At 41.4% G+C, this 144179-nt stretch overlaps 2 protein-coding genes across 6 annotated transcripts in view; both read left to right on the forward strand.

Moving 5' to 3' along the window:
- Nucleotides 1-22803: 22803 nt before the first annotated feature.
- On the forward strand, nucleotides 22804-89639 carry PFKFB4 (6-phosphofructo-2-kinase/fructose-2,6-biphosphatase 4). 3 transcript variants are annotated; one of them, XM_044683936.1, is made up of 15 exons: nucleotides 22804-22950; nucleotides 43343-43459; nucleotides 45455-45551; nucleotides 58616-58682; nucleotides 60279-60353; nucleotides 61178-61234; nucleotides 61906-62027; nucleotides 64283-64490; nucleotides 70260-70406; nucleotides 70890-70994; nucleotides 73360-73489; nucleotides 73683-73745; nucleotides 76221-76285; nucleotides 84329-84419; nucleotides 89294-89639. In XM_044683936.1, exons 1-14 carry the CDS (start codon nucleotides 22854-22856, stop codon nucleotides 84386-84388), a joined length of 1410 nt encoding a protein of 469 aa, XP_044539871.1. In that variant the 5' UTR covers nucleotides 22804-22853; the 3' UTR covers nucleotides 84389-84419; nucleotides 89294-89639. The 3 variants fall into 3 exon arrangements, with proteins under 3 accessions (XP_044539871.1, XP_044539936.1, XP_044539995.1); XM_044684001.1 differs by lacking the exon at nucleotides 84329-84419; XM_044684060.1 differs by lacking the exons at nucleotides 22804-22950; nucleotides 43343-43459; nucleotides 45455-45551; nucleotides 58616-58682; nucleotides 60279-60353 and having other exon boundaries at nucleotides 61077-61234.
- A 32844-nt stretch (nucleotides 89640-122483) lies between these two features.
- The window catches only part of SHISA5 (shisa family member 5), a 49134-nt gene continuing 27438 nt past the window's right edge, over nucleotides 122484-144179 (forward strand). Inside the window, exons 1-3 of one of the 3 annotated variants that reach the window (XM_044684290.1) lie at nucleotides 122484-122763; nucleotides 135702-135831; nucleotides 140188-140259. In XM_044684290.1, coding sequence (XP_044540225.1) covers nucleotides 122697-122763; nucleotides 135702-135831; nucleotides 140188-140259 — 269 coding nt within the window. In that variant the 5' untranslated portion in view covers nucleotides 122484-122696. The remainder of the gene's footprint in view (nucleotides 122764-135701; nucleotides 135832-140187; nucleotides 140260-144179) is intronic. The other 2 variants (XM_044684234.1, XM_044684353.1) reach the window with 2 other exon arrangements.

Consider the following 144179-nt stretch of genomic DNA (forward strand, 5'->3'; position numbering starts at 1 on the left):
CAAAGTACTTGGCAACCTAGAAAAAAGGGCTTTCAAGTAGGGGATGGCTCCATGGGTAGAAGGAGAACAGAGGGATGTATGTGGAAATAAAATGTAAAATAAACACTTTTCAAAATTTTTTTTTAATTTTCAGAAAAACAATATTCTAGATCCTCCTTATCAACTTTTCTTTTTATTGATCCTTTCCAATAAAACAAACCTGTTAGTTTTTTCTTACATAAATGTTATTATCATTTCTTCCAGTCCTGGAAAGAAATCCATCCACATGTGGGGATTTGCATTGTTAGATGGTGTATATGCAGTGAATTTATTCTGGAATAATCTCCCAGAGCCTGCCTGCTATATTGGCCCTTTAGAGTCCTAGGATAGTCTGAGGGATTTGTCTCTTACTGCCATCAGTTCAAGCTCTCACTGACCATGTACACCTCTCCTCCCCCAAAACATAATGTTAGGGAACCAATCACTATTTTTTGCTGTTTGTTATTCAGTTGTTTCCAGTCCAGTCTGACTCTTTGAGATCCCATCTGAGGTTTTCTTGGCAAACCTACTAGAGTGGTTTGCCATTTTTTTTTTCTCCAGCTCATTTTACAGATGAGGAAACAGAGATAGAGTTAAGTGACTTGTCCATAGTCACACTGCCAGTAAGTGTTTGAGGCTTGTTTTGAAGTAGGCTCAGAACTGTCTTGTTTTTTTGCATCACCAAAATTTCCTTCAGTATTCCTCCCTACTCTTCCGCTAGGAGCCATCCCATGTAATAAATATTATTTTAAGACCAAAAAAGAAAAAGAAGAAGAAGAAAAAATCAGCATCATTGATCAACGCATCAAAAAAGTCTGAAAATATATGCAATGTACAACATTCATGAACCTCCCATCTCTGTAAAGGGGTTGATTGGAAGTGTCTTCTCATTTCTCATCTTTTGGCCACATTTGTTCTTTATAATTTTGCAACATTAATTTTTGACTTATATGAGCGGCTATTCTTTCCATTCACATTGATGTAGTCATTGTGTATATATTTTTTCTCATTCCTGCTTACTTTGCCCCAATTCCATTTAACCACTCAATATGGTGTATCTTTTACAAAGAGATATTTGCTTCAAAGATACAGAAGAACAAAGAACCCCCCAAAAAAACCCAAACCATTTTCTCCCAACACCTCAGGGCCATGATCCTACCAAATTCATGTCTAGACTCAGCATGACTACTGAATGAGGACTCATCCCAGTTTCCAAGGGTCTAGTCCCAAAATACACTCCCAAAGGTCTCTCCTTGTTCCTTAGGGCACCAATGTTACACTGGCTCTGGAACCCAAACTCTGGAATTCCAGAATACCAAGACACACTCCAAACTTTCTGAAATCAGGAGGACCTGATCCCTTCACCTAGGAGGTTTCATCTGTGGCACTCTGCACATGGAGCATCACCCCCCCCCCATTAAATATATTTGTAACAAAGATTTTTTTTCTTTCTTTTTTTTCCATTGGTGATGTCTCTTATAGAGATAGTTTCCAAGGAGGGGAAGAGGATAGCCTGTTCATCTTCTTCCCCCCCACCCCAAAAAAAGAAAAGAGAAAAAAGAGGGATATGGGGGGAGTCTTCTTTTTAAGTTCTGAGAATAGAAGAAAGCTCAGAAAGAAGCATAGATAAGCAGGACAGCTTTGAAAGCTACATGTATGATTTCTTTAAAGCAAGGTTACTGAATAGAAAGCTGCATTTTTGTGTTCTATTTCTTTCTGTTCTACTCGGTATATAAAAATGCCTATTTTATTTGATGTTTGTTAAGTTCAGAATAAAAAGAAAAAGTAACCCACTGGTATTCTGTTTAGCATTACATTAAGTTTACAAATTTGGGATTTGGGAAATAGTGGCATCTTGCTATTGGGCTCATCTATGTTCAGAGGTTAATTGTTTTTAGTGTCTGTCAAAGCTGCTCTGAAAATATCATTATATTTCATAGATTTTACACCTGTTCTGACAGATTGATACCTAGATAATTAATGAGATTTATCATAAAAATAATGCTTCTGGGGTAGCTGGGTGGCTCAGTGGATTGAGAGCCAGCCCTAGAGATGGGAGGTCCTAGATTCAAATCTAGCCTCAGACACTTCCTAGCTGGGTGACCCTGGGCAAGTCACTTAACCCCCATTGCCTACCCTTACCACTCTTCTGCCTTGAAGACAATACACAGTATTGACTCCAAGATGGAAGGTAAGGGTTTACAAACAAATAAATAAATAAATAATGTTTCTCCTCTTGGTCTTCGTTAATGGTACATGATAGTAATAATTCACATTTATACAGAAGAGGTAGGTAGTATATGTATTTTTATCTCCAGTTTACAAATTGGTAAACTGAGACTCACTATGTCTAGTGTGTTCCTTGAGACCATGCAAATAATATCAGGGACACAATTAAGATCCAGCTCTCTCGTCTCCAGTGCTATTCTACTATATTACCCTGCTTCATGTAAAATGCAAGTGACATTTGTGAGTTCATGCTTTTAACCTACACTTCTTAAAGTCCTTTGTTTCTTTTTTGGTTATTTTATGCTGTCTTTGAGTCTCCTAAATTTCTTAGCCATACCATCATATCATCTGCAAAAAAAGGGACATTTTAGCCTCTTCAATGGCATTTATTTAATTTCTAATTCTAATTCCAAATTCTAAATTCTAAGATCTCTGCTTCCCCCTAATGTCTCTTTTCTCGAATATCACTATTTACTCTCTACGGGATTTTTAATTATTATTATTATTCAATTTTATTTTATTTTCAATTCCAAATTTTTTCTTTCACTTCTTCTTCCCCATTTTACTCCCTGGGGATCTGGAGACCCTTACTTGGGACCAACAGATTTTCAACGTCTCCTAGAATGCCACCCTTAGAGTGGGTGGCAGAGATGTTTATAGGCCACCTGATACAACCCCCTCAGATCTCCTTGCCCCATTATTCACAGAGATACCCTCAGTCTTCCCAGAGGGGAGAAAAAAAACAACACATTATGGATATATTAGGATGGAGGCAGATCTCCTATTTTTGAACCTTGTGCTTAGCCTGCTAAAACTGGGCTCAAGGCAGCTCTGGGAGGGGTTGCTTATTCCCTTCCCTCTTTCTCATCCTCTCCCCATCTCTTCCCCCTCCTTACCATCTTAATTTGCCCTCATCTCACCCCAATTTCTCATCCCCTCCCCAGCCCATTATTACACTTTGCTGTACATCAGTTAGGTGTGGGCATGTTTGGTTCCTGGACAATAGATTAAGAGGCTTACAGAGACAGTTTGTACCGTAGCCACCTCCTACCCCAGGGATGACATTCCTCAGCACAGCAGGCCCAACGAGTCATGCTTGTTGAGTCAATCTGAATGAATCAAAACTCCTCCCTCCACTCTGAAAGCTGTTGCCCACAGTCATCTTTGTTGATGCCACACTACACGAGGACCTGAGCCCCACTCTCTAGGGGGTCAGAGATCCTCAGATTCCGGTCACCAGCTGGGCCTGATCTCTCTGATGGCCCTTGGAGTTGCCCCTTCTGGTTTCATCTCTGATCTAATCACCAGGAACAGCCGCTTTTACCAAAAAAAGAACAGGACAAAAATAATTAGATCAAGAGATGGCAAGACTGAGAGGCTCAGTTGTTGTGGCTCAGCTGAATGTGGATAGCTTCCCCCTCTTCCCTTGGATGGGGTGCAATGGAAACTTGGCTCTACATGTATGTGGGTGGGGATGGGAGTTTCCATAAAGCCCTCTGTCCGCTGAAAGGACCAAATAGCCCTCGCACCCAGGCCATCCCAGCCCCCACCAGGAGGAGATGATTCACCTTTGACAGGCAGAAGAAATGATGCTTCCAGAGCTGATCCTATGACTGAGCATTTCTCTCTTCAGCCCACCTTCTCCTTGTTCCCTTTCAAAATGCTGATTGTGGTGGGGTGACCAGAAAAGTTGGCATCTTCTCCCCCCTTCGTTCTCAGAAAGGACACACTTCCCGGGGATCACCCCCAAAATTGAGGGGTAAGCAGGGTATACATATGTGGCCTAGAGTAAGGGGTACTTAAGGGAGAATGGCCAGGGCAGAGGTAGAGGAGATAATACACCATACACAGACACATACATATGCTCTCTAGGAAACAGGAAATACAGTTAAAAGTTGGGGACTGAACTCAGATAAAATATCTCCATAATCTCCACTCGCATGGTCTTGTCATACTAACCTTCCATTGCTTATACAAAGTCCCTCCAGGATCCACCCATCCTCACAGTTCAGATCAATGTGGGTACCTGTGCATGCACACCTTCCTCCTCCTTCCTCTTCCTCCTTGCCACGTGTCCAGGCACATGCCTCAGATCCCCAGGGCTCCCAGGTCCTGGCTCCCCCATTCTAACCCTGACCACTTTCCCTCCCCAGGATGGCCAGTGTTCCCTATGCCTAGGATCCAGTAAACATCTCTCTCATCCCTGGAGCAAAAGGATTCATCCTTTTACCTCAAAATCAAAGTTATTAAGAGAACGAATCTCCATTGTCCCCTTTCCTAGTGCCCTATTCTCCATCCCTGGCAATAGAGGGCAGAGGCATTTCCCAACTCTGGGGTGAGAGGAAGGAGATGATAAAGGGGTCTGAGTCATATCAAGGGGAGGGGGAAGGTTTGCTGCAAGAATTCCTGGAAATGCCCCCCTACAGTGCCCACATGGCTTGGGTCATAGCCTCCTCCATAATACCCCCCCACTCCACATGGCCCCCCCTGGCCTGAATTCTGAGATATAGGGGATATAGAGATCAAGTTCTAGCGAAGGACAGAGAAACTGGAACAACTTTGGAGCCCCAAGGCCCCCAGAAATCCCTATATAGTAAGCTCTCCTTTTTCTGTGTGGGATTCAGAAACAAAGGAATCAACATCAGGTCCAAGATTCACATCAAGGCTGACAATTCCCAGGAGTTGGGATCACCCTTTGGATCTGCTCATAGGAAGAAGGTGAAGCTTCCCAGCTGTCCCAGGACACATAGGCAATTAAATGGAAAGACTATTATGAATTTTTGACCACTGACTTTTAACTGGCTGAAGGAAGGGGGACAAGAGTAGGATTATTGCTAATTCTTGGTGGGGGATGACCAGAAGGTAAGGTGAATGGAGAAGTGAAGGGGGAGGAGGTCTAAGTGTGTCCAGTTATCTGCATCTCCGATTCTTTTGTTTTTTCAGTCTCTCAATCTCTTAGTCTCCAATCTCTAGGTCTCTGGGCTCTTGATCTGTCTCTGGATCTGAGCCTTTTGTCCCTGGATCCTTCAGTTTCTGGGCTCTGAGTCCTTAAGTCTAGTTCATTCTCTGATTGTCTTTATTTCTCTCTGTTTGAAGGTTTGGAGCTCTTGGTCTGGAGATTCTTGAATATCAGGTTTGGGTGCTGTGTTGCCCAATGAGTCTGGTCTAAGCTTTTATTTCCTCTCTTAACAGATCACCCTCTAAGACAATGGCACAACTGACCCTGATGATGCTGATGATCTTTGTACTAAACCAACATCTAGCCTGGGGTCTGACTACCCAGGAACCCCGTACTTCCTTCCCTGCAGTTTCTAGACAGCCCTTATCCACTAAGGAAGGCTATCTTGTGGGAAACAGAGCCCAGGAACCTCATGGCCAAAGAGCAACAAGGAAGCCCACCCCTGCAGTCTCCAACTGCTGCCGAGGAGCCCGGCTCACTCTCTCCCTGGATGTCCCCACAGGTCTCCTACAGATCTTGATAGAGCAAGCCAGAGCTGAAGCCCACAGGACCCAAGCAGCTCTCAATGCTGAAATTCTGGCACAAGTTGGCTGAAGGTGATGCTCCTTGGAGGGACAGAATGAGACCGCCTTAAGTGGATAGTTCTACACATGGCACAGCCTCATGTGGTTAGTTTTCTGTCTGAGTATGGGCTTAGGTGGACAATACCACACATGGATACAATGATTATTATGGACAAGATTGTTACACTTTTTTGGTCTATGACCTTTTTTTCAGGGAGGGCCAGGCTAGGGGTTAGTACTAATTCTGGGGTGGGAAGGTATGGTGATTGGAAAAGTGAAAGAGGGTCTCTGTGTGCATGGTAATGCTTTATAGGAGTTAATGCTTTCTATGGGATTGGTCCAGTGGCCCCTTCTCCTCTCTCCCTACTTCCTTTTACCTTGTATCCTCTGTTTTAACTTCTATGGAGCCCAAAAAGTGGAAAAGGAGAGAGAGGACATGCGGAGGAAGAGGAGGAAAAAAGAAGAGGAGGAAGAGGAGGAGGAGGAGGAGGAGGAAGAGGAGAAAGGACATTCTCCAAAAGGGAATGATGTCTGGTCTTGTTTCTTCATGTCTCTTCTCTCTTCTTTGTAACATGAGTCATAAGTATGTATCTATATGAGTATATGACTCTATCATTTCATCATCACTTACACACACATCTGATCATCCTTGTGGAGTCACAAAATCGCAGAGCTGGAAGGAACTTCAGGAACTATCCAGTTACCAACCAGGATTCATCTAGCCTTTACCTGAAGACTTCCTGTGATGGGAAACTCATTTAATCCTGAGGCAGATTATTTCACTTTTGGACAGCTCTAATTGTTAAGGAAAGGGTGGCACAATAGATAGAGTGCCTGGCCAGGAGTCAGCAAGACTCTTCCTGAGTTCAAACCTAGCCTCAGACACTTACTTACTAGCTGTGTGATGCTGGACAAGTTACTTAACCCTGTTGGCCTCACTTTTCTCAATGGCAAACCATTTTAGTATCACAGCCAAGCAAACTCCAAATGAGGTCATGAAGAGTTGGACATCACTGAAATGACTGAACAAGTATTATTAGGGAGATTTCCTTTATATCAGTCCTAAATTTGCCCTCTCCACCAAAACCTTACCTTCTCTTAGAATCAATAGTATGTATTGATTCTAAAGCAGGAAAGTGATAAGGGCTAGGCAGTGGTGGTGAAGTTATACTTACCTAGATTCACACAGCTAGGAAAGATCTGAATCCAGATTTGATCCCAGGACCTCCCATCCCCAGCCCTGGCTCTCTACCTATTGAACCACCTAGTTGCCCCCTAAAATTTGCTTTTCTACAATTTTCTTTCCACTGTTTTAAGTTCTGCTTTCTGGAGTCAAGCAGAATAAGCCTTCTTCCCTTCCTGTGTGACTCCCCACCCCAATTTTCTCTCCTAAAAAGCAAACGTTTTGTCAACCTATCCTTGTATGGCATAATGTTGAGATTCTTCATCATCCTGGTAGCCCAATTCTGTATGCTCTTCAGTTCTTCTAATGTCCTTCTGAAGATCTCCAGAGCTCAACATTACACTCCAGATGTGGTCCAACTAGGACAGGGAATAGTAGGATTCTTGCTTCCTAGACACTATCCTTCTCATAAAGCAACAATATCACCTTCATTTCTGTTGGTTGCCTTGTCACACTAATGACTTTTACATTTAATTTGTAGGCCATTAGAATCCTACAGATTTATCTTTCTATATGAACAGCCATATATTTCCTATCTTGTACTTGAGTTTGTTTTGTTTTTTGAATGCAAATGTCTGACTTTACATTTCTATTATTAAATTTCTTCATATTAGATTTAGTCCATTAAATGGACACCTACAATATGGGGGAGATGACTCTACCATAAATTATTTTTTCAGGGACTCTGGAATCCTCCTTTAAATTAAAGCAATATTGTTGATATAGCTGGAAAACACAATCTTCCTTTACTCATATAATCACTTTTTAGCAGTTAGTCTCCCAACCCACAGGAGTCTCTGAAGACTTGGTGAGAACAGAGTTGTTACATGCAGGTTGTTGACCTATGTCTCTTTTTTTATTTGAAAATTTTTATTTAATTAATTGATTTAGAATATTTTTCCATGGTTACATGATTCATGTTCTTTCCCTCCCCTTCTCCCACCCCCCTCCCTTAGTCAATGAGCAGTTCCACTGGCTTTTACATGTGTCATTGATCAAGACCTATTTCCATATTATTATTATTTGCATTAGGGTGATTATTGAGAGTCTATATCCCCAATTCTATCCCCATTTACCCATGTGATCAAGCAGTTGTTTTTTTTCTGTGTTTCTATTTCCACAGATCTTTCTCTGGATGTGGATAGCGTTCTTTCTCGTAGTTGACCCATGTCTCTTAATCTACCATTCTTTGCTCTAATGAGATATCAAAGGTGATCTTATATATTCTGATTAAACCTTCAGACAAGATCTCACACTTCTCTATCCTAGATCAAGATGATCTGTATTTCCTCTGCTTTAGCCAAGCCTTCAGAAAACATACACAACTCTGATCTGACAGACCTTCAGAGAAATTCCTATAATCCTTGCTGCTTTGACTAGAGGAGCTCTTACATAATCTATGCTCTTTGACAAGTCCTTAAAGGAACTCATATTTCTTCTCCTTTGACTGCCTCTAAGAATTTCCTAAAAGTGTGATAGCCCCTGAGTGAAAACTATTGAGAAGAATCACAAATTTCCTTTTTTCCCATGAGGAACAGAATAGTGGGCTCATATGACTCTAGAACAGGGGATCCAAGTCCTTTTTGTGTCTGACATAGGCTCCTACGGTAATTTAGTGAAGCCTATGAACTCCTTCTCAAAATCCTGTTTTTCAATAATTAAAGAAAATGCTGAATTTTAATTAGAGACAAATGAAAATACAGTTATAATTTTTCCCCATCCGACTTTATGGATCCCCTGAAATCTCTCCATGGACTCATTCATTGGTTCAGGACCTGAGGTTTACAGCCCTTGTTTTTAAAAAAAAGTGGATTCTAACTTGAGTGCAGGGGGGGAATGCAAGTATATAGCAATAAATGATGCTTTCATGTCCATTTGTTTCAGTGTTTCTCTGAACAGTTGTTGGAATATTTCCATGTTTGGTATGGAAACTGCACTGGGCATCCAGCAGAAAGCTGTCATGGGGGTGACAACTACTCCTGCCCCCACCTTTGGCCTTGTTTTCTATTAGGCCTTATGTGTGAAAGAGGTTTCGGAACTCATTCATTAAAACTGGCTCAGCATCACCATTTACCTTTTGGACAGCTTGAATTTGATATCCTGAAGATGTCTTAAAACACATTCAAAATAGTTCATTATCTTTTCCTCCAAACTCTTCCCTATTCCCCACTTAAATATTATCATCAAGGGCACCAGCATCCTTCCCCTCAACCAATCTTTCGACCCGTCTGTCTTCAACTCTCCACTTTCATTCACTCCACATATCTAGTCTGTTATCAATTCTTATTGCTTCTGCCTTCACAACATCTCTCCTGTATGTTTCCTTCTAGGTAACCAAGTACAGGCCTTCAATTTTCTAGCCTGAACTATGGCAATAACCTTTTTTTAATAACCTTTTTTTTAATTAAAATCCTTACCTTCCATCTTTTAATCAATACAGTATATTGGTTCCAAGGCAGAAGAATGGTAAATGCTAGGCAATGGAGGTAAGTGACTTGCCCAGGGTCACATAGTTAGGAAGTGTCTGAGGCCAGATTTGAACCTAGAAGTGGCATGGTCATTGTACCCCCAAAACTACAGAAGTGTTCCAGGCAAACCATAAGCAGGGAAATTCCTTTGCTCCCTTCTATCCTTGTGATTCCTAACCCAAAACATCTGATAATTCCTATAAGACCCTGAGAGAATTATCCTCCTTGGACCATCCTTTAGATTTGAGATGGGCAGATAGATACACCTCCTTGATATCAAGTTGTTTTTCAGACATCCATCAGTCCTCTCTAGGAGGGTCACCCCCGGTGTCTTCAGGCAAACCTCCCCCCTGCCCATGCCTCAGTGCATACCACTCTAGAGTCCAGTCTTCACTGTTGTAAAGAGTATAAAGACCCCAGAATTGATGTCATCTGGGAATAGCTTTCCATCTATGCTTTTCTACCTAGGAGGCAGTCTTCCACCTATGCTGTCCTCCTGGCCAGATTCAACATTACCTTCTAAATTAATAAATTTCTCTTTTTATTTTTAAGCTAAGTTTCAAAGTCTTGCATCCTTACAAAACAAACAAACCTTCCTGAACCCCTGGGGGTTCACCTCAAGCCCCCCCACAACAGAACCTCCCATCTCTAGGCCCAATAGCCTTTTAATCTCCATGACTCCCTCCACCCCAATCTATCCTCCACTCATCTACCAATGGGATTTTCCTACAGTGCAAGTCTGACCTCATCACCCTCCCTCCTTCTTCCCCAACTTACATTAAGCTCCAGTGGCCCCTCCAACAACCAGAATCAAACCTAAAGTTTGGCATTTAAAACTCTCTTTCTGGTATCAAGCAAACTATGCTGGCTGTCCCCCATGTCTGGAGTGCTTTTTCCTCTTCACCTTCTGGCTTCCCCCAGTCTCCCTTCAAGACTTCCCAAGCAATGGTATCCAACCAAATGGAGATCTCTAAGCCATCTAGAAAGACCCATATTGGCCACATTTTAAATTAGAAAACTTCAAATTAGCAATATCTGCGTTTTATTGTATGTATACTCTCTGCTTTAAGAAGTATTGTGCTATGGTAGAAAGTACGATGAACAGAGGACCAGCGAGTCAGTCCTAGCTTGGTTCCTCATGCTCTAGGTAACTTCGGTGAAGTCTTTTCCCTTTGGGATTGTTAAACTGGAAAAAACACAGAACTGTTAAAATGGTCAGAAAAGCAACTTTTTAATTAAGGAAAAGGGGTGCATGTGTTAATGGGCCTTCCACTCAGAGCTGTGCGCCTCAAACCCTCTCAGAGTCCGCCCTGACTTTGCGTTTGCTCTGGTCAGGGACCCCTGAGAGAGCCAACCTTTCCAGATTGACAACTCGGAGGAACAAAAGAATTTGGGGGACCTATATACTATTTGGGGGATCCAGGGACAGGGAAAGATGCTTGATTGACATTACCATAGCTACAAACAAATGGGAGTGTTCAAAGTACATGGACAGGCCTGGGAAAGAAACCATAGCCAGAGACTAGGATGCCTACCTAAGGATGGATGCTAAAAGGATGCTCCCTGTCCAGGTATGGGTCTTCTTGGGAACAGGCCTGAAACAATGGGGAAAACTTCTAAGCTAAAATGAAATTTAGCATTTACTTAGCCCCACCTGAAATGTCATTTACCTAAGGTCTATTATTCAGTCTGAAACTGCTAGTCTGAGATTCCCTTTAGGGTGAATTCTCACGAGAACAAGGACAAACTTTGAGGTCTCCAATTTACAAGCTAATCTTAAAACTTGGGGTTCATCAGATCTTACTAGGCTACAAGTTTGGGGGTTTCTAGATTCCATGTTGGCAGGATCCTCTGCTTTTATTGTCAAATGAAGGCACTGGTTTATATGGTCTCTAAGGTCCTTTCCAATAAAAATCATTCTCTGGGAGTGACTGTGATTCTCTGTAGAGACACCAGTGTGTTTCTGTTCCGTTGTTTCAGTCATGTTTGACACCATTTGGGGGTTCTCTTGGCCAAGATACTAGGGAGGTTTTGCCATTTCCCAATTATATTTTAAGCTGGTTTGGCCCCACTCAGGGCTGTAATGGGCTCCATATTTCACTTCTCTGATCCACAAACCTTCCCAGGTCCCCTTGCTTCCAATGCCTCCCCTTGGGTAGTAATGTCCATATATTTTGAATTATCTTGAATGTATGTTGTTATTGGCACGTTGTCTCCCCCGTTAGGACGTGAGCTCTGGGGTCAGGGACAATGTTTTTGCCCTCATTTATACCCCCCAGTTTAGGAAACTTTTTATAAGGTTTAGAGATTAATAGGATGATTGGTGAGATAAAGGCACTTTTACTCTCACATAATGAATCTCTCTTTTCCCAACATCTTGCCACTTAATGAATGACAGACATACTCATGAACTCAGTCTCGGTCTCAGTCATCCAAAATTATCCTTTTACACAGTGGTAGTCACATAGAATCACAATCAAATTCAGACTCATCCACCTAGACACAGATGGAACCCAAGATAGAGAAAGATCCTGACCTCTGCCTCCTTCTAGGGTCTCTGGGACACCCAACACACTATGGGCTGACAACACAGAGAGATGAGCTAGCTATTATATATACATATATATATATACATATTTTATATATATGCATATAATATGTTATCTAGAGATTGCTTTAAAGTTTGCAAAATGCTTTATAAGAGGTAGCTGTGGCTCAGTGGTGTAATGCAAGGTGGCTAACAGAAACTTTTTGCTTCTGCAATTTCTAACGGTCACAAAAAGTCAGTTAAACATCTTAGAATATTCAGAAAGTCAGTTAGAACTTAAAGCGATAAATAGAGGGGAAGTTCCAACTGAGGAGGCTTTTGCCTTCTGGCTTTCACTGTGGCTGGAGGCTTTTGCTTTGGTCTTTCGGCTTTGGCCTTTTGGCTTTGGCCTAATGGCTTCAGCCTTGGCCTGGGCTTATTTTGTTTTGGGGAAATTTGGATCTATCTCATTTTTCTGGACCTCTCCCTGATCTCCCATCTCCATCCCTCCCTTCCCTGATTTCCTTTGGGTTCTGGTTGGAAGGGAGGGCTCGATGATTGAACATTGTGGTTTTAGTTTCTTTAGATAGTTGGAGTATCCTCAAATAAGTTATCCCTAGGTTTGATAAAGACTTTATTTAAAAGGCAGTCAAATCTTCCTGCCTGGGAGAGCCGGTCTCTCTCTCACTCTGTCTAAACCTCTCTGTGACCCATCCCCCACCCTCACCCCTCTCCCTAGCAGCAATTAGAAAACCTAAACCCCCTCCCCTTCTGACTGACCCTGGTATTAATAAATCCCCTTGTTACCTATTCAAACCCTGTGGTGAGTCATTGTGTCGAAAATTAAGACAAGGGCCAAGAGGAAAGAATCATTTTCCTTTATTTCTTGAGACAACTGGGGAATCCATCTTGACAGGAAGTACCTCCCCGAGACTTCCTCCAGCCCTCAGTTTGACTGGCAGGGAGGAGCCCTCACGACCCCTCCTTCAGGAGACTTTGAAACTAACAAGAGAAACCCTCCAGTCAAGCCTAAACGTTTCTTACTGGCCCTGGTTTCCTCCCTGGATCCTCTGTCTCAAGCCTCTGGGAATAAACCTGTTTGAGCTGCCTCTCCTACATACCCCATTTCCCTTATCTCCTATATACCTTCATTCCTCCTCCAATCACCTTATAATCCCTTATGCCCTTTTATCCTTCCTCACACCCACCTACTCAGCTTATTTACTATTATTTTTTGATAACAATAGTTAAGAGCACTGGGCCTCAGGTCAAGAGTGACCTGGGTTCAAATACAATCTTACATACTTCCCAGCTGTGTGACTCTGGGCATGTCATTTAACCTCTGATTGCCTGACAAATGGATCCACTGGATCCCCTGGAGAAGGAAATGGCGAACCACTTCAGTATCCTTGCCAAGAAAACCCCCTGGATACTATGATCCAAGGGGTCACAAAGAGTAGGAAACAACTCAACAATTACACATATAATCTCATTCAGTCCTCACAATAACCCTGAATATGCCTGGCCATCGCAATAAGTAACGTTCTGATAACCTCCTGCCTCAATTCTTTTCCTTCTTCAGTCACTCCTCCACTCAGCTGACAAAATGATTGCTTTAAATTGAGGGTCAATCCTATTCTCTATAAACCCCAGTGTTTCCCTCTAATCTCCAAAAATCAAATCTAGAATCTTCTCCTTGGTTTTAAAATCCATTCATTTACCTGTTCCTACCTTTCCAGTCTTTCCTTTCTAGTCTTCTTACATTTTAATCCCCTCCATGTACTCTAAAATGTATTCCTTTACAGGCTAACTCCATGCCTGGAATGCCCAGGTTCCTAACCTCTACATTATGGCTTTCCTAGCTTCCTAGAAGACTGCTCAAATCCCACTGTCTGCAATATTCTTTGAAACCTCAGGATTTAGCACTGTGCTCAGCAAAGAGTAAGTGCATAATAAATACATGGTCTTTTAACTACTATCCCCATTTTCCAAGAGAAGAAACTTTGTTTGGGGAGTTAAGTGACTTGCCCAGGGTCATACAACTATTGTTCTCCCCCCCTCCGCCCCCCCATTGGATTTAAACTATGGGTATTTTATTCGGGATATAAGTATTTAGTAGGTCAGACACAGCAGGGCAACTAGGTGGCCCAGTGCAGAGAGGGCTTGCTTGGCCTGATGTCAGGAAGGCCCATATTCCTAGTTCAAATCTGGTCTCAGAACCTACACAAGTCATTTAATCTCGTTTGCCTCAGTTTCCTTGTTTGTAAAATGACCTAGAGAAGGAAATGGTCAAAATGGACTCCAAATGGAGTTAGTAAGACTCGGGACAGAGTGAACAACCCACAGAGAACTCAGAAAGTGTGGAAGAAGGTGCTTGAGTGGGTGGGTGGGGTGCACCCTGTTTTAGTGCATGTGACCTGAGACCTTAACCAGATTAAGGTATAATTGGAGAAGATTTAATATAATAAATAAAAACACAATCAAACATGGATAACCTTACATTTAAAAACTAAGCCCACAGAGATCCTTCCGGACAGTTCAATAGCCCCTGTATCTATGAGCTGGACATCACTGACCATCTTAGAGCAGACACCAGGACAGGGAAGGCCTTTTCCATTTCTGATTCTAGGGCAGGTAAGGGGGTCTGGTCCAGAAATGAGCAAGGTAAAACCGGTGACTCAGTTTCTCCTCCCCAAGAACAGGGCACTCGTGAAGGAAAGAGGTGGGCATGAGTGTTCGGGAGGGTGGCTGTCAGATCAGCCAACAGACCTTGTTTATTATATAGACGCCCCCTCCCCCATTCCTCTGCCCCTCCCAAAGGTGGCCCCGCGCCACTACAGCGCAGAAATTTCGCTCTTTTCTCCCACTGGCTTCTTCTCCCATTTTCGTGCTAAAGCACTGAGCCCCCCAGACCAAGAGGACTCGGATTCTGTGGGGGCCCGCCGGGAGAGGCGGGGCTTAACCGGTCCAGGGCGGGGCCTGAGGCGTGGAGGGGGCGGGGCCTGTGTGTTCTTCAGGGGCGGGGCCCTGGAGGAGGGGCCGGGGCTGCCCCTGCGCCCTCGGGCCCGGGTGGGTCCTGGCCCCTGGAGCAAACAGCTGTCCGAGCTCCGGGTTAGGGGGTCCCGGCTGATCCCGATGTCTGACCGGAAGAGCCAGCGAGCACCCCAGGAGAGTCTGAGAGGTAGGAGAGGTCACGGGGCTGGGACCGGGGGCGAAGGGGTCCCAGGCAAGGTTTTCTTGGCTGTTCGCTGGCTTAGCCTGACCCCAAGCCCACCTCCCTTCTCTAGGACCAGTCTCTAGTTCGCGGGGAGTGTAGCATACGCCTGTGCGTACACCTTTGGGTATTGCTGGAGCAAGAGCTCCAGAGGGAGGGCGGGGCCTGCAGCTGAAGGAGTGGGTCAGTTTGTCTGTCCGGTCCGTTTGTCTGCCTAGCGTCGCTGTTGCCTCGGGCCGGTACATCTAAGAGTAAGACTCCTACTTAAACTCCTTTGGAGGGGTCCCTGAGTGGTTCATCGGAGTAGCCCAAGACTCCTCTCTCCCAACCCCCAACAGCTGCACGGGGTCGGGGGGGTGGGTGAGGGGGAAGGGGGGACGGGCAGAAGTGGGAGCTAAAAATAGCCTTTCTTCCCTGAGGTTGTCCTGGGCAGTGGTGGGAAGCACAGCCCCTTCAGGACTCATCCATGTAGGGGTTTCCTCCCCTTCCCATCTAGAACCTCCGAGTCCTCTATTTGGCTCCTTAGTTTAGAATTATACAGTGTCTAGTGAAAACTTGCCCCCCACACACACCTTCTCTTCCCCCTTTCTGCAAATAAATAAAATAAACAAAACAATACACACATACACATTGAGAGCCTACTGTGTGTGAGCCTTGGGCTCATCAGTGCTGACATAAAGAGATAACCGTGAATTATAGAACCTCAGAATTTTGAGATGGCAAGGACTTCAGAGGACAGCTATCTAGTTGTTCCTGCTAGAAAAGATTTTCTAACAGACCCGAGACTAGTCATCCAGCCTTTCTTGAAGAGACCTCCACAGATGGATGACCATTACCCCCAGAGGCAGCCCATTGAATTTTTGGCTGGCTTAGTGTTAGGTTTTTCCTTTCAACAACAAAGATTTGCCTCTTTGCTATTTCCACGAATTACTTCTCCTTCTTCCCTCTTAAGGTCCAATCTAATCCCTTTTCCTTGTGACATCCTTTCAGATACTTGTCCTTTGAGTCTCATCTTCAGGCAAAATCTCCTCAGTTACCCTCATGTGGAATGGGCTAAAGACCTGCTCCCAAGGAGTTTACAGTTTAATGGAGGGGAACAAATACACAAATAGCTATGATACTAAGGAAAATGAGATAAATGTAAAGGAGGGATACAAGCAAAGTACTGTGAGAAACTTGAGGAGGGAGAGATCACTTTCAGTTGGGAAAATCAGGGCAGGCTTCTTGGAGTAGATGGCATCTTAGTTGGACCATGAAGGAGGAATTTCAACAAATAGAAAACAAGGATGAGGAATAGAGCTGGAGGTTCAGTGATTTATGAGCCAAGATAGAAGAGGGCAAGATGGGAAAGGGACAGAGTGGGATAATTTGGTTGGAGGGTAATGTGTATGCAAAGAGTTTTCAGTTGTTGTTCAGTCATTTTTCAGTCCTGTCTTTCTTTGTGACCCTATTTGGGGTTTTCTTGGCAAAGATGCTAGAGTGGTTTATCATTTCCTTCTTCAGCTTATTTTACAAGTGAGGAAACTGAGGGAAACACTGATTTGCCCAAGGCCACACAGCTTTCTGTGTTTCTGAGGCTATATTTGAAGATTCCTGGTTTTAGGCTCAGCTCTCTATCCACTGTGCTACCTTGCTGCCCCATATGAAGGATAGTATTAGAAATTTAGGCTGCAAAAGTAGGTGAGAGACATATTGTGGAAGGATTGCCTAGGCTAAGGAAGACTTCTTAGGAGGAGTCATGGACCATTTTTGAACAAGACAGTGACATGGCCCAGCCAGCATTAGGGTTTATAATTGTCCCTCTTCTCTTCTGTGCAGGCTTTTGTCACATCTGTGCAAAGCATGTGATTCCCCCTCCAACATCTGGACAGGATGTGTTGCAGTTTTCATCTGGATAGTATATGTGACAACTTTCCCTTACATCTGGGCAGAATTCTGTAAAGGGCTTTCATAGCCATTGATTCTTTAGGTCTTCACAAAAGTAACCATATGGATTGTCACCCACCCCCAGAATGGTAAAACTGAGGCCTAGGGAAATTTTACCTTCATTGACAGACAGACAAGAGCAGAGCACTGGCTAAAACCTCATCAGGGTACCTGCTGCTGCGTTGCTGCAAGCATGCATAAAATGAAGGGTTGGATTAGATATCTTTTAGCTCTAAATTTATCATTTTAAACTCAGATCTTTAGAGCCCAGTAAAAAAAATCTCACAGTTTGCTCTTCTTGTGTACCAGCACTCTTCACAGTTCATTCATGGCACTTTTTCCCCACCTTCTAAACACTCATTGGCACTTTTAAATTTTATACAATTGGACCTTCTGGTTTTCCTGATTCTTTAGTGGTGTTTGGCTCTTTAGATTCAGAAATCTGTCCCTCTCCCCTACTACTCTAGCCTTATCCTTCTACTTCCCCAAGGTAAATGTGTTCCCTAGTCTATCCTCCCACTCCCTCTCTCTTCTCTTCCCTATCTTCCGACCATCCAGACAACATATATGACTGTGTTTTCTAGGGTTGATTCATAAGATTAAAGAGAATAATCAGATTTAGAAAGAATTCATAAAAAAGAAGAAAATTAGAATGAATAAAACTATAAATTGAAAACCAGTCTAGATAGTACCTAATCCTTCTAGCCTAATTTTAAGATTCTCTAGCAGGAAACTGACCCAAGATCCCAGAGACCTGGGTCTCACTGGGAACCCTAGAAAGGTATGAAAATTCCTCTCAAACACTTGTATGCCAATCTAGACTATGTCTATATGCTATTATGCTCTGGGTAGTATTCATTAGTTCATTCTGTAATTCCATGTTCTCTCTTGGTCAGTCATTGGTTACTACATAACCATTTCTCAGGCTAGATGCCTTCTTTCTTACCCAAGGGGCATGGGGCAGGGAAAGGTATAAAAAAAAAAAACCTATTATATTCAACTAGTTTTGTGTTTTTTTCCTCACTTCAAAAATAGATTATACTTATTTTTTCTCCATTCAGAGCACAGTCTGAGGGAGGGGGAAATCCACATGAACTATAGGAGTTAGGGAAAGCTTCCTGGAAGATGTGAAATGAGTTGGACTTTGAAGGACAGCTAGGTTTGAATGGGGTTTTAATAGTAGTGTTGGAAGGAAAATAGGGGGGAACAGGAATTACTATAGCCTCTGTGATTGCGGGAAAGGGATGAGACAATTATATAATTAAAAAGCAATACAAGGGGGCAGCTGGGTAGCTCAATGGATTGAGAGCCAGGCCTAGAGATGGGAGGTCCTAGGTTCAAATCTGACCTCAGACACTTCCCAGCTGTGTGACCCTGGGCAAATCATTTGACCCCCATTGCATACCCTTACCACTCTTCCACCAAGGAGCCAATACACAGTATTGACTCCAAGACAGAAGGTAAGGGTTTACAAAAAAAAAAAAAAAAAAAAAAAAAAAGCAATACAGGAAAAAATCAGGACTGATTAATACAATGATCAAGCTAGACTTCAGAGAGCTGAAGCTAAGTATGCTTCTACTTTGGTAGAGAAGTGGTAAACTACAGGTTTGGATCTTTGTCCCATGGGACAAGTGTGTTGGTTTTGTTTAACTGCCCTCTATTATGAGGGGAAAGAAGAGGGAATTGGAGAAGTGACCTTTTTTTTTTAAGAGTCGAAAAGTCATGTAAGATATAAAAGAAAAAAATGAAGAAAATGGAAAAGTTGGTTGAGGACCAGGAATAACAGACTAAGGTAATTAAAATTGATCCTTCTAGCAACAGAAAATCATCAAAGGCTCTGGAGCTGAAGAATGGCCCACTGATGGAAATGTGAAATTCATTACTTCCCTGAATTCTACCCTATTATGGGGTCCTGAGTCAGATGGAACATTCTGAGCTAGTTGGGTCTGTCTGTTTGTGGGTAGTATTGAAAGCTAATTGTAGGGGGCAGCTGGGTAGCTCAGTGGATTGAGAACCAGGCTTAGAGATGGGAGGTCCTAGGTTCAAATATGACCTCAGACACTTCCCAACTGTGTGACCCTGGGCAAGTCACTTAACCCCCATTGCCTACCCTTACCGCTCTTCTGCCTTGGAGCCAATACACAGTATTGACTCCAAGACGGAAGGTAAGGGTTTAAAAAAAAAAAAAAAAAGCTAATTGTAGCAGCTTGTAAGGCTGGGTTGGGGGAGTGGGTGTCCAAGGGGGTCTGCTTTGGTGGTCTGGGGAGAAGGGTGCTCAGAAAAGCTAGTTGTGGAAGCAGCAATTATTTAGGCTCGAATTTTTCTGAACCAGGCTTATCCCCTCATCTTCATTAAGGATTCTAAAATGGAAAGGGTTCCTCATCAGTCCATGGTACTATAAGGGTTAACTCCCTAGGCTTCTCCAGCCTCTTCCACTTCTTCCTAGGAGTAGGGAAGAAGGTCAGAGGCTCTTGGGAAAGGGTCTATCAGTGAACCTCTGGAGAATCTGCCCTAGGCTCCCATGACCTAGGTCCCAGGGGAGAGGCCATGCTGGGGAGTGGAAAGGAGGCTTGTCTGAGCAGTACAAATCCATGTGTGAACGTTAGCTTTTGCATGTGTATGTGTGTGATCGTGCTTCTAGCTGTCCCCTAGGCTAGGGGAAGTTGAAATTCATTTATGATCTTTTCAGGACTTGACAATGTCCAACTGACAGTCCATGAACCAACCACTGTCCTCCACTTAATAGGTGTCTGCCTTTCCCTCCTACAGAGCTCTGAAGGGAGAGTGGGCTTATCAGGCCTCTTTCTACCCTTGAACCCACGGCCAGCAGTACCATCAGAGAGGCTGAAGGCAACCAGAACACCCATCAGTCAGTATCCAGACTGTAGCTGGAGTGTGAATAGACTCGTGTCAGGAATAGCTTCTCAGTTGTTCTTGGTTTTTAATATCCCTGGATCTCATCCCTCAGCAATGCAGGAATGGAGGTTTGGTGGTCACTGGAACACAACTGGGGTTTGTGCCCTCTTTGTGTCTTGGACCCTTTTGGCAGTTTGGTGAAGCTTATGGGTCTCTTCTAAGAATGTAATTTTGCAATTCATAATTTGCAAAGTGAAAATAAAGATGTAATTTTTTTCCATTCAAGTACATAGATTCCCCTGAAATCTAAACATGGTACACAGGGTACCTGGGAGTAAGACAAGTTTGAAGAGTGTGTACAGTGTCTGGATGGAAGATCAGGCAAAAACCTTCATCCTGAATTAGGGGGCTTAGTCAAAGTGCTTACTCTCTCAGAAAAAGGAAATTTTTACATCTTTAGCAGATATATGGAGGAAGCAGGGTAGGAAGGATAAGAAATAAAGTGTTTGGGATTAAAAATGTGTTCCTTTGCAGTAGATAGAGCCATTGGATCTGGTGTCATTAAGACCTCAGTTACATGCATAACCCAAATTGAATTGGCTGCTAGCACTGGGAGGGGGAAGGGAGGGAGAAAAATTCTATCATATAACTTAGGAAAACTCGTGTGGAAACTTATTACCTATAATTGGTAAAATAAAAAGACTTAGTTTCAAATCCCGCTTCAGACACTTATATGTGAACCCTAGGCAAATCATTTAAATCCAGTCTACTTCAGTTTTTTTGTCTGTAAAATAGGGATAATAACACCTGCCTCCTAGGGTTTTTAAAAAAAAGATATTTATAAAGCACTATGTAAACCTTAAAGCAGTATTTAAATGCCATTTTCTATGCTCTGGTCTTTCCATCTGTGATGTAAGTAGGAAGTGTCTGCTGCTTTGTCTCCCTTCCACCCTAGCCTTCTGGAGGTGGTCTAAACCCTGTGACCTTGATTGAGGCCCCATATTTAAGGAAGTGATTCATATATGGTAGTTTCCATAGTATACACTCAGATCTTTGGGGCAGGAGGGGAGGAGAAAACTGTGTATTTAGAGGTAGATGAGCTCTCCCTCTGGTATCCTGGTCCTGCCTTTCATTATCACAACCAGATTCTTGGAATCTCTGAAGTTGGCCTTGGGACAGGCTTGACCTTGTCCTGGGATAGGCATAGAACACATGATAACCATCAGGGGACAGTAAATTCAAAATTAGATACTTGGTCCAATTGAGGTCTTGGCATAGAACATAATATGTAAGGTACTCATTTACAGGATACATAGATCATACATGAACAAGGATGTGCATGGAAATCACTTCATGAACTGGCTACAAATGGAGGAACATAAAAAAAGGGAAGGATGGGAGGGAATTTAAGAGAGTTTTGTGATCAGCTGGGGAGGAATAGGTCAGATAAATATAAAGCCATCCTGTGTTCATAGAATTAGAATTGAAATAGAATTTAAAGGTCTTTTAGGCCAACTCCTTCATTTTACAGATAAGGAAGCTGGACCCAGAGGTTAATTGATCTGCCCAGTATCACTGGTAATAAGTAGCAGAGGCCAGATTCAAACTAAGTTTCATATCCAGGAAGACTTCTTGGAGGTGGTAGATAGTTCAGAACCTGATGAGACAAGCTAGCCTGTGGAGGCTGGGAAGTGGAATAAGATGGTGCTGAATAGCTTCAGAGGCCAGTGGACCAGAGTGGCCCTTGACCTAAGAAGAGAGATCAGGATAGGTACCATGAATTAGCCTACATGGAGATCACTGTAGTGCTCATCTGGGTCACGCAGGGACAGAGCTCACACTTCACGAGCCTGTGCCTGGCTGGGCAAGAGGGCAAACTCCAGGCTGGCCCTGCCCCACGCACCCCATGGCCTTTCCCCTGGCTCAGTGCCTCTCCCAGTCTCCAGAAGGCAGAAAGCCTTCACCTTCCAAACTCCCCACTGCAGAGACTTCACCTTCCAAACTCCCCACTGCAGAGCACTTCAGGTATCTAGGCCGACTCCTTGCATTTCTGATCCTGGAGACCCCATTAGTAATTCTTTGCAAGATCATAAATACTAAGTTCATCTAAATTCTATTGCAAGATTAGCCAACTTCAGTAACGATCCAGGGGTAACCATTCCTGGCCCGTGTACACGCCTCCTCCAGAACCCCCTCTCCCATGTTCATCTTGAGAAACTGAGGCTGAGTGGGAAAAGGGCTCGTCCACTTTCACGGGGCTGGTGTCGCCTGGGGAATCACAGGGAAGAGTCGGGGGTGGAGGGGGTGGCCCTGGAAGTAGAGGATGTGTGGAGAGAGCCTTGTATCAGGAGGGTGGGAAGGAGTTGCTGCCTCATACTAGAAGGGCAGAGGGGAGGGAGCGGCATCGCTTCAAAGACCCCCGGCCCTCGGGTGGTCCCGCGATGGGGCGGGAGGTAGTGGCGTCTCTTAAGTGACCTCCGTTGCTGGCTCAGCCTCGTACCAGGGGCCGAAGAATCGAGGATCCCCGGGTCCGCTTTTCTCTCCCTCCGACTCCAGCCCACTCTCCCAGAAGCCTAGACTGACGGGGAAGAACCGAATAAAGGACCCCATCTCGGCGCTGGGGGCTGGTGACTGCAGGTCCTGGGGGGGGGAGGGGTAAGGGGGAGAGGTAGGAAGGGAAGGCGGAGCCTCGGGTGGGCGGAGGGATGGTCCTGAGGCTGCGGGGGGCGGAGCCCCGGATTGGCGGAGGGATGGTCCTGAGGCTGCGGGGGGCGGAGCCTTGGGCCCCGCCTTGGGGGAGGCTCCTTCTCCGCCAGCGGCAGTGGAGGAGGTGCCCCCCAGCCCTCTGGCCATCCTTCCCGCTAGCTGCTCCTGGCTGCGCAGCGCCCGCCAGCTCTGCGGCCCGGCCCCATGGCCTCCCCCCGGGAGCTCACCCAGAACCCCCTCAAGAAGATCTGGATGCCATATAGTAACGGGCGGCCAGCACAGCACGCGTGTCCGCGCGGAGGTGAGGGGCTAGACTTCAGCACCCGTGCCCGCGAGGGGGCGCTTAGTGGGGGGAAAGGGGGTGCTGCTGGCGTCTCCGCGCTAAGCAGGGGTTGTGGGGGAGACTGGAATCTTAGCGTCTTCTCCTAGAGGAGGGGGCGCAGATCTGTGTGTACCACGCATGTCCGAGTGTGCGGGATGTGGGTGCACCTGGAGGGATGCAGAGGAGGGAGAGGCGAAGCACAGGTGTTTCTGGAGGTGGGAGGATGTGGAGGGGCACAGTGCGGGCGTCGGAGTGTGAAATAGAGGGGAGCAGAAGGCATGTCTCAGAAGTATGCTCCCGGCTGATGTACCTTTGCACCTGTTAGTGAGGGGTGTGTGAGTGCCCTTAGAAGGTGATAACAGGTAGGTTAGAGACCAGGGGGCCGAGGGGAAGCGATGATGGGGAGGTCAGGGAGGTGATGTGTGTCAGAAGAAGCTTGGTCCTTTAAGTAGCAGGAAACCCAGTGTAACCCAAGACCATGTTGAGGATACCTTGGAATATGGAATGGAATCTGAAGCCCTGGGCATTGGGAGGTGGGTGAAGGCAGTCCCAGTCTGGGATAGGGACAGACAATTCTTATCTTATCCAGAGGGGAAAGCCCTGAGTTCCAAGACTCAGATCAGACACTGATAGGATGTACGACCTTGAACATCACTTTTTTGGACTTCAATTTCCTTGGTGATAAAGGGATTTCCAAGCTTCCTCCAAATCTGAAATTCTGGGTCTGGATGCCCACGATTAGTGGAGTAAGGATAGTTGTGGGATGGCTGAAGCTCTTTCCAGATGCTGAGCTATTGAATGGCCTGTATAGTTCCTTCAGCCCCCTCAGGATAGGCCAGCCTTGGCAGGAGAGTGTTTATGAGAGAGACTTACTGCACTTTGACCTTTGGGTGTGTTAGTCTATGTACCTGTGAGGAAACTATTCCTCCTTCTCCCCCCCTCCCTTGATTATGTGTCTGAGTGAACTGGTATGTCTGAGCCTTCCCTCCCAGTGATTTCCAATCTCTCCTGTGTGTTCTAAATGTTGTATTTGTATAGACTTTTCTTCCCACCCTCTGGATATATGTGTAGCTTCAAACCAAGCTGGTCTTGGGTTAGGAGAGCCAAATCTAGGCTAGTCTTTGACAGAGGGTCCTAAGAAGAGGCTTCAGGATTTGTGGTTCAGAAGAAGAAAGTGAGGAAGGCTGTATGCCAACTGGGGTTAGAGTCTGCTCTTCCTTTTCCAGGCAAGGTTGATTAGGCTCTTGAGCAACTTGTTCTTGGGCAAATCCTTGGCAGCTGGTAAAGCCCCTAGTGCTTTCTAGTTGGCCAACTATGGGTCTAGGGGCCCTGAGTGAAAGGCAAAGGGCAGGAGGAGAGTGAACATAATTGTCCTCTCAGTTCCTCCAATCTTTTATGACAGGATTTCACTCCACCCTTAATCTAACAAAATTTGACATACCTCTTACCTACCTCTCCTTCATCCTCTGATCTGACAAGTTTAAGCTCCCTGTAGGGCCCTCACACCTGACAATGTCTTTCAATTCTGAGGTCCTAGAGCAGGGGTCAGCAACCTTTTTGGCCGTGAGAGCCATAAATGCCACATTTTTTAAAATGTAATTTCGTGAGAGCCATACAGTACTCACAGCGCACGCTTCTATGACAGCGCCTGAAAAAAAAAATTGACTTTATGGCTCCTGCAGAAAGAGCCAGATATGGCCCTCGAAAGAGCCAGATATGGCTCGAGAGCCATACGTTGCCAACCCCTGTCCTAGAATAAGGGAGTCTTCAGATTAGATTGGGACCAGTCAGGAAAAATCCTCACATAGTAAGGCATTTCCATTTGATATGTGGGCCCTGTCATTCCATTCTAGGTCTCAAGCTGCCCACTCAGATCTAGACTCAGCCCCTGAGAATGGGAAAAGACCTTTATCCCATCACAGTGAGTTCTAGAAATCATGTACTTCCTCCACCCCCTCCATCCCCAAAGTAATACACAGTTTTGCAACTAAAAGACTCTCGTGGTACCAAAGTTGGATTCTTTCTGACTCAAGTTCACTAAAATCTGCTACATTTCTCTTGTCAGACAAGCTATCAGACCTTGAAAACTTGGTTTTCTTTTATGCGATTTACTCTCCAAGATAGTTCTGTCTTTATTCTCAGTGGGTCTTAGAAACCATATTATCTAGATACAATATATGTGCCTGCATCCTTTTGGAAGAATTTCCTTTCTGTTTCCCGGGAAACAATCCACATTTCTCTGTTTGAATTCACACTTAAAAGTAGTGTTTAAACCAATCAGAAAATAAGTTTCTGCTTCTCCTTTAGTATTTTTCACCCTTCATTGGTTCTACAAATATTTACTCAATTGTGTACAGGGCTGTTGGGAAGGGAGGGAGGCGAGGTCAGGCCACCAGGTGTAGAGAAGGAGATAAGATAGATTCCCTCCCCTGGGGGAAGCTCATCCTCTTGGATTGGAGGGGAAGGATAAAAAAGGGACATAGAACAAAGCAGGTTGTGTTAAAACACCGTAAGTGGTAATAGACTCCAGATTGAGCGAGCTCAGAAGGAGAGATTGAATTTAGATGGTAGGATCAGAGAGTACTTCATAGAGAAAGTGATATTTGATCTAGACCTCCAGGCCAACTGGGATATAAAAGGGAGTTTTATTCAATGGACCTGTGGGGAGCAACTGAAAGTTTTTGAGCATAGGAATGCTAAGGTTAGATATGTACATTAGGAAGATTGTTTGGGAAGCTATATGAAGAATAGATTCTAGGAAAGAGCCTGAAAATATAAGCACATTAGTTAGGAGGTTACTTTAACAGGCCATTGGAAAGATATGAGGGCCTAAGCCAGAGTGGTAGCTAAGGGAATAGGTAAGAGAGGAGGCATATCTGAAAGGTCATTGATCAGATAAATTGAACAGGACTTGGAAGGTGATTGGATATGGGAGATAAGGAAGAAGGAAGAATCAAAGATAAACTTCAGTGTTTAAAGCCTAAGTGACTGGTGGTACCAAGCACAGAAACAATTAGAATGATTTGTGAACCATTTCTCAAAAGATAAGTGGTCAAAATATAATAACAGTTTTCAAAAGGAAAAACTCAAACTATCAACTACTGTTTGAAAACAAACAAGGAAATTGCTCATAATCAGGGAAATGTAAATTAATGCAATTCTGAAATACAGTGATGAAGTACAATTAAATCCCTCACCTCTTATATCACCAAACTGGCAAATATGATCAAGGATAGCATTCATTCTGGTAGAGGAAAGTGAGTTAATTCACTGCTGGCAAGACTATGAAATTTTGTTTTGGAAATATTGTGAAATATCTGGAATGTTGGTGAAATACTATTTTGGAAAGAAATATATAATTATACAATAAGTTACAAAACTGTTCAGGCTTTTGCCCCAGTAATCCTACTTTTAGGATTTTACCCTTAGGGGGTTATTGACAGGAAGAAAAGACCCACATGAAAATATTCTAATACTAATATTTGTATTAGTAAAGAGAAGGAAGCAAACTATGTGCCCCACAATTGGGGAATGGCAGAATAAATTGTATGATATAGAAAACTGAGCTGTAAGAAATGATGACTCTAAGTAACTCAAAGAAGTGTAGGAACACTTGGTTCCCAGGGTGGAAGGATGAGCCAAAAGAATACAGGCTTCAACTATTTAAGTAAAGACATAATTAAAATTCAGAGGAGAAATACTTCAAAGGCTCAGATCTCATCAATGTAGTTTATCCACCATCTATGCTTTCTCATCCAATGCTATTCTTAGATCAGAATTGGCAACTGGAAATTTACCCAAGAAAATTTTCCCCAGTTTAGAAAATTTATTTTTTATTACATGTTTTATTAGAAACTTAACATTAAATGTCACTCCAAATAACCTTGTATAATAATGATTTACATTTAAATTAGAGCTGAAAAGGATATTCTCCATTAAATAGGAGAAAACTGGGGCCCATAGAGTTTAAGAAACTTAGATTAGTAGATGAGAAGAAAAGATTAACTAGGAAGTAACCAGCTAGCTTACTTTTTTTTACCCTCCTTTTTAAAACCCTCCTTTCTGTCTTAGAATCAATACCAAGTATCAGTTCCAAGGCAAAAGAAAGGCAAGGGATAGGCAAACAGGGTTAAGTGAATTGCCCAGGGTTACACAGATAGAAAGTGTCTGAGTTCAAATTTGAACCCAGACCTTCCCACTCCAGGCCTGGCTCTTTATCCACTGAACTACCTAGCTGCCCCTAGCTAACTTACTTTTTGAGGATAAAGGTGAGCAGTCTTTCTATCCATAGCCTTGTGGGAGACTAGTTTCTGGGGTTTCTGTCTACTCCAATGGGTCAGTTTAGTAGAATCTATTTTTTAAATTTATTTATTTTAAAAATATTTTCTGTGGTTACATATTTCATGCTCTCTCCCTCCTCTCTACCTTCCCCCTTCTCAGAGCTGACAAGCAATTAGTGGAATCTATTTTGACACACAAAAAAATTGTCAATAAAATAGTTTACATATAAAGCAGAGTGATTTCTATATGAACTGGAAAGAGCTCCATGAACTGATGCTGAGTGAAATGAGCAGAACCAGGAGGACTTTGTACACAGAAAGTGAAACATTGTGGAGATTCAATGTAAATAGACTCTGCTACTAATAGCAGTGCAATGATCAGGAACAAGCCCAGGGAACTTATGAAAAAGAATGCTATCCACATCTAGAGTAAGAACTGTGGGAGTAGAAATGCAGAAGAAAAATGTACAAACTACACTTGGTTATATGGATATACAATTTGGGGTTGTGGTTCTTTAAAGATTACTCTATTACAAATATGAATAATATAGAAATAGGTTTTGAGTAATAAGACATATATAAACCAGTGAAATTGCTTGTCAGCTCTGGAAGAGGGGAGGGAGAGAACATGAATCACGGAATCATGGAAAAATATTCTAAAAAATAAGTAAAGTAAGTGGAGGAATGAATAAATAAATATAAAGCAGGGAGGAGGGTCTTTTTATGTTAAACAAATAGAATTTTCAGTGCTTGTAAAATATCCATATCAGAGTTGAATTTGTGAATCTGGAGCTCAAAAGAAATTTGATGCTAGAAAACAAAAAATGGAGGATCATCTGAATAAGAGATAAAAGTTGAAGACATGACAGTGAATGCAGCATTCTAAGGAAAGAAAGAGAAAACGAGTTTTTGGGGAAGTTGAGATGTTCATTTTTAGGAGACAAAATGAGGGAAAGAACCCCAGAAAAGATATCTATAAAGAGTACTCAGGGAAGCAGGAGAAGAACCAAAGGACAACAAGGTCCCAAGCTAAGGGAGGAAAGAGTATGTGGAGGAGGAGCTAGCCCATTTAGACTTGGACATCAGGTCATGGTGACCTTGGTATGAGCAGTTTTGTTAGAGTGATGGAGATTTAAACCTAATTACAAGAAGCTGAGGAGTGGGAGTGGGGAGCAACAAAGTGTTAGTATTTTTCTCTGGATAGTTTAGCAAAAAGAACAAACCAGCCATTGTCCTAGCTTCCTTGTCTCTTAGAAAAAAAAATTAATCCACCTCTAGAAGCATTTATTAAGAATTTAGATGTACAAAATACTGTGCTAAAGCTGTGAGGATTTAAAATCAATGAAACTGCCCTCAGGGAGCTTCCATTCTACTGGAGGGAAAAATATGTACTCAGATAAGTAAACATGAAATAAATACAAATCATCTTCTGAGTAGAGAAGTGGAGAGATTGGGGAAAACAACTGGGAGTTGATCAGAAATGGTCTTGTATAGAAGGTGGCATTTAAGCTGTGCCTCAAAGGGTTCTAGACAAAAAGGAAAGGTGTGGAGAGAGAGCATTGTAGGCAGTGGGACAGCCTGACAAAGGCATGACAGTAAGGTTCAGAATGTTGTTTCCAGGGTACAACAAGTAAGCTAGTTTGTCTGGAACACAGTATGTCAGTGGGAGAGTAATGTGAAACCAACTTGGAAAAGGCTGCAGCAAGATTATGAAGGATTTTAAATGTCCGATAGAGGAATTTGTTTCTTATCCTAAAACAGTGGTTCCCAAACTTTTTTGGCCTACTGCCCCCTTTCCAGAAAAAATATTACTTAGTGCCCCCTGTCACATACTGTCACCGCCCCCAAATACACTTGTGGCCATCACCGCTTCCCTGGATCACTGCAGTACCCACAAGGGGGCGGTGGCACCCATTTTGGGAATAACTGTCCTAAAAGAAATGGGGGGCTACTGAAGCTTTTCGAGCAGAGAAATGAAGTGGTCAGACAACAATGGAGGGATCCCTCCTTAGCAAAGAGAAATTCCAAGCTTAGCTTGTGTGCCTGAGATTCTGTGAACAGGATAGGATTCCCAGGATGAGTTTAGAGTTCAGGCAGGGGAGAAAATGATCACAGTCCTATCATCATCCTAGTCCCTCAAACACTGGCAGTTAAAGCATTAATAATAAGTTTCCTCACACACATTCATATTTCTCTTGACTTACGTCATTCATTCATTTTTTTAAAAAGCCTTACCTTCCATCTTTGAATCAATACTATATATTTGTTCCATGGCAGAAGAACAGTAAGGGCTAGGTAATGAGAGTTAAGTGACTTGCTTAGGATCACACAGGGAGGCAATGTTTAAGGTCAAATTTGAACCCAGGACTGGGTTCTCTCATCTCTCTCACTGAGCTTCTTAGCTGCCTCTATACCATTCATTCTTGGTCCTCAGATCTTAGAAATCATCTAGTTCAATCCATGCAGGGAGTAGGCTTTCAAGGTTCCACTTTCCTCATCCCCTCTCTGAAAACCAGACCATCCAATCTAAAAAGGTCCTTTGTATTTATGATCTAGAACTGATAGGGATTTAAAAATCATCAGTTCCTACTCTCTCATCTTAAAGAGACTGAGATTAAAAAAAAAAAAAAAAAAAGAGTCCTAGCCAGAGACAGTGGCAGATCTAGGGCAAGTTGAGTCTCTTGGTCTTCTCTGTGTTCTTGCTACATATGCCATGATGCCTTTCCCTCTGGATATCCCTAGGGTAAGCATTCACATCATTGGCTTTTAGCCCTCAGAAGGTTGTTATTATAGGAAAAGAGTTGATATGAGTAAAATTGGAGTGTTTTTCCTTAGGATTTTAAGGATTTATGGAACTTGGCATAAAAAGAAATGTGTTTGCATTCTTCTGGCCCATCTTTCCCTTTTCAGTTTATCTAGTTCCATTTGAATGAGAAACACAAATACTTGTAACTTCTAGAGAAATGGCTAAGACAGGCAACCGTTTATATTTAAAAAAAAAAAAAAAAAAAAGTTCCCACCATGTTAGTGGATCATAAGCTCAGTATGAGTTTGAAGTATGAAGTGGCATCAGCACCATCAACGATGATATGATCTCCTACATATACAGAGAACTGCAATCCTATAATATTATACTCAATAGTCAGAATTGCAAAGAAGTGAAGAGGACTGCCTGAAGGATAGAAGAGAGGGAATGGAGTGGAAAAGACCCAGGAGCTTCTCAGCCAACCTTCTATCCTATATTGAAAAGCCCCCACTGCCATCTTTGACAGGATCCTGCAGCCTCAGAGGCCTTTGGACATAAGGAACATTCTACAGTCCCTTCCATTTTTTTTTGACAGATGGAAAGTGAAAAATAAATTTTGATTCTCATAAAAACTCATGTTCTATCATTGGTGATGGCATGATAGGATTTTGGGGGGGTAGCCATATGTACATTTTGGGGGGTCTCTTCTCATGTAGTACATTTAACAAAGATTTCAAAATTGGGGGAAAAGCAGGACAATAAAATCATTGGAAAGAACTTGGACTGTAATTAGAACAATTCAATTCTAGTCCTGGTTTTGTCACTGAGCACATCATTTTCAATGTACAGCCTTTGGTTTCCGTATCTATAAAATATAAAAAGGATTGAATTAGATTGCCCCAGGTCCCTACATGTACATTTAATGGTTCTAAGATCAGGTGAAAAAAAATCTCATTTGCCCTTTAGAACATCTCTTTAAACCTTTTCTTCATATTTTCTGACCACTCATCTCCCTTTATTATCTTTTGGCCTTTTGAAATGGCTTTGTTTACTCTCTGGTGATGGTGTGGTGATGATTTGGAGGGTCACAGATTCCTTGAGGTTGGTGGCCTTGCTGGTGTGGTGAACCCTGAAAGAGATGTACATGTGTGGGTTGGTCCTGAGCTGGGGAGTGGGGGGAGTAGTGTTCATGGGGCAGGAAGAGGTGCTTTCAAAGAACGGCTTTCTTTCTTCTTTTCCTCATGTGAGAAAATCACAAATCTAAAACTGGAAAAAATCTTAGAGATCATCCAGTTCAATCTCACTATTTTCAGGTGAGGAAAAATGGGCCCAGGGCTATTGAGAGATGAGTTTTAAGATCATTAAAGCCAAACTATAAATGAATTTCTTCTACCCTTGGCCACTAAGAAGCACTGAGCCAAAGGCAAGTGTGCCAGTCTGGGAAAATGAATTTGGCCTCATCTTCCTCAAAGGGATTGGATTTATTCCTAACTCATCACAATTGGTTTTAGAGGAGCATTTTGTTATTAATAACAGAATTAATGAGAGACCACTAATGGCAGAGTGGTTAGAGTGCTGGACCTGGAATTAGGAAGAGCTGAGTTCAAATGTGGTCTCTGATAACTACTGGCCCTTTGACCCTGGGCAAGTCACTAAACCTCTGTTTGCTTCAGTTTCTTTGAACTATAAAACTATTTTAAAAATACCTACTTTGTATTATGAGAACCTAATGAGATAAATTTTTGTTAAAAAAAAAAAAACAAACACAGCACTATGCTGGCACATAATAGAGACTATATAATGCTTATTCCGTTCCCTTCATCTATCATAAGCTTTCCCATCTGTCGGATGTATGGCAGCTTCTAAAGTACTTCCACATCTTTTCCTCCTGTTCATCCTTACAACCTACCTATGAAGTAGGTAGTAAAAATATTATCTGTTTTATTGATGAACAAACAGGTTCAGTGACTCCAGTAGACATCCTGCCTTTTGCCTTTCATTGTATGCCCAGCCCTTAACAAAGAGCCTGAGGGATGTGAGAAGCTTAATGAATGCATATTGATTGACTCATTAACTCACTTGGCTATTGACCAGATTCTGGCCCAAAGGCCCTGTCTCAATCTCTTGGGCTTTCCTTAGCATTTCCAGTGGTTCCCTGCACTCTTTCCAGAAAATCTTCATCCATAGAGGAGCCATTTACTTTCTGGGACTCCCTTCCAAGGAGGGTAGGAGGTAGTGTCTTATTTATTAACCTTTAGAAATGAACCATGTCCCACTTATAAGCCCCAATCTTTTTGGGTTAGCCCAAACAGGTCCTCAGAAATAGATGGATTGGGGGGTGGGGGTGAGAGCTTTATGGCCTGCTGCAGAATGCTCAGAGATGGGGTACAGAAACCAGAGATAATGACTCAATGGCCTAAGCAAAAAGCTAAAGAATTGGTAGAGAACTTGGGGGTTCTAGGAACTTTGTGGTTACTTAGCCTCTGGAATTCGAACTTTTCCCTACAAATAAACTGTGAGTGGCCATGTGGGGTAGTGATTAGAGAACTGGCTTTGAAAAATCCATATTCAAGTCCTGCCTTTAACAAAGACTGTCTCTGTGGCACAGCACCTGGCACCTCGAAAGGAATGACCAAATCTAAAAAAGCCATTAAACCTCTCATTGTCCCCAGCCAACTCTTTAAGTTGCAGAACAGGTAGGGAGGAGGTTTTCTCATCTGGAAAGGCAACAAACTCATGTCTGATCTAAACACTGGAAATAAAACCAAAACCAAATGCTCCATGGGGATGATACTCTATCCAGTAGGTTTAGAGAATTAATTTTCAACTTGTTGCTTTGTGTGGCAACAGAGATGTCAAAATACTACTGGGCAGAATCTGGTTTCCTGCCAGTGTGTGCTCATCCCATGCCTGGGTGCTCTGAGGGATGGCAGGCTCTGGTTTGTGACCTCTGCTCTGTGGGCTCATCCCCTAGCAGCTCCCTCTGCAGAGCAGCTGGTATCTCGAAGAAGGGAAGAAAAAACTCACACTTCTTGCTCTCTGTCTTCCCTTTGGATGTGGAATCATTCTGGTGAGTTAGTAGGTGAGATTGCTAGATTGGGTTTGAGATATTTTGGAGGAAAGAAATGAACTGTTCTTGGGGGGCTTTGCATGTTTCCATCTTAGCCAAATCTGGACCCCACTGATGGACCACAATCCCTTGGCTCAGTTTGCACACTTAATATGTGCTCTGACTGATGGCTCAAGTTCAAACCTTTCCAGGAAAGCTAAGAGTAGGGCAAGTGTGTTGATCCTCATCAACTGGTCACAGAGAAATAAACTCATTCAAACCAAAATGACTTTCTGCCTAATAAACAAAGAATTTGCTATCAGTTTAAAAAGAAACATAAAATACCCATGCAAATTAATAATTATTTAATATTAAAAGTAGATTCTAAAAAAGCTTTACCTAGAAGACATTTTCTGTTTCAAAATTTAAAAACCTTTATCTGCTATGAGTTTAAGTAAAATCAGACAAAAGCATTTCAGTCATATTCTTAATTAATGGGAACAATAAAGGTTCCACTTCACACCCATCAGATTAATAAAGATGACAAAAGAGGAAAATATATACTGTAGCTCCTTTCCATGTGGCAAAGAATTAGAAAATGAAGGATTGCCTGTCAATTGAAAAATGACTAAACAGATCTTGATACATGAATGTAAAGGAATGCTATTGTACTTTAAGAAATGATGGAGGTGGGATGGAGTAGCTAAGGATGCTCAGTGGTTAGAGCCAAGCCTAGAGATAGAGGTCCTGGGTTCAAATCTGGTCTCAAGACACTTCCTAGCTATGTGACCCTAGGTAAGTCACTTAATCTCCGTTGCTTAGCCCTTACTGCTCTTCTGACTTAGAACAAATACATGGTATTGATTCTGAGATGGAAGGTAAGGGTTAAAAAGAAGAAGAAGAAGAAGAAGAAAAGAAATGATGAAGGGAATGGTTTAATGATTGGGAAGACCTATATGAGCTGATAAATGAAAGTGAAATGAGCAAAACCTAGAGAACAATTTATATAATAACAATAGTACTATAAAGATAACTTCAAAAGATTTAGGAATCCTGATCAACACAATGAACAACAATCCCAAAGGATTCGTGATGTAATGTGCTCTCCTGCTCCTTATAGAAAGCTGTTGGACTCAGAATGCAAAATAAAACATTTTATTTTATTTTTTGGACATGGCTGATGTGGAAATTTGTTTTGTTTGACTACTTGTAAGAAGTTTTGTTTTTCTTGTCTTCTCAATGGATAGGGAGGAGCAGGTTGAATTAAAAAAGAAACAAAGAAAGAAACAAAGAAAAACTGAGGGAGAGTTCCTCTTTTGGGAGAATGGCTAAACAAATTGTATGTAATATAATGTTATTGTGCCATGAGAAATTATTAAATGAATAATTTCAAAGGATAAAAAAGACTGAACTGGCATCGATCAAAGTAAGCTAGGGTTAGATTAGTTTATACCATGATAACAACATTATAAAAGAAAACAGTTTTGTAAGACTTTAGAACTCTGATCAATGTAATGATAAACTTTGCATCCAAAAGAATGATGATGAAATACAACCCCAACAGACTTAAAAATGCAGAGAGATATTTCTGGACATAGCTAATGGAGGAATTTGTTTTACCTTATTATGTAACTATGGTTTTGTTGTGTTTTTGTTTTTGTTTTTTTAGATTTAAAAAATTGCTCATTGAGAGAGAGTAAGGAGGATAGAATATTGCTTTGGAACTTTACAGGAACAAGTTGACCCAACTTTTCTCCTGTCCCTGCAGAAATGGCTGATGAATCGAAGGCTTCTCTCTTCACAGATCAGTTGCCTTTGTCCTGCTGTGAATAGTATTACAGAAAAAGTCAGTAAACAGCTTTCAGTTCCAGACTCCTAGGCCGTCTTGGCTGAAGTTTAGAGAAAGGCCTCTGACTCTAGGGATAGGACAACAAGGCCTTTCATTTCAAAATATATGAGCTTATTTGGCTTCTTATAGTAAAGATCAGAGAAGGGATCTAGCTTATTTTCCCTCTCTATTCTTCAAATTTCCTGCTCTACCTGGTAAAATAGACATGGCCATATTTGTTCATCTGTGCATTGGAGAGATTCCAATGATTTTCTCTACTCTGTTTTAGTCACACTCCAAAACGTTCATGCCAGAGATCTCGCCATTTCTCAGAGTTATGTTACCTCCAAGATTTAGAACTCTGAGATTCTATACCCTTTCTTCCTTCCATCTGTCCCATTCACAGACTCTTCACCATCACTAGGGCTTTTGGTGCCTTGACCTTTCTCTAGTCACCAAGCTTCATTTGACTCTTATCAAGCCTTCATATCATAGTCTCTATGTTTCACTAACTACTGTTCTAGAATATTTTTGCTTCCCAATCTTCCATCTTTACTTGTTAATCTGAATCCTTGGGAGACCCTCATCATCTGATTTCTCTGCTCCTGCATCAAGGCTTCAAAGAAATTGAGTTAATTTTACCTGTTATAGAGTTTTAGTTTATAACTCCAGCTGGTCCCTTGATGCTGCTCCACTATCCTTGCACTCTGATCATATCAACTCCTTATCTCATTCCTGACAGTGCCTCTTCCAATCTTTTTCTTCTCCATAATCCCCAACTATACCTTTTAATCCCATGATTACTTCAGAACCAGCTTCCTTCACTTAGAAGATAATGGTCATCTAAACATTGGTGACTAAGGAGATAAGAATCCTACAGTTCTCTGTTCTGGTTATTCTACATCTGGAGTGATGTATTCGCTTGTGTCTCATATTGTAAGAAGGACATTGATAAACTGGGGTTTGTCCAAGTGAGAGCAACCAGGATATTGAAGGACCTTGAGGTTGTGCCATATGGGAATTAGTTGAATTCCTAGAGACATTTAGCCAGGGAAAGAGAGGTTGTATTTGGGAAAGGCACAATAAGGGGGTGAGATTCTAGGTGTTTCCATTTTAAAGCTTGATATAAAAAAAATGCTCGAAATTACTTTTAATTAGAGAAATACAACAACTTTGAAATACTACCTCATACCTATCAGATTGGCTAACATAATAGAATAGGAAAATGACAAAGCCAGAGGGGTTGTGGAAAAAATGTGACACTAATGGAGTTGTGAACTAGTCTGACCGTTTTAGAGAACAATTTGGACCTATGCCTGAAGAACTATAAAACTGTCCATACTCTTTCACCCAACAATGCCACTACTAGATCTATATCCAAAAAAAATCAAAGAAGAGGAAGAAAGACCTATTTGTACAAAAATATTTAGAACAGCAATTTTTGTGGTGACCAAGAACTGGAAACTGAGAGAATATCCATCCATTGTAGAACAACTGAGCAAGTTGTGGAATGGGGTTATGATGGAATATGATTGTACTTTAAGAAGTGATGAGCAGGATGACTTCAAGAAAACTTCCCAAGAAACCTGGGAAGACTTATGTAAATTGTTGCAAAGTGAAGTAAACAGTACCAGGAGAACATTGTATACAGTAACATCAATACTATGAGTATGATCAACTGTGGAAAGACTTGACTATTCTAATAAAGACATTGATCCAAGACAATTCCAAGAACCCATGATAAAAAATGCTATCTATTTTCCAGAGAGAACTGATGAATTCTGAGTGCACATTTAAGCAATATATAAATTACATATGGGAAGTCATGCAAAACATATTTCCATATTAGCCATGTTGTAAAAGAAAACACAAACACAAATCTGGGTAACTGGGAGAATGGAAGGGTCCTTGGAAAAAAATAGAGAAATTAGGAAGAGAGAAAGGTTTGGAGGAAGAAGATAATTCAGTTGTGGATATGTTAAATTTAAAATGTCTACAGGACCTCTAGTTTGAGATATCTAATAGACAGCTGGAGATATAAGATGAGAGAAGAGTAAAGGGCTGGATAAGTAAATCTAGAAACCATGAGTATAGCAATGATAATTGAATTCATGATAACTGATTAAATTAGAAAGTGAAATAGTAGAGAGGGAGAACAAAAGAGGACCTTGGACAGGGCCCTGTGGAACACCATGAATCTTCATGTATGAAGACCCATCGAAGAATACTGAGAAGTAACAGTTCGACAGATAGGAGGAGAACCAGGTGGTAATGAGATGAAAACCTAAAGAGAAGAGAACATCAAAGAAAAGAGGACAGTCAAGTGTCAAAGTCTGCAGAGAAGTCAAGAAGACTAAAGACTGGGAAAAGATTATTAAATTTGACAATTGAGAGATCATTGGTAATGTTGGAAAGAGTAGTTTTATTTAAATGATAAGGTCAGAAACCATACTGCAAAAAGCTGAGGAGAGAATTGAGAAGAAAGCGTTGATTGAAGATGACCTTCTCAAAGAGTTTAGTTGTAATAAAGAGAGATAAGGGATGACAGCGAGTTGATATAGATGAGTCAAATGAGAGTCTTCCAAGATTGGGTGAGACACAGGCATATTTGTAGGAAGCAGCCAACAGATGGGGAGACACTGAAGAGAGTAGAGATGATAGATTCTGGAGAAGATGGGATGAAATGGAATTCTTCATGCATATAGAGAGGTTAGCCGTTGGCAAGAAGAGCCATCTATTTCATATGAGACAAGGGTAAAGGAAGTGGCACCCAGACAAGAGCTCTGGGGAAGTCAGCTGAGTGATGTGAGATGAGGAAGAAAGGATAAAAGGCAGATCTGGCAAATGGCTTCAGTTGTTGGGGTTTTGCTTTTGCTTTTGTTTTCTGTAAAATATGAGGAAAGATTCTCGGCAAAGAACAACCATGGGAAGTTTGAGGAAAAATGAAAAGATTTGGAAAAGGTGCTATGGTATATATAGGATAGTAAATCAGAGATATGTAAAAGGATTGCCTTGTTGAAGTGAAGGCCCTATTGGTATTATGTAAAGCAGCATGTGAGTAGGAGCAAAGGCAGCAAATGTTGAGATAATCCCAGGCTGAGGCTTAGGGCAAGTTCAAAAGGCAAAGTGGAGAGTCGAACTGATTCACCAAAAGATCTAGATGGAAAAGAGAAGAAAATGTAGCCAAAGCATAGAGTTGATAACCTGAGGGAAAATTTGAGGGATTTAGGAATTGCAGGTTGTGGTGAGAATGAGGAACAGGATTTGGGATTGCAAAGTAGAGGGAGAGGTAGAATGAAAACCAATTGTGATCAGATCAGGTCATTTCAGAATTCATGAACATGGAGTGAAACATTTGTGGCTGATGTCAAAAGCAAGGCTATGACCATCTCTGTGTGCAGCTGTGGTGGGGTGAGGAATAGGTCATGGAAGATGAGATAGGTCGTTGAAGAATTGGGAATATCATGTATATTAAAATCCTTTAGGACTGAGGGCAGCTAGGTCACTCAGTGGATAGAGAGCCAGACCTGGTGACAGGAGATCCTGGGTTCAAATGTGACCCTAGACAATTCTTACATGTGTAATCTTGGGCTAGCCACTTTTCCCACATTGCCTAGTCCTTACCACTTTCTGTCTCAGAGCCAATACACAGTATTGATTCTAAGATGGAAGGTAAGAGTTTTTTAAAATAATAATAATAAAAATAAAGTCCCCCAGGATTAGAGCAGGAGTTGGGGAGAAAGACTTGTAAATCAGGACCTGAATTCATTGAAGAGAGTTCCCTGGAGGTTGATAGATAATAACTACCAGAAATCCTGATTGGTTGAAAAGTATGGATTGAGTGAACCTCAAAGGAGGAGAGTGTTCTGAATGATAGAAGTAGAAGAAGCTAGAAGTGGCTTTGGAGAGCCATTCTAACACTCCTACCTCTGACCAGTGAGTCAAGGTATGAGTGAAAGTACAACCAGTGCTGAAAAGGCTGTCCAGGGAAGCCATTTTATCAGGAAGAAGCCAGGTTTCAGTGAATTCAACAAGATGGAAAGACATGTATATAATGGCTATTATGCTTCTTGCCTTCTCAATGGATGAGGGAGAAGATGGAGGAAAGTAGAACATTTGGAACTAAAGAGAAACATTTAAAAAGAATGTTTAAGATGATAGAAGGAAGCAGGAAACAAAAAAGTTTAAGATAAGAACAAATTTGTTACCTATGGAACAAGCATTCCAAAGAGCACATTGCAAAGGATGGTTAACTCTAGAGTGGGATGTTAGAGGGGTCCGGACTGAGAGGAATTTGAATATGGGAATAGGAAGAGGAGGAACCAGGAATGGGGTTTGAATAATGACATCAGGTTTACAGAATTGCTCAGATGGGGAGGGAAGGATAGAGTGGGAATTTATCTTAACATCCCTAGGATTTGGGCTCAGGAGAACCAGAGTTCAAATCTTTCTTAAGACAAATATTTTACTAGCTGTGTAACCCTGGGCAAGTTACTTAAACTATCCCTCAATTTCCCCATCTTTAAAATGAGGAAGTTGATTGGTGGCCTCTAAGGTCTCTTCCAAATCCTTTTAATGTATATTTTCCCTCAGCATCTGTCCTTAGCTCTCTTTTCTCCTCTCTCTTCACTCTTTCCCTTGGCAATACTTTTAATCCCAAAGGCTTATTCACTAATAATTGTCACATGCATACATCCTGTTTTCTCCAGAACTGCTTCTCCAGATGCATAGCAGACACCTCCACTGGAATGCTATCTTGTCATTTCAGATTCAACACATCCCAAACCCAAGTTTTCTTATCTTTGTTCTAAAAACTATTACTTCTCCCTTTACTTTTCCTGACAGTGGCACCTACCATTTATTGGTAATTTTTTCCTCTCCCTCCCTTTTCATGACCAGACAAATTTCCAAGGCCTGAAACATCTTCTGTAGCTTTTCTTACATTTTATTTTAATTGACACTGCTCTAGTATAGCTACGCATATAAATGACTGTAGACAGAGCACAGGGCTTGGAGTCAGGAAGTTGTTGTTCAGTTGTGCCTGATTCTTGGTGACCCCATTTGGGGTCTTCTTGGCAAAGATACTGGAGTAGTTGGCCATTTCCTTCTCTAGCTCATTTTTCAGATGAGGAAACCGAGGCAAACAGGGTTAAATGACTTGCCCAGAGGCACACAATGTCTGAGGCATGATTCAAATGAATGTAGATGAGTCTTTCTGATCCCAAGCCCAGTGTTCTACCCACTACAACACCAAGCTGCCAGGATTTTAGGAAGACCCGAGAGTTCAAATGTGACTTCCAACACTAACTCTGTGATCTTGCACAAGTCCCTTTTAACCTCTGCCTTAGTTTCCTCATCTTAAAATGGGAATAATAATAGCACATACCCCTCAGGGTTGTTGTGAAGACCAAATGATATAATAATTGTAAAGCACTTAGCACAGTGCCCAGCTCAAAGTAAGCACTATATAAATGTTAACTAGGAGGAGGAAGAGGAGTTGGAGTCATTGCCCTCATTACCACCTACCAGAACTGTTCCTTACAGCTATCTGTTTTCTATTCTCCTTCCCCTCATCAGACTTTCCCATGCTGCCAGACTAATATTCCTCATGCAGTGTTCTGGCCATGTCAGTCCTTTGCTCAAAAAACTTCAATGTTCTCCCATTGTGTGGTAAAGCCCAACATTCTTAGCCTGACATTCAGTGCCCTCCAATCTGACACCACCCCAGTTTCCAGCCTTCTATCTTAATCCTACAGTCTAACCAAACTGGACAACTGCTGCCTGCACCTAATTTCCCTTATATTCTCATAGACTTTTATACTTTTGCTCACATTATTCCTTTTGCCTAAAATGTCCTTTCTTCTGCCTTTTCAATATATTCTTCTTGTCATTTTTCAGTTTGTCTCAGTGACCCCATTTTAGGTTTTCTTGGCAGAGATACCGGAGTGGAGATGAGGAAAGAAACTGAAGCAAACAGGGTTGAATGACTTGCCTATGTCACAGAACTAATAGGTGTCTGAGGCCAGATTTGAACTCACAGAGCTGAGTCTTCCCAACTTCAGGCCCAGCCCTCTCTCCACTGTACCACCTCACTGCCCAGATATTTGTATCCAAATTTGAAAGCTCACCAAAATAACCCTCCATCATTTCCTCACATCTATCCCCATCTATAATAGTCCTTCCCCTCAGATCTCATACATCACCATGCTTTGTAAGTCTGCACTGTTTGTGTGTAATATTGTGTGATAAGAGTTGACCTCATTAAGCACCATAAGGACAGGAACTATCTTATCTAAACTCTGAATCTCTTCCAGTGCCTTGCATAGTTCTCTGGGCTCAGAAAGTGCTTAATCAATATTTGTCTGAATTATATTGTGTGAATGTGGCTTAACAGCATCTCAGAGTCGTTTGCTTGTCTTCCAATGAAAGGTATGAACGAGCTTTCTAGCTCTAATCCCATTTCTCAACTCTCTATGAGCAAATGACTGGCTGTTTCTGTTGATCATCTGAAACCTGATGATTTCCTCACTGGTAAAATCAAGATCTGGTAGCTGGAGGGCCTAGTTCATAGGCTTCTCAGTTTAGAATGAGAAGGGACCCTAGAGCTCATCAAGGCCAACTCCCTTATTTTACGGATGAAAGGATGGGCTCAGAAAGTTTGTGCTTATCCAAGGTCACACTGGTTGTTAAGTATTAACAAAGTCAGAATTACAACCCAGGTTCCAGTTCCAGATTGAGTCTTCTCTCTACTGTGTCATGGAGGATTGCATGAGATAATGTATTAAAACTGCTTGACCAGCCTGAGAAGTGCTCTGTGAACTAATGGATGGGGGCTGAGGGGGGTGGGTAGGTATTTAATTCACTGATTAGGGGCTGGAGAAACGGTGTAATCGTTCATTCTTTGCTTCCAGAAAAGCTGAGACAGAAATGCAGTCTTTATGCTTGGAGAATAGAGTCTTCATTCCCTCCCCCTAGTTCAAGGCTTTCACCATTTGGCCCCAGAAGGCCATTCATTGCTTAACTTGTTTTTCTTCCTCCGGAGTCAGTTGTGGCATTTTTTTTTTTTTTTGCAAGCCTTATGAGTAGTTTATGCTCTGCTTCTGGTGGAGCAAGTGGTTCTCCCTGACCATGATGGAGCAAGTGCTGCCCAGGGGGCCCTCCTAGTGTCTCCACTCCACCCCCAAACCCAAAGAAAAGGATGGAACAACTGCTGCTTTTGGCTAGGAGAGCAGCCAAGGGAACTGGTGAGGGAACCCAAGGGAAGCATAAGGGCCCTAATGGCTTATAGCTCTTCAGAGCCTGAGGGATTGTCTTATCTAGCCAAGCAAGTTACCAAAAAAAGAAAGAAAGAAACCTTGAGGCCCTGGGAAGGGATTTCTCTGCTCCCCCCCCCCCCCCTTTTCTTAGGGAGTTAATGACAAAGCCTGGATGAATGCCTACATTTCCTGGTCTCTAGGCCAGTGTTATTTGCCTTGCACCACACCTCTGAGGAAGAAGAGGCTTTGGCCTATGCTGGGGAGGTAGCCTGGCCTGTGCCTATCTGTAAGGAGCTCCTTGGAAAAGATAATTCCTCGGAAGTCACCAATGGCAAGGAGAATCCTTGAGAATATCTAGTTTCAGTCCCTTAGGCCCAGAGAGAGGAATTTCCTCTGGTTCAAGGCTCAGGAGAAAGACCTAAATAAGTGGGAACTGAAGAGCTTACGGTGAAAAGTGAAGACTTCTAGAGGCAGCTCTCAAGAGTTTGGCATACTTGACATATGTAAAACCCAGTGAAATTGCTCATTGGCTATGGGAGGGGGGTGAGAGGAAAAGAACATGAATCAGGTAACCATGGAAAAATATTCCAAATCAATTAATTAAATAAAAATTTTCAAATCAAGGGTTTGGCATATTGAATGGGATTTGGGGAAGTAAGTCTTGTTGGGAAGGCCACCCTGACACTTCATGCAAAGTTAAAGCAACATCCAACATCAGCATCCACAAGGCTAGAGAGGGAGAGAGGAGAGAGGAAGGGAAAAAATGAGAAGGGAGTAAGGTTAGTGACTTGGAGTGTATCCAAGGGGTATGAGCAGCCATGTTGCTTTTCCCAGCCCACTGTCCTGATGGGTTGCCAAGTTAGGGAAGGTTGGAGGAAAGCAATGAGGAAGGGCACCCTGATACAGTGGCTTTTCCTGCCCGGCCAACCTTAATAGGATCTTGGTGACCAAGGGACACTTGGGTTCTTGACCTATTATTTGCTTCTTTAGGTTTAATCTGTTGATGATGTGGGGGCCTCTCAGTGTTGGGTGCACAGGATTGAAAGACAAAATGTAAATGTTACTGTGTATACACCAGGTGGACATACATGGGGACATGCTAGGAAGGGCCCTCAGTGGGCGTGAAAGACTAAGGCTGTTCTAGCCTGTGACCCCAAAGCTTCCTTCCTGTGGCAAGAAGAGACACTGACCATCTGTCTGTCTGTCTTTCAGTCTGTGTCACTAATTGCCCCACGCTGATCGTCATGGTGGGCCTGCCAGCTAGAGGGAAGACCTATATCTCCAAGAAGCTGACACGCTACTTAAACTGGATTGGTGTCCCAACCCGAGGTAAGGGCCGGGGAAGCCTCGCCGAATGTCTTCTCCCCTCTCTGAGCTGGACTCTCATTATTGGCGCTTCTCAGAGGAAGCAGCTCCCCATCTGGACGATCTTGTCGGGCTTAGTTGTCAGCCAGGGGGCTGACGGTCTCAGGGTTTGGGTCATCACAAGGATCAGGTTGTGAAAACTCAGACATTCGCTTCTAAGTCTTCCCTAGGACCATCTTGAAACCAAGGGCCTCCGAAAGGTTCGTGGGTTCCTGGGTAGACTTACTTCCTCCATTCATAAGCTGGAAACCTCCCAGGCAGGTTGCTTCATTGCTTAGAGGCCAAGCTTCTGAGAAGTTTCTCCATATTTAGGTTGGCTGGCGGGAACCCAAAGTTATTCTGTAACATGATGAGACACAAGGGGAACACTTCTGGAAACTTTCCATTTTATTAGGAAAATAATTTTCTTCTAAATGTATTAGAAGTCAAAGCTGTAGGCCAGAGCTAAAATTCCTGCACTACGTCATTGTTTACAAACTAGGCTTGGAACTCTAATGGCTAATCCACCCGTCCACCATGACAGTATCAGACATACTGACAAAGTGCCCTGCCCTCATGCAGGATCCTGCAAAGAGGCCCTTGAAAACCTTCAGGGGGAAGACTTCCTGGATGGTGGACATACCGTGTCCTGGATTTATCCTTTAGGTCTAGACAAGTCTAGGCACCTTCTTGGTCTTGGTGTTCAGAAGGGTTGGGAGGCATCATTGTTCCTTGGGAAATGTTTCACACCTGGAGGCTTTGACTGTGAATCATAAGTTGCTTTGGGGGATCCTAGAGTTGAGAACACTGAAGGGTGCCAGGCTGGGGTTGGGGGACAGAGTATGAAATTTGGAATACACACATCCTGGTCCCTGGTGTGAGGGTCAGACCTGCATGGTTCTGAGTCATGGAGAAATGTCTCTGCTGATTTGGGGTAAGCTGGAACAGGCCCCTGCCCTGTGGCCCTGATTAGAGCCATGATTCTCCTATACTCAAGAGCCTGTGGTCCATATAGACACCTTCAGTGAGCCAGGTGGACATCCTGGAGGAGGCAATGCAGACCCTGTGTAAAAAAGATGGGCACCAGGGATGTTAAAATATAATCTAAATGGTTGTGGGTACACACACTGGGTTGAAGGAGAGATAGGACCAGGATAGGGAGACCAGAATACACAGCTAAGCTGCTCCTAACTGACAAGAATGGCTGTTGGCCAACTGTCAGCCAGCTCACCACTAGACCAGAATCTTTGAAATCAGCAGGCAAGGTAAAAGGTTTTAACAGTTTTAATTATGTTCAACTAAATAAAGGTGGGATAGGGAATTCTACTCTAAAACCTAAAAGGCAAAACCACAGGGCAAGGGGAGGACTTCTCTACTCTAATCTTAGTGATCTAAGGAGGCAGAGCCCAAAGGAGCAGTAATGGAGTCTCTGGGAGGCTGCTTCAAACCTGGTTCCAGTCAGGTTTGACCAGCACAGCTAAAGGACCTGTGGGTGGCTTTGAGGGTTTCTCATGGGTAATTCACAGATGATCTCAGGATGGCAAAAGCCAAGGTGGTCCAAGGTATCCAAGTAGAGAGAGCGGGCTTGAGATGCTCTCCACCAGATCCCAAACTCCTCCTCCCCTTGGTGCTGCTCTGTAGTTCTTGTCCACCTGCTAGATGCCACCACCACTCAGGATCCCAGGGAAATCAGGATGTATGTCTGAGATCTCCCAGGACTAGCAACAGTTTGTGCCAACCACTAATGGAGTCTCGCTCAGGGCACAAGCCCACTTCCTGCTCCTTCATTCCATCTTGGAATGCTCCAGCCCTTCCTGCTAGGTCAACCTTAATACTTAATTAATTACTAACTAATCTTCCTCACAACACCTGCCTCCAAGGAGGGGCTGAGTCCTATACAGTGGGGTGAGGTGGTCAGTCAAAGCGCTTCTGAGAACTTCCACTTGCCCTACTGTTTTGAGACTTTCTTTTTCATTTCAGAATTTAACGTTGGCCAGTATCGTCGAGACCTGATGAAGACATATAGATCTTTTGAGTTCTTTCTTCCAGATAATGAAGAAGGCTTGAAAATCAGAAAGTAAGTTAAAGGCTTTTTTTTTCCTAGTGGAAGATTGAGAAAGAGGAGCAAGGGCTAGGCTTGCTAGGAAGATTCCTAAAATTCACCTTTGATTTGGTGTTAAGGTGAGAGAGTCCTGTCATCTTGCTCTTGTTGCATGACTGATCCATCATTTCTTACCCCAGTTCTTGTTTTCTGGGCTGTTCTTCATCAGTAAGTTGTCAGTCTGTTCATGCATTGATCTCTTGTGACCTTTAATTCTTTGAAGACCATGGTATCGCATGACCTATAGCTACAGAGCAACACCAACTGAAGAATCTTGTTAATAAAAAGATGAGAAGCTTGGCATCATTAATATTTTTTTGTGAAAATAATCTTCCCATACAGATAGGGCATTCTTGGTGAAGGTTTGAAAAGGGAACTGGCAGGCTTTCACCAACAATATTTCCTAATATGCCACATTTTTTAAAAAACCTTTTGTCTTAGAATTAATACCAAGTATCATTCCCAAGGCAGAAGAGTAGTAAGGGCTAGGCAAGAAGCCATTTTTACCACCATCTATTACAAAAGGACCTGACCAGGATGGAAGGCACCATTCCCGGCATCCCTACCCCCACCTCCAACTGAGGTTTTTCAGGCCATAGGAACATAGTTTTAGGGCTGGACGTGACCTTAGCAGCCATTGAGTCTGTTGCTTTCCAGTTTTCTTTTTCTTTCTTAAAAAACCTTACCTTCTCTCTTAGAGTTAATATTAAGTATCACTTCCAAGGCAGAAGAACAGCAAGGGCTAATCAATGGAGTTTAAGTGACTTGCCCAGGATCAGGCAGCTAGGAAGTATCTGAGGTCAAATCTGAACCCAGGACCTCCTGCCTCCAGGGCTGGCTTTATTCACTGAGCCACACAGGTGCCCCAGCTCCATCTTTTATTATCACACACTTGGCTGAAATAATAAAGAATACAAGGTTCCATTGTGCTTATTATTTGCTAACTATAAGAACTTTTTTATTAAACTATAGCAAAAATGCTACCTTACAGACTTACCTTTATCACAGTGAAAAAGGAATCCCCTATATATCAGGGGTTCATTAACTTGGGATTCATGAACTTGTTTTTTAAAAAATATTTTGCTAGCTACTTTAATATAATTGGCTTCCCTTGTAATTCTTTTTATTTAATTTAAAAGTTTCATTTTGAGAATGATTTTATCAGTTTCACCAGTCTGCAAAAAATTGTCTGTATGATTTAGAAAAAGGTTAAGAATTCTTGCTATAGATAATGAAGTTCTCCACATGCTTCTCTTTGCAGATGAATTTGTACTGATTGTACTACATTACAAAGCCTCCTAAATGAGAGCCATAGTCATTTAAAGTCATTTGATTTAATTATTCACATAAGGAAAGCCAAATGGATGAAGAGTGACAGTGATTGATGGTAGGATGGGTAGCTCATAGAGTTGGTCTCTCAGTCTTGGCAAATATCAAACTGGTCCATCTTTTTAGAGGTTCATGAGGATAATGTGCAAGAGAGTATGGAAGAGAGTGACCAAGAGAGTCTGGGAAACAGGGCAACCATTCTTTAGGGCAGGGTCATCCAGTCTTCTTTCCTTTTCCATTCTTTGTGAACAGTGAGCCAAGTCCAGAATTGAACAAGAGAAAGAGAGTTAACTAAATTGATTTGGGGAATCACCTGATGGTTTGACTAAACAAATGCATAAATCTTTATTTTAGAGTGGCTCTCAGGTCAGGTTCAACTTGGGGATAAAATGAGGCACTCATAAGTCATTGAACACTTACAAAAGGCAATTTACTTTTACCTACCTCAACAAGGCTGTACAACCAGGTATAGTAGCACCTAGCTTTTCCATACAAAGGATATAGAGCAGATAAACACACCTTTGCTTTGCAAAGGTGGGGGGAGGTCATATGGTCTGGTGTAGACGGTAGGAGATAGACTTCTTGACCCCCTTATTCTGCAGAAACATATCCTGCATGGTCAATGTCTAAAATTTTTTTTATTTTTTATTTTTTCAATTAACACACACTTATTTTTTATCTCTTTCACTTTACCTCCATTGAATGAAAGAAATTAAAATAAAACTCTCATAACAAATACGTCCAGTGAGGCAAAATAAATTTCTGCATGGCCAAAAAAAATATATATCATCAAGAATAAAGCACTTGGGGGGCAGCTGGGTAGCTCAATGGATTGAGAGCCAGGCCTAGAGATGGGAGGTCCTAGGTTCAAATCTGACCTCAGACATTTCCCAACTGTGTGACCCTGGGCAAGTCACTTGACTCCCATTGCCTACCCTTACCACTCTTCTGCCTTGGAGCCAATACACGGTATTGACTACAAGTTGGAAGGTAAGGGTTTAAAAAAAAAAAAAAGAATAAAGCGCTTGTTCATTTACATCTGAGCCAGAGTAAAAGGAATATTACAATATGGAAAATGGAAGCTACATTAATAAAAGTCATGGAAACCAGAGATGAACTCAGGCTTATAGCAATAAAAAGCAACCAGTAATAAATAAAAAGCAAAATCACAATGAAAAATGAAGGTATAATATGTCTTTTTCATGCCATTAATCCTAATATGTATTCTTAAAGTGGAAGAGGAGGAAACTTTAAGCTTCTAGAGACTCCCTGTTTTTCAAAACTTAAAAAGCCAGCTCTACCAGAATTAAATGCTCCATTAAGATCAAAGAAATCAAGATAACTTTGGGAACAAAACTACAAGGAAGCAGATCTTTTAAAAGACAGGTCACTGTCCTAAGATAAAACATATTTTTTTGAGGCATATGCAACATTCTAAGACCAATTAAAGTCCCCAACAAATGTTTTCATGCTTTATCTCTAGTGAGTACAGAGGCAAGAACATGAAGTTCAAGTTGTATAAACATAATTCATCCAGGCCAAAATGGCCTTTTTCCTAATAACAATGTAATAATTGTTTATTTAATAGTAATTTAACTTTAGTTAGTAACAAATATCCAGGCAAAATGATAAAGATGAAAATTATTTAACACTAACAGTAGAAGTGTTGTCCAGAACAGCAGTCCCCAAAGTGATGGCCGGTATCCCATGGGGGGAAGCCTGACCTGGAAGGGTATTGGGTCGCACTCTGATAGCCAGAGGTCAGATTTCACCCCACCTGCCTTGGGGTGGCTAATCATGGTACTTGTCTCCAGTATAATCTTATGTGTCCTTGTCCTCAAATACTCCTCTGCTTCACTTCTTCCTTCTTAGATAAATTCCTATCCACTTCTCTTCCGAGCCAGAGGTTAGCCCTTTAGGGCAGAAGTACCTCGTGGGCTCTCACAATGTCAAGATGAAATCTGCTGTAATTCCCATATCCCTCACCTCCAACGTACTCATCCCCTCATCTCCAGAGTGAGTTGTACCAGAGAAGCAGGAACAAAAAATGTTGCTGCAGTTCAGAGATTCCACATGCTATCCTCCTCCTACTCCTAATCCCTCCCATCCCACCCAATTTCTCACACTTCACACACTGCCTTTGAATGGCACCACCAAAACTGTAGGGTCTATATAGGCTCTTACTTGGTCTCCCTCCCTTTAGAGGTTCCCCTGTCCTGCCTATTTTCCATACAACTACAAAAGTGACTTTCCTAAAGCATAAGTCTGATCATATCACTCACCTACCCAGTAAACTCCATTGGCGCCCCAGGATCAAATGTTATTTTATTCTTCTTAAATGTTTCTTTTTTGTGTTTAAATCTTATAATGTACTCAGTTTTATAGATAAATAAATATAGGCATATTGAGAGTGGTCGAACAAATAAAAAAAATGGAGACCTCTGGTCTAGAAGTCAACAAATTCTCATTTTAAAGGCCTTAAACATATAGGATAGCTGGCTGAACTCTATAAAATTACATACAAAAGCACTTCAGTTAAACTTTTACTTAATAGGGAAATAGCATAAACATCTAATGAATACCAAGTTGCTTATCACAGTAGAGATGGTCTGGAGACACAGGTCAGGTAGCTGCTTAGTCTTGACTCCCAGAGTGGTGAACCCCACAAGATAGAGTTGAGGTGGATCCTGGGGAAAATACTTTACTTTAGGGCAGGATCTGCTATCCAGAACTCCAAGTTCAAAATGTTGATTTTCACCATCCACTCACTCAGAGGTGATCAGGTTGTGGGGAACTAATGCCTACAAACCTTCTCCCCCAAAGAATGGGTTAGCAGAACTGAGCACTGAAGTTGAAATCAGAAGACTGAATGCTGGCCACATTTTTATTAGTTATATGTTCATAAACAAATCACTTGAATACCCTGAGCCACGGTTTCTTAGTCTGTAAAGATAGAACTGATGGGCTTATTGTAAAGAAAGCAATTTGCTGGTGAAGTCAGGATGGGAAGTAGATACAGAGAAAACTCAATCTGCTGTGAGAATCTTCTCTAACCAACCATAAAATAACACTTCAGAATGAATCCTGGAGTACCAGGAGAACCAACAAGGGGACAGAGTGAATCAGTTTTTCTACAGAAAACAACTTGGAAGCTAGTCAGAGAGGGCCTAGTTCACTGAGGTAAGAAGAGAGCACAGCCCACAAGGCCTCATAGCTCACAGAAAGGATTATTGGCACAAGCCAACAGGAAGCCACACACACATATCTGTTCCAGGTTCTGAACTTGGGCCCAAGCCAACTCCAAGACCCTGAGACCCACAGCAGAGCGCCCCATGCCACTCCTTGCAGTTCCAAGCCCTTGGTGAAAACTGCAGTGAAACCTGAACCCTAGTGCAAGACAGTCTATGTTGCACTTGACCTATGGAAGCCCAGAGTGAGGCTTGAAGCTCTTTCCCAAGCCTGAAGGTTGACCCTGAGCCCCAGCATAAGGTTTCTCACAGTGTTCTGAGCCCTACAAGCCATCAGCAGTTCCGGGGAGAGACTGAATCAGGAAAGGTAAATGACTTTCAGAACTCCTACCCTCAAAGCATCATTCTACCTTGGAAGAACTGAAACTTGCAGAAACCCAGAACTAGAATTGAGGATAGCAGCAAGAAAAAAAATGAACTTTAAGAGAGTGCCTTCTCTACCCTGAAATTTACCTTTGAGATAAAAGTAAAAGTCAAGAAAAAGACTGGAAATAGGAATAAGCAAAAAACAAACACCTAACCATAGAAAAATTATCATGGTGACAAAGAAGAACAAGGCATAGACTCAAGAGGGGACAGTCAGATGAAAGCAGCCACATGAAAAACTTCAAAGGAAAATGTGAATTAGGGTTAGGCTCTGGAAGAACTCAAAAAGGATTTTAAAAGTTAAGAGAGGTAGAGGAAAAATGAAAAAGAGAAATAAAAGCAATGCAAAGCAAAAATGGTCAAATGAAAAAGGAGGTTCAAAAGCTCACAAAAGGAAATCATCTCTTCAAAATTAGAATTGGACAAGTGGAAACTAATGACTTTGTAAGACATCTAGAAACAATAAACAAAATCAAAAGAATGAAAAAAATAGAAGAAAACATTTTTTCTCATTGAGAAAAAAAAGCAACAGATATGGAAAATAGATCCAGGAGAGACAATTTAAGGATTATTGAATTACCTCAAAGGCATGATTTAAAAAAAAAAAGCCTAGACATCGTATTACAAGCAATTATCAAAGAAAACTTCTCTGATGTTCTTGAATGAGAATAAAATAGAAATGGAAAGAATCCACTGTTCACCTCCTGAAATAAATTCCCAAATGACCTAGAAATAGTATAGCCAAATTCAAGAGATCCCAGGCCAAGGAGAAAATACTGCAGCTATCCATAAAGAAACAATTAAGATATCATGGAGCCACAATCAGGATTACATAGGACTTAGCAGCTTCCACATTAAAGAATTGAAAGACTTGGAATATGATATTCCATAAGTCAAAGGAACTAGATTTAGAATCCAGAATCACTTTTCCAGCAAAACTAAATATATTCTTTCGGGGGGGGGGAATGATCATTTAATAAAAGGGAAAATTTTCAAGCATTCCTGATGAAAAAGCCAGACATAAACAGAAAGTTTGATATTCAAATACAAAACTTAAGAAGTGTAAAAATGTAAGTAGGAAAGAAAAAATTTAAGGGATTCAATAAGGTCAAACTTTTTATTATCTTACATGGAAACATAATATTTGTAACTTAAATTTTTATCAGTATTAGAACAGTTAGAAAAAGTATACATAGAAGGTCAGGAGAAAGCTAATTAGGATGACATAATATGCAAAAAAAGTGATGAAAAAGAGAATTGCACCAAGAGAAAAGGGAAAAGAGAGCTATAATGGAGTAAATTATCTCATTTAAAGAGGTATGAAAAAATTATTACAGTGAAGGGGAGGATGATGATGGTGAGTTGCAATGCTTAAACCTTACTGTCATAGGAATTAGCTTAGAGAGGAATAAGAACCATACTCATTTAGGTATAGAATCTTATCTTACCCTATAGAGAAGTAGGAGGGGAATAAGATATAGGGGGTTAATAGAAGGAAGGAGAAATTGGGGGCAGAGGGTGATTAAAAGAAATCATTTGTGAGGAGGGACAGAGTGAGAGAGAAAGAACAGGATGAAAAGGAGAAATAAGATGGAGAGGAATACAGTTGGTCTTCATAACTGAATGTGATAAGATGAATTCACCCATAAAATAGTTCATAGCAGAGTAGATTAAAAAGCAGAATCTTGTGATACATTTTTTACAAGAAACACATTTGAGTCAGATAGATATACACAGAGTAAAAATAAGGGAATGGTGCAGAATCTATTGTGCTTCAGCTGGAATTAAAAAAAAGGCAGGAGAAGCAAAAATAATCTCAAACAAGAAGCTAAAGCAAAATCTCTCCATAACCTCCCCTTCCCTGGTAGAAGCTCTTAATGTGTTCTAATTGGGCAGACTTTCACGCCTAGATTATAAGTTCAGCCCCCAGATATGGGTATCAGAGGGGATGGGGATCTTGCATTAGGAATCTATAAAATGTTTGTTTCTGCATCTTCTACTATGGGGTAGGGGGAGAGAAGCTAAAGCAAAGATAGATCTAATAAAAGAGATAAGGAAGGAAATTTTATCTTGATAAAAGGTACCATAGACAATGAAGTAAATAACAATACTAACATATATGTACCAGATGGTACCTCCATACCAGATAGCCTCCAAATTTTAAAAAGAGAAATTAATTGAGCTTCAAGAGGAAATAGACAGTAAAACTATAATAGTAGGGAACTTCAACATTTCCTCTCTCTTATCTAAATAAATCAGACCAAAAAATAAAAAACCAAGAAGTGAAGGAAGTGAATGAAATTTTAGAAAAGTTAAATTTAATAGATCTCTGGAGAAAATTGAATGGGAATAGAAAGAAATATACTCTTTTTAGCAGTTCATGGTATGTAAACAAAAACTGACCATGTATTAGGGCATAAAAGCTTCACCACCAAATGCAGAAATAATAAATGCATCCTTTTCAGATCAAAAAAGAATAAAATTATAACCAATAAGGGTCCATGAAAAGACAAATCAAAAATTAATTGGAAACTAAGTAATCTAATTCTATAAAGGGGCTAAGTGAAAGAACAAATCATAGAAATAATCACTGATTTCAGAGAATGACAATGAGGAGACAGCATATCAAAATTTATGGGATACAGCCAAATTAGTACTTAAGGGAAATTTTATCTCTAAATGCTTACATCAGTAACTTAGAGAAAAAGCAAACCAATGAATTAGGTGTGCAACTAAAAAAAAATTTTAACTCCCTAATTAAAGACCAAATTGGAAATCCTAGAAATTAAAGGAGAAATTAAAAAATTTAAAGTAAGAGAACCATTGAACTATATAAATAAGACTAGGAGTTGCTTTTATTTAAAAAAATACAAATAAAATAAAGCATTGGTCAGTTTGATTGAAAAGAGTAAAGAAGAAAATCAAATAACCAGTATTAAAAATGAAAAGTATGGATTCACTACCAACAAAGAGGAAGTTCAAGCAATCATTAGGAGTATTTTGCCCAGTTATATGTCAATAAATCTGACTATATAAGTGAAATGGATGGATATTTACAAAAATATAAATTTTCCAGATTAACAAAAAAGGAAAGAGAATACTTAAATAATTCTATCTCAGAAAAAGAAATTGAACAAACCATCAGTGAGCTCTCTAAGAGCTCCCCAAGGCCAGATGGATTCACAAGTGAATTCTATCAAACATTTAAAGAACAAGTAATTCCAGTACTATATAAATTATTTGGGGGAAAAGGCGAAGAAAGAGTCCTACCAAATTCTTCTTATGACATGAATATAATACTGTTACCTAAACCAGGAAGAGCAAAAGCAGAGAAAGAAAGTGATAAGTCAATTTCATTAATGAATATAGATGTAAAAATGTTAACTAAAATACTGGCAAGGAGACTATAGCAATATATCACAAGGATCATTCACTATAGCTGAGTGAAGTTCATACCAAAAATGCAGGGCTGTTTTAATATTAGGAAAACTATCAGTATATCTGACCATATCAATAACCAAACTAACAAGATTCTCATTATTATTTCAATAGATGCAGAAGAAAGCAATTTGTTAGATGTTCTAGAAATATGAGTTATCCACCCTTGTCTTATTGTTGGTGAGCCAGATTTATTTATTTCCAGTGGACAATACTCCCAGCAGGAGAACCAATTGCAGGATTCTGCCATAAGGCACTCCCTACTGGTGGGTAGGTCCCCTTTGGATACCAAATTGCAAAATCAGAATGCTTGGTAAACAGAAGTAGTACAAAGGTGTTAGAATGTTGATGGGAATTTCTACTAAGTGTCTTCACTCTTAGGGTATTTTCATCAATGGAACTGGTAGTGATTGACTAAAATCAGAGCTCTTTGGTTCTTTTTTTTCCATATTCATTCTCAGTTTCTCCCAGAATTTCTTTTTCTACCTTTTCTCATGGCAGATGACAGCCCTTCTTATAAATTAATATTTGATCATACAGCAAGCTTTATAACATGGGGTAAGATCAGCCATTGTGACAAATCTTAACCCTGGTGGTCAATATTTCTCAATGATAGTTCCTGTTTCAGAATTTAGCATTTCCTGATCCTTTCTGGGATGTTCTGTAAGCCCTATTACTTCTTAGTTATACTTACTAGGGGAACTAGATTGGTCCACAAAAACAACTTCTGTAAAAGGGCAAGATGTAAAAGCTTTTGTTCATTTGTTGTTATTCATATCCAACTTTTCATGATCCTCTTTGGGGTTTTTCTTGGCAAGATGCTAAAGTGGTTTGCCATTTCCTTCTCCAGCTCATTTGACAGATTTGATCCTGATTCCAGGCCCAGCACTCTTATCATTTACTATTTAGCCATCTCCTGTAAAAAAAGACCCAACAATAAAATACAGTCCAAATTTACAAAGTATATGTAACAAGCAAGGTGACCTACAAGGGATTCTAATTCTTTTTTTCTTTCAAATGAAAAAGGAATTATTGATACCTTTTGTTTCTTCATCATATTCATCTATTTTTGCTTTTTTCTTTTCTCCGTATATCACATACCATCGTATCCCATCTTTGTACTGACTTTCCCCTAAGCCTAAAATTTATTTTTCCTCCTTACTTCTGTGTCTTAGAGTCTTTCATTTCCTTCAAAACACAGGCCAACTGCCACCTCCTGACCTTTCCTAATCATTATTCTGACCAGCTAGTGCCTCCTCCCCTATTTACTGCCCAACAGGTGTTGTTATTGTAATTTAGGCATGTCCAGTTCTTCATGACCCTCACACATCAGGCCCTTCTATCTTCCATTATCTCCCATAAGTCCATCCAAGCTCATATTTATCACTTCTGTGACACTATCTATCTCCATTTCCTTTTGCCTTCAATCTTCCCACCATTGGGATCTTTTTTTTTTTTTAAGAAAAATTTTCCATGGTTACATGATTCATGTTTTTACTTTCCCCTTCACCCCCCCCCATGGCTGACATGCATTTCCACTGGTTTTAACATGTGTCATCGATCAAGACTTATTTCCATATTATTGATAGTTGCATTGGTGTGGTCGTTTCGAGTCTACATGGGATCTTTTCTATTGGGTTCTAACTTCTCATTATGTGATTCAAGTATATAAGCTTTGGTTTTGATATTTGTTCTTCCAGTGAGTAGTCTGAATTAATTTCTTTAAGGATTAACTGATTTAATCTCCTTACTGTCGAAGGGACTCTCAAAAGTCTCCAAAACTACAATTCAAAAGTGTCAGTTCTGTGGCACTTGGCTTTCCAGATAGTCCTACTCTCACAACCATACATTGCTACTGGAAAAAACAATGTTGACTATATGGACCTTTGTTGGCAAGGTGATATCTGTCCTTTTTAGTATGCTGTCTAAATTTGCCATAGTTTTCTTTTCAAGGAATTTCATGACTGTAGTCACTATCTACAGTGATCTTTGAGCTCAAGAATCTTAAATCTGACACAAGTTCCATTTCTTCTCCCTCTTTTTGTCAGGAAGTGATGGGACCAATTGCCATGATCTTGATTTTTTTAATATTAAGCTACAAGCTAGCTTTTACACTCTCTTCTTTCACTCTCATCAAAAGGCTTCTTTACTTTCAGAGTGGTATTATCTGTATGCCTGAGATTATTGATATTTCTCCTGGCAACCTTAATTCCAGCTTTTGATTTGTCTATCCTGGCATTTCTAATGATGTATTCTGCATGTAAGTTAAATAAATATGGTGACCATATATAGCCTTATCATACTCCTTTTGCAATCTTAAATCAACCAGTTCAATCTTTGGTTCTAACCTTTTCTTCTTGACCTGTATCAAGGTTCCTCAGGAGACAAGTAAGATGATCTGATACTCCTATTTCTGTAAAGTTCATACCATTTTTATCTTTTATCCCCATTTTTGCATGAAACCTTGCTGTGATATTTCTGATTTTCTTGAAAAGATCTTGTCTTTCCCATTCTATTGTTTTCTTTTATTTCTTTGCATTGCTCATTTCAGAAAGCCTTATCTCTGCTTGCTGTTCTCTGAAATTCTGCCTTCAGTTGGGTGTATCTTTCCCTTTCCCTTTTTCTTTTTCCTTCTTTCCTCAACTGTTTGTAAATCCTTTTCAGTAGTCATTTCTTTCTTGCTCTTTTTCTTTGAGATGTTTCTTGTTGCTGCCTCCCTATACATTATCACACACCTCTGTCCATAGTTCTTAAGGCATCCTATCTACCAGATCTAATCCCTTAAATCTGTTCATTACCTCCATTTCACAGGAATGATGGTTTTCCCTACTTTTCTTCAATAAGCAATCTGATTTTGATATTGACCATCTGGCGATGTCCATGTATAGGGTTGACTTTTGGGTTATTGAAAAAGAGTTTTTGTTATGACCAACAAGTCATCTTGACAAAATGCTATTAGTCTCTGCCCTGCTTCCTTTTGTACTCCAAGACCAAACTTGCCTATTATTCCAATTATCTTTTGATTTCTTAAGTTAGCATTCCAAACCTCTATGATGAATGTGACATCTTCTTTTGTGTTTTTTCTATAAAATGTTTTAGGCTCTCATAGAACTGAGCTACTTTGGCCTCTTTGGCATCAATGATTGGAGCAGAGACTGATGTTGAATAGTTGGCTTGGATTTGAACAGATATTGTTCTGTGATTTTTGAGATTATACCCCAGTACTGCTTTTATTGACTATAAAGGCTACTCATTTCTTCTAAAGGATTCTTGCCCAGGGTCATATATGTAACAAATACCTAAATTCAATTCACCCATTCTCATTTATTTAAATTTGCCGACACCCAAGATGTAGATGTTAAAACTTTCCTCCTTCTGTTTGACCACATCTAGCTTGCTTTGGTTCATAGATCTTACAATCCAGGATCCTATGTATATTAACCCTTGCATCACTAGACTTTCTTTTTGTCACCTGACACCCACAGCTCAGCTTCCTTTCAGCTTTGACTCAGCTATTTCATTCTTTCTGGAGCTACTTGTCTTCTACTCTTCCCCTAGGAGTATGTTAGACACCTTCCAACCTGAGAGGTTCATCTTCCAGGGTCATATCTTTTGTTATTTTAATATTGTCCATGGCATTTTCTTGGCAAAGATGCTGGAATGTTTGCCATTTCTTTCTTCAGTTCAGACCTTTTGTCTGAACTTTTCTCTATGACCTGTCTGTCTAGGGTAATCTGGCTCATTCCCCTGTATCTATTGGCTATGTAGTTTTACTATAGCCATATGTACTTGTCTCCTTGATAGAATGCAAGCTCTTTTTTAAATTTATTTTATTTTATTGATTAATTATGAAAAAATTTCAATGGCTACATGATTCATATTCTTTCCCTCCCCTCCTCCCACCTCACTCCCATAGCCAACATGCAATTCCACTGGGTTTTACATGTGTTATTGATCAAGACCTATTTCCATATTATTGATATTTGCACTAGGGTGATTGTTTAGAGTCTACATCCCCAATCATATCCCCAACAACCCATGTGGCCAAGCAGTTGTTTTTCTTCTGTGTTTCTGCTCCCATAGTTCTTTCTCTGAATGTGGATAGCATTCTTTCTCAGTCTCTCAGAAATGTTTTGGATCATTGCATTGCTGCTAGTGGAGAAGTCCATTACATTTGATTGTGCACAGTGTATCTGTCTCTATGTATAATGTTCTCCTGGTTCTGCTCCTTTCACTCTGCATCAATTCCTGAAGGTCATTCCAGTTCACATGGAATTCCTCCAGTTCATTATTCCTTTTAGCACATTCTTTTTAATCCTTTTAGTATTCCATCACCAACAGATACCACAATTTGTTTAGCCATAGAATGCAAGCTCTTTGAGGGAAGGAACTGCTTAGCTTTCATCTTTGTATACTCATTCCTTGGCACAATGTGTCACTCATAATAGGCCCTTAATAAATGCTTTCAGATTGGTTGGTTAATTACTTTTATTTTGTATATTTGAACATTTGTTCTTGTCAGAGGAATTTCCAGTGAAATCTGCTAATTTGCTTTAATTAATATTTAAGTGATTGGAGAAACCATTTTTGACAATGCAGGGTTTTTCCCCTTTAATGTAGATCCAAACAGAGTATTCATGGGTATTTTCTCTTTCCCAGACAGTGTGCAGAGGCAGCCCTCCGAGATGTCAGGCATTTCCTCAGTGATGAAGAAGGGCATGTAGCGGTGAGTATAACACCTTCGCGAGGGTCATGGTCCCTTTTCTTGCATGCAAGGGGAGGGTTGAATGTCTTTGTGTAAAAAGCATGATTGTGTAGGGCATGTGTTGGCTTTTGATGCTCAAGTAATCCTTGAGGCAAAACTTCCCATGTTCCTGTCTCTCCCCATGCTATGATGAAACCAATCACCCAAGGAAAGAGGCAGATCAGGCACTAAACTTTCGCTGCCTGGGAAAGAAAAAGGAGAGGAAATGAGGGAGGGAAGCAGTTCACTATCTGACAATCTCAAATGAGGAATTCATCTGTTCTTCTCTGAGGCTGTTCAGCTCTGAGGCTGCCAAACCCCAAAAGCCCTATGGGAAGTGAGGCTTTTCTCTATGAAAGCTATCTTCCTGCTTCTGAGTTATGGGGGAAAAATCTCAGAGAATTAGTATATACTTATAGTTCTAAGGATTGAGAGTTTGGACTCCAACTAATGATGGAATTTTGTTAGGACCTTTTTTCCCTCAGAGTCTGAGGAGGCTGTTCTAACATCTTATAGGATAAAAAGCTTTAATGGTTTCTGACTCAAGTGGTTAGTTGGCTGGGGCTGTTATTCTTGATGTAGTGAACAGAATGCAGGACTTGACCTAGATTCTAATCCTGCCTTAGAAACTTATTCATGGATGAGTCTCTTACCCTTTCAATTTGTTTCCTCCTCTGTAAAGTGGATGTAATATCACAGGGTTGTTGTGATGATCAGGTGAGACAATATATGAAAAGTCCTATCATCATTATTTTTTGTGTGTTTCAGAGCAGAGGCTCTTAACTTGAGATTTATGAACTTGGTTTTCTGATATTTTGATGGCTCTTTTTCAAATATAATTGGTTCCTTTATAGTCCTATGGATTTGCATTTAAAAACATTATGAGAAAGGGTTCATAGATTTCATTAGGCTGCCAAAGGGATCCTTAACACAAAAATGGTCAAGGATGACTCATCTAGAAGTTGGTGTACTCATTCCCAAGCAGGGAACTGGGGGATTGACTATTTAGACAGATCTGCCCCAATCTTAGGATCCACAAAGTCACCCTGGGCAAAGACCCTGTCTCCCTAGATCTGAAAAATTAAGACTTCCCCAGAACTTATCCCAGCCCTTTCCCTGCCGTCTCCAGGCAGTACTTGTCAGCCATGGGACAAAAGGGTCTTGAGACCTATAAGATCATCAAAGAAAAACTATTCCTGGAGTGTTCTGTCAGCTCAGCACTGTCTGCGTATAGAACACCTGCTCTCTGTTCTCATAAATGCATGTGTGTTAATCCTCATTCCAGCCCTGGGGGGAGAAGGAGTTTTTATTTTGACAGAGGATTGAGGAGATGAAGCAGATGGTTCAAACCAGAATCTGCTATGGGAATAGCGTCATTCTTCTACGCTTGAAGCCCTCGCATTCCTCCCCTCCCTTCCATCCCTTAACTAGTTCCCTTCCAATACAGTTTTCTTGGTTGGTGCTAATGTGAATTTTTATTCCCAAACCAGATGTTGAAAGCATGATGTCTGGGGTCTTTTATTGCTGTTTTCAAATGTCAGGGATTATTTGTCATCCTATGCTTCTATTTGTCTCTAGGTTTTTGATGCCACAAATACAACACGAGAACGCAGAGAGACCATCTTTAAGTTTGGAGAGGAGAATGGCTACAAGGCGAGTCCTGGCTGCCAGACTTGTGTGAATTGACCAGTGGGGCCAAGTCTCCAGCCACTAATGCCCCTATGGCTTGTCCCTCTACCAGGGCTCATTTGGGATCCAAACCCTGAGCTAAGAATTCTGGTGCCTCAGGAGGTCCTGCCAGAGCTTGCTTCCTTAGCTGGACTATGACCCCCTCTGGAAGAGAAGTTTACTGCTCTCTGAGATTCGAGGCTCCATCTCTATTAGGAAAGAGGCCTGACCCTGGAAGAAAAGGGCCCTTCCTAGGAAAGAAACTCTAGAGTCTGAATTTTGAGGAAGATGTCTAAAAAGAATCAGGTAGCTAGGTAGGATAGCAAATAGTATGCTCAGCTAAGAGACAGGAAGACCTGGGTTCAAATTCTACCTCAGGTAGTTACCAGGTAGGGTATAACCCTGGACAAGTCACTTGACCTTTCTTGCCTCAGGTTTCCCAGTGTGTAAAATGGAGACCATAATAGCACCTACTTTGCAGGGTTGTTGCGAAGCCCAAATGGGATAAATATGTATAAAGCACTTTGCAAAACTGAAAATGCTATATAAACATTCACTAATATTTTTATTATTAAGGAAGGAAACTCCTACTGTTTTAATTCCTAAGACTTAGTTTAGTCTGTGGGAGAGGGGCTTCCCCGCTGCTCTCTGAGGGCCGGGGTGGGTAAGGGGTGCCCTGGGGGTGGCAGATTGCTCTACACTGGAAGGTGTTGTCTCATCCCATAACTCCCGTAGCTCATGCTGTCCCTTTTCTGTCTTGCTTTCTTCCCCTCTCGGGGGTTCTGAATTCCTCCGATTTGAGGCTGCAGACCTTCTTTGTCGAATCCATCTGCGTGGACCCCGATGTCATCGCTGCCAACATCGTGGTGAGTGACCCCGGGGAAGAAAGGAGGCTTCTCTGCCCTGCTTCTGGTCCCCACTTCCTGCCCACCATAACCGGCGGCTGGCATTGGGAGAAGGCTTAGACCTTCCTGGGAATGCCGCTTACGTCAGGAGAAAGGAGGGTGGAGGCATCTGGGCGGCTCATGGACAGAGAGCCAGGCTTAATTAATTACTTATTTTTAATGTTCCCTCCATGGTTACATGATTCATGTTGTCTCCCCCACTTCGTCCCTCCTCCCTCCTGGAGCAGACAAGCAGTCCCCCTGGGTTACACACACACACACACACACACACACACACACACACACACACACACACACACACACACACACGTTTGTGTATATATATATTATCATGCGAAGTAGGTAAGTTTTCAGCGCCACTCTGGCCCTCCCTTTCTAAACTCTCTCTGGGTCCTTTTCCCCGGCCGTCTCCGGATGTCCAGTGCGGCTTCCCGGCCAGCTCTCCCCCGACCTTGGCTCCCTCCCTGCCATTCCTCCTTCTCCTTGCAGACATTGACATAATGGGAGAGTCTGTTCCTCCCAAGGGCTGAGGCAGGCTGTGCGGGCAGCCCCTCTGGCTGCCTCTCCTTCACTGCTTCCTTCCTCTCAGGGACGCCGGCCTCTTCACTGGCCCTTTCCTCTGTTTCCCGTAGCAAGTGAAGCTTGGCAGTCCCGACTACATCGACTGCGGGAATGACGAAGCCACGGAAGACTTCATGAACCGGATTGAGTGCTACAAGAACTCCTACGAGACACTGGATGAAAATTTCGATAAGTAAGTGTCGCCGGGGCTGCGCCCAGGAAGTTCAGCACCTGCCTGTTGATGGGGTTGGGAAGAGGCCCTTTCTTCCTCCTATCCTGGCCCATCTCCCCCCTCAGTCCTAGCCGAGGCAAGTCTCCTTTCTCAACTACTCAGAAAAAAATATATAACAGCTTTCCTTTATTATTTAGAACTTAAAGGTTTACAAAGAGCTTTATCCTCACTATAACCCTGGAAGATAAATGCTATTATTATCCCCAATTTTACAGAGGAGGAAACGGAGGCAGTGACTTGCTCAGGGTCACACCACTAGTAATGTATGAGTCAGGTTTGAACTCAGGACTTCCTTAGTCAGCATTTACCGATAGATGCCTGGAGGAAAGGGTGGAGGTGGGAGGAGACTTGTCAGAATCCTGTTGAAATCACCTTTCCTGATCATGCTGTGAACACCAGCTTAGTGGATCTCTGCCTAAGCCCCAGTGAGCAGCGCCTGATCCCCCCTCACTGCCTGCCCTGGATGATTCCCAGCAGCACCCTGAACTTCCTGGGGTGTCCTTTGCTGAGGGCTGCATCTGCTGATCTGGACTCTTGGGAAAAAATGGAACCAGCGTGGCCCGTTTACGGCCGGGCTCATCCCCCTGCCTGCGCCCCCAGTTTTGGTAGGGATGGAGACTAAAAGAGAGTCTGGTCCTGTGTGCATGAGAGGGATCGCAGGCGTAGAAAGGGAGAGCCAGAGAGAGCAAAAAGAAGAGGAAGGAGATTTGGGTTTGGGCTCATCCCTCCTCCAGGGTGCTCAGAAGGGCCTGGGGCCGGGCCAGGGACCTCCCTCTGTGCACTGGGTTCCCTGCAGATGGGCCACCAGCCTTTCCCCGAAACCATCTTCTTCCATTCCCCTCCCAGCGAATAGCCAAAGCCAGTGTAAGCTCGCAGAAGGCTTCAGTGAGAGGCTCAGGGCAGCCTCCACATGGACGTGTCCAATAGGCTGGGTCTCCTCTGTAGAAGGGAGGACCAAGGACTGAGAGAGAGGATCCAGGGTGCGAAGGGGCTGGACGCAGGCTCAGGAAGATGTGCCTACTCACTGTGTGACTTTAGAGAAGTCATTTTCCTTCTCTCTATCTTAGTTTCCTCATCTGTAAAAGGAAGGCATTGGGGACAGCAAGGTGGCTTAGTGGATAGAGAGCCAGACCTAGAGTTGGGGAATCCCTGGTTCAAATCTGACCTCAGACTCTTCCTAGCTGTGTGACCGTGGGCAAGTCACTTGCCCTCCTTGCCTCACCCTTGCTGTTTTTCTGCCTTGGAAGTGATACTTAATATTAATTCTAAGACAGAAAGAAAAAAGGAACACAACAGACTCGATGGCTGCTAAGGTCACTTCCAGTCCTGAAATTACGTTCCTGTGACCTAAAAAAAACTCAGTGGGGGGATGCTGGGAATGATGCCTGCCATCCTGGCTGGGTTCTTTCTAGATGGATGGTGGTAAAAATGGCTTCTTGGTTTGTCTCACAGATAAGGCAGGAGATAAAGGGCTCGCCAGGGACAAAGAGCCCTGGGAGAGTGAATACTTGGGCCAGAATCACTTGGCCTTTGGTTTTAGGAAAAGTCAATGAAACGCCTCTAAAGTTGGCTCCATGGGCTGGAGACTGTGGCTCTGCAGGTCAGCTTATTTGTCACAAGTGGTGTGTAAGCACGACCTTTAGTGACACTAGACACGAGAGAGCACACATGTGTGAGCCGCGTCTGATCCCACCAGCCTCACTGTGGCCACCTACGTCCCATCCTCTGTCGACTAACAAACCAGACTTTTTGTAAAGGAAGTGTGTGCCTCCGGCAAGATAATGCTGGGCGCTAGAATGGGTCCACAAATAACTAAGAACTTGTTTGTAATGTCATTTTGTATTTGAGCTGGTGGAGTTTGTGCTGAAAGCCAGAGCTGTCCTCATGAGGCTCTCTTTCCATTTTTCTTTTTTTTCCCCTGTCTCTTCCTCCTCTCTCTCTCTCTCTCTCTCTCTCTCTCTCTCCCATTTCTCTACCTTTCTCTTCTGCTCCAATTTCTTCTCCCCCTGCTGTCTCCCCTTCTTTGTAAGTCTCTCCCCTCCTTCATTTCCCTGTCTCCTTCTCTCCTTGTCTCTGCCTCTCCCTTCCCCTTTCCCTTTCTCTCTACCTCTTTCTCTCTCTCCCCTGTTTCTCCTTCCTCTTCATTTGGCTCTCTCTGGCTCTCCCTTTCTACTTCCCGTCCTCCTTTCCCTCCCTCCCTCCTCTGTGGGGGAAAGGGATCTCTCCTACATTAAGATCATGGATGTGGGACGGAGTTACCTGGTAAATCGAGTGATGGACCATATTCAGAGTCGGATTGTTTACTACCTCATGAACATCCACGTGACCCCTCGATCCATCTACCTGTGTCGGCACGGAGAAAGTGAACTGAATGTCCTAGGAAGGATCGGTGGGGACCCGGGACTGTCCCTCAGGGGCAAGGAGGTGAGTTCGCCTTCCGCTTACTGTTTATAAAGTGCTTTACGCCTATTTTCTCATCACAACTGCCCTGAGAGGCGAGTCAGGAAGTAAGGAATTTGGGGAGAGGAGGAAACTGAATCTAAGAGAGGCGAAGTGACTGACCTAAGGTCATCGCACAAATAGTGGGATTCCTGAGCCAAGAAACACTCCTGTGGGTTTGTGTATCTGCACTGCAGAATCTTTCCCACCAAGCTTCCCTCCCTGGAGCCCAGCTGGACCAGGCTCAAGTAGATGGTAAAGATTTTGTGCAGGAAGTTGTAGGGGTGGGAATTGATGGAGAATTTCCCTGCTTCTGTGAGCAGTAGAACCTCCGAGGTGGGCAGAGACCCATTTCTATGTGTTTCTTTGCATGTAATCTGCATCTGAGTTAACACAGGTTGGACTGGGATGGGCCTTGCAGCCCCCTCCTCAGACATGCACACTGCTCTGTATCTCACCGAGGTTTCCCTGAATCCCTGGGATCCTCAGTTCTCATCACCACTCTGGCTCCCTGGATGTTTTCCTGAGGCAAATTTGTCCTATCTGGGAAGTTGGTCACTTAGCAAGTATTTATGAAGCTCAGACTGGAGACAGCCACCACTCTAGGCCCTGGAGAGACAATGACAAAAATAAAGCAGTCCTTGCCTTGCATTCTTTTAAAGAAACATGGTGTCCCAAAAGTTTTAGTGCAGGTTTAAGTTTTAGTAACCCCAAAACTATAAATGCTACAAACTTACCAATATATCATTTCAAAATCTTACCTATTTAATTCACTGGATTGGGACAGGAGATCCTCTTGCTTGGCCATCTCAGTAACCAGTATAACTCCATTAGACTTTCTTTTCTGGAGTCACCTCATTACTATCATATATACTTTATTTTATTTTTAAATATTTTTCCATGGTTACATAGTTTGTTATCTCTCCTTCCCCTCTTCCCTCCCCATTCCCAGAGCTGACAAGCAATTCCACTGGGTTTTACGTGTGTTATCACTTCATACCTGTTTATATATTATTCACTTTTCTAATAGAGTAATCTTTTAAAAACCAAAACCCCACATCCTATACCCATATAAATGGTAAATTTATAAGTGATAAATCATGTGTTTTCCCTCTGCATTTCTTCTCCCATTGTTCTTTCTCATAAGTCCCTCAGGATTGTCCTGGATTGTTGCATTGCTACTATAGTAGCAAAGTCGATTACATATTATCTTCCAACAAAGTTTCAATTTCTGTGTACAATGTTTTACTGGTTCTACTCATTTCCCTCCTCATCAGTTCATGGAGGTCTTCCCAGTTTTTATAGAAGTTAAGCAGTTCATCATTCCTTACAGCACAACAGTATTCCATTACCATCATATACCACTATTTGTTCAGCCATTCCCCAATCGAGGGACACCTCCTCATTTTCCAATTTTTTGCCACCACAAAGAGCATCTGTGAATATTTTTGTACAAACATTTTTCATTATTAATCTCTTTGGGGTACAAATCTATTAACAGTATTACTGGATCAACGGGTATGCATTCTTTTAAAGCCCTTTGGGCATAATTCCAAATTGCCTTCCAGAATGGTTGGATCAGTTCACAACTTCCCTGGCCATGCATTAGTGTCCCAGTTTTGCCACATCCCCTCCAACATCTATTATTTTCCTTTACCGTCATATTGGCCAATCTGCTAGGTGTGAGGTGGTACCTCAGAGTTGTTTTGATTTGCATTTCTCAAATCAGGAGGGATTTAGAACACTTTTTCATGTAATTATTGATAGTTTTGATATCTTCATCTGAAAACTGCCTATTCATATCCCTTGACCACTTGTCAGTTGGAGAATGACTTGATTTCTGTAAATTTGACTTAGCTACTTATAAATTTGAGAAATTAGATCTTTATCAGAGATTATTGTTACAAAATTTTTCTTCCAGTTTGTTGATTCCCTTCTAATTTTGGTTGCATTGGTTTTGTTTGTACAAAACCTTCTTAATTTAATATAATCAAAATTATTCATTTTACATCTTGTAATGTTCTTTATCTCTTCCCTGGTCTTAAATTCCTTCTTTTCTCATAGATCTGACAGGTATAATATTCTATGTTCACCTAATTTATTTATGATTTCCCTCTTTATATTTAAGTCATTTATCCATTTTGAATTTATCTTGGTATAGGGTGTGAGATATTGATCTAAACCTAATTTTTCCCATACTGTTTTCTAATTTTCTCAGTTTTTGACAAATAGAGGGTTCTTGTCCCAAAAGTGGGGATCTTTGGGTTTATCAAATACTAGCTTAGTTATTTGTCCTATCTATTCCATTAATCCAACCTTCTATCTCTTACCCAGTATCATATTGTTTTGATGATCACTGCTTTATAGTACAGTTTAAGATCAGGTACTGTAAGGCCACCATCCTTCACATTTTTTTCCATTGGTTCCCTTGATATTCTTGATCTTTTGTTCTTCCAGATGAACTTTGTTTTAATTTTTCTAATTCTATAAAAAAAATGTTATTTGGTAGTTTGATAGGTATGGCACTGAATAAGTAACTTAATTTAGGTAGGATTGTCTTTGTTGTTATATTAGCTCATCCTATCCATGAGCAATTAATTTTTTCCAATTGTTTAGTATATTGTCTAGATTGATTTTAAATGGGGTTTCTCTTTCTAACTCTTGCTGCTGTTGGAAATTTATAAAAATGTTTTGTTGGAAATATATAAAAATGCTGATGATTTATGTGGATTAATTTTGTATCTTGCAATTTTGCTAAAATTATTAATTATTTCCACTATCTTTTTAGTTGATTTTCTCAGATTCTCTAGATATACCATCATGTCATCTGCAAAGAGTGATAGTTTAGTTTCCTCATTGTCCACTTTGATCCCTTCAATTTCTTTTTCTTCTCTAATTGCTACTGCTAGCATTTCTAGTACAATATTAAATAGGAGTGGTGATAATGGGCTTCCCTGTTTTTTCAGAATGGCTTCTAATTTATCCCCATTGCAGATGATACTTGCTCATGGTTTTAAATAAATACTGCTTATTATTTTGAGAAAAGGCCCTTTTATTCCTATACTTTCTAGTGTTTCCAATATGAATGGGTATTATATTCTGTCAAAGGCTTTTTCTGCATCTATTGAGATAATCATGTGTTTATATGCTCAATTAGGTGGATGATTTTCCTAATATTGAACCAGATTTGCATTCCTGGTATAATCCCACCTGGTCATAGTGAATAATTCTTGTGATAAGTTGCTGTAGTCTTTTTGCTAGTATTTTATTTAAATTTTTTGCATTTATGTTGATTAATGAGATTGGGCTATAGTTTTCTTTCTTGTATTTAATTTTATAAAGCTAAAACCTCATTGTTTTGAATGATTTTGAGGTTCAGATTACAAACGCAGTCCTTTCTGTCATTGAGCAGCAGCCCATAAGTTTTTACCAAGTTTGAAAATTGACTAAAGCATAAAAATGCCAATTATATTGAATTTTAGTAAAAACATTTCAAAAACTTGTATAATTAGCATTTCAAAAGAAGTTATTAAAGCTTAAAGCAGCATTAAGACTTTTGGGACACCTTTTATAAACAAATATAAGATTCAGGATAGAGAATGATCCCATGACTTCATTAGGGAGCTCCCAACTGAGAAAACTCTCATCAGTACAAGTTCTCAGATTCTCTGCAATTTGTAGCCTTAGAGAGTTATCAAAAATATTTAGAGGTTAAGTAATTCACCTGGTTTTACATGGCCAGTCTGGTTTAGAAATAGGACTTGGAATCAAGGCCTTCCTGACAATTTTTTTAATTATATAATTTTCAAACCTTTATTTTCTGTCTTAGAATCAATACCAAGTATCAATTCCAAGCCAGAAGAGCACTAAGGGCTAGACAGTTGGGGTCAAGAGACTTGCCCAGGTTTAAACACAGTTAAGAACTGTCAGAATCCAGATTTGAACCCAGGACCTCCCATCTCCAGGCCTAGCTTTCTATCTCCTGAGCCACCTAGTTGCCCCAACACCTTCCTCACCTTGAGGCTGGCTCTCTCTACCTCTCTGTACAAAATATATACAAAATAAATATAAGGAAATATTTTGGGAAAGATACTTGTAGCTCATGGGGTCACGAAGATGTGGACATGACAGGACACACACTAGTTGCCCGAAGGATCATGAAAGGGCCCTGGAACCAATTGGATATTGGAAGTGAAGGAATTAGGAAACAGGAATCACTAAAAGGTTGTAAATCTGGGAGCGACTGAAAGGAAGGTAGTACCTTGGCCAGAAATAAGAAAGTTTGGAGGAAGGTGGGTTTGGGCAGGGTGGGAAGGATAATGAATTCTGTTTTAGAGACATCGAGTTTGAGATGTCTCTGAGGTATCCGATTCAGAATGTCCAAGAGGCAGCCGGAGATGCAGGAGTGGAGCTCGGGAAAGGGGCTGGGGCTAAGCGTATTCATTTGTGAGTCATCTGTATCGGTGACGATAACTGAACATACAGGAACTGAGCTGATGAAGGCACTGAAAGAGAAGTTAGGGGCTGAGCTATGGATGATGATCCAGCAAAGGAGACCCAGGAATGGTCAGAGAGGTAGAAGGAAACTGAGAGAGCAGGGGAAAAAACAAAAAGTCCAGCTGGGAAAGAGTATTCAAGAAGGAGGAAAGCATGTTACATGCCAAAGATTAAAAAGGCTCCTGCATCTGGCAAGAAAATCATTGGTAATTTTTTTTGTTTTGTTTTTGTTTTTTGTTTTTTTTTTAACCCTTAACTTCTGTGTATTGACTTATAGGTGGAAGAGTGGTAAGGGTAGGCAATGGGGGTCAAGTGACTTACCCAGGGTCACACAGCTGGGAAGTGTCTGAGGCCGGATTTGAACCTAGGACCTCCCGTCTCTAGGCCTGGCTCTCAATCCACTGAGCTACCCAGCTGCCCCCAGATCATTGGTAATTTTAGAAAGATTTCAGTTGAGTGATGTAGTCTGAATCCAGATGGCAAGAGATTGAGAAGTGAGTGAGAGGAGAGGAGGTGGAGGCAATGGCTGTAAACAGGTTGATTTTGTTTTTTAAGGAACTTGGCTGTGAAAGGGATGAGAATTAGAGAGCAACAGTCTGAGGGAATGGTAGGGCAAAGTGAGGGAAGGTCTTGGTCCCTAATTGATAGTGGTAAATTAAGCTTGGGGGGTAAACCAGACTTGGTATTAAGACATAAAGCAGCAGGAGGAAGCTGGGTGGTTCAGCAGATCAAGAGCCAGGCCTGGAGTTGGGAGGTCCTGGGTTCAAACCTGACCTTAGACACTTCCTAGCTGGGTGACCCTAGGCAAGTCATTTAACCCCCCACTGCCTAGCCCTTACCATTTTTATCTTGGAACCAATACACAATATTGATTCTGATAGACATTAAGGGGTTAAAAATGGGGGAGGAATGGACATTAAGTAGTCAAGACTCCCTTAAGGAATTCACTAAGTCCCTCTTGTAGTTCATCCCAACACCAGAACCACCGATCTTCATGTGGGGCCATCCAGAAGACAGGACCGCTCAGAATTTGGACTGGTCAGGATCAGATAGGGATGGTCTGCCACATGGACCCACATGAGAGGCAGGGTTGTTTTGGTTAAGACAAGAGGGACCCGTTTTCATGTTTTATGAAATGCAGGTGTAGGGAGGCTGGGACTTCTGATCACGGGGTTTCCACTTTGTGGGGAATTCAGGGGTTCCTGGAAGAAAGGCAAGTCCAGCATGGCTGAGCCTGATTTTGCTTTGTGCCCTCAGTTTGCTAAGAACTTGGCCCAGTTCATCAATGATCAGAACATCAAAGATCTGAAGGTTTGGACTAGTCAGATGAAGAGGACCATCCAGACCGCGGAGGCCCTGGGCGTCCCCTATGAGCAGTGGAAGGTTCTGAATGAAATCGATGCAGTAAGTCACCCCCATCAGCCACACACCCCACCCACAAGGGAAGATGCAGGGAATCTAGGTGCTGTCTATAGCTGGCCTGTGGATCAGGGCTGGCATGGAAAAGGACAGATGTCCATCTCTGGATAGTGCCCTGGGAGAGGTCCCCAACACTGAGCCGCCATAGGTCAGGCCCCTTATCACCTCTCCCCTACACCATGAAATCAGTGAATAGAGAGCCAGACCTGGAAGCAGGAGGTCCTGGGTTCAAAACTCTCCTCAGACATTTTATAACTGGGTGACCCTGGGCAAGCCACCAAATTCCTGAGGCCTAGCCCTTACTGCTCTTCTGCCTTAGAACTGTTATCTAGTATTGATTCTAAGATGGAAGGCAAGAGTTTAAAAAAAAGTCTATGGAGTATTTCCTGTTACATATGAGAGGACTATGGTTTGGATCTCTGCTTGTCATGGGTGATAAAGCTGGTGCCTTCTGGTTTTGTCTTCAAGGGTGTATGTGAAGAAATGACTTATGAAGAAATTCAAGAGCATCACCCTATGGAATTTGCCCTTCGGGATCAAGACAAGTATCGGTACCGGTACCCAAAGGGAGAGGTATGTGTCCTTGCCCCAAATCTAGGACTTCCCTCTTGCCTTTGTGAGCCCCGGTTTGGCTGGAGGGAAGAGAAGAGGGTTTGTTCCATAGCATCATCACCAGGTCAAAGCTGCTTTAACCTTCTGTGGTGTCATGGACCCCTTCAGCCCTCTGGTGGAGCCTGTGGATCCCTCCTCAGTGATGTTCTCAAGGCATGAGACCAAATACCTGGGATTACAAAAGGAATGAATTATATTGAACTGGAGCTGCTAAAATATTAGAAAATCAAGTTCACGGTCCTTAAGATAAAAGTCTCTAAACTAGCTAAAGCTCTTCACTCTGGTCTGGAGTCTCTGCTTATCTCTGGCCTTGGACATAAGTGAAAGGATTAGTGACCCACCCAGTGACCCCTGGGTCATCTTGACCACCATTAGTGAAGCCCATTCCCTCCTAAGCAGGGATCTCTCAGGAGAGCAGCCTGGCCTTTATCCATACCTGACCAAGGACTGAGATCACTGCCTGAGTTGGGGGGATGCTCTGACTCTAGGAGGAATTCCCAGGCCCCTATGAAAACTCTGGCCACTGGAATGCCCTTGGGGATACTTTCCAGTGTGGGAGAAGTACCCACATCAGCCTGATTCACTTCCATGCACTTAGGACCTTGCTCTCTCCCTTAGAGGAGGTGAACTTGATCCCAGAAAAACACCCAGAGAATTGCGCCTGCTCTGGGGGCTGCTTTAAGGTTATTTGGTCGCCTCTCCCCTGGCAGGTGACCATCACCGCTGCCACTGTCCTGAGCTCTGGATTAACCTGATGTGGCTGCTGCCCCCTTCTGGTCCATAGGAATGGTCCAGACTCAGTGTGGAAAATTGATTTGCTTGATTAGGTGTATTTGGATTTTGTTTTTCTTTTTTCTTTTCTTTCCAGAAAGGAAGGATTGAAGGGTGAGAGAGAACAGGGATAGAGTACTCCCCCCAAAAAAAGGAAAAGAAAAAAGAGGGCCATTGAGGTATCGATATTTTTTTAATGCAGAGAAGAGAACAGAAGGAAAGCCAGAAAGAAGCAGAATCAGGAAAGGCACTTTTGAAAGTGCCTTTTTATAACTAAAAAGAAAAATAAGCCCTACATAGTAGAGATCTGAAGTTTCACATGTTTTCCTCTTTTTCTGATCTGCTCTACTTCTGCTCTGATCTGTCATGCAAATGCTCATTTCATTTGGTGTATATTAAGTTCAGAATAAAAAATTGAAATAAAAAAAAATGTAAGGGATGGAGCTTCCCAAACCTCAGCTAGGGGTTCAACAAGACAGAACATTTGAGAAAGGACAAGTCTGGAAATCCTTCTTGACCAATGCTAATTAACCCTCTGTATCTCATCTAGAAAGGCTCTAAACAGTGTCACCAAAGAGCCCTGGATGCATTTAGGTTTCTTGGAGTTATCATTCAATGAAGTCTACAATAGTCTTCTGGGCCCAGAATCATTTGATTGGTCCAGAACTCTTTCATGGAATCGGTCTCTTGTCATCCAAAAGCAGATACAATTATTTTTGCCCCCATATCAGCAGGGGTTTCCTGAGGACCTACAGTCTGAGGCCACAGTTATTAAAACTGCAGATAACAACAACTCCATTTGGATAGCTAATGTATGCCTTGCAAAAGCAAGAGTTCTTAACCTAGAGTCCATGAACTTTTTATTATTTTGACAACTGTTTAATTCAGTATAATTGGTCTCTTTTCTAATCCTGTGTGTTTTATTTTATCTAACAACATTATCTGAGAAAAGGGTCTATGGGCTTCACCAGACCTCCAGAGGGGTCCATAACACACACACATACACACACACACACACACACAAAACACACACACACATGTTTCAGAACTTCTGATCTAAAAAAGATATTAATGGTGGGGCAGCTAGGAGGCTTAGTAGATAGAAAGCCAGGTCTGGAAACAAGAAGTCTTGGGTTCAAATATGACCTCAGATGCTTCCTAGCTGTGTGACCAAGAGCAAGTTACTTATTCCCAATTGCCTAGTCCTTAACTACTCTTCTGCCTTGGAACCAACACAGTACTGATTCTGAGACAAAAGATAAGGAAAGAGAGACAGACAAATAGACAGACAGGGTTGCAGGGGGGGCAGGGGGAAGAGAGACAGACAGAGACAGAGACAGAAAGAGAGTGAGAGAGACAGACAGAGAGAGGAGAGAAGGGCAGGCAGAGTTAAAGACATCATTTTCAGGACTCTGGCATAGGGTAGAGGTGTGTCCTCACTTCCCTTATTTGCACTGGATCCTGGCCCCCCTCCCTCTACATCCCATGCCATCCTGTTGCTCCCTTGCAAGAAATGAATCTGTCCCCTCTCCTCAGCTCTCCTATTCTCTTTCAGTCTTATGAAGACCTTGTGCAGAGACTGGAGCCAGTAATTATGGAACTTGAGAGGCAGGAGAATGTCCTGGTGATCTGTCACCAAGCTGTGATGCGCTGCCTGCTTGCCTACTTTCTAGACAAGACTGCAGGTATGAGGCCCAAGATGGTGCTGTCCAACCCTGGAGCCTCCTGGGATGTCTTTGGGTCTTTGGCCATCAGGAACAGGAGATTTGCTTATGGTGGGCTTTGGATAAAGGCTTTCCAGTAGAAGTTGTCTGTGATTTGGGACAAATCCGTTTTTCTGTGATATAACTAACTTTTCTCCCCATTTGCGTTTCTTAGAAGAGCTGCCTTATCTCAAGTGCCCGCTGCATACGGTTTTAAAGCTAACGCCAGTTGCCTACGGTAAGAAAGGAGGCCTGCTCCTTACCCCCCAGCTCGGTCCCTTGACCCTAATGTGTGCTGTGATCTTGGCTTTTGGTGGCAACCCCCTTGTAAGCCAGACACACGGCCAGTTTTTCTCTGCGCAACCTTACTCTTTCTTTTTCTTCTCCCTGTCCAGTTGGTTTTCACAAGTAATTTCACAGCTTTAAGTGGCATCTTAGGAGCTAGTTCCCATGAGTCTGGTTGGAAAGAGGCATTTCTGGTCATTTTTGTGAGTCCACAAGTGGAGTGCCAGCTACCCCAGGGGAAAAGCTGGAGCACCAACCCTTCCATCATGTCCACTCTGGCTTCTGTTCAAAAATAGCAAGCCAGTTTTTACTTTCATGCTTTGAAAGATTTCACTGGGGCAGATTTTCCCTCTGGTGATAGACGCCACCACATAGCAGGGGTTGCTGTGGCCGAAACATCAATCATGAGGTAGCTTATCTTCCCTTGATCAGTCCCTTCCAATTGAACTAGACTCACCAGATCCTCTGAGGACAGACCAGACGCATTCTGTCCTCTGGCACATCCTCAAAGCTTTTCTTTCTGGTCTCGTAGCACCTGCCAGAGCTTAAGTTATATCAGAAGAGTCTTCAAGAACCTAGAGGAATTAAACCATATTGAGTCTATCCTGTCATATTGCCTGAAGTCTTAGGGAGATAGAGAACATGGGTTGCAAAATGAAAAATAACCATTATTTTAAATTATATCTACATGTTATTGCAGAAAAATATCCAATTTTTTAAAATTAAATTAACAAATAACCAAATTGGAGGCATCAGAGGGTAGTGAAAAGAACACAAGAATCTCAGGTCTTGGGTTAGAATCCTGTCTCTTATGCTTATTATCTATGGGATGTTAGGTGAATCACCGGCCTTTCCTGGGCCTCACTTTCCTCATCTGAAAAATGAGGAAGCTGATGATCTCTAAGGTACCTTCCAGCTTTAAAACTTATTATTTTAATATTGTCAGTTATACTAAGGACTTGATTCTGGTAGAGTCAAACAGGCACTGGCTCTGGAGTCCAAGGACCTACGTTCAAATCTTTTCTCTGATGTTTTCTAGTCACTGGTAACTCGTAATTATACAATTCTTTCCAAAAGCGATTATACTTTTCAAAGCACTTAATGTAAATGACTCATTTGTTCCTCATAATACCAGAAGAAATGAGATTTACCAGTGAAAAAGCCAAGGCAGGGACAGTGAGGTGGCTCAGTAGATAGAGAGCCAGGGCTGGAGACAGAAAGTAAGGATTTTAAAAAGGAAAAGCTGATATAGAGAGTGATTTAAATGACTTACCCATGAACACATGACTGGTAAAAAGACCAGTAAAACTTTGTGAGAGCACGTATGTGTCCCATTCATCTTTCTCCCCAACAACAAACAAGAATGAAGAATCTGAGATGTCTCCTAGTAGACAAGAAATTTATAAAAGGGACCTAAGGAGATTTCCCAAGGTTACTGTTTATGTAGGAAGTTTCATTTATGAAAATTTCATTTAAGTTTCAAATGAAAAGGAAAAAGAATGATCATGTCCCATTGATTCCAGTATTCACTGCCTTCTGTTCCAAAGATTTGGCTTTTAGAGCAAATGGCATGTGGCCCCTGTTATTGATTCTGTGTGCTGGCTGGGTATTTATTGGTCTTGTGTGGAATATTTATTTTAGCTCCTCTGTAAAAGGGAGTCACACACACACACACACACACACACACACACACACAGAGTTCCCACACAAATGTCTTCCTAAGCTGTCATGCTTTGGTGAGGGCCCAAGGAAGCCCCAGCTTAAGATGAAGAGCACTTCTCTTATTTGAGGTACAGCCACCAATTTTGCAATTATAATTGGAAGAGAATTAGCTGATCCCATTCAACCCTGAGTAATGTCGAATTTGAGAAATGCAGGAAAGTGGGGGAAGAGTGTAACATGAGCTTGCAGCTGGTACAGCTGGTCTAGCTGCTTCTCAGCCCTGCTTTGAGGAAATCTCCCACCACTAAAGTAGCTTCAGATGTCATTCCCTTTAGATGAATTCAGCAGACATTTAAGAGCCTACTGTGTGCAAAACCTCATTGGGGTTGGCACTGGGGGGGTGACTAAAATAGATGTGATATCTGCCCTTGTGGAATTTAGGGAGTAGAATGGACTGGTTGAATAGAGAGATTATTCACATACTCAGATAAGAACATATTATGTATAAACAATAGGTCTAGAGTATTATGGGGAGATTTAAGGGTGGGAAATTGCTGGGAGTATCAGAACACTTCACAGAGTGTTGATTGATGGCAACAGAGTGGATGTTAAAGGCAAGCAGATGAGATCACCAATGGGGAGGATATGGAGAAGAGAAACAAGAACCAAGGACAGGCTTGGAGGGGAGGGCAGTATCTAAGTATAAAAGGAGGGAAAGGATCCTGTGCTTTGCATCCATTTAATTTGCTTCGTCTTGGATCCACAGGTTGTAAGCTGGAGTCCATATTCCTGAATGTTGAAGCTGTGAACACACACAGAGAGAGACCAGAGGTAGGAGCGGGCCCACTATTCATCAATAATTATTCATTGACTACTGAGTGCCAGAGACTGCAGAAGGAACTGAAGTCACAGATTCAAAAATCAAGCCAGCCCCTTCCTCCTGGAGCTTAGATTCTCCATCGTCAGTGGGAAGCATGCCAGGATCCTCCGCTTAGCCCCTTTGTTTTCCCTCGAGTCTCCGCCAGTTTCTGACCCAGAAGTCGATCCCCCAGTCAGGGCTGGCATGAGACAATCTCAAGAATGTAGAAAACAATTTCGAGTCAGTGTCAGAACACCCTGACACACCAGTGCCCAGCTGGAGCCAGCGTAAAATAGCTAATAATAGCTAATATTTGTGTAGCTTTTACTATGTGCCAGGCACTGTACTAAGCACTAAATTTATAATTATTTATCTCATTTGATCCTCTTAACCACCCTGGGAAGAAGTGCTATTATTATTATTACCCCTATTTTACACATGAAGAAACTGAGGCAAACAAAAATGAAGTGCTTTGCCCAGGGCACACAGCTAATGTGTGTCCTATCTGAGGTAAAATTTGAACTCAGGTCTTCCTGACCCTAGGCCCAGCACTTTATCCCCTGTACCACCTAGCTGCTGGCAGCTGCTGGTTTTTATTGTGCCCAGAGCTGGTACTGTGCCTAAGAGGCTTTATAACAGAGTGGCTTTCTGAACATTATGTCTACCTTTGGTGGGTGATTTGCACAGAGAATTCCTATCAGGGCTGGCTGTCCCCAAGATGTTGTACATATCCAGGGTGTATCCCTTTACTCAGGTTGGTAGTTTTGCTTAAAACAATTATTTGTCAGTTATTTTTTACATCAGTGTCACTCCCTGGTGTTTCCTAACCTGTCTTCCCTGCCCCTGTGCAATAAGATAGCCAAGCAAACAAATCAGCATGCTGGCTCTGCCTGACAGTGTGTGCCTCATTCAGCATGAATGGTCCACCACTTGTCTGTTGACCCGACTGGCACTTAAAGGTCAAAGCCCTAAGGACACCCCATATTAGAAGTTGGATGAACTGGATTGGCCAGAGGAGGCAGCCCACTATGGATGCTCTAACACTAGCGCCTGCAAAGCCCTGCTCTGGAGAGCTGCCCATTAGAGCCTGCCAGCCCTTGTCCTGACTGCCCTGCACCCTGTGCTCAGGACTGTAGCGGGGAGTCTGGTCAGAGTTCCACATCTCCTGGAATCAGGTATGCCTATGACAAAGGAGAATTACTCTGTCCTTCTCCAGGGGAGTTGGATGATGATGATGATAAAAGTAGTTCCCGTTTCTAGAGCACAAACCCCATTATTGCCTCATTTTATCTGACAACAACTCTGGGAGTCTGGGAAGGCGTGTATTTTTATCCCTAGTTTACATAGGAGGAAAGAGCCTGAGAAAAGTTAAATAACTCTTAATACTGAGGTTTTTTTTCCCCACTAGCCCATGGGAGGCCATCGCCAGAGCAGAGGAATGTTTTTGGTTGGAGGAAAGAGTTAAATGAGCTCCAATGGGACAGAGCTAGCTCTTAGAGCTGATTTTTAGCATTTGTCAACTTGACCTCCAGAAATGACTTTAGATGATGGTTTTAGGAGTCTGTTCTAATTTCTTAAAGCTTCTTTGAAGACTGTGCAGGCACCTTGACTCTGACCTGCATGGTGGAAGAGGCTAGTCATGAGACACAAAAGAAAAGACCATTTATGCAGAAAAGTAGTGCATGTGGGCTTTGTTTTCAAAGTGACCCAAGAGATCACTCACTTCCTTTCCTCTGTGATAGGTGGCATGCACAGATTCAGCTGCCCTGCAGCTCGGGAGCAGGCTGGGCTCTCCTCACCCTTTGACCCCCACCCCTCCTCCTTTGCTCTTCTGACCTGTCCTGCTACTGTCTGATCCCGCAGCCATACCCATTGGTTTGGTGTTTCAGAAGCCTCTGGTGGTAGGGGGTGTCCCAGTGCATTGGGTGGGAATGGAGAAGAAGGAGCACTGTTTTCCAAAGGGAAATCATCAGATCTGCCATAGAGTGTTTTCATTTGGAGTAGAGCAGGGAGAGCCAGGTCTTCACTGTGGCCTGTGGACAGCCTTGGACATTGGCCTCATCTCCTATTTACATAATGATCAGGCACTGACACCTAGCATGCTTCTCATCTCCTCTGCATCTCCTGAATGGTCCCTTAGAGTGTGAGAAGGAAGGAGGCCAGAGCCCAAGGGGCTTCAAGGGAGGACAACAGGACCAAAGGCAAGAGGGAAGTGGAACGAGAGGAGCTGGAGTTCACTGTCCACTCAGGAGCCATCTCTTACTGAGTCAGCTTTCAACTTTAATTTGTAACTGAGCTCTCCCACCTAGATACTCCTTGATTTCTTTGCATATATACATAACAAAGATTTCTTGAAAATCATGGCAGATTTGGTGCACATTCCAAGTTCTCTGCCTTCAAGGAAGAAAGAAGACTGCATTTTAGATCCACAGCTGTGTGGAGAAGGATAATGCCCAGCAAAAGGATTGAATGCTAACCTTGGCACCTCAGAATATGATTCTAGCACCACCAGTCTCAGGGACAGCATCAGGAGAAGAACCATGACTGGACAAGAGGATCTATCTAGAGGCTCTCAAATTCCTGAAGAGGGAGATCTTGATCTGGCTTGGAAATGCTTAGGAAGTTTTCTTTATGGACTGCCTGGGAAAGTCCCCAGGACTTGTTTCCAAAAGGGCAAAGCATCTTCCAGATACTTCCCCATACCTGAACAGACATGGAGAGAGAAGCTGAGCATGGGTTGTACATAGGAGTTATCCATCCTGAATGAAGTGGCCCCAGTGGTTTACTAGAAACCAAGAAATGTTCATCCTGCTTACTCCTCGATGAAAGCAGAGCTAGATACCTATAGTCATGAGGATGTGGTCAGGTGCTGTCAGAACCAAAGGCACTCTCTAGACAAGGCTAATTTTTGAAAAATAATTTTTAGTGATATATTCTAATCTAACATTGCCTGTTTTCCCCAGTGCCCCATTCCTTCTCACTTCCCAGAGAGCCATCCCATATTACAAAGAATATTTTTAAAGTAAAAGAAAAAATCCACAAAAATAGCAATACATGGAAAAAGTCAGAAAAAAATAGGCAATGTTTCACACCCAAAGACCTCCTGTCTGTGCAAAGGAGTGGGAGGAGGTTAGCTTATCTCTTCTTTGGGCCATGACTGTTCATTTTTCATTCTGCAACATTCTCTTTGAGTTGTTTTATAGTTTATTTTGCTCAACCAACCAACATAGCCAGAGGACTGATTGGCACCAATTGGTCCCCATGCTAGAATCAACTTGTGCCTTGGAGACAGGCCAGGGATGAGCCTCAGATTGATGTCATGGTCAACCTAGGGGACAGGTTAGGGCTGGGCAGCCTTTCCCATGCTGGGATGGCCGTTTTCTAGTATTCATTGATATTTGTGAAGCGATTTAAGCTTTGCAAAGGGTTTCACATTTATCACAGTATCTTATTTGCACTCTCCAACAGTCCTGAGAGGTAGATGTATTATTTATCTTCTTCTTGCCACAAAAATGTGGTTCACTCAGAGAAACTAAGAGATTTGCCCATGCTAACACAACTCACAGGTTTCCAAGCTGGAATCTGAACCTTGATTAACTCTAAGTCCAACACTAACCACTACTCTGAAAAGTCTTTCTGATGCTGGGATCACACTGTTCCAAGGATGTGCTGGAGCCAAGTGGTCCTTCTGACACCAAAATTTTGGAATGCTGGCGGTAAAGGAAGGAAGCAATTTTCTGAGAATAATTTTTAAAAAACTTTATGTATCTACCCACTTTGAATTCGAGGCTATATTAAGGTGTCTTGAGCCCCTGAATATGTGATAAGACACACTCAACTCAGGTCTCTGTGCATTTTTACCTACTGCCCTGAAATGGCTGCAAATGGTGGCTCTTTCTCTGGTCTGCGCTTTTCACAGTGGATCATATTCTAAAATGTGGTGGGCACTAGATACATCATCCCCCTTACAGGAAGAGTTCCAGAAAAATATGTGCTTAAATGGGTGTGGCCAGAGGAAGAATTCATTATATCCTGAAGCTGCTGGGTCTGTCAAGGTGCTTATGGGGAACTAGAATCAGAAATTTTTTTTAGAGGAAACTGTGGTAGATTCATATATAGCAAAAGCAAGGTCATTGTCATAAAGGAAGATACCCTCCCTGAGGAAGTTCAGGTCAGAACTCTGAACAGCCACATAGCAGTCTACAGATGCCAAATCTTCTCATTCAGTTCCTGAGGGCTTTAGCTTTTGCCCTTATGATAGTCTTTAGAGAGCCTTCCACATGTCAGGAATTGGTCGGACAGGATCCCCAAGCTGAAAAAGATCTCTGAAATCATCTAGACTAGATATTTGATAACTGCATTTCAGTACGATTGTTTTTTTCTTAATCTTTTATGTTTTATGCATTTAATAATCTCAGAAGGGATCCATTACAGGTTTCAGCAGATACTGCCAAAGGGGGTACCATTACACAAAAAAGTTTAAGGACCCCCTGCTCTAAACCAATCCATACTTGAGCAGAAATTCTTTTACAGCATCCTAAGTAAATAGTTGTCCATCCTTTAAGACCTTTGGTGAGAAGGAATCCACTGTGTTTTTAGGTTCTTCTTAATTTAATTTTCTCAATGAACATAAATTGATTTTCTCTAGCTGCTAGCCTCCATTGGAGAAAAAGAAAGAAACAAAGCCTTTGTAACAAATATGCATAAGCAAGCAAGCAAATTCTCACCTTTTTCATGTCCAAAAAATATGTTTCAGATATATTTCCTCATCAGTCCTCTGGAATCATGGCATACCACTGGGTTGATCGAAACTATGGGACCATCTCCTCTTCTGCAGCTTTTGCTCTTTGCTCCTTCTGGCCTCTGAAGCTAAGCAAGATAAATCCAATCCTACTCACAAAGGATAGTCTTTTAGATATTTGAAAATAGCCATCATGTTAATCTTCTCTTGCTCCTTGACATCTTTTCTCCAGACTAAAAGTCTCTTTCTTTCAACCAGTCCTTTCATAGCAATGGTCTTTAGTCTTCCCAACATCCTGCTTGCCAGTATGATGCTTGAAAAAGGACACAACACTTCAGATATAGACTGGTTGGGCCAAAAGTATAATAAAACCAACATTTTTCATGTTCTGGACACCAGGCTTCTTTTCCTGTAACCTAAGATCACATTAGCTCTTTTTGACTTGCATGTTAAACTAATTCAGCTTGCAGTCTACAATTTGCTTCCTAGCCATGTTTTCCCATCTTGAACTTATAGAGATGGTTTTCTCTGAAGATGAACAGAGGTTGTAGCAACAGGATTCTCTATTTTCTCTCAAGGAATCTAAATTAGCTTGATAAGGAAGATAGAACAGTGCCCCACTCCTATCTGGAGGATACTTTTAAGTCATTGCCCTAATGCATTAGTAACTGAGACAACCCATTTCCAAATTCCTCTTTCTAGCCCTAAGTCTAGCTGGAGCCCAAGCATTGAGATTATTGTGAAAGTAGACTGTGCCTAGGCAGAAGCTTTTGTGGGTGGGGGAGCAGAGATGACATGTTTATTTTTAAATATAAAAACTGAGATTCAGGAAAATAAATGGAAGAGATAACATAAATATCTGGTATTAGTTCATGGAAATGTGTGGCACAAGTGGGCTAAAAATGTGCCAGTCAGTGAGAACATAATATCTAAAATGGCTATATTCTTTAGGGCCACTGAAGATACAAGATGTACAAGAGAATAACCACAGGGAAGCCACTGAAGTGCCCTGAGAACCCAGGACACAAAAACTATCCCCTCTTCTGTAGAAACTGTTAGACTGTTGTCTAGCAATTTTTAGGTTTCTTTGAACCCAAAGATCAAAATCAATTGATGTGTCCATTTATTATTGTTCAGACATGTCTGACTCTTCCTGATTCCATTTGGGGTTTTCTTGGCAAAGATAATGGACTGGTTTGCCATTTCCTTCTCCAGCTCATTTTACAGATGAAGAAATTGAGGCAAACAGGGTTAAGTGACTTGCCCAGGGTTACAAAGCTAGTCAGTGTCTGAGGCACTATTTGAATTCAAGAAGACTCGTCTTCTTGACTCCAAACTCTATCCATTGGGCTACCTAACTACATTTATTTAGCATCTATTAAGTGCCAGACACTATGGAAGTTAATTGTAGAAACAAAGACAAGAATGAAAAAATGGCCTAATGCTACATGCCCAGTTCCTCACTGAAGCTAGGGAATCTTTTACACTTCAGCAAAAATTTTTTTTCCAAGCTTTTGCCTACTTCCTCTAGGCAACATCTGTGCAACTCTAGGTAGCAGAAACATGATTTGGCATTAACATTTGAAGAAGAGGTTTTGGTTGTGTAAGGATTAAAAATGATAAAGGCTGATATTATGAGGAAAACTAATATTTTATTTGAGCCCATTTTGATAGAATAAACCAGACCACGCACCTGGCTATTTAAAAAATCCCGCCTCCAGTACCTTCTCCCATCTTGTCAGTCTCTTATGCCAGAGAGAGTGAGCCCCAGCTCCACCCCTAATTTTAAGTAGCACTCTACGTTGGTTCCCGTTGTTTGGCGTCATCACGTCAGAAACCGGAAACCCATTGGATCACGGAAAATGTAGTCTCAAAGTCCCCCTCATGTCCACAGGAAGTTTGTAAAATACTTTTAAATGGGACCCCCTGAATTCCAAGTAACACAGTTGGTAGCTGCCAGAGAGAGATCTCTAACTGTAGGCATAAAAAAGAACTTCAAGTGGGCAATTTGCCTCCTAATAGATGCATTTGTCTCAGCTGAATCTGAATGCCACAGCAGAGTTTCTATGTTTGTTATCTGGATTAGAATGTCAGTTCTGTGAGGGGTATCTTTGTATTTCTTTGTATCACTAGCACTTAGCACAATGCTTGGCCCATAGTATGTGCTTAATATAAATGCTTGTTTACTGACTAGAGTAAAGGGAACAGAACCTCTCTTTGCCTCTTTCCCCTCCAATCTTCAGGAGTCAGGCTGTAAAAGACTGCCATGACACAAGCCTTTTGGGAGGGGTACTTCTGGTTCCTCTTGGTCCCCAGTAGTCCCAGTACTTCACAAGTCCGGTATATATTTAGCTCCTGAGATGGCTGATTTGTTAATGTTTCCATCAGCTCTATGCTATGGCCACTTCTCTGTTTGGCTGAGCTAAGGGCAGCTGGAGAGAAAGACCGAGCTCCAAGACTGGCATCTGCCTTCAAACTGGGGGAAGAAATTAGGTCAAAAGTCAAACTTGGGAGAGAACAGAAATTGAAGGATCTTGGAATTAGGCTGTCTTAACATAAACAGCTTTTGGTGGTGGCTAAAAGGTAGAATTGAAGGACCCATGGAACTTTGTGTCTGTCCCATCCACATTCCTGTTCAAGTTCAGCAACCACTAAGTCACTGATTGCTTCTTTGGGACCTCTCAATGTATAGGGTCTTTTCAAAGTGTCTTTTCCCCTTGGAGAGGAAGTTAACCCACACCCAGAAACACAAAACAATGAAACTTGGCACACCATCTCATTTTGAGGTTTGGGGAATTGGTAAATCCTTTCATTCTCAGCTAGAGAATACTGGTGCCATGGGCATAAGTCTTCATTGATGCCTTGGCCTCAAAGAAGATGTGCAGGCAGTGCACAGGGCTATTAATTTTCTGGGATTTGAAATAGTTGAGGTAAGATCACTAAAGGTGTGAGTACCTAGAAAATTAGGGGAGAAGTCTCTTGACCCTACCCTAGCTTATTTTTTTGGTTGGAGAGGGGCAGAGATTCTGTGGGGAAAGCAAATGTTCCAGGTTCCCTTCCCACAACAGAGCATCATAAAGGAAACCATCTCTAAAGAGCACAAATACTCAAAATTAATACTAGAATGACTTGTCGTCTGGGAAAACTGCCTACTGTAAAAGCTGGGTTCCAGTAGGTGTGTAGACAGGACTCTGTATTTGAGAAAGTAGCTGTTTGGTATCCCAGTAACTGTTCCTGTTGCATGATAAGTGTTCTCCTGTATTTTGTTATGCAGAATGTAGACGTTTCAAGACCTTCAGTGGATGCCCTCATGACGGTCCCTGCTCACCTGTGAACCTGTGTCCTCATCAGTCATCAAACTTGTGGTGCAGTTTTCATTATTTTTTGTAAACACAATCATTCTAGTCACTTTTCAGCCAGCTCCAAAGTTGGACACTTTTCCCCTGAGGGGCTCGGCTCCAAAGGTTCTGCCCCAGAGTTAGGCAGACCCCTGTTCTGCATTCATCATTAATCTGCTGACCCAGTTTCTCTGGAGTTTTCTAATCGTCTAATGTTTCTACTCCAGTGTTTGGACTTAAATGTACATGGCAGGCAGAGCTGTATGAAGTGTTAAACTCTGCCACTGTGAAATCGCTTGTCCTCGGAATGATGGACTTGAATGTTACGTGGGGGGAGAACTAGTGCCATTTCCTTAGACAACTTTGCTGAGCTGTTGAACTGGTATCTTTTTAGCTGATTGGCTAAATACCTAAGTACATCCCCTACACATCTCCTGGGGCAGGGCTGGGACCAGTGGATGTGTCCACCTGGGCTTGTTGCCAACCAAGATCCACCCCTGGTAGTGTTTGCCTTAAACAGCATCTCTCCACCGGAATCAAGATGCCCTGTTCCTTCTAAACACTTGAAAAAAACAAACATAAGCTTCCTAAGATAGGAGCTAATCAGTATCCAGATTCACCCCACTGGCCACCTCCAATTGGATTGCTAAGCACTGTACTACTCCATTCTGTGACCCGATTCCCCCACTGCCGATTGGGGTACGCACTGAAATTCCAAACCGTTGAGTGACAGCCGTCGTCACTCGTTCCATGACTGTATACACCTAATTCCTTCTGCCATAGTGAGCCTCTGCTAGGTGTTCACGCACAGAAATTCACTCAGGGCTATGGAGCTCTGGTCACCTCTTACTGGTTTTTGTATCTACTCTGAATTTTAGAAAGTGGATGATGGCCCTTTGTTGGTTAGACATACACTGAAGTTCTTAGGGAGAGGCAACAAACAGCTCTAGTTACCCTGTGTCAGTTGGACTTACACGGAAAGATTTTATATGTAGTACTGAGATTAGCACAATGGGGTGGAGTTACCACTTCCTCATTGTAATTACAAACTGAAATTTATACAGGGAGGTGGTTGGTGGCTGGATTCATCCCATGCTAACTAGAGGAAACTAAAATGCTGCAGAAGACAAAGAGAAGTGAATGTGAATTAGTGTCAGAAAAATTTCCCATACCCCTTCAAGTCTTTGGCAGAAGCGTGTCAGTGTCTTCCCTGTGGATCAGGTTTGTGGCTTGAGTGCTTCTTGAAAGATGTGGTGACCAGAAGGTCCCATGCATGTTATGGAAGGGTCATAGTGGCTTTTTATGTCTATGGAAGCTTAATAAAAATAATAATCACCCCTCATAACTGTCCAATGCTTTCCCATACATTCTTTTCTTGCAGCATCTGAGAATCCTATGAAGTCAGAAGGGAAAGCATTGTTATTCTTGTTTTAGATAAGGAAAGGGAGGCCAGCAAAGATAAAAGTGACTTATCTGAGGTCACATCAAACTTGAACCCAGGTCTCTTGGCTCCCAAAACAGAAAACTTGAAAATCTCCTTTTCCTGGATATTTCTGCTTTAGTGAAGCCTTATAGATAAATGAAGAACAATAGGCCCCAGATTCTCCCTTGGCATTGGGAATAAATTAGTCAAATGAGCAAAGCCCAGTTTATTGCCTTATGCTTAGCTTTGTTGCTTCCATAGTCTTAAAAGGCATTTAAGAATTGATTTGGACTCCAAGTGTCCTGAAAAACTACACATCTGGTTATTGCTGGGAAAGGAGAGTCAAGCAGTTGTCAAACAGTGGCCCAAACCATATGACAGTGCTGGGGTGGTCTTTGGCAGTCAATCCTCTGACTACCCAGAGGGTTAATCCAAAATAGGACCTGCAGACCTGGATGACCCAGAGGAGAGTGTCTTCCCCTAGAATCACTGTCCTTCCACACAGACACCTCTTTCTAGGGCTCTAACTATTGATTCTCAAAAACAAGGGGACCTCTGATATTTGAGATTCTTAGGAGCCAGCCGGTGCCTCTGCCCTGGACTAGAACTTTTCTCCTTAGAAAACCACCATCCTGGTATCCTGAGCCCTATCAGCTTATCAGTGACTACTAGCTCCCAGCATCCTATATCAAAGTATTCCATTATTGGCCACTGGTGTGGGTCACACACAGACTGCCAATGACCACTGGCATCCTGGGTTCAAAGGCCTTGTTGGTAATTTTACCCCCTGAACAGCAATGGGTTCCCTGTATCAGGACCAAACTGCTGCTTCTTTGTTGGGCCCCACTGGCCGCCATGGCCTTGCTCCAACTATCTCCTTCTCTGAGAGAGGCTTTCTTGTTTACTTGTAGCCATCTGTGCCTGTTCTCAGGGGCAATAGAATGGAAAGGGAGGGTTGGGGTTAGAAGCAGAGAGAGGTCAGGAGGGAGCTCCAGGGAATCAGAGTGGACCAGTTCCCACCTTTCAGAGGGGGAAAGTGCTTTTCTGCCCCAGCAAGGGCCCCTTCTAGGACCAATAACTAACCTACAAGGGCATGTTTCACCTGAAAACCACTAAGAAAAAACCCCCACTTTCAGTTCCCTCTGTATTTTAGCCTGTAATGCCTGAACTACAAACCCCTTCACAGGAGGCCTTTTCTGTTTTGTTTTTCAACCTAATTGTATTGGGTCTCATCCACATGGTACATGCACTGTATCAGACTTTTAACTGCAATAAATGCTCTTTGGAATCCAATGTGTCCTGGAAAACTTATTGGTTCATTTGTGCTGGAACACCAGGCTCAGCCTCAGGATGGGGAGGAGGGGCGCTCCCCCATTTCCCACACTGCCTTAGTTGAGATCACCTTCTGAGCAATTCCTTCCCATTGTGCTGACTGCAATCTGGGAGAGCCATGACTTTGTGCTTCTTTCTCCATCTCTGGCTGGAAAAGTGAATTGCTGAGGTAGAAAGGGCAGGCTCCTTAAACACCAGGTCTGCAGTGTATCCTGTGGCTCTCTCAGGGAAGGAGATTTAGTTGCATGGCCATGACTGTACCTGGCAAGGGTCATAGGTCTGACCATCTACTTCATTTGGGTTTGATACAGTGGGAAAGAGTATTCAGGAATGTGTCCCTCACTGAGGTGTGGCTGGATAGCTGTCTGGCCCTCATTGGACTAAGTTGGTGTACATCATCCCTCTGAGAAAGGATGACCCTGTAATGTTTACTGGACTCTTGTCTTAGTATTTTGGTTGAGATAAAGAACCAACCGGGAATAGAAACAGACCCAGAGAACCAAACCAGATGGGCGTGGAGAGAACAGGACTCTATTGCCCTCAGGCTTTGATACATACATACCTCTCACCTCTTGCTGATTGTGGGATGCAGAGACCACCTAGAAGGGAACTACAACACTGAAAGGTTGGGGAAGACCTTTCTGAAATCTGTTATTATGCCTGCCCCTCAGCATCTTGGAATAGGAGGGAGCTAGACAAGTCAGGAGATCCAGACCCTTGCTTTTAGTCATACAGGTCAATGTCTCTTCTCTTCCTGGTAAACTCACTAAAAACATGGACCAAAGAATTGGAAGGAACCCAAGGCCCAGAGAGGTAGAGAAGGTCACAATCTCCGTGTCATTTATTTCAAGGCTGTCATATAGCAGGAAGTTTGTGTCCAGTGGGTTAAGGATAGTTGCCAGTCCTTCCAATGTCCTTGGGTTAGAAAGGCCATCGGTGTCATCAGTTTTAAATGTACTATTCTGATATACTTCCTTTTGAGCACAGGGCACTGAGTCCAAAGCCCAGCTCATTCAGGAGGAAGGGGAACAATCAGGACTATATTTAGTTCACCTATTCCTCTCTGCATCCAAAGAGCTCAAACTCCCTTCCCAGCTCCTTCTTTCTTAACCTTTCCCCCCCGAGAATCCATACTCACACATGATGGGCTTCCCAAAGTAAATCAGCCCCAAATCTGATAAATGTTCCCAGCAGGAATAGAGAAGGTGGGCTAAGGCAGATATGGTAAAGACAGCTGTGCAAAGGAAGGACTGGGGTTGCCTCTGCCTGTCCTGGGTTTCCTCCAAGAAACACATCAACAAATCAGGTTTTGATGGTTCTCTGCTCCGGAATCATCTTCTGGGGCTAGCCAGCAACAGCAGAAAGCCCAGTCTCCTGAGCCTAGCTCCTGGGTGATCCCAGGGTCCTTTAGAGAATCCATGATCAGCAAAGCTGAATCCTTTCTCCTAAGTCCCAGGAGGACCACAGACTCTCAGAATCTGAATCCTATTTCCTTTGGCTCAGAGGGACCAAGGGATCCATCGACAAATATTAAGCATTTACTGTCTGCCAGGCACTACACTAGATGCAGGGATAGCTGTGACTATCTCTTCTTCCTTCCTATGGTGGGATTGGACATCAGACTTTAGGAGACTAAGGTGGATGAGTCTGAGCTTGTCAGAAAGAGGCTACTTTCTTGAGCTTCCTCTGAACCTCTTATCAGATTGCCTGAAACTCATTTCCATTCCAAGTGATACTAGGTTAGACTAAGAGGGAGGAGGAAATGATCAGGTGGCCTTAAACCTGTAAAGACTCCTGGAGGGTTCTCACACCTAAACCTCTCCCCTTCTTTCCCTCTCCCCAACTGCTTTTTGCCCTTCCCCTCAGCTTCCCTATGTCTGAACCACCTACTCCATATCCAAAATTCTCCAGGCCTATGTAGAATTTACCCTATCCCCTACCCCTATTCCTTAGTAAGAGTCCTCAGAGGGCTCAGGAGCACAATAGACATCTCTAAAGATCAGTTGGCCATGGGCCACTGAAGACTGAGTAGTGACTCCCAGCTGAGCCATTGAAGGTCTCCATAGACAATCTAAGTGACTGGGAGGGTAGGGGAAGCAAAGAAGAGTCCAGTGGGGCTCTAATGGTCCGTTCTCTGTGTTTGCAGAATGTGGACATTCACCGCTCCCAGGAAGAGGCCCTGAGGACTGTTCCAAAGCATCTGTAGCCTCGCTTAGAGAGGCTAGGGCCTGGAAGAGGCCTACCCAGCTCCAATCTACCACATACTCCCTGCCATCTGTTCCCCAGCCAGTCCTTAGGTAGGACTGTCTGTACTTTCAGACCAGGTGGTGTTCAAGGGTCCAGCTGCAAGCATACTTCAAGTACCCCCTGTGGAAGGATCCTGAGAGATTCAAACTTGCAACTGTATAAACCAACCCCTCCTCTTTCTGTGATATTTTCAATGCATTTCTTACTGTAAAATACTGCTTGAAAACACGTTTTTGTCAACCTGTTTTGTTGACATGTTCTTGTCTTTATGGGCAATTTTGTCTCTAATGGTTCCTGACTTGATGGGGCAGCAAGTTGATGTTTTGAGCTAGGTTCAGTTCCCCATCCTCAACAAATTCATTTCTCACTTGCTTCCCGTGGAAGCTTCTCCCTGCCCACAGGAACCCAGAACTGGAGAAGAGTAGATGTATCTCCAGCATCCAGAGGGCATTGCTTCCCCAGAGGAGGCCCAACCTTCTTCTTCTCCAGTCCTGACTGGGGCTCCTGCCATGTGCCCAGTGGTCTGTGGGGACACAGAGAGCCCTTCAGATATTCTTAGAGTCATCTGATGAGTGAAAGAGGCATTCAACTTCTGCTTGGCCCTTCAGGGAAGAACAAGAAGCACTGTTGCAAAGAACTAAATTAAGGCTTTGGTTGAAAACCTTCCTAAAAATTAGAATGATCCCCAGAGCTGCCTTTGGGAGAGAGCCCTTGAGATCTTCAAGTAAAAGCTTCAAGTTATGAAAGTTTAACCAGCATCAGATCTGATCAGATCAGATCATCAATCACCTGTTGATTTTTTTAAAACAGACTTGACAGTACCACTTCCTATAATGCAAAGGAGCTGTTGCAGAAACCAGAATTCATAAACTTGGTGGATCGACCACCTGGGCTAGCATTTCTAATAGATTGTTGGCTTTCTAACCACTCATCCTTGATTGGACCTACTCAAACTGATCTGCCAAGGGCAGAAACAGGATTCCTTCACCCAGATCCAGCTGTCTGCATTCAAAGCCAATTTGGCCCCTATGCCAAGAAACATAGAATGCCAGAATAGAAAGGATCTTAGAGATCAGCTAGCTTTGTCTTGTTTTACAGATGAGAAAACTGAGACTCTGAGATAGGAAATGACAATGGGAAATGACTTATCCAGACTCACACAGATAATAATTGGCAGAGTTGGGATTTGTATCCAAAATCCAAGGCTTTTCTTATTATACTGTGCTTACTCTGAATGTCAGTCCTCCCAGGCTCCTGAACTTCTGCTCACACCTGCCTATACCATAGGCTGATGCTGCTCTGCCTCTCTACTGTGACAGCTTGGCTATTGGCCAAGTGGGCCAGTACAAACTTTCACGTGCCTGGGAGTATCAGCAGTCCCACTTGTAATAAAACATCTGTTGCCATGCCCAGGTCTTTGATGACAGAGGCTGTTTCATCTTCAGCACCTAGCTCCAGTGCCTGGCACATAATAGGAATTTTGTAAGGGTTTGAGGTGTATACCAAGTCAAGGATTTTGTAGGCAGGCAGCAGATAGAACTATTACAATCCATGCTGACGCCTCACCCTCCCACCCCAATATTTATGAAACTGGACTTTGTCAGAGAATAACCTGCTGCCCCGGGCATATTCTGCCATACATGAACACAGACCAGAATGGTTCATTTCTTCTCTTATGCAAGACCTACTACCACTGCTGACGTCACTTACTTATTGCTCAAAAATTTTTCCTGCTTAGTATACTTTTCCTTCCTACCTCATCTCTATCCAAGTACCATATTTGTCTGACACTTTTGGACCATCCTTATTGTCCTGCCAGCAAAAATTCACCTCCTCATGACATATCACTTCTGGCCTCCTGAACAGACTGGGCACATAAACTAATCAGTATTTCAGGTATAATCCATCAGATAACCGAGACCACTGGTTTATCCAATGCTCACAACTGAATTCTGCCACAATCACTTGGTTCACTTGTCTAACTTGACTACTTAGGGCAACAATCTTTAGTCTTTATTGAGTTATGGAACCTTTTTGGCAGTCTACTGAAATCTATGGATGCCTTTTCAGACTAATCGATGTCTTGACTTGCCAGTGAATTGGATTTAAGTGAGGCAGAGTTGCCCAAAGACATCAGCCTCACTCACTCTTCCAAGTCATTGAAGTCCAATAGCAAGACAGAAGTCTTGATGACTGGCAATGGCCTAGGATGCAATGGATGACCTTGGTATCTTTGATGTCTGAACAAGCTCGTAAGTACTCCACAGTGCCAGCTTCCATTGCCTTCATGGCTATTGGAATAAACTGTTCTCTTCTGCCTCTTGCACTGGGGGATGTCTTCACATGCCTGGGGTGGATACCACCCAATTCACCGACTGGTTTTAGGCCTGTCGGTTACCCTCAGTCTGGTTTAGCCTGTCTGCCAGAGACAGAGCATGACTACTGGGTATGCTACAGCTTCTTGGAGTCAAAAGTGAGAGCTGGGTGGCAGGTGGACACCAAAAGAGGATGAACAGCCCTGAAAAGGGCTTAGCATGCCTTCACGGCAGAGGTACTAGTCTTCTCGGAACATCCCATACACTCTATATGTACACATATAAGGCAATTTGTAGGAATTTGTGCAGGGGAAGTTAGCAATTGTATAGATAAAAGGATATATTATAAAGTGCTTAGCATAGTTCCTGGTATATAGTATGCTTTATTTAGATGTTAGCTTCTATTATTGTTACCTCCTATAATTATTTTATCTTCACAACAACCTTGGGCAGTTGGTGCTATTATTATCCCCCTTTTACAGAGAAGGAAACTTAAACAAACAGGTAAATTGCCTCGACACCAGCTAGTTAAATATCTGAGATTGGATTTGATTCACTGTACCCCTAATCTTAACCTGAGCTTTGAAGGAATCTGGAGTTCCTGCAAAGTAAAGGTGAAGAGAGAAGTGCTTTCCAAGTACTTTGTGGAAAGACAGAGATAAGAGATGAATGCTGTACAGGAAGAATAGCAAGTAAAACTGCTAGATTGTTAAGTTTGTCAAGAGTTTGTTAAAGGAAAAGATGGGTAACAAGACTGGACAGGCAGGCTGCAGCCATATTTGCAAATGGCTTTAACTGGCAGAGTACCGTCCTCCTTCAGCACTGAGGGTGGGATAGGGCTGCAGGGCCCCCAAATATGTGAAAAACCTTTAAGAATGTGAAAAACCATGAATATCTCTAGGCCCCCACTCCAAATCTTTATTTGTAATAATTCTGATCATTTATTTAACATGTAAAACACCACATTGCACCCACTAAAAATGTTGCCATTTTTACATGAGAGACATAAATATCTCATACACTATGCTGAGTCTTCACAGCCACTGGAGAAATTGTAACAACTGCTTCAGAGATTTTCTTCTCCTAAGAAAAGCCAAGAAACATTGTTAGAGAAGATCACATGATTGACTGGATGGAGAGAGTCAAAGAGGAATACCCAAAGTGCATAGCCCATAGTTTTTCTGCACACTGAAACTTTTAATAAAATTTAACTATAATAAATTTATGTGTATATACTTATGGTAATAAATAACAAAATAGATTCATAACCTGTACTATTTTTGACTTACTAATTTTTTTCTTTACATACACACATCTGGGATTTTCTGCAGTACATCTTCAAAAATCCCCATTTAATTATCAATGGCCAACCCAAGAATAACCAAAACCATGAATGCAAAACCCTTGAATGTTGAGGGATGGCTATTATTCCCTAGGTAATAGCAGACCACCAGAGTTACTCAGAAGCAGGATATACAATCAGACCTGTGCTTTGGGAAGAAAGCCACTTTCACAGCAATGTAGAGAATTGATGACAGATGAAAAGAGGCAGCAAGCTGGGCAAGGAATCCAATTAGGAACTTCCTGCAATTGTCCAGGCACAAAGCATTGAGAGGGTTAAACCAGGATGGATATGACAAGAGCAGGGAGAAGGGAACAGAGGCTCTAATTGATGCTGTGGAGGTAGAGTTGACAAGGCTTGAGGAGTACAAGTATCCTCTTCCACATCTCGACTTTCCCATCAAGGTTTTGATATATCGCATGTCAACATAAGAATTAAATGGGAATTTTGGGGGAGTTTTGCAGAAGCTGCAAATGACTTTCAAAGGATAGCAGACAACATGGGAAAAGTTTAGAAGAATATATATATATAGTATTGTATGATATCAACATATTTTATCTTTTAATATAATAAATATAAACAATTTCTTTTCTTAAGTTAAAATAAGTAAAAAGTTAAAGTTTGTGAAGAGAACACAAAAGCCACACAAAGGCTAACATTATAGAGATATCTTTAAAAGTTTAATAACTCATAAATGCATAAAATGTATGTACAGTTGGGTTTTTTTAAAATGTCTTCTTATATATGCAGTATGTTCAGTATTATTTCCTCCAATTTGTTTCATTTTTAATGTTTTATATTTATTTTCTTTTTCATACAGTATCTTTATTTAACACTGACCCACATGTAAACTATGACCAAATACTTAGCCCAAATTTTACAATAAGGTACGGCAAACACCACATAAAAGAGAAAGAAAATTTCAGCCTTTTTCTCAGGTACAAAAGGAGGGCTAAAAATTTTTATGCATATTTTTCAGAATGAGGGAAGGCCCCACCAGTAACCCAGCTCCCAGATATAGAAAGGATACTTGTAATTGAATATGGAAGGTGAAAGGGAGGAGTAAAGGATTGAAATTGTGAACCCTGGTAACTGGAACTATTTGTCATCCCCTTATCGTGTTCGGGGTTCGGTCTTGCTCCAAAAGAATTTGTCACTCGAACTCTGTTCATCTCAGGCAAAGCTTTTATTAGAGTTTTCTGAGAGAGATAGCTTAGCCTGATAGTGGTAGAGATGCTGCCACTTTTCTGGAATGCAGCCACCTTTTCCAGTAGTGGGGGATAGGTTTATTATAAAGAAAAAGTCATGGCCCTCTGCCCCTCCCCTAGGCTTGGCTAAGAGAGATGGACAAGGATCCCAGTGTTGTTCTACACAGACAGGAACTGATGGCTGTTCACTGGAGTGAGCCAGGTGTCTAGATAAGCGCTGCTGGCCTTGGACTGGGGTTCAGGCTATTGTAATTTGGTGCCCAGGAGTTCCAGCCCCCATAATCACCCCTGGCCTTGGATATATGTAGGCACCTGGCCTGGGGTTTAGTCAGATATCTTTGGTGCCCAACTCTGAGGTCCCAGCTTCCATCACCCTTGCCAGAAATAGGGAATTTTAGAAGAGAAATGGGATTTAGAGAAAAGATATTGAATTCTGTTTTGGATATTTGAATTTGAGAAATCTGTAGTACATCTAGCCCAATAAGGAATTAGTGATGTGGGTGAATCTGGGTCAAACTATAGAGATCTCATAGCATAAATGAAGCTTAGGGAGCTGATGAGGTCACCAAGAGTGAAGTAATAGAGAAGAGAATCGGACTCAAGACAGTGCCTTCAGTTACATCCATAGTGAGAGTACCAGGACATGAATGATTGATTATCTAGCAAAGCTGACTGAGAAGGACCAGGCAAATAAATAGAAAAAAATGACGAGCAGTGGCAAGAAAATGCAGAGAAGAAAGTGAATATTCAACAGTGTCATATGCTAGTAGGAGGGAAGGAAGGAGGAAGACTAAGAAAAGGACCTCAGATTTGGCAAATTATAGGTAACTAGAGATCGATTTCATTTGAGTGATGAGGTTAGGAGCCAGACTGCAAAGAGTTAAAAAATGGGTGAGATGAGGAAGTGGATGAAATAAGTACAGATGGCTTTTTCAAATTGAATATTATTTTAATTTCCAGCAATGAGCATAAATATTCAAAGGTACATAAAGAACCAAAGAAGAAAAACAAAAACTAGTACAAAAGTCATGGTAAAGCTAACCTGAAACTTTTGTTACTAGTAGGTTATAAATCATGGCAAAACATGAGATAGGTCTCCTTTAACAAGTGAGTAACAAGAATGTCTTTTCCTCTTTTGTATCCCTTTTTAAACTTCTTTCCTGTTTCTTTGACTGGATTTCTTTGTTGTTATTTTTAATTGTCTTTTATTTACATTGTTGCTATTAGTGAGTTTACTATGGTTTTAGTTCAACTTTCTTTACCAAGCATTCTAAGATCACAGGATTTAGACCTGGAAGAGATTTGGGAGATCATATAGTCTTCCCCCTTCATTTGATAAATGAGAAAACAGAGGCCTAAAAAGAGAAGGTGAAAAAATGACTGGCAGAGTCAGGACTAGAACCCTAACCATGAATCCCTAAGCCAATAGCCCTTTTAAGACTTTAACAGAGAGTGTCACTCCATTTAAATATTTCCATAATTCTTTAATAATTTCTTCACATTCATATTTTCTTTTGGTACAGTAGTATTCCATTTAGTTTATATATAATAATAACTGACATATAGATAATGTTTTATGGCTAGCAAAATACTGTACATTTAGCACTTGTGACAAATAATCCTATAAAGTATTTAGTATGAGTACTATCCCCATTTTTAAGCATGGAAACAGGCTTAAGAAAGGTTAAGTGACTTCCTTCTGGCACACAAATATTAAATATTAGAGATAGAATTCAAAGCCAGATCTCCTTTGATTCCGGCACTCTTGCCCACATGCCCCATTGTCTCACCTCCAAAATATGTTCATCAGATCCCCAAGAAATAGACACAGTTTGTCTCCAGGTTTTTTATGTTAGTTTTATATTAAAAGTAGTACCACTAAGACTTTTTACAGTAGCAAAGAAGTGGAAATAAAGCAGATGCCCATCCATTGAAGCATGACTAACTTATTGAGGAGGAATGGTCAAGGAATATTACTAGGCTATAAGAAGCAATGAATATGATGAATACAAAGAAGCATGAAAAGATATATGTGAATTGATGCAAAATGAATTAAGCGGACCCAGGGAAATTTATGCACACACACAGACACACTGACAATTGTAATAGTTAGATATTTGATATTTCATATATATATATATATATATANGATCTTGATCTAGGATTGAGTCTTGGAGATACAACTTGGGACTTCAATCTGGGACTCTAGCTCTTGGACTGCTTCCTGTACGACTACTCCTGAATCTTCTCCTTTAGAACTTTACTTGGGTGAGTGAGAAGCTGACCCTCCTTTCCTGGCTTCTGGGAGAGATTAATTCCGAAGAGGCCTTCCCCTCTTAGGGTAGGCTTCCTGGGTGGAACCCCTGTTTAATTCACCACCAGTCCTCTGGCTGAGGATTAACAAGCCCCTCCTCAGCTGACCTGGGGATGAGAACAACATTTAGGGTGATAGGCTAGACATCTTCTCTACCCACTTTTATATTTCTCTACTTTCACTCCTTCAACCTTTTTTTAAATAAAACTACTAAAAGTCATTTTTGGCTTGAGCTATAATATTTTTTAAATTGGCGACCACAGTATTATCTTAAAATTCTCATACATTTAGTCTGTAATAATTGGATAATTTATATATATATATATATATATTAAGGTGTGGCTGCCAGGAATCAATAATTCAGATTGATTCCACAATTAAAATAGACCCAAGTCAGGATCGGTTTTAAGGTAGTTTATTTACAATTAGAAAGGTAGAAGGTAGGAAAATAGAGGGAGAGGCTAGCCTGGGCCTACCTGAGGCTAGGTGGAGAGAGAATTGAAAAGCTAATTAAACTAGGCTACAAGCTGCAAGGCCTTAGCAATTAGGGAGGCAAGAAGCCTACTTAAGGTAGAGAGTCTGGAAACACCAAGGTAGGCCAAGGAAGTCAGCCAAACTTACCCACATGGCCATTCAGAGTGGAAGAAGCCTGAGGTCTCAGCCGAGATCCTTCAGCACCAAGTTCAAAGCGGGAACTGCCCCAACAGGAAGTAACCAACATACTTGAAGAGATATTGTCTTTCGTCACTTCCTGTGGGTCCACCTCTAATTCAAGTGGACAAATGGCAGCCTCTACACTGATTTGGACTGCCCAAAGGGCAATCTCTTGTTCTTGATTTGCTACTTATTGTCACATGTGGGTAACTCATCTCCCCTCCCCACTAAGGGAGGTGGGGATGACATTATCTTTGATGGCTAAAGTTTTAACTATGAATGGGCTTGAGCTAATTCTATTTACACAGTTGGCATAACATGTACATTCAAAGTAACTGTTCAAACCCCATCAGTCCAATCAGCTGTACCCCAAAGTTCATTCTGGATCTCTTGATTCAACAGACCCCATCAGTTCAATCAATCGTAAACCAAAGTTCATTCTGGATCTCTTGATTCAATGTAGATTCTTCAGGCATCTTTCTGCAAACAGTTCATTCTCTGGATTAAGGAATCAGCAAGCTTCTTTCCCTGAGAATTTTCTCAAACAAAATCAAAAAATTAAATCTTGGACTTAATAAAAATACAATTAAATCTTGGATTTTATAAAAATACAATCCCCCCTGATGTGGGTATTTAAAAAAGAAATACCCAGATCAGCTCAATTTTTGAATATTTTCAATGCACTTAAGAGAAATATAGCGGGCACCAGCTGTCAAAATGAACCCCAAAAATTCCACTCTGGGGAGACAACACTGAACTTTTCCTTTTGATATGTTATGGTCTCTTTTATGTAATTCTAAAAGAAGATGTTTACTATCTTCTTGACATGTTTCAGCATCTTGTGAAGCCAAGAGCAAGTCATCCACATATTTAATTAACTTACTATTTTTAAATGTTATATTTTCTGTGTCTTGGCTCAAAAATCTGTGCAAAGAGGGACGGGCTTTCAGAGAACCCCTGTGGAAGACGCCCCCAAGTATACTGAGAATTATTCCAGGTAAAGGCAAATATGTCTGGAATCCTCATGAATAGGAATTGAGAAAAAGGCTGAACACAGGTCCACCACTGTAAAGTAAGTGGCTGTACTGGGAATAGAGGAAATAATTGTGTTTGGGTTTGAAACCACAGGATATCTCTTTATAACATGATTGTTTATAGCCCTTAAATCTTGAACAAATCGATATTGAGGTTTTCCATCTGGGCCTAATTTTGGCTTCTTAACAGGTAAAATAGGTGTATTATATTCTGATTTGCATGGGATTATTATTCCTTGCTTGATTAATGAATTTATTACTGGGGTGATTCCCTCAATAACTTCTTTATTTTTAATCTTTACACAATGCAATGGAAATGGAAAGTACAACAATAAAACAACTGAAAATTGAATGCTAAGAAATTATAATAATTAAGCTTGGCCCCAAAGAAAAGCAAAAGAAGACCTCTTTTCCCCTACACACTTCTTTGTAGAAAGATTCAGGGCACAGGTTTGAGATTCTACATAGAACTTCAGGCTTTTTCTATATGTTGGTTAGTTTTACTGAACTTGTTTTCTGTCTCTTTTTTCCTTCTCTTATAAAGGATGACTCCCCGCAAAGTATTCTGGGGTAGAATATAATAAAAAATCGAGGTGATATAAAAACAAACAATATTAATAAACACATATTTAAAATAGTTATGCTAAGAACATACATATTCTAAGAATATACACATATGTGTATGTACATATATATATATATCTTTTTTTTTTAAAAGATGGGCTTTCCCATCCTCTTCATAAACTCTTTAAGGTACAATCTTATCAATGTGATTATTGAGTCAAAAGCTATGAACATTTCTATGGATGAGTTGGGTTTATATATCAACAATTACATAATCCAGATTTATAATTAATGATGATTTTTTTTCTGCTTTGATTTGATTTACAGGCCACAGCTATAAGTCACATTATACTGTCATTGGCCTTCTCATCTTTATAACTGAATAACTACTAGTCCCTCAACCCCCTCAACTTTTTCTCTCTCTTAGACAGTGTAGGTTACAAGGCCCTTTTGTTCTAGGGTAACCAAAACAGCTAAGTGGCACAGTGGATAGAGTGCCAGGCCTGGAGTCAGAAAGACTCATCTTCCTGAGTTTAAATCTGATCTCAGATACTTCCTAGCTTGTGGCCCTGGGCAAGTCACTTAATCCTGTTTGCCTCAGGAAATGGCAAGCCACTCCATTATCTTTGCCAAGGAAATCTCAAATGGAGTCACAAAGAGTTGTATATGATTTAACAACAACCAGAAGATAAAGGATGCTGACAGTGTTTAACCTCCTTTAGTGACATGGAAACAACTGACCATAGCATCTCATTAGCAAGAATAATTAATTAAGATAGCTACCAGATGGCTATATGAGTGAATTATTTCTTTAGATGATTCCCAGAACTATCTCCTTCATCCCATTCCCAACACGGGAGCCATACCCTTGGTAAGCTCCTCCCTGACCTAGTCATAGTCTAAATTAGGCAGTGGTTTCCCCAGCAGTGACTTCTAGAATCCCAGGAGCTCTCTCTTCCCTATCAGAGGGCAATATGCTAGAGTTTCTTCCTCCAGCTCTCCTGCCACCACCACCTGAGGAGCAAGAGGCTTCTCAACTGCTTATCTGGATCTTTCTTGTAGTAATTCCCAGGAAGCAAAAAGGGAAATGCTCTACTTTGGACTCATGGTATTTTCCCCAGTTTTTCAGCTCTAAAAGTCCTTTCCTCACCCTGCCTTGTTTCTGCTTTGTATAGAATGCTCAGTTTGTCCCAGTGCAGCAACAACCTCAACTGCAGTATGAGGGACCTTGAGGCACTTGCTTTACAGAGATGAAGTGAGATAGACTCTCATTCTGTCTTACTTGTGCTCCTTCTCACATGCTCTAGTTTATCCCCTCCTAGGGTTGCTATACTTTCTTACTGATTAATTCTGAAGATTTCCTAAATTTGTGACTTAACAAGGATACATGCCAGAGCTGCAACTAGGAATTCTGGTGCCTGGGGAAAATTCATTTGGAGGGTAGAATGTTTGGGAAGGGAGAGTTATTCAATAATCATGGTTTAGAGAATCATCTGAACACAAATTTGGATGTGCTGGGAGAGAGGATAGCTTGTTGCAGAGAGGAAGACACACCCTAGCAGCAGGGTGGCACAGTGGCAGAACCCTGGAAGTAGACATGTCATTTGTAATGCAGCTGACAAAAGATTGCAAAATAAAGCTCAGGGACGATTGCCATAGAAGGGAAGTGAGTTCCTGTCCAGGAAGGAAGCATGCTTCAACCAGGATTGTCAACTCCCTAGAACAAAGCCTTTGTCACTCCATATCAACTAAGCTCTGAAGCATGCCCAGGATGCATGTAGATCATAACCTTTATTAGACCTTGATATCCTGTAATGGTTCTTGTTCATATCCTTCTACAATTCCTCCATAGACTGTCCATCTGATGTCCTTCCTTAAATATCTAAAAGACACCAATGCAATGTTCAGGCAATAATAATTATTATTGTTCTTTCTTGCTATATGACCAGCCTCCCCTCTTTTTTCAGTTATATATGTATGTCTTTGGTAATAATGCCTTTTAGAAAATTTCTCTTGGGTGCAACTAGGTGGCTCAGTGGATTGAGAACCAGGCTCAGAGACTGGAGGTCCTGGGTTCAAATTTGACCTCAAACACTTGCTAGTTATGTGACCTTGGGCAAGTCACTTAACACCCCACCCCATTGCTTAGCCCTTTATTGCTCTTTTGCCTTAGAACCTATACACAATATTAATTCTAAGACAAAAGGTAACGTTTTAAAAAGAAAAAGGAAATTTCACCTGCTGAAATCAACTGTGATACCCTGCAAGCCTGTTTTCATCCACCATGCATATTTCCCAACACTCTTTCAATTACCTTGCCTACATTTTTTATCTTTTGTAAATTTTGGTGTATTGTGATTCACATCACTGGGCTGACTGGATTTATGTAAAGGGAGGAACCTAATCCTGGGGTTCACCCTATTTCCTGAACTGAAACTAGGTGAGGAGTTTTCTACCATTATATTCAATCAAAAAAAGAGTCTTGAAGGAAAAAATCTGAGAGCACAGAGTTAGAGCTGGAAGTGATCTTAGATATCATCTAGTTCAACTCCTTCATTTATAGACAAGGCAACTAGGGCTCCAGGAGGTTAAATGACTACCCAAGGTCACTCAGGTAATAAGATCACAGAATCTGAGCTGGGAGGGACCTTAGAGACCATCAAGTCCAAACCTCTCATTTTATAGATGAGAAAATTCAGATTTAAAGAGGTTAAGTGAGTTGCCCAGAGTGACACAGCCGGTAAATACCTGAACTCAGGTCTTCTTGCCTCTAAGTCCAGGACACCATCCACTATGTTACCTAACTGACTCTAGCAGAATAGCAGACCCAAGATTTGAACCTTTGAGGCCAGATCTAATACTTCTTCCCTCAAAACCACCTTACAAACATCAAGTATGAGCCAATGATCAGGGGACACACAAAGGTGAAGCTTTATGGGAGCCCCTGCCCCAGAAATTAGAGGACTACCCAGCATCATAAGGGGTAGCACTCAGGTGGCCTATTAGAACTCCTCAAAAACATATAGTGAAAAAAATGGTACAAACTTGGCTATATTGGGGGTTCCTCCAGGCCCAGATTGCATGACTTTTGAGGGACTTACCAGGCAAATATAGGATGACATAAGTGGTTGTCTCAGGTACAGATGGCTTGATTCTGAGGAATTAGGTGTGTTCCTTCCAAAGAGAGAGAAGAGAATAGGTTATATTCTTGAGTAGGAAAGAGAAAAGAGAATGGAAATAAAAAATGTTTTTGGAGACAAAAAATATTCTAATAGGAAAATTCTCCCAGGTACCTTCCAAAGCTTGTAATCAAATGTCACCATATCCATCAGCTTCCTCACTTCAGCAACAGCCATCTGATAGCCTTGGTCACAGGCCAAAAGAATGACCAAATAAGATTGTCAAAGAAAAAAGTTTTTGTAATAAACCCTGCATTTTAGGCACAAGTCTACCAGAAACCATTTTTATTCATTTAACATTATTCTAAATCCAAGAAATCCCCAAGAATTCCTAGCCTAGAGAGAAATGACCAAAACTAGTTTGATAATGTAATCCTTCCCATGCCCTTGGGCATCTCTCTATCCCCAAGATGGTTTAAGATTGTGGGAAGCCAATAAGAGAAGAGATAAAAATCTGAGACCCCTCTTTTGACCCTTTTTATGATCCATACCTTTTCTTATTGGAAAAACATTATAGTCTTATTGAAAAAGTTTTGAGTCCTTAGCAGATCAACAGCTACTGAGTTAACAATTTCTCTCCTTGATAATTAAGAAGCCTGAACTCTAAAAAATATATTACTTAGACAATCAAGGCCGGAGACAGACAAAGCTAGACAAGACTTTATCTGACCAGGTGCAATCCTGTAAATCAAGAGTACAGGACTCAATTAGTAAAAATCTCTATGAAATATATTTTTGCTCCCAGAATTAACCTCCTACTAATTGGTGGTTGGAATTCGGCCTTGGACCCTGTTCTATCTTTGAAGCCTTCAAGGATTTTCTTTTGTGTGATTTGTAACCTCTATCAGCTGTAAGTTTTTCTTTGTGTTCTTTGTGTGAAAATAGTATATAATAAACTCTAGACTCCATGGAGTTGGAACAGTTATGAGCTAAGCATTTAGTCTGACTGTTCTCATTCAATCCGACGCCACTAAACGCCACTCCGAACCCCCAGAAATATAGAGTTGGATTTCTATATAAGATAATATTTATAGGACTCTGGGACAAGGGAAATGTCATAATGTATTAAAATACAGTTTGAGGTTAACATTATATTTCTACAAATAGATCAACAGTACTTAATAACTAATTACTCAATTGCTTCTTTGACCTTTTTAGCCAAAGAGTGAAAGGATATCTGTCTTTCCTTGCAAATCAATATCACTATCCCTTCTGAATAAAAACTTAGGGCACTTCCCAGTGAATGGAAAAGAGGGAACTTCTACTAGGTAGGTGGGTCACAAGCCATTCACTTTAGAGGATAAGGAAGGGGATGATTTGAACATGATAAATTTTTTATAGCAGCTAAGTAACTCAGTAGAGAGAGCTCCACTCCTGGAGATGGAAGGTCCTGGGTTCAAATATGACTTCAACCACTTCCTACCTGTGTGACAGCTCCAATTGCTGAGCCCTCACCACTCATTTGCCTTAGAACCAATATTTAGTATCAATTCTAAGACAGAATTAAATTAAAACAAGAACAACAAGAAGATGTACTTCAAAGTTCAAGGCCTCATAAATACTAGTACCTTTCTTTCCAAAGGTACCTTGTACCTACTTTCTATGTATTTTTATTTACCTATATATGTACACAGGCAGTAAGGTAACCTAAAATCTGGAAGACCTGATTTTAAATCCAGCCTCAGACACTAGCTGACACAACTCACATATTCAGATCCTTGGGCAAATCCTCAGTTTCCTCACCTGTCAAATGAGGATAAATAATAGCACCTACCTCCCAGGGTTGATGTGAGGATCAAGTGAGGTAATATTTGTAAAAGGCCTGGCACATAGTGGACACTATAGAAATGCTAGCTATTTTTACCTATATATATATATATATATATATTGTTTACTCCATTGGATTATAAGCTCTTTGAGGATGGAAACTTTTTTCTTTTCACTAATTATATTGCTTTCCCTATGCAATTTTCTTCAAGTTATCTGGTATGTATGTGATTATACCTAATTATTTGCATTCTCTTTCCCCTCTTAGAATGTGAGGTCCCTGAAGGCAGAGACTTTTATTTTTTTATTTTTTTGAATATTGGTGCTGAGCACAGAGTCTGATATACAATAAGTATTTAATAAATGCTGATTGGTTGATTGAATTGGGCAAATTGAGACTTCAATCACTTAAACTTCCTAAGAGAATTACTGAGTCAAAATGGCCTATCAAGTTGGTTTTTTCCTCCTATAGAAAAGGAACTATTGGCCCTAAAGAAGGAATAAAATCTATTTCCTTGAGACAGGGGCTCCTGGGTTCAAATTTGACCTTAGACATTTCTTAGCTGTGTGACCCTAGGTGGGTCACTTAACCCCAACTGCCTAGCCCTTACTGCTCCTCATGCTTTGAAACCAAAACTTAGTATCAATTCTAAGATAGAAGGTAAGAGTTTAAAAAAAAGTATCTGCTTCCTCTCCTTGGAGACATTGTAGACTATGGCTGAGAGACGGTTGCACATACTATTGCTGTGTTAGTTTTCAAAGGGTTATATTTTAGAGAAGTCTAATCACATTACTTTATAGATGAAGAAATTGAAGAGGAAAAAAGAAACTGAGGGCCAGGCCTTGGCTCTGGAGTCAAAGAACATGGTTTCAAATCCTACCCTTGAGGTTTACTACCTGAATGTCTTTGGCCAGTCACTTAGCCTTTCCTAGGCCTCATTTTCCTCATTTGTAAAATAAAGGTGTTAGACTTAGCCTCTTTGGCTCTCCCAGCTCTTATAAGGTTTGCCCAAAGTCCTACAGAGAGTAATTTTCAGAGATTAAATGTCAGCCCAGGTTGATGAAATCTAGAACTAGTATAATTTGCTATATTGGTTTCTGTTTTCGATTAACTGTTTTTGTTTTTTTGTGACAAGGAAAGACTCTCTGGGTGTGGGGATGTAGGAGGTGGGCTACCAGGAAATGACTGATGTAAAAATAATCTGGAAAAAAAAACTTTAAAAAAATAAACATATTTTTAAAAGAAATACTATTTTAGTAAATGGTTACACACGCTGACCAAGGGCTTAGTGCCCAGATTTTTCTGGAAATTATCAATGCCATAGTTAAATACCTACAAATGCTTTATATAGCATTATACAAGTAATGCCATAAATAGAAGCTAAATAAATCCTAGATTGTCCCAGGAACGAAGGGAATTACCAAACCCCAGAGATAGTAGCAATTGTTGGTGTTCAGTTGAATCCAATTCTTTGTGACTATAGACTAGTGGTTCCCAAACTTTTTTGGCCTACCACCCCCTTTCCAGAAAAAATATTACTTAGGACCCCCTGTCACATACTATCACCGCCCCCTTATAGTTATTTACTGCCTCCAAATGTACCTGTGGCCATCACGGCTTCCCTGGATCGCTGCAGCACCCACCAGGGGGCAGTGGCGCCCACTTTGGGAATCACTTACTATAGACCATACAGGCCATGTTTTTTTTGGCAAAGATACTTGGAGTGGTGTACTATTTTTCCCTTTTCCAGGGATTAAGGCAAATAGAGGTTAAGTGACTTGGCCAGGGTCACACAACTAGTACATGTCCCAGATGGATTTGAACTCAGAGCTTCCTGACTATAAGCCTAGTGCTATATCCACTGATATAGCTGCCTCCTAATAGTAGCAATGGAATGGTGAAAATTCTTAGACCTGGACTCCTAGAAAGAATTCCTACTTGAATCTCTGGACCAGGACTTTAAGAAAGAAATTCTACCAGAATTTCTGATCCTTGATTTCTAGAGAGAAAAGAAAGCAAGCATAGACCTTAGAGTTGATGAAGTCATCATTCCATCCTTCAATTTTGAAGAGGATCAGTGATGACATGGTCTTGTTTTGCATGTGAATTGGAGTTAAGTGTGGCAGAATTGCACAAAGACATCAGCTTCACTCTCTCTTCTGGTCATTGAAGACCAGTGGCAAGACAAAAATCAGGATGACCACGATGGCCTGAGATGCAGTGGATGACCTTGGAATCTTTGGTGTCTGACCAAGCTCTGAGTGCTCTACAAGACCTACTTCAGTCACTTTCATCACTTTTGGAACAAAATGTTCTTATCCTCCCATTCTGCCTGGGGAAGTCTTCACCTGCTTGGGGGAAGTAGGAGGAAGTAGAAACCTGGAGAAGTAGAAAGGAATTGAGTCACAATGTGAGGGAGTAAATAAATCTAGACATTGCCCTCCACTATTACTATGAGTTACATGGTTTGTACAGGTCCAATGGGAATCTCAAGTGCAAAATTCCCTTTGACGGGGAGGACCCTAAAATTTAGGGTGGTAGTATAAGTCTAAAGGATTATATAGGCCCTTGAGTTAGTGTAGAACCAAGCAACTGTCTCGCTAAAGTCCATCTCCTCTCTAGGGATGTCTTAACCCTAGGGTGGTGCTATACACCAAAAGGACTCTAAAAGTACCTGGGGAGGAGGTGGGATTTAGTGAAGTAGGAAGAACTGTTTGGATTATTCCTGGCTCTGATATATCCTTTGTTTATTTTACATGTATTGTAAAATGTTCGGGGTAAAATAAAGGCTGCTCTTTATCTAAGCTATATTGTCCATTGCGGTGCTTGCCCAGGAGTTGAGGACTCCTACTTTTCTGTATATAGACCCTTGGCTGTTTTTCATTTGTTTCTGTCATGTCTAACTCTCCTAAAGGCCATTTGAGGTTTTCTTGGCAAAGATACCAGAATAGATGGTCTGCCATTTCCTTCTTCAGATGAGGAAACTGAGGCAAATAGGATTAAGTGACTTGCTCAGGGTCACATAGCTAGTAGGTGTCTGAGATCAGATTTGAACTCAGGACCTCCAGTCTCTGGCCCTGGCTATCTACTGCTTTTCTTCTTATACTCTCTAATGGTTGGGACCAAGTAGACTCATTAGCATATTATTTAATCCTCTTAGCCACTTTCAGTGTCTCCCTACCAGTCACTCCGCACCCAAATCACCTTAACAATTCTTTCCCATTCTTCCAGATCCTTGTTATTGTCCTGGGTGAATATCTGGCTCCTTTTTCCTCTTCAATAATTTGAATATCTGGCTTGTGGTCTTCTCTACCCACAAGGATTTCCCCTTTGGACTCCAAGGGTTCCCAGTTCCTCCTGAATTCTTGACCTTTAGTTCCATTCTAGCTCACTAAAGGCCAAGAATGACCTTCCTTCTTGACTGTTTCATCATATTTGCTCCAGGTGATAAAATTCCTCCCTGCAGCCATTTATTTTTTTTTCCTCCAGGGTTAGAATAACATTTATTTAAATATTTTCCCATTTCTTTTTTTATCCTGAATAAATGCCAGATATCATGAGCATTTCCATATGCATGGTAGAACAGAAGAGGATTGTTCATGAAACTGTGAATTTCTAGCTGGAGTCTGCTTTTCCTTTTAAATATGTAATCAATTCAACATGTGACTTTTGAAGCTGCCCTGCTTGTCTGTGTTACTTCCTGACCTTCTTTCTGTTTTCTTCCCATTTGTGGAGGTGGAATGAAACCCTCTATTTCCCCCTCACCTCTTCCACCCCCAGCTGATATTTCAAGGGAAACTCTGGGTGGGGAAATGTTGTAAATCCAGAGCTTGTAGCGGAGGCTGTGGGTTACATTTACCATTTACTGTGACTATCGCCTTTTCATTATGAATGACTCAAAAAAATTAAAACAAAAACCTGGCAGCAGAGCCCAGGGCGGGTGTGTGTGTTTTACTAGGTTATACTCCAAACTTCTCCAACATGGTCTAGAAACCTTAGCATCCTGGAAGAAGACTTCAATTCTGGAATTCCCACTTCTGAAGTACCTTCCCTGCCTCTGATTTTGTGTATGGTTCCTCCCAAAATCTCCAGGGAGGGGGGAACAACTGTTGGGTGGCTCTGTGGATTGAGAGCCAGGCCTAGAGACAGGAGGTCCTGGGTTCAAATCTGACCTCAGACACTAGCTGTGTGACCTTGGGCAAGTCACTTGACTCACTATTGCCTAGCCCTAACCACTCTTCTACCTTGGAACCAATACTGAGTGTTGATTCCAAGATGAAAGTAAGGGTTTAAAAAAAAAAAAAAAGAATTTCCATTTAGGGAGCTCCAAAAAGAGCCCCATCAGCTGGCCATTTCTCCCCATGCTAAAGTCAGAATTTTCCAATGTGCACATCCCCCACTCCCCCTCCCCCCCAAGTACCTTTCATTCTTGGGCCCCCTTTTGTATTTCCAGGCTTAGTACTGTGCTTGGCAAATAAAAAGTTCTAAATTAATGCTTTGTTTGTTTTATAAAACCCTTACCTTCAATCTTAGAATCCATACAATCAGTTCTAAGGCAGAAGAGCAGTAAGGGCTGGGCGAATGGGATTAAGTCACTGGCCCAGAATTACACAACCAGGAATTGTTCGAGGTCAGATTCCTACTCAGGACAGTGCCTGGCTCTTTCTCCATTCCCTAAGCCACCTGGCAACTCCAATAAATGTTTGTTTACAAACTGACAAGTCATTGAACATTTGTTTAGCAGGTACTATATTCAAGGAGCTGTGGCCAGTATTAGAAGATACATAAATAGATAAAATGTGCACATTATCCTCAAATAATTTATTTTAGTCTAATCAGAGTGATGTAGTTCTCAGAAACTGTGCTTTGAAATCCTTTTTTCAAATGGTGCTTTTGGATATTACTAGTGTCAACTTGGAAAAACACAGGACCCCTAAAGTAGTTAGCAAGACCAAATCTTTAATCAGGATAAGGGACAAGTTCTTAATATTCTGTCACCACACAGAGTCAAGTGCTAAATACCACACAGTGCCAAAGCTCTGGGACTCTGGGATCAGTGTCGCTGGGAGAATGTACCCCCAAAGATGATTGTCCAAAGAATAATAGAATTTAGGGATTTATATACCATTTGGGTATATAAGTACAGCAAACATACACAGACAGGGTGCAAACAGGCTTGGGAAAGAGGCTGTAGCCAGAAGCTGGGATATCAGGGAGTGGTCTAAACTACAATGGGAATGCCCTAGGTCAGAATTATCTTTAGGAAGCTAGAGAATTCCCAAGGATGGGAGGAGGGAATCCCTCCTCTTTTCTATAAAATCTAGCATCCTGAAAAAGGGATGGGGATGGGGTGAGGAGTTAGCTGCAATTCCATCCCTGCAGTGGCCATTCCATTGCCCTGGGCTATTTCCCTTCCCTCTTACCCTATTTCTACCATATTTGAATACCCAAAGGGTCTGAGCTACAACTCTGGGGGCAAGAACCAAAATTCCCTCTCCCAACTCAACAAACTTGCTCTTCCATTAACAAGAACATAACATGTAAATGAATAACTAAGATATAAGCAGAATATATTCTGTACAGAGAAAAGTCCAGGCAAAGTACTATGATAATTTGAGAAGAAATCTATCATTTTCAGCTAAGGAGAAGGGATGTCAGGGAAGGTTCCATGATGGAAGAAACACCTGAGATGGACATTAAAGGAAAGGGAAGAACTTCAACAGGAAGAGATTAGGCATTAATGATGTAAGCAAAGGGCACAGTGGGTAGGATAAAGAGTAGAGAATGTGGAGAATAGTGGAAAACAAGGTGGAAAAGGAGTTGGGCCCACATTGTTGAGAGTCTTGGATGTTAGCTTCAGGAATGTATATTCCTGGAGTACATTCCGTTCTTCTTGACCTCTTCATATTTATGGAAATCAGATTTTGCCCACATGACTTCACATTGCTAGCTACCATTTCCCAGTGCTAGTTCTTTCTCTTATGTTTTCCAACACACTAAAGGTCAGGAGGAATTGACATTGTCTTTGCTCCTCCTGCCATGTCCAGACTTTCCAACCATCTAGAATTCTACCACCACCATTCAGGTCCTTGTTATCTACCCAACTTTCTAGTTCATTACAGGGATCATCATGCTGTAAATCTCACTCTCTGGTAAGTATGCCACTTCCTTGATTTTGAACTCATTAAACCAGTTAGATGTTGTCATTAGCTAGTTTTTAGTTGGGTTGTTGACAACAGAGCTGCTTTTTATTTTATTTTAAAATGCCTGGTGCATATTGTTGTATGTGCTGTCAACTGTTTTTTTTGGGAACCCCAATTTTGCCCCTGTCCCCTGAAAACTCACAAGAGGGAAGTCCCAGCTTCACCAATTTCAGACTGAACAATAGACCTTAAGATATTTAATGGTCCCAGTTCATAGACCTAATCAAATGTTAAGTACCCTTTTGTCCTAGTAGTTTCTCCCATTGTATCAAAGTCCTCCTTTGGTAGCCCAGTCCTAGGCCGGATCCCTTCCTTTTGTAGCCAGAGTAAAGCATCAGCCTCATCCAGATAATCCTGTCTTGGATTTCTCATTTCCTTGTAGCCATGGTGATGCCAATCAATCTTACTTTTCTAGTCCTTAGTTCCTTATTCTTTGGAGAATCTTCTGGCACATTGATCCTCCCAAGAGATACTATCCCCAGAGCCCCAGGGTTTTGACTCTGATTAGTTTGTGGTGCTTAGCTCTGGGATGCCAGCTGATTATTGGATCTATCTCTTTCCTGATTAAAGACTTGGTTTTTCTGTCTACTAGTTCTGTATTTTTCTGAGTTGACTGTGCTTAATAAAAATGATGAGAGCTAAAATTTATTTTTTATTTATTTTTAAAACCTTACCTTCCGTCTTATTGTCAATTCTAAGACTGGACTGATAAAGGCTAGGCAATTGAGGTTAAGTGGCTTGCCCAAGGTCACACATTTAAGAAGTGTATGAAGTCAAATTTGGATAGCTAACATTTATATAGCATCTACTATATGCCATGCACTATGTTAAGCACTTTACCAATATAACCTCATTTGATATTCACAATAATCTTGTGTAGTAGGTGCTATTATTATATTCATTTAACAGAGAAGGAAACAGGCAAACAGAAATTAAGCAACTTGGTCATTCAGTTAATAAATGTCTGTAGCTAAAGTTGAACTTATTGATGTCATCTTGAATTAATCCCATTCCTGACTTTCCCAGAGGCAGAAATAAAGAACTGGAGGGTAGGCTGACTGAATATTCATGCCTAGTTCCCAGAAACTGAAGAACTGAATTTTTAAGAAGGTATTTAAATCTAAAGTACTCTCTTGATAACCCTAGACTTCTGACTAGCTGTTGTAGTTGAAACAATCCAATGTTTAGTATCATTTCAGCCACTTGAGTCTCTCTGATTATATGTAAGCAGCTTCCAGTTACCCTAACCTGTGGCTCCATCCTCTGTCCCAAGTGGTTAAAAAAGGGATAGTCAATTATGCTTCTTTTCCTACACACCCTAAAGCTGTGATGGTGAACCTATGGCACGTGTGCCAAAGATAGTACACAGAGACCTCTCTGTGGCCATGGGTCATTCTGGGCAGAGATGTTCCTTTCCCCCTCTCTGTTGTGCTTCCCCAGGGATGGGGTGAGGTAGTCCTCCTTTCCCAAAACCTGGACTGACCTAACCCCATAAAAGATCTCCACTTTCTTCCCTCCTTCCTTGACTGCAGTCAGTCTGGGGGGGGGTGTGTGACCCCAACCCCCCAAGGCTTGCTGCACTGCCTCCACCCCCTGCTCCCACCCCAACAGGGGTTGCATAGCACATTTTAAAACAATAAACTATGATGTTTAAAAATCATGTACCTGGGGCAGCTGGGTAGCTCAGTGGATTGAGAGCCAGGCCTAGAGACGGGAGGTCCTAGGTTCAAATCTGGCCTCAGACACTTCCCAGCTGTGTGACCCTGGGCAAGTCACTTGACCCCCCCCCATTGCCCACTCTTCCACCTAGGAGCCAATACACAGAAGTTAAGGGTTTAAAAGAAATAAAATGAAAATAAAATCTTCCTGTTTTAAAAAATCCTGGGTAGGAAATTCTTCTACCCATTTAAGGCAATAATTTCTTTTATAATAAAATATATAAAAGCTTTATCCTTTAAGACAACAATTCTTAAGGATTTAAAGTAAAAGTTAAAAGATCTCTTGTAAAATTACAAATTCTCAAAGCATGGAAACTTCCAAGTTTCTTTACAATTACCAAGACAGAATAAAACTTAAGACATATGCTCTATAAATCCAGTAGTATCAGATCAACAAGCTGGTCAAAACCTCTTACCAGTTCTAATAGATTTTTCTCATTATTTGGGAGTTACAATAAAATCATAACATAATTAATCTAGCAGCCACAAACTTCATTAACTTAAAATAATTCAGTGCAACAGGAAAATCAACAAAATAAACAAGATTAATTTACAAAACTAATCAGCAAAATACAGTAAGATACAGTCTCTTTAAAACAGAAATAAAACTCATTCAGTTCCGAGATTTAAAAGTTCACCCCTGGTTCAATCTAAGGTTCTTTTGATTGAGTTCTGCTGAGTTTAAGGAGTTTTTTTTTTGGTTTGTTTTTTTAAATTTCAAAGTTCTGAGCAGGTATGGGGGTGAATAGGACATGTGTCCCGATAGTAATCACTAGTTCAAGGTTCAGACGCTGGGTCCACGTGGGTGCCGATCGTAGGCTCGGGGCTAGAGAAAAGCTTAGGTCAGTTTTGTAGAAAATACCCACGTGGAGAGCTTGTGGGGGTGGGGGTTGCCTAAATTAGGTCTTTAGAGAAACACGTGGAGGGCTAGAATGCAGGCCATTACCAAGGGAGGGTAGTGGAAATATATTACCCAAGCCTAAGCAGTATCGGCAGAAGTCTCTGAAAATCTCGGCAGAAGTCTCTGAAAATCTCGGCAAAAGCAACAGCCAGGGATCATCACTGTTGGGGCTTGGGGTTCTGGGCTCAGAACAGGACTAGCAGCACCAGCGAGTCTGCTCTGGTGGGTCAGCAAAAGTGGTGGAGATCATAGGGACTGGAACGCTGGCAGGCTTGTAGTCAGGAGATCAGCAGTGAGACGAAACTGGCTGGGCTCTCTGGCATTTTTTTTTTTTGCATCTGCAAGGGCCACCAGGCCCGGGGCATTGAGCAAAATAATTCGCAGACCAGCAGCCATTAAAGCCATTGTCTCTCTTCCCCGTAAAACAGCTTCTAGGCTGGGGAAAATTAGGAGAGGACTGGGCGAGGAAAAAGATTGCTTCTGAGACTCTGGGTCCCAGAGCCGCATGGCTTCCTCTTAGACTATCTAGAAAATTGAGAATTCTTAATCCAAACTTCGTAAGGTTGCCATAATTATTAAGATTAAAAATGATAGACTGATATAATAATATAAATTAGTATTTTAATTAAAGCCATGCTGATAGATAAAGTCATTAGACCACACGCTTGTAAGAATTCAAAACTGCTGCTTCAGCCATAATTACCTCCCCTCTCATCCTGCGCCAGTAGCTAAAGAGAAAGTTCAAAGTCACTACAGGAGTTTATATTCCTTCTCTTACATCATCCCACTTCCTGTCTACCATGAGGAATCATGGGAAATGTAGTTTCAAAGTCTCCCACATGTCCATAGAAAATATATATATACTTTTAGGTGGCATTTCCCAAATTTCACTTTTATACATCACAATAGGCAGGTGGTGCTTGATGCAGGTACAGGTCCTGTGGCCACAGAAGTTAGCTTCTCAGGGTGCAAGATGGCTGGGAGCTGGCCTTGCCTACAATGCAGAGTGTGTGTGAAGGTGCTGGGACTGAGAAACCTACCCCTAGCCTTGCCCCACCTTCCTGGCCCATCCAAGTCTGGCAGCAGCCTCCTTGCTTAGCCATATCCTGGGTGGCTGGGTGCAGGGGTGGCTTCCCCAAGCTCCAGCAGGCTGGGAGCTTGGTCCCCATCCCCTCCAAAACAGGGGGCAGGTGCTGCACACAGTTTGAGGAGTGGGGCATGGCTCAGGGTCCCTAAAAGTTCTCCATCACTGCCTTGAAGTATGGAGTTTTGCAATTCAGTGGAAACTAAGTAATTATATTACTGTTGGCCTTTCCTGAAACATGATCCCCTCAGGGCGGTTGGCTCTGCATGGTTACTATGATCATTTGTTTCCCTTGGCCTGATTAAAACCACTCTGGTAATTAGGAGTTATTTTTCAGGTTGATAAACTTATCCATTGAATTAAACTTCTGACTATATTCTTCTTCCTTTCATGCATCCCTCTGCCTCATTCCTCATAAATCTATTTTTTGAGGCATCAGACCTATAATTGTATGGATATAGGGAACTCTTGATGAATAAACTCCCTTTGCCAGGGCAGATGGGTTCCTTCTGTTTAGGGTTAACATGTTTCTAATGGCTTTTTGTGATGTATATAATTACTTTGGAATATCAGGATCAATTTGATCAGGCAGTGACCATACCTTAAAAATGACTTTGCAATGTTTCTAACCACAAAGAAAGATCAGCAGGCCTTGAATGCACTGCTTTTTTTGAAGTGAAACTTCATGTTTCAAAGACACATCCCCAAATCTCAAAACTACCTTGTATAAAGACATATGGTTTTTTTGTTTGTCTTTTTTTTGAAGTGCCCTGCTTTTCCTTTATCTATCTGAGTCCCATCCTGAGGACATTCTGGAAGGTTTGACAGTCTGAGCTGAAATTTCCCACAATGCATAACCACAAAGACCTTCTCCCTTCTTCCTTAGAGACCTGTAACCTCCCATCTCTCCTGGACTTAGGTCTATCCAAGACCCGATGTTTGGATGTTTGTTTTCTTTGAATTCTCTCTCTATGGGAAATAAACATCTTTGCTTTTTGGTTAATTTAGAGTTAACAGTTGTGACTCTTGGTTAAAAAGTAGACACTTCTCTACAGCTAGTAGTATTGAGAGATGTCTGGAGCAACTAGAGGTTAAGTCATTAGCCCAGGACCACATGGCCAGTATATATTAAAAATAGGGCTTGATTCTAGGCCTGGTTTTAAGGTTCATGAAGTGAAAATTGAGGGGACCTTGAAAATAACAAAGTTTACCCTCTTTAGTCACTATTCAAAAAATTGGGAAGCCATTTCAAATGAAACACTTTCTTGAGAGGGAGAGAGAGAGAGAGAAAAAAAGCTCAGACCCAAAATAAAAAGCTCCCAAAGCAAAAAAGCTCTTGGCTTACAGAAAAAAACCTTATTTATAGAAAAATACAACCCTCAGGCTAAATGAGGTGATCCTGACACAGTTCACCCTGATCTTGTTCTAGCCTTCCTGAAGCTGGTATCCTCCAAATCAACCTTTTTAAACGAATGGTCAAGGGTCAGAATCAGGTTTTAATCTGCATACAAACTAAGAAACATTTTGGGTGCAGGACTGATTGGGAGAAGGGTACCTCTGACAAGCCATTATTGTGTTTTCCAGAGCTTCTAGCCCACCTATTTTCTCAGGCAGGCACCCCTTTGAATGCAAATTGAACAGGCTGGGTTAGTAAGAGTTTAGGGGGACTAAGAATGCAACTTAAAGTAGTCAAGGGTTAAACTGGGGAAGGGGGTTATAGAATAGGAAAGAGACTATTAGCCTAGCCTCTGGTTCATAAAACTTATTCCTAAATCACTAGACTACAGTTTTTTTTTAAATCATTTATTAATATTCATTTTTAATATGGTTACATGATTCAAGCTCCTATTTTCCCCTTCACCCCCCGCTGTCCCCCCACCCATAGCCGATGCACATTTCTACTGGTTTTAACATGTGTCCTTTTTTAAGACCTATTTCCAAATTGTAGATATTTGCATTGGTGTGGTAGTTTCGAGTCCACATCCCCAATCATGTCCTCCTCAGCCCATGCGTTCAAGCATTTGTTTTTCTTATATGTTTCCTCTCCTGTAGTTCTTCCTCTGAATGTGGGTAGCGTTCTTTACCATAAATCCCTCAGAGATGTCCTGTGTCATTGCTTTCTGCTGGTACAGAAGTCCATTGTATTCGAATTTTACCATAGTATATCAGTCTCTGTGTACAATGTTCTTCTGGCTCTGCTCCTTTCACTCTGCATCAATTCATGGAGGTCTTTCCAGTTCACAAGGAATTCCTCCAGTTTATTATTCCTTTGAGCACAATAGTATTCCATCACCAGCATATACCATAATTTGTTCAGCCATTCCCCAATTGAAGGACATACCCTCCTTTTCCAGTTCTTTGCCACCACAAAAAGCACAGCTATAAATATTTTCGTACAAGTCTGTTTATCTATGATCTCTTTGGGGTACAAACCCAACAATGGTATGGCTGGATCAAAGGGCCTCAGGCATTCTTTTATAGCCCTTTGAGCATAGTTCCAAATTGCCAGCCAGGATGGTTGGATCAGTTCACAACTCCACCAGCAATGCATTAATGTCCCAATTTTGCCACATCCCCTCCAGCATTCATTACTCTCCCCTTCTTTCATTTTAGCCAATCTGCTAGGTGTTAGGTGATACCTCAGAGTTGTTTTGATTTGCATTTCTCTAATTATTAGAGATTTAGAACATTTTCTCATGTGCTTATTGATACTTTTAGACTACAGTTTTGAACATTTTTAAATTACAAACTTAAAAGACATCCCCAAATCTCAAAAATACCTAGAATAAAGACACAAGTTGTTTGGGTCTCACTCAGGCCAAAGGTAATTAAGAGGCTTTTGTATTCCCAATGAGGTGGGCAATCATCCCTGAAAGAGATGCTATCTTGGAGAGACCAGCTTACTAGCTCTTTCTAGGGTCCTATTAATATTGCTAATATATTTAAGAATAACTCTCTAATTTCTCACTCCACACAAAGGCTAGCTCTCTATTCCATCAGGCTGCCTCTCCTAAACCTATTCTTCATTCTCACCATACTCACTACTCCCTCAGTCCTTCCCCTATACTCTCAAGTCATCATCACTTCCCTCTGCTCGGTTTTTTTTTTTTTTAATCCTTACTTTCCCTCATATAATCAATGTGGGTTGTGTGACTTGCCCAGGGCCACACAGCTAGGAAGTGTCTGAGGCCAGATTTGAAACTAGGATCTCCCATCTCTAAGTCTGGTTCCCAATCCACTGAGCTACCCCGCTGCCCCAAATCTATATAGTTATGAAAGCTCTTAGAAACATCTTGTTCAGATGAGTCACACACCAGACTTTCTAAAGACTTGCTGCCCTTCCATCCCCAAGTCTTAATCCTATAGTTAACCACTTCAACTATTCATGGTCTTCTGTCAAACTAGAGAAATTGAGCTGGGAAAAATTTGATAAGCATTTTATTTGGATAGATCAAAGGACTCCTGAGCCAAGACCCCACATGTATTTGATAACAAGGAAGCTTGTCATGCTTGAGTTACACAGGCATGCAAGGTGATGATACAGATAATGCAAATATTGGGGGGGGGGAAGAGTACAAAGGGTGGAGTAGTTTAATGTTTTCTTGGAAAGGAGGCACCTCTAGGCACAAGGCAAGAGTACTTGAAGCAAAAGACTAGGTGAGCAATTAAAGAGTTTGCTCCAACAGCACATTCTGAAAATTCTCTAAGGTTATCAATAATTTCTTAATTCCTAATTCTGATGGGATTTTCCTCAGTCCTCTCCATTGGCCACTGCAATTTTGATACTGTTGATTACACTTGTGGAAGTGAAAATAATAATTAGTGTGCATACAGATTCTCACGGATCTGTGTATTACGGTCTCAAATGGCTTGGTATTATCAGAATTGCCTTATTTTTCAGTTACTGGGGAGGAAGCCAAGAACTGACCTGATACATGGCGATGGCCAGTCCAAGAATAAATCCTTCAAAAGTTTAAGTTAGCCTTGCTCTGGGAGCAACCTCAGAGCCTCTACTAATTGCTTCAAGGCTTTTCCTTTTCTCTTATGGGAATTATGTCCAGTGTCCTGATAAATACTCCAAGCTGTGAACTAAACATTCCAAGTGGCTGATAACTCATCTTCTGCAGCCTAACTCAGAATTTTCTCAGATCTTTCACCCTGAAATCCCCTTCCTCAGTTCTTCAAGAAAGTACTATATAAACTGTTATCTCTTTTTCCCTAGTTGGAACTCTGCTTAGACCAGTCTCTGATTTCTCTCCTCAAAAGCATTAATACAAAAAGTTGTGAAAGACTGTTTTCTCTTTGGCTATTTAGAGTTAAAACTTATGGCTCTCATTTATAGAGTTGACAACCTCCTCCTTCTGGACAATTTCCCCCTTCCCTTTAAGTATATTGATATAGGAATACAGGCAACCTCCTAGACACCCCAAACTCCATAAGTGTTCCAGGTCAAAAGGGACTTAGGAAATTCTTTTCTGATCCCTGGGAGGAACATCCCCCTTGGGCTTTCCCCTAGCAGTGGTTCCCAAACTTTTTTGGCCTACCGCCCCCTTTCCAGAAAAAAAATATTACTTAGCCCCCTGGAAATTAATTTAAAAAATTTTTAATAGCAACTAATAGGAAAGATAAATGCACCTGTGGCCATCACCACCTTCCTGGATCACTGCAGCACCCACCAGGGGGTGGTGGTGCCCACTTTAACATAGACATGCACCTCCCAGTTCCACTCTGATTGGCACTGGGTGGTACCTAATCCAAACATCCTTTGAATTCTAAAACAATATGCCCCCAACCCAATGAATTACCTAATTTCTGATTCACCCCTTCCTTTTCTTACCCTGTAACCCCTGTTTTCAAAGGGGTATAAAAACCCCCAGATCCCATCTTCTCAGGGAGGAATTGTTCCACCTGCACACCAGCTCCTGGCCATTCAACATTATTACCTCCAAATTAATAAATTTCTTTGTATTTTAAGCTAAGTTTTTGGACTTGCATTCTTGCAAAGGGCAACCTGTCCCAAACTTAAGAGTTTCACCTCCAACAGTTCTTCTTCCTGGTTTTCCTTCTATGTCTTGTTAACTAAGAAAAAACACCGAACTATTAAGTAGTCATAACCACTCTTTAATCAAGGGAAAGGGGGAACAGGGCTGATTAGGCCTCTTATGCAGAGCTGCCAGAGTCGGAGGATTGAACACTGTTTCGCTTTGCTCCCTGACCCCCTGGGAGTGCCACCACGCTAGATGACCACTCCAAGGAACAAGGGAAATTGGGAACTTATATATCATTTGGGAAGATCCCGGGGCTGGGAGAGATGATTGACATTGTACTGGTAAGGATGGGATTTATAATCAAGCTCCAGAAAGGAATCCTAGCCAGAGGCTAGGGTGTAAGGGAAGGGGTTGCTTACAATGGATATTAAAGGATGGTCTGGCTGGGGTATGTATTCCTGGGAAAGGGTCTTTGATACTTTGGGGAAGACTACCTAAGACAAAAGGGTATTTAGCATTTACCCCAGGGTCCATTATTCAGTCTGCTACTGCTAGCCTGAGATTCCCTTCAGGGTGGATTCTCCAAAGAACAGGGAAGCACAAGCTGTGGGGGTCTCCAGCCTACAAGCTATTTCTAAAACTTGGGGTTCATCAGATCTCACTAAGCCACAAGTTTGGAGTCTCTAGATTCCATGTCGACAGTCTCACTGATATTCAGTCTCTTTGTTGAATCATCATCTGTCTTCTGTTCTTTTATTATTTTCTCCAAGGCTCAATTCTTCGCCCTTTTTTCTATTTACATGAATTCTCAGTTTCCACAAGGTTAAGAATCATATTAGCGAAGATGACTCCCAAATCTAGATATCTCTACTCTGAGCTCCAGTCATGCAGTTGCCTGCTAGATTTCTACTAGCTGTCTCAAACATTTTAAACCCAAATGTCCAAAATGAAACTCTACTTCCCCTATAAACCTGTCCTATCTCTTAACTTTTACATTTTGGTTGAATATAGCTAGTCATTCAGTCAAAAGCTCAGTCATCTTTTATCCTTCCTCTTCCTCATTCCCCAAACCCACATTTTATTGTCCTCTGGTCCAACAAACATTTACAATACATGTCAAATCAGTTTTTTTTGTTCTTTTCTTTAGTTTGCATTCATTATGTAGATTGATTTCCTGGTTTGTCTACTTTGCTTGGCATGATTTCTTCACAAATTGCTTTGAATTTGTTGCAACTTTCATAATAATACTATGAAAATCTACTACAATCATGTACAACTGGTTGTTAAGACATTCCTTAATTGATAGGAATATACTTTGTTTCCAGTTTTTTACTACCACAGAAAATGTAGCTAGGAATCTTTTGGTGTTTATGGAATTTTTCTTTCTGCCTTTGACCTTGGAGTGAATGCTTAGCAACTAAGCCTCTTAAGTGAAAAGGTATAGACATTTTAGTAATTAATTAGCATAATTCCTATTTTTCCAGAATACTTGCACCAATTTTCTTTTTTCTGTTTATGAAGTTCTCTTTTTTTTTCTTCTGGAAGGTGAGTTCAAATTCAGCCTCAGACATTTAGCTTCATAACTCTAATGTCAAACTGAAAAAACATAGAACTACCAAAGTAATTATAATGGAACATACCTTTAATCAGGACAAGGGAGACAATGTTCACATGGCCACCACAAAGGGCCACCTCTCTGGGAGCTCTGGGAACAGTGTCTCAGGAAAGCTGCCAATAATGGACATCTCTACAGAACTAAAGGACTTGGGGGTTATATTTATACCTTAGGTAGGTACAACTGACTGGTTACATAGAGGCTTGGGAAAGAGGATTGTAGCCAGAGGTTACAATACCTGGGAGAGGCCAAGAAACTAAGAAGATAAGAAGGGTATTTAGTCCCAGGTAGAGTGGGTGCTCTTTGGGTGCTGGATGGTTTGTTATTCTGTCTGGGGCAAAGGTCAGTCAGGGGGTTTCTTGAAGGCAAGTTATCAGGGACAAGGGTCAATTTGGGGTTTCATAAAGCAAGATTGTCACTAGACAAATCACTTAATCTGTCTGTTCAGTTTCCTTAATTGAAAAATGGTGATAATAATACTAGTATCTCCCAGGGTAGTTGTAAAGATTTAATGAGATACTTATAAGGTGATTAACACAGTCCCTAGCACGTGCACCTAATAAATGTTTGTTCCTTCTGTTAACTTGGAAATAATACTGAACTATTAGAGTAGTCAGAAAAACCAAGTCTTTAATCAGGAAAGAGATGGGTCCAGGAATCCGAGCGCCAAAAACTACTCAGGGTCAACACTTTAGGGCTCCCTGGGAGAATGCACCCTGTTAGAAGATTTATCCCCCAAAACAGTAGAACTTGGGGAACTTATATACCTTTTGGGGAACTAAGGACCGGGAAGTATGATTGATTGGCATTACCATGGCTACAAGGAAATGAGATATCCATGACAGGATAATCTGGGAGAGGCTGATGCTTTACAATGGACATGGAAGGGAAGGGTCCAGCCCAGGTCAGGGCTACCTGGGAGACTCTGATACCATGGGAGAAACTACTAAGACAAAAGGGTACTTAGCATTTGATTTAGGTCTACCTTTAGGTCCATAGTTCTGTCTGAAACTGGTTGAGTGTGGGACTTCCCTCCGGGTGAATTTTCTGGGGGCAGGGGCAGACTTGGGGGTCCCCAGATTTCAAGTTGACATTTCTATTATAAAGTTAATAATCATTAACAAGCAGATATATTTCAACGAACAAAAAACGTGTTCAAAGAACAAAAAAAGGATGAGCTATGAAGCTGAAGTTACATAGGTTTTAACTATACATCAAATTAAATGTTAATTTAAAGCACACAAACCTATCTTTCCTTCCTTTTAAACGTGACTCGGCTCTTTCCCAATTTTTCTTCTACTCAGCTTTTTTGCTACATCATCCACTTTCTGTTCCTTTATTGATTTAAATTAATTCAATCAGGTAGTAACAAAATGATAGTTTGTATGACTTTATGGATTTTTTCCTATACATTTTCCATGTTCTATCGATGCTTTAAAAAATTCTTTATTACATTTCTGTAAACAGAAATCCTTCCTTATAACAAACACGGATGGACAAGCAAATAATTCAACGCTGGATATTCTGGGTAAAAAAAAAATGTCTTATTCTGCACTTCTATTCCACCGCCTCTCTCTTAGTCTTTATCTATCTCAGGAGTCTTAATTATGCTCAAAATCAGTCTTTTTCAAGTCACGATTTCCCATCGTTTTGGCAAGACTTCCAAAGTTGCTTTTACTTTACGTGAATACAAGCTGTGTTTAAATGCTGTGTTCTCTTGGTGCCTTCTTCTTTTGCTTGATATAAATTGATACAAACCTTACCAAGCAAGTTGCTCCGAACTTGGGCTTCTTACGGCACAGTAACAATTCACAGCATCTGTTTATCAGTTTGTTCACTACAAGTGAAGAGAGCCATGGGTGTTTCCGGTTCTTCGAAGCTCACTATTGAAGTTATAAATATTTCTGTGCTCAAGGGTAGGACCAGTTTTCCCAAGTGTTCTTAATGTTTTCAGGATAAAAGGAAGGAGCGTGGTTCACATTCGAAGTGGAATTGATAGGTGGAGCCAACTCCGGCGTGCAGCGCCTCGGGCTCTGGGCTGAGGCGGAGGAGGCGACCCTCTGGTAAATCCTAGTCGTGCTTGGGTAGGTGAGGGCGGAGTGGAAGCCCCTCTGTCTTAACCACGGAGGTGTAGCTCCTAGATCCCTGGGCGGCCTCGGGGCGGGGCGGGGCGGTGGAGGGGGAGAGGGGTTCCGGGGTTCCGGGAACAGGACGGGGCGGGGCTGGGATCGGGACTAGAAGGAAGGAGGGTCTCTGTCCCCGCCCCGCTTGCCCCCGCAATTCCGACGGGACTTGCAGTAGGCTGTAGTTAGATCCGGCTCCAGCACCAGCCCGTACCCTGGCCCCACTAAGGGGACGTAGCGGCCAGTGAGTCCATCGGTCCATCTGCCCATTGGTACGTCCCAAGGTCCCACCATGGCGGATTCGTCCTCTGCTGGGCGTCTTTTCCTTTTCTTGCTGCTACTACATTCACCGCTGGGCGGTGAGTGCGGTCCTGGGAGAAGCCACGGGATACCCCAGCAGGGAGGAGAGGGGCGCAGGGGGCGGGGGAAGGGGAGGTGCCACCTTGAACGGGGGCGGTGGGGAGGGGGGTTTACAACTTGGACCCTGGTTCGGGGTCTTACTGGGTCTTATAATGCTGTTGGAATGAAGGTCGTCCCCCACCCCTCCCACCCCACCCCGGACGGAAGGTCCGAGGGACCCTAGACCTATTACCCAGACTCCTGCCTCTTGATCCCCACACTCCAGTCTCAGAAGTTCTTTTCTTACTGGGGGAGAACAAGTCTAGGCAAGACCCAATCATCCTCCCAACTCTGCCTTACTCCAACCCAACTCTCCCATCCTTACTAAAACTCCATCCTTTAAAGCCTCGGTAACCTCCCTTCTGGGCCTCTTTGATTTCCATGACCCCAGTCTGACCCTTATTTACTAGCTCAAACCATTGGTCTAATCCCAGGATTGAGGCGCAGATATCTAATCTTCCCCACTCTGTGCCTCCCTGGTCTAGACCTTTGTTGAGTTTGGCCCTGGGGTCTTTTGTCCACTTTATGGCAGTTATTGTCAAATTCTGCCTTACCCTTAGATATTCGGGAGCAGGGAGTGAGTGAAAACTATCTGTGGTGATATAACACGAGCTCTTCTGGACCTTAGTTTCCTCATCTGTAAAATGGGGATGATTCTGCCCTGGCTCCCTCAACCAAGTGGATCGAGAGTCAAATGAGAATATCTTTGAAAGGATACGTAGGATGATACTTGTATAGCAGTAGTATAGTTCAGGGTTCGAGGGTAGAGGGCTGATTTTGTGGTCTTGTGGTACTTGAGAAGAAGCCACGTAGGGGCAGGACATTAAACCTACTCCCGCGTCTTGTATAAGAGTGAAGCCGAGACTCAGCTGGCAGAGCCCTCATTTTTACAAGGGGGGAAATGGAGTTCCAGAGAAAGTTAGAAACGTGCCCAAGTTCATACAAGGATCTGCCAATTCAAGGACTAGAACTCCTCTTTTCTTTATGCCGCTGGCACTCTTGAGTACTGTTGTAATCCATGCTGAAGCAACAACACAGTCTGTTCCCCAGGTAACACATTGGAGTATTGCAGAATCCTTTCTCTCCCCAGGAAAGTTGCCATACAGACATACCTTTCCCTAGTGAAACCTTAGGTAGTTGGGACCTCTGTAGGGATTCTGGGGTTCGTGTTGGTTTGGTTAGGCTGGGTAGTGAGTCTGGGAGTGGGGACAGTGTTTCTCTTTGTCCTTCCCTCATCAGTTCATTTGAGATTCAAAGTTTCCTGGTCCCCCTGGGGGAATGACTCAGACTTGGTGACCCTACCTCGTCTGGGCTCCGGAGGAAGAATGATGAGCTCACTTTGGTGTCTAGTGGGTCAATCTGGAGCTCAAACAAGATTTTATTTTTTTTTATACTCAATGTGATTTCCTAGCCCAGAGAAAGACCAGATATCCATGCTGCTCCTTATCTTGTTCCCTTGGTCCAGGAAGGAGGGGGAGGGCTGCCAAATGGGGAAATATTCTAGAGGAAGTAAACACAATTGCTCTGAAAATATGGGTGGGACAGTGGTGAATTGCGTGTATGTGTTCAGGATACATAGTGTAGAGGGGAGGAGAGTATATATGGATGATACCCAGGGCAGTGTGTGCCTTGCAATATATAGGACATGGAGCAATTGTGCAATTATGTGATACAAAGGGCCCAGTGAAAGTGTACGTATGTGTCTAACACACAAGTGTGATTTGTGTGTGTGATACACAATACAGAAGGGAGTTATGTATGTGGACACAGGGAATGACATGGGAATTGTGTCTACACATTCGATACCCAGTACAGAGAGTTACTGTGTGAATGTGTGATAGACAACACAGAAGGGAATTGTGTGTATATGTGTGTGTGTGTGTGTGTGTGTGTGTGTGTGTGTGTGTGTGTGTTATAAAATATAGGGAGGAGATTGGTTTGGGACCTCATGAAGAAATCAAGGGGAGCGGCAGCAGGGAGGGATGGGCGATTCTGGGTTGAGGTCAGTAAACAGATAACCCTAGACTCTTGCCAAGTTCGACATAGGGCATTTACTATCTGGTCTGGTCCCAGCAGCTCAGAGGTTAGACTGGTGCTGTGAGCTGAGAGTCTTATCATACAGACTGAATGAACCCTGATCCCAGACCCAAACTTAAGCCCAGGCACTAACCACAGACTAAACCCTTACTAAAAGCCAGCCCAAGATTGATCTCTGGTATGGAATGGGCCCGGAACCTGACTGAAACAACCCTGACCTCAGCCTTGAGGAGGAACACTTATGGTCAGTTAGAGAAAATATTGACTCCCTAAAGCTAGCACCTTTTTGCTGTTGGCAACCCATGTCTTGGTGGGAAAAATCAATGCTGAGCCTTAGTTTATGAAGGAACAATGGGCTAGGAGGGCACCTAGGTGGCTCAATGAACTGGACTTAGGAGGACTTGGGTTCAACTCTTGCTTTTGAAACTTCTTAGCTATGTGACCGTGGGCAAATCATGGAATTCCCTTTGCCAAGCCCTTGCCCTTCTCTTTCCTAGGATTGTTACTGGTACAGAAAATAAGTTATTTAAAAAAAAAATAAGGGTTGAAAGATTGGATGGAGACTGTTTAAGAACCTGTAGAACCAATTAAAAAAAAAAAGAAGCCTTTTGAAGTTGTGATTTTGTCTCTATTTCCCTTGGGCCCAGTTGGCACCTAGTTGGAGCTTAATAAATGTTGATTTGAATGTGCACTAATTGTCACTGTTCTAACTTGCATATATTAGTGATTCCCCAGTTTGGAGGGAGCAAGTTTTTTTCCTTTGGGAGGGTTATGTTTTGCATTTGTGAGGTTGGCAAGATAAACTTCCAGCAATTTTGGGAAGTGATTTCTATCTTGTGATTGAAAGCTAGTTAGCTGAATGAGTGTTTCTTAAGGGGGGGGCACCTGGGTAGCCCAGTGGATTGAGTCAGACCTAGAGACAGGAGGTCCTAGGTTCAAATCCGGCCTCAGACACTTCCCAGCTGTGTGACCCTGGGCAGGTCACTTGACCCCCATTGCCCACCCTTACCACTCTTCCACCTATGAGACAATACACAGAAGTTAAGGGTTTAAAAAAAAAAAAGAGGGAAGGGGGTGAACTCTCAGGGCTTCCTGATTGTTTGAGAGTGAATCTGGGATTGTAGAATGAACCAATGAGTTCAATTAGAGGTGCTCCAAGAAATAGAATCCATCAAGGGCAATGCTGTTCTGAAATTTTCATTGTTTTACAGGGTATCTGGGAGGAAGCCCCAGATCATTTTCTCTTTTAAGAGATGTCTTTGAAAGATTCCCCTATTTCCAGGGCAAGTCACTTAACTCCTTTTGCCTAGTCCTTACTTCTCTTCTGCCTTTGATACTTTTAATATGAATTCTTAGAAGGTTTGGATTTGAAAGAAAAGAAAGCTTCCCCCATCCACTGTGAGATAAAGTGAAGGGTTTTGGAATTGGGGGTCTGGGATGAAGGTACCTTTTAAATGCTTGGTGATAGCCCAATCTGCCCAGTTTCCTCAGGGCATTCTGGGTTGTAGGAAGTTTCTCTTCTTGATGCAGATGTCCAGAAGAAAAGATCCTGAGGGGACAAGTAGTAGTAGTCAGCCCCCCCCCCCCAACAAAGAATTTCCTACCGGAATCTTTTATCATCAAAGTTCAAAGGAAATGAAATGGAGATGTTCTCTCCTTCTGGGATCAGAGTATAAAGTTTATTAATTATTTCATCCTTTGCTCTTTCACAGGCAACCTTTAAAAAAAAATAGCTTTGCTTTTCATGTAGATGTCCCAGTGTAGATCAGAGATCCATAACTCCTTGTCCCAGTACCCACCTTAATCAGTGTTTATTCTTTTTAAAAATAATCATCTTCTTGATTTTATTTTATTTTTGAAACCCTTATCTTCTGTCTTAGAATTACTACTGTGTATTGGTTCTAAGGCAGAAGAGTGGTAAGGGCTAGGCAATTGGGGTTAAGTGACTTGCCCAGGGTCACACAGCTAGGAAGTGTCTGAGGTCTGATTTGAATCAATCCACTAAGCCACTCAGCTGCCCCCAATCTTCTTGATTTTAAAAAATGGATTTATGCTGCCTGTCTTTGTTAATAAAATGTTTTAATCTTGCCTGAAATTAGCAAGTATGGATGTCATAGTTTAGTTTTTTTCCTCATTTGCTTTAAGAAAAGAAAGAAATTTAAGTCTTTTCACTACAACTGATGCTTGAGGTAGTGAGCTCCCCATTTATTTTTGTTTTATTTTCATTTCCAAGTCCTCCCTTTCCCCCTTTCTCTTCTTCCTGTTGAGGAAGCAAGAAAAGTAAAATCTATTCCAAGTGTGTATAGTCATGCAAAATAAATTCTCATATTAACCATGCCCCCAAAAAAGGGAAAAAACTGCTTCCATCTGTACTCTTTATCTGAGGGTAGGTAGTATGTTTCATCATGGGTCCTTTGAGGCTTATAGGTAGTTCTTGTGTTCATCAAAGTTGCTAATTTTTTCCAAGTTAATTATTCTTACACTATGATTGTATATAAGTTATTCTCTTGATTCTTTTCCTTCACTTGGCATCAGTTCACATAAGTCTTCCAGGTTTTTCTGAAAATGCCTGCTTCATCATTTCTTACATCAGAATAGTATTCCTTTGTATTCATATACTATAAGAACCATGTGGGCTCTTTCTTGAGCTACCTGTCTCCAGAAGAGACTTGAATGACTCCATGTCAAAGATGTTTTTGAGGAAATCCCAGCATCCAGTGGGAGGTTGGATTAGATGAATTTTTCAGGTCCTTTTTGCCTCTGGGATTGGTTATGTGGTGGCGAATTTTAAACAGAACAGGGTTAACTTTTTGTACCAGTAGTCCTATTTTATGAACTTAGGAGCATCCATAATGATAGACAATTACTAGATTTTCATTGGCTTTGAGGTTTGAAAAGCTCTTTACATGCTATCTTATTTGATAACAACTCGTAGATTTATAGTGCTTAACTCACAACGATAACCCTTGAAATAGACTGTGCAGTTATTCTTATCCTCATTTTACAAATGAGGAAATGGGCCTGGAGAGATTAAACAATTTGCTTGTGGTCATTTAGTTGGTAAAAATTGGAGTTGGGTTCCAGTCTGAATTCCTGTAGTCAGATCTAACACTTCCTACATCCTTATATTATCTCTAAAACCTAGAGTTCACATAATTTAATCTTTTAATAATAAATAACCTTTTAATAATCTTTTCCAGAATTTTTTTCTGCTTTCTTAATAGTTTTTCTTCCTCTTTGTGTATGTCAGTGTGTGTCTGAATTTCTTGTTTCTTTCTCTTTTTCTCTCTCCCAGTTTTTTTCTTACTATATTTCTACTTAGGTATTTTTCTAGCTCTTATCCCTTGTTACTCTCCTTTTTACCCCTCTCTTCTATCAGTTATTTTATTCTGTCCTATGTTCCATGAACATCCATTTGTTCCTCACCTCCTATTAGGAGCATGTCAAGTTTAAATGTGTATTTTCTTAGTGTTTGTTGGGTTGTAGGGAGAAGGATTTCATGTTTCATGTTTGGATTACTCAGGAATAAATACAAATTAATGAACTAGAATTGGGGAGGGGATTTGAGAAATCATTTAGTTGGACCTTCTATCCAAATAAGGAATTAGCTTCAAGAGGATTTCAAGAAAAGCTGGAAAGTTCTATAGAGACTGATGCAGAGTAAAATAAGCAGAATTGGGAGGATGTTGTACACAATAACAGTAATATTGTACAATGATTATTTGTGAAAACTTGGCTACTCTGGGAGATGCAAAGAACCATTGGAGTCTTTCATATCAGTGTATCTTCAGTTTTATTTTAAGTTTTGGTTATGTATGAGTTTGCTCTTAGAACAGTGACCTACTTGGAAGTGTATTTTACATAACAAAATGTTATGCTTCCTAGCATTCTTTTTTTTTTTTTTTTAAACCCTTACCTTCCATTTTGGAGTCAATACTGTGTATTGGCACCAAGGCAGAAGAGTGGTAAGGGTAGGTAATGGGGGTCAAGTGACTTGCCCAGGGTCACACAGCTGGGAAGTGTCTGAGGTGAGATTTGAACCTAGGACTTCCCCTCTCTAGGCCTGGCTCTCAATCCACTGAGCTATCCAGCTGCCCCCCCTTTCCCAGCATTTTTGAAGGTGGTCATCCAATGGGTTATAAGCTCCTTGACTTCCAAGACTAGTTCTTGGTTTTGTCTTTGTGTTCTAGCACGTACTTCCTTCAACTGATACTTGCCAGTTTCCACAGAATCTGGCTTTTGCTTGAACACATCTAGATTAGGAATTTACCAACTTTGAGGCAAAAGCAACCTATTCCATTCTCCCATATTTAGAGTGTTCCTTTATAATGAACCCAGGTTTGTCTCCTTCTTTGCTCCTAGTTCTGTCTTCTGAGGCTAAGTATAAAGATTAGTTGCAGTTCTACATAATTCTTCAGCTACTTGAAGAGTTGACACATATAGCCACCATTACTTACACTATTTCTTTTGATCCCAGTGATGATCCTGTAGTATATGAATTTACATGTATCAGCCCCATTTTATAAAGGAGAAAATTAAAGGTTTATGAGTTAAGTGACTTAATCCAGTGTCATACAGTATCTTTGGTAGAATTCTGATAAAAGGTTTTTTTCAAATTCTGTCTATACCACATTACCTTAAATACAACTACCATTCCCCTAACTTTTCTTTTCACTAATCTGCAGGCCTCTCCAGTTCTCTCTTTTTATATAGATGCTTCAGAAATATTTGTTGGATTGATAGATGTGAAAGATACTGTAAGGAAGAAGGGGTAGGACTTGGTTAAGTGGAATAAAATTTGATGAATTATACATTGAATTGTATGTGACTTGGGCTCTACTCAGTTAAACGTTTATTAATTGCCTACTATGTGCAAGGCTACAAAAAGACAGGACAACCCCTGTCTTCCCAGAACTTCTAATCTAATGAGGGAAGACAAAACACAAAAGGAAACCATGAGGGGAGTGGAGGAGAAAAGTTAGGGTTGGGTGGGGTAGGGAATGGTAAAGTACAGAGTTCAACCAAATGGGAAATGATGAAATAGATGGCCTGGGTGTACCCTTCTTAAATGGAGGTTCTGGGAGAAGCTTTCTTTTCCCTACTTTCCCTCCGGAGGAGAGAGGGGCCCCAGGACAAGGGGTACTGTTACAAGTTTGAGTTCCAGTGCCGATGTGATCTTACAGAATAAAGGGGTTCCCAGGACATGATGAAGTCCAGTAGAGAATTGCCAGGTGAGAAATGATATCTAGTTATAATACTGATCACCCTCTTCTAAAAATTCTCTAGCTTCTTGAAGCTTTAGGAAACTTTCCTTTCTAACGTGGGATACTCAGAACTGATAAACAATGATTCTCACGTGGACTGACCAGGACACAGTACAGCAGGACTATTTCTATTTTCATCTTGGACACTTTACTTTTTGTAATGATGCTTATGATTTCATTAACTTTTGGGGGGGGGGCTGTCATGTCATATTGGTGGCTCCTATTATCCACTGGTACCACCCCTTGCTCCAAAATCTTTTCGGAATGATTCTGCTCTCTCCTTCACCTTATATCTAGGTAATTTATTTTTTTGATCCCAAGTATAGGACTTTGTATTTATCTCTGTTACATTTCACCCTAGATGTATATTCCAAATTGTCAGGACATTTTTGGATCCCAACTCTGCCAATCCAACCAAGTATTGTGCTATTCTTCCTAACTTCCTCATGTCTAAGACAAAAACTCAAAATTTTCATCCCTTCAACCCCAAACCCATTTTTCCTCTTCCAAACTTCCTGGTTTCTTTTCCAGGTGGCATCTTCCAGTCCTCCCACGTGTTAGTAATGTTAGCATATCCTTGACTCCTCATTCTCCCTTACCCTACATATCTACTCAGCTAAAGAATGTGTTTCTACTATTACTTTCCATTCACATCTACCACCTTAGTTCAATTTGTCCATTACCTTCTAGACTACTGGAAGAGCTTCTTTCTTGCCTCATCTGTCCCTACTCCAGTCTTGATTTCCACACAAATGCAACTGCTTTTCCTTAAATGGAGATCTGACCATTTCACTCCCTTCCTCCAACAATTCTAGTGACTCATGCCACTAGAATAAATTATCTTTTTTAACTTGAATTTATTTATTTATTAAAATATGCAGAAAACTTAATTCTCTCCCTTCTACTCTCCTCATTGGAGAAGGTGTTATTTGACCAAAAGATGTATGTATATAGAAAGAAAACTGTCTTGCTCTATTTATCCATTCTTTCTCTGGAGGTAGATAATATACAAGTCATTCTTCAAACAACATTTCTGTTGCTCGATACAATGTTCTCTTAGTTCTGCTCCGTGTCACTTCCTATTTTCATGTAGGTCTTAACATGTTTTTTCTAAAATTAACCTGTTCATCAGTTCTTAAGAAATGTAAGGGCCAGAATGTTAGGGGTAAAAATAAAAGGGTTGGACTAAATTTATAAGAGTGTGGTCGCCAGGAATTATTACTCAATTCCAAATGATTTTTTATGATAGTTTATTTACAAAAGGAGAAAGAATGAAAGTAAGAAAATCAGAGAGTAGATATTTATTTCAGCCTGGTCCAAACCAGGCAGGGCTTCAGAGGCTCCAGCAAAGAGGGCCCAGAGGTAAATTAAATAGCAGTATTCCATCATAGTCATGTGCCAGAACTTGCTTAGCTATTCCCCAATTGATGGGCATCTCTTCAGTTTCCAGGTCTTTGCCATCTCAAAGAGAGCTGCCATGAATATTTTAGAACATATAGGTTCTTTTCCTTTTCCCTTGATCTCCTTAGGAAATAAATCTAATAGTGATATTGCTGGGTCAAAGGGTATATATAGTTTTATAACTCTTTAGGCATAATTTCATATTGTTCTTCAAAATGATTGGCTCAGTTCACAGTTCCATCAAGAGTATATTAGTATCCTCATTTTTCCACATCCCCTCCAGCATTTGTCATTTTGCCTTTTAATCATTTTAGCTGGTCTGATAGGTGTGAGATATCTCAGAGATGTTTTGATTTGCATTTCTCTAGTCAATAATATCTAGAGCATTTTTTCATCCAAAAACTGTCTTATTTATACCTTTTGTCCATTCACCAATTAGGAATGGCTCAGATTCTTATAAATTTGACATGTATATTTTGGATATGAGACCTCAATCTGAGAAACTGTCTAAATTTTTTCTCTAACTTACTGTTTTCCTTTTGATCTTGGCTACACTGATTTTATTTGTTTAGAACCATTGAAATTTTTTTTTAAATTTTATTTAATTAATTGATTTAGAATATTTTTTCGTGGTTCCATGATTCATGTTCTTTCCCTCCACTCCTCTGCCCCTAACCCTACCCCCCCCATAGCCAATGAGCAATTCCATTGGGTTTTACATATGTCATTGATCAAGACCTATTTCCATATTTTTGATATTTGCAGTAGGCTTAGACTAGAGTCTATATTCCCAAACATGTCTCCATCTACCCATGTGATCAAGAACTTGTTTTTCTTCTGTGTTTCTACTTCCACAGAACTGTTGAAATTTAATGTATTCAAAACTATCCATTTTACATCTCAGTGCTTTCTAAATTCTCCTATCCATAAATCTGATAGGTAATATGTTCTCTGTTCTGATTTGCTTATGACATCTTCCTTTATGCTTAAAGACTAGGGGAATGGAACAAAGAATTAAAGAAAAGTTTTGGATAAAGGAGGGGAAGAAGATTAAAATAAAAATCAGAATGGAGATTAATAGAACTTGTTCTACATCTAGTTTCTTTTCTTTTCTTTTTTTTTTTTTAAACCCTTACCTTCTATCTTGGAGTCAATACTGTGTATTGGCCCGGAGGCAGAAGAGTGGTAAGGGTGAGGCAATGGGGGTTAAGTGACTTGCCCAGGGTCACACAGCCCAGGGTCTTGAGGCCAAATTTGAATCTCTAACCTCCAGTCTCTAGGCCTGGCTCTCAATCCACTGAGCCTCTCAGCTGCCCCCGCTATATCTAGTTTCTGCTAGATATCTTCCCAGGTTTCCCAAATTTTTTTACCAGTACTGAATTTTTATCCCTCAAACTTAGATTTTTACTCTTGTCAAATACTAGGTTACTTTAATCCTTTATAACTGTTTTGTATGTCTGTTCTATTCTACTGATTTGCTTTTCTATTTCTTAGCCAGTATCAGATAGTTTAATTACTACTTTATAATACAGTTTTAAATCTGGTACTGCTAATACCTCCTTCCTTTACTCCCTCCTGCCTCAATTAATTCCTTTGATATTCTTGACTTTCTGTTATTCTAAATGAATTCTGTCATTACTTTTTGTAGTTCAACAAAGTAATCTTTTGGTAGCTTAATTGAGATGGCATTATATAAAAGATTAGTTTAAGTACAATTGTCATTTTAATTATATTGGCTCTGCCCACTCATCAATAATTTATATTACTTTAGTTATTTAAATCTGATTTTATTTATATAAAATGTTTTATAATTTTTTTATTTAGATTTTTTTGTTGTTTGAATAAATGGTCATTTCCTCTAGTTTTTAAAGCATTTCACAACCAGCCCTCCATCTATTTACGGGCTTATTGTATATCACAATCCCTTCCTGAATTTTGCAATACAGCCAAACTGACCTTTTTCTGTTGTTTACACACAATATTCCATCTCGTATTTTGTATTGGCTCCATTTCTGGAAATCACCTTCTCCATCTCTACCTCATAGGCTCTCCCTTTGAGATTTGAGATGGGTAAATATGGTCACAGGATATGCACAGTCAGTTTTCAGATGAAGAAATCAAAGATATCTTTAGTCATGTGATAAAAATGCTCCAAATCTATTAATTAGAGAAATGCAAATTAATATAACTGAGATACCACTTAATACCTATCAGAATGGCTAATATAACCAAAAAGGAAAATGATAAATGTTGGAGGGGATGTGAGAGAATCAGGACCCTAATGCACCGTTGGAGCTGTGAAGAGTTATAAAACTTAGTATACTCTTTGATCAAGCAATTATCATGACTAAGTCTGTTTCCCAAAGAAATAAAAATAAAATACAGAAAAGGACCTGTTTGAATAAAAATATACATAGCTTCTAATTCTGTGGTGGCCAGGAATTAGAAATTGAAGGGGTTCCTTCAAATGGGGAATGGCTGAACAAGTGGAATATAATTGTAGTAGAATGGAATACTATTGTGCTATAAGAAAAGATGAATAGGATTATTTCGGAAAAACCTGGGAAGGCTTTACATACATTCATACAAAGTGAAGTGAACAAAACCAAGAGAACATTATATACACAGTAACAACAATATTCTATTGTGATCACCTGTGAATGACTTAAGTATTCTTAGTAATATAGTATGATATAGTATGATCCAAGACAACTCCAAAGGACTCATGACGAAAAATAACTGAATAACTGAGACACGACCTGATCTAAATGCAGATCAGATCTTGCCATTTTTCACTTTTATTTGTCATGAGTTTTTTCTTTTTTAAGTTTTTTGTGTATTTCACCAACATGACAAATATAAAAGTATGTATTTCATGTTAGCACATGGATAACATCAAATTGCTTTGAAAAGAGAGAATTTGGAATTCGATGTGAGAAAACAAATGTTAAAAATAGTTTCTACATGATTTTGGGAAAAAACCAAAATATTACTGAAAAGAAAGATGTGGCTTAAGCACCAGCTTTTACATGAACCTTTCCCTGATCCGCTCAGTGGCTAGTGGGCTGGTCCTCCCAAATGAACTTGTAATTAACTACTTGACATTCATTCAGAATATACTTATATATGTACTTATCTTTCTATTAGAATGAAAGGTCTTTGAAATTTGGGATTATTTTATTCTTTATGTTGTTATCTTTAGCTCCTAGCACAGGGCCTAGAATACAGTAGTTGTTTAACACATGTTTATAAATTGATTACTTGAAATTAATAAGTATCATAGCCAGGAATAGATCCTTGAGGATCCTTGATTTCATTAGTGCTCTTTCTAGATTCACCATGATCCACTAGCAATTAATAGATCATTTGGGTGGAGTTCAGTGAGTGAGTCTTATCTCTGTTACCTAGTCCACATCTCTTCATATTGCTGGTCTTATTGCTATGTATAGTCTTTGGTTAATTTGTTTTTTCCCCTTTTCAGTCACTGACCCTTAAGGGAAAAGACAGTTTTCACTGTTATCCTTTGAGAGATGATGGCAAGTAATAGTTTGGGATTTGTGAGAAGTGGAAGCTCTTTTTGATTAAGGAAACAATATCATCAGAACACTGTATTAGGAAGGTAGGGGTAGGTGATACAGTCAATAAGGTGCCAGGCCTGGAGTTAGGAAGACTCAATCTTCCTGAGTTCAAGTCCAGCCTCAGATATTTATTAGCAATGTGACTGTGGGCTAGTTACTTAACTCCATTTTCCTTCATTTCCTCACCTGTAAAATTAGCTGAAGAAGGAGGTAGCAAACTACTCCATCCAGTATCTTAGCCAGGAAAGACCCCAAAATGGGAACATGAAGAGTCAGACTCAACTTAACAATGACAAATACATTAGGAAGATTACTTTGGCAGCAGTAAGCAGTATGGATTGGAAGAGGGGAGAGAAAATGGCTCTTGAGGCCGATTGATGTGGGGTGGGAGGGTAGGAGAAGTTGTAGGAGATTCTGGAGAAAGCTAAGGATGCTTAAAAGAGCTTCCTTAGAGCCTGAGATACAGTTTTCTTCCAGAAGCTATTCAGCAAATGCTTCCTAAGCCTCTACCCTATGCATTCAGGCCCAGTTATGCTGAGAGAAAAACTAAGCCCAAGCCCAAAGTCTGATCTGACTTGATCTGACCTGACCTGACTTGAGGGTTTCTCTTATTTGCAGCAAAAGGAGGGGAGTCGTGTGGGTTCTTTGTTTCCTGTCCAGAGTTCTGCTGTGGGAACTGCTTTTCGAAGTACTGTTGCTCTGACGTGTGGAAAAAGTTTGATGACGACATTCTATGCTCTGATGACAGGTATGTGGATTGGGAAGGGTGAAGGGTGAGGGAGCAGTCTACCTTAGAGCTCTGTAGTGCCAGGCTTTTCTTTTTTTTTTAATTGTTTTTATTTTTAAAAATTTTTTATTTTGAATATTTTCCCCTAGTTACATGTTTCATGTTCTTTCCCTCTCCCCCAAACCCTCCTAACCCCCCCTTAGCCTGCACACAATTCCACTGGGTTTTACATGTATCATTGATCAAGACCTAATTCCATATTACTGATAGTTGGACTAGAGTTATTGTTTAGTGTCTACATCCCCAATAATATCCCCATCAGCCCATGTGTTCAAGCAGTTGTTTTTCTTCTGTGTTTCCACTTCTATAGTCCTTTCTCTGAATGTGGGTAGCTTTCTTTTCCATAAATCCCTCAGAATTGTCCTGGGTCATTGCATTGCTGCTAGTACAGAAGTCCATTACATTCAATTGTACCACAGTGTATCAGTCTCTGTGTACAATGTTCTTCTGGCTCTGCTCTTTTCACTCTGCATCAGTTTCTGGAGGTCTTTCCAGTTCACATGGAATTCCTCCAGTTTATTATTCCTTTGAGCGCAATAGTATTCCATCACCAGCATATACCACAATTTGTTCAGCCATTCTCCAAATGAAGGGCATCCCCTCATTTTCCAGTTTTTTGCCATCACAAAAAGCGAGGCTATAAATATTTTTGTACAAGTTTTTTTATCTATGACCAAAGAGATTTTTTTTTTAAACCCTTGTACTTCAGTGTATTATCTCATAGGTGGAAGATTGGTAAGGGTGGTCAATGGGGGTCAAGTGACTTGCCCAGGGTCACACAGCTGGGAAGTGGCTGAGGCCGGGTTTGAACCTAGGACCTCCTGTCTCTAGGCCTGACTCTCACTCCACTGAGCTACCCAGCTGCCCCCAAAGAGATTTTTTTAAAATGGGGATGGACCCATTTGTACAAAAATATTTATAGCATCTCTTTGTGGTGGCAAAAAATTGGAAACTGAGGGGATGTGCCTCAATTGGGGAATAGTTGAACAAATTATGGTATATGATGGTGATGGAATATTATCGTGCTATAAGGAATGATGAACTGATTGATTTCTTTAAGAACTGGGATGATCTCCATGAACTGATGCAGAGAAAGAACTGTGTTGGAGTAGAAATGTAGATGAAAACACGATTTATCACTTGTTTATATTGGTATATGATGTGGGGTTTTGGTTTTAAAAGATACAAAAATGAATTATATGGAAAATTGGTTTTGAATGATGATACACATAAAATCCAGTGGAATTGTTTGCCAACTACCAGAGAGGAGAGGGGAAAAAGGGAGGGGAACAACATAAATCATGTAACCTTGGAAAACTTGTGTGTAGCTTTGTTGCTGGAATAAAATAAAGAAAAAAATTTAAAAATACTGCTGATGGCTTATGCTCATAAAGTAGATAACTTAAGTAGGGTGATTGAGTATATATAATTATGTAAATGATAGTAGTTAGAAATTGCTTAAAGAGACCAAACCTAAGTGGAAGGAATAAGGCAAATCATTAATTAATTTCATAGTTTGATGGGCTAGTGAGCTTATTACTATGGCTTCTTTATTTACTGGTACAGATTGCAAGGCAGCTAGGTATCTCAGTGAATAGAGCACCAGGTCTGTAGTCCAGAGGACCTCTTTTCAAACGCGACCTCTAACACTTCCTAATTGTTTGCTCCTGGGCAAATCACTTAACCCCAGTTGCCTGGCCCTTACTGCTGGGAGCCAATATTTGTTATCATCAATTTTAGAAGGTAAAGGTTTAAAAAAAAGATTGCAAAGTATATATTCTTATTTTACAAAATTTATATCTACATCTTTCCTTAAATCCTCCAAAGAGATATATCCAACACCTCTCTGCCAGACATTTTGAGGATAGTAGGGCAGCAGCTGAATAATCCACTTGCTATTTGGATAGCTGACATGGTTCTAGTATTTGAAGGTTACAAAGTGTTTTAACAAATATTTCATTTGATTCTTACCAATAGCCTTGCTTTTATTATCCCCATTTTTCAGATGAGGAAACTTAGACAGATAGAGGTTAAATGATTTGCCCAGGGTCACCCAACTGTCAAAAGAAAAAATACTAGTACTGTACTCTGCATTTTAGTCATGTCTGCTGCAAAGTTTTTATTCTAAGCATTTCTAGCTGAGAGGGAACATTTCCAAACTAGTGTAGCTCCCCCATGCTCTTGGACATGGCTTTGTCCCAAGACAATATGAGATGAAGTTTATAGAAATCTTTTGAACAAAAAAAAGATTGTAATATGTTAAAATACAGTTTGGGGTTAACTTTCCAGAACAATTAGGACTGTTCAATTCTTTCCTGGACTCCTCCCTCCAAGTTAGAAAGGCCCCTTTCCTGAGATTAGTATCTCTCTATATACCTTCTGTATTGAAAAGAGAACAATTCTTTTTGAGGAAGACTATGATCCTGATTAAGAGGCATTCTTGGTGGTTTCCACCCTTAATCTATTCTTTAAGAAAGGAAATGTTCTTGATCTAGCTTCCAAAGGGAGCAAGTCTGGAAAAGGAAAAAAAGAGAAAGTTTGGAAAGTAGTACCAAAGAGAAAGTATTTCTTCTTATTTCTAGAGAAACTGCAAAAGAGTTTTTTATGCTTTATAACAGATCCATTTAGTCAGCCAAATCCTTGATGACTATTTTTTTTTTTTAATAAACCCTTGTACTTCGGTGTGTATTGTCTCATAGGTGGAAGATTGGTAAGGGTGGTCAATGGGGGTCAAGTGACTTGCCCAGGGTCACACAGCTGGGAAGTGGCTGAGGCCGGGTTTGAACCTAGGACCTCCTGTCTCTAGGCCTGACTCTCACTCCACTGAGCTACCCAGCTGCCCCCCTCTTGATGACTTCTTTGGATTTTATGTTTGGAAGTAGGTGATGGAGGTGTGTTGAGTAGAGGACTTATACTTTTGTTTTTAACCTTTACCTTAAGTTCTAAGATAAAAGGAACAAGGGCTAGGAATCCTTGGGATTTCAGGGACTTGCCCAGAGTTACATAATTAGGAAGTGATTGAGGTCAGAATTGAACTCAGGTCCTTCTGATGAGACCCTAGCTTGAAGTCAGGAAAAACCTAGTTTCTAGTCCTGCCTCTGACATCTGGTTATGCGACCCTGGGCAAAACACTTAAACTCTCATTTTGGGCCACTTTTTCTGCTGGTCTGCATTGCTAGGAGAGTTTCCTCATCTGGGAATTCATTTGAATTTTCTACTGCCTTTTCAGTGTTATTTATACTTAGATTCTTGTAGTCATTGGGTATATTGTTTCCTGGTTCTGTTTTCTTCTCTGGATCCATTTCTATGTTTTCCCAATGTTCTCTTGAGTTCTTCATGTTTGTCACTTATGCATAATAACAATGTTATATTCATGTGTCATTTTATTGATGTTCAGCCATTCCATAATCCATGGGATCCTGTTTTATTTCCAGGTTGGTTTTTTTTCCAGGGCATTTTTTCCCCTGATAAAAAAGCACTGATGTGAAAGTTTCGGTACATGGGAGATCATACTTTTTTCCCATCATAATTTGCCCTCTTTGGGTAATACAGTATGTCCAAAAGTAGGATCATTGAATCCAAAGATATTGTGAATATTGCCTTCATTTTATAGATGAGACTCATGTTCAAAGAAGGTGACTAGCTTGGAGTCACAGCTAAGAGCCAGGATGGAATCTGTGAAAAGGGAGTGGAACTAGCATGGAGACTTTTCCAGTGATCTTAGTCCCAGGATCCCTCAGGCAGTCTGGAGAAGCCATTGGTCTCTTCCTCAGAATGATCCAAGACAAAATACATAGCTTTACAAAGGAAATCAATTCTATTGAAATACAGTTATCAAAATATTCAAATAACACAAGTTCAACTAAACCTCTGGAGTAGATGATCTTGAAGGTTCCTTTAGCTCCAAATCCTATAATCATTTTATAATTGTTGTTGGTCTTGTCCAAATCTCCATGAATCTCCTTTAAGTTTTTCTTGGCAAAGGTACTGGAGTTTACCATTTCCTTCTCCACTTCATTTTTCATTTGAGGAACTGAGGTTAAGCCAGGTTAAGTGACTTGCCCAGGATCAAACAGCTAGTAAGTTTCTGAGTCTTAGTTTGAACTTGAGTCTTCTGACTTTGGTCTGGTACTCTAATGGTTGGATCACCTAGCTGCCTCCTTTTTTTGATAGCAAATTACGGTTTCTAAAAGATTGAGTTCAGCTTACTAGGTTGAGTTGGAGTTTCTGCTGTCACATCCTGATGTGACCCCAATTTTTGGATTTTACTTCTTGTGTTTTCCTTCCTCATTGTGTTCCTTAATGTTTTTTTTTCAGGCCATTAATTTGGGGAGAAAAAGACAGAAAAATGACATTTGAGCCTGACTTCGATAGCGGCCCGTCACCAGGGTAAGTTCTTCCCTTTTACTTGGGTTCATCTGCCATCTCTGGGAGGGTAGAGGTTATAGATAGGGGTGGGCACTAAAGATGGCCTCACTGGATAATTGGAAGGTCTGGCAGTTATAGGTTTAAGGAGGTAGGTGAGAAAGCTACTGGGGCATCCGTAGAGCATGGGGATAATGCGGTGAAGGGGGCCAGGATTCTTACAGGGGTCAGGAAATATGTAAATTAACATAGAAGGGGAGAGGTAAGGCTAGTTGCAGAGATATTGATGGGCATGTCAGGGAGATAGATTGTCACAGGAGATCTAGGGGCAGGTGGAATAAGGGCATGGAGTTTGTGAGAGGGGGATACTGTTTGGTCATGGGGCAAGCTCTGAGGAAATTGGGCTTGGGTGAATTGGGTAAGGGGTGATAGTGGGCTGTCTCTAGGGAAACTATGAGATAGACTGTTTATAGTCTACCCTGTTCTAGCATCCCTGTATGTTTGCTTAGGAATCTTTTTGTCTCCAGTATTGAACCCAAAGGCTTTTTTGCTTTGCCTTCCCATCCCTTTAATTTATGACTCAATGAGCTCCCTCTGGAGGGGCAGCTAGGTAGGACAGGAGATAGAATGCTGGCTCTAGAGTTAGGACTCATCTTTGTGAATTCAAATCTGGCCTTGGACACTAGCTGTGTGACCCTGGGCAAGTCACTTAACTCTTTTTGCCTCAGTTTCCTCATCTGTAAAATGAGCTGCAGAAGAAAATGGCAGATGGCTCCAGTACCTTGGTCAAATGGGGTCACAAAGACTGGGGCATGACTGAAAACAAACTCTAATTGCATGCCCACCTTTGTTGGAGATAGAACACAATAAATGGAAATGGATCCGTGGGAGGTGCCCATCTGAACTATAGGGGTGGTTATGGACTTGGAAAGGTGAGGCAAGGAGTGATTGTGGGTGGGACAAAGAGGCAATGGAGTTCGCAAGTAGAGGCTGGTAAAGTTGGAAGTGTTCACCAAGGAGTATAAGGGGGGAAAAGGGTTTTTTTGTGTTAAATATATTAAAAGATGGTCGAAAGAGGATTGAACTATTATCAATCCTCAATTAAGAATAATCTCAAGTCAAAATTGACTTTTATGGAAGTTTTATTTACAATTAAGAAGAGAGAGAGGAAATAAGGAAATAAGAATCTAACTCAGTAGGTAATTTACTACGACCTTCTAATTAATCCAGGTAGATCTAATTAACCCACAGCTGAGAGTTAGAGGGCTAGAGGCCCAGAGGTGAATGAAGCAAAAATTCATTCACAGAGTCTATTAAAAGCCGTTTCTTAAGAGAAGTTCAGGAAGATTCAGTCTTTAAACTCACCACGTGGACTTCTAAATAAGATGTTTAATGTAGTCTCACCAAGGTCTCAACACTCCTTCACGGACCAGAAGAGCTCCTTCATCAGCTGCCTTCTTCACCAGAAGCCTCCAGCTGACTGAGGACCTTCTCCTTTTAAAGGGGTCACTTATGCGTCACTTCCTGTGTCTCCCTCCTAATTTGCACGTCCAATCACAATAGACACTTCTCATAGGACTGCCTAGGGGGCAGTCAGTTGATTCTGATTCATCACCCACTCAGGCACACCTGGGTTACTGGCCTCCCAGAATTAGAGGTGCTCTCACCTTTGGTGATTAAATCTAAAGATGGGCAGTGTAGACTTAATCAAATTATCACAGGGGTCAGGATAGGGAAAGGAGAATAGTATATCCAGAGTGATGATGACTCTGGAAAGGACTGAGGAGCAAGATATTGGGAGGTTATAGTTGAGGATGAAGGATAGAATGGGGGCGGGGAGGTTTTTCTAAGGTATAGGGAAAGATAGAATGATAAAAGGATTTTATGATCAGATAAAAGAATTTCAGAATTCATGAACATGGACGTGGAACACTCGTGGGCAAGATTAAGGATCTGAACATCTCTCTTTGGGATTGAGGAGCTATTGGGTACCATATAGATCATTGGTTAGTGAATTTGGACCCCCCATTTATTTTAGTGTTGCTGTCTAGCTAAGAAAAATTTTTATATTTTAAGTTATATTTTGAAATTTATAAAACTAAAATTGTAAAAAATCCAAAATGTTCTTAGTTCATGGGGGTGCTGCAGGCTAGATTTGGCCTGAGGGCCAGAGTTTGCTGGCCCCTGGTATAAAGTGAGAGGAACTGGGAAATTAGTGTATTCTATGGAATTCACCTAGTATGAAGCCAGGAATTGGAATGGAGAAAAAGACTGTGAACCAGGTACCTAATTCCTTGAGGAAGGAGACTGTTCAAGGGGTCAATAGAAGGATGTGCCTCTGGTGCCAATTCTGTGTGGTGGTGGTGAAAGGACAGCCTGTCTGTCTGTAGCTTATTTCCCAACCAGGTTTGGTGAATTGAGAGGTAAGAGAAGGTATAGACCAGTGGTTCCCAAACTTTTTTGGCCTACCGCCCCCTTTCCAGAAAAAATATTACTTAGCCCCCTGGAAATTAATTTAAAAAAATTTTTTAATAGCAATTAATAGGAAAGACAAATGAACCTGTGGCCATCACCACCCCCCTGGATCGCTGCAGCACCCACCAGGGGGGCGGTGGCACCCACTTTGGGAATCACTGGTATAGACAGTGCTGAATGGGGTGTCTAGGGAACATTTTCTAATGGGGAGGTTGGGGCTGGGGAACATAAGATTTGGGAATAGTGATTAATTAGAGTTTGGCCATCAGCAACCAAGGTTGCAGAATTACTGAGCTAAAGGGCTAAAGATTTCATCGTAGGATGTGTTTGTTGGGTTTCCTCCCCAATATCTGAAGCCTTGTGTGGAATGGCTATCCTATGCACTTGGTGGTCTGAATATCCTGGTTTTTGAGTCATATACGTTGTTCTCCGGGCACTTATGGTCGAAGTATTATATTATAATTGTTCTCATGTCGAGTATTATAGGAAAGGTGCTCTTGTATTGGAGTCCAGACTTCAGCTCACCTTTCTAGAGCATCTTTCCAGGATTCTGGGATCTTTCCTTGCCTGCCTGCCTGTCACCCCTTGATTTACCACCACTTCAATTAGTGCCTTTTGACTTTCTTTGTATTCCTAGTGGTTAGCACAATACCAGGTATCAAGTGTGGATTCTTAATAAATACTTATTTAACTAATCATCTGAGCACCAATTTAGTGGCAGGACATTCCACTTGGCCTTGTTGCCATGGTTGGGTCTGAGTTTCTGACCTGGAGGTTCTCTGGTGTTGTATTTTGAAAGTCTCTGTTAGCAGCTGTTTGTTTTACCAGGGACCCAGCTCTCTCCTAGCCATTGTACTTTGTCTTCTATAATGCTCCTCTTAATGAGGTCCTTGAGTTAATGTTTTGGTGTGAAGCCACTGTGATAATGAGATTAAATCTACTCTCTTCCTCTTCATTTGTAAATAAATTTCCATAAGAGTCATTTTGACCTGAGGTTATTTTTTAATTGGGGATTGATAATTATTCAATTTGCTGGCCACCAAACCTTTTAATATTCTCCCAACCAAAATCCCTTTTTACCTCTTACACCACCCTGGGATCCCAGCATCCCTGCCCTGCCTAACCTTTGTGTGCCTAACCTAAGACTCTGTTTGGTGCTTGGAATTGTGGCTTTTTGCAGAAGCTCTACAAGCAGCTTACAGTCTAACGGGAACTGGGACTAGGCTTGACATTGTAGAAAATATAAGTAAAGGTAATGGAGACACCAGGGATATTATAATAAATCTAATAGCTGTGGGTACACACACTGGGTTGTAGGAGAGACGGACCAGGATAGAAAGACCAGAGTTTACTGGATTCACACAGGAATGACATTTGTTCTTAACTGTCACTCAGCTTTCCCTAGGCCAGGGTCTAGAAACAAACAGGCAAGGTAAAAGGGGCTTAACAGCTTTAATTATGTTTGACTA

This window comes from Gracilinanus agilis, chromosome 1 (assembly GCF_016433145.1).
Source record: "Gracilinanus agilis isolate LMUSP501 chromosome 1, AgileGrace, whole genome shotgun sequence".
Classification (NCBI taxonomy): Eukaryota; Metazoa; Chordata; class Mammalia; order Didelphimorphia; family Didelphidae; genus Gracilinanus; species Gracilinanus agilis.

Excerpts from the sequence above, each read along its gene's own strand:
- PFKFB4 (XM_044683936.1), top strand. The coding sequence starts at position 22,854 with ATGGCCTCCCCCCGGGAGCTCACCCAGAACCCCCTCAAGAAGATCTGG. Across the intron at positions 61,235-61,905 it reads TCATCGCTGCCAACATCGTG|CAAGTGAAGCTTGGCAGTCC; the intron begins GTGAGTGACCCC and ends TGTTTCCCGTAG. Across the intron at positions 73,490-73,682 it reads CTTTCTAGACAAGACTGCAG|AAGAGCTGCCTTATCTCAAG; the intron begins GTATGAGGCCCA and ends TGCGTTTCTTAG.